The sequence below is a fragment of the Garra rufa genome, chromosome 5 (genome assembly GCF_049309525.1).
Source record: "Garra rufa chromosome 5, GarRuf1.0, whole genome shotgun sequence".
In the NCBI taxonomy this organism is placed as follows: domain Eukaryota; kingdom Metazoa; phylum Chordata; class Actinopteri; order Cypriniformes; family Cyprinidae; genus Garra; species Garra rufa.
This window is the reverse complement of record NC_133365.1, coordinates 26,702,318-26,842,065: the sequence shown is the minus strand read 5'-3', so window position 1 is coordinate 26,842,065 and position 139,748 is coordinate 26,702,318. Positions and strand designations below refer to the sequence as shown.

Sequence of the window (139,748 nt, the reverse complement as noted above, 5' to 3'; positions counted from 1 at the left end):
GATTATACAGGTTCAGATAATGATGGCAGAATTGCATATTGTTGTACTTCAATAGGAAGAAAGAAGTTGGCATTTGTTAATATTTATGCCCCAAATTCATATGATGCCTCCTTTTTTCCAAATGTTTCGAAAACTCTCTTCTCTCTTAGTGGCTATTCAATCATCATTGGAGCAGACATGAATGCGGTGCTTGACATAAGTTTAGATCGTTCCAATCCGTCATTCTCAGTAGCACAATCTCAGTCTTCTACAGCATTGAGACTGCTTACTATGGATTTAGATGTGTGTGATGCTTGGCGGCTACATAATTCTACTGCCAAAGAATATACCTATTTTTCAAGTTACAAATCATTCTCAAGAATTGACTATATTCTACTTTCTTCATCATTACTTTCAGATCTAATCAATATTGAATTTCTACCACAAAGTATCTCAGATCATAATGCCGTATTTGCACACCTCCAGATTAGCACTCTCTGTAAACCTTCCAGATGGAGGTTTAATACTTTTTTACTGCAAAATGAAGACTTTCTTTCTCAACTGAGAGCAGAATTGATTGAATTTATTAGCTTAAACCAAAATTCAGTCTCTAATCAAGACATGTTCTGGGCTTCTATCAAAGGGTTTTTAAGAAATAATGCCATCTCCTTCTCTGCTAGACTTAAAAAGAACCATCTTGAACAATTATTTGCATTAGAGAGTAAGTGTGGGGAATTAGAGAAGGAATTGGGTTATAAATTTTCTAAAGAAACCGAACAAAAAATGAATGGTGAAAGGGCTGCTCTTAATGACTTGCTTAGACAGAGAACAGAATATTTAATGCATATTACAAAACATAAATATTACATAGATGGAAGCAAACCGAGTCGACTCCTTGCGCTCACTTTGAAAAAACACGAGCAACGCTTCAACATTCAGGCTATCAAAAGCTCTAAAAGTGGTCTCACCTCGCATCCCACGGACATTAATAAAACATTCAAGGAATTTTTTGAAAAATTGTATACTTCAGAAACACAACCTAATGTAGATCAGTTAAATAGTTTTTTTGACCAATTGAATTTAACCAAATTGTGAAAAGAAGAAGCTGATAGTCTAGACTCTGAAATTACATTGGAAGAACTGCATAATGCAGTATTGGGTTCACATAAGGGAAAGTCGCCGGGAATTGTCGGCATCCCAGTTGATTTATTTTTGGTGCTGTGGGATCTATTAGGTCACATTTGGCTACGCACTATTAATGATGCCCTATCCAGGGGCCACTTTCATAAAGAACTTAATACGGCTTTAATTACAGTTTTACCTAAACCTGATAAAGATCATTCAGATTGCTCTAATTATAGGCCTATTTCCTTGATTAATGAAGATGTTAAAAGATATGCTAGAGTTATTGCCAGACGTTTACAATCGGTGATTCATAAATTAATTGACCCAGATCAATCAGGATTTATTACGGGCCGGTTGGCTGCAGATAATGTACGTAGAGTGTTACATGTTATTGCTGAATTAGGGAAACTGAAAAAACCTAGTGGCCTCCTATTTATTGATGCTGAAAAAGCCTTTGATCGGCTGGAATGGGGTTATTTATGGTATACATTGAAAAAGTTTAATTTTGGTGATCAGTTCATTAGAATGATACAAACCCTATACACCAACCCCATGGCCAGAGTATCTACCAATGGGCTTATCTCAGATATCTTCAATATTTGTAGAGGTACAAGGCAGGGATGCCCACTTTCCCCTCTTATGTTTAATCTATCAATAGAACCCTTGGCACAGTTCATTAGACAGTGTAAACATATCACTCCAATCCAGTTAGGCTCATCAGTCCATTGTGTTTCTCTATATGCAGATGATACTTTATTGTTTCTATCTGACTTGCAGCATTCACTCCCTAATGCCCTTAAAGTTCTAGATGAATTTGGCAAGCTTTCTGGATTTCAAATTAACCACTCTAAAACAATTTTGATGCCTCTCAATTCAGGAGGTTCCAATATTCCTAATAATAATAGTATTCAGATATCAACACAAGTTAAATATTTAGGGATCGAATTGAGACCCACCTTATCCCTCATTTCAAATGTCAATTTTATGTCGATCTATAAAATTGTTGAAGCTGATATTCAAAGATGGATGTGTCTACCTTCATCACCACCTGCCCGACTGTCTTCAATAAAAATGAATATTTTGCCTCACATTAATTTTATTAGCTCCATGCTTCCTCTTTCCCCACCAGCAAATTATTGGAAAAAATTAGATTCTTTACTCTCAAAATATGTATGGAATGGAAAGCGTCCACGCATTAAGTGGTCTACACTTCAAAAAAATTAAATGGAAGGTGGATGGGGCTGCCCTAACTCTAAATGGTATCATTGGTCCTTCGTTCTGCTCTCGGTTGTGAGATGGTTTGATCCTTGTTCACAGTCTTCATGGAAACAAATAGAAAAAGATTTAATTTCACCAATTCGTCTGCAAGACTTTCTATTTTCTGGCATCTCTTACAGGAAGTGTTCATTGTACTATGGTTCTATTTTGTCTTATACTCTCCAAATATTTAAAAAAATAGAAAGTCTATTTTTGTCTAAAACTGTATGGCATACTCATACTCCTATTTGGCACAATTTGAATTTACTTTCTGGCGGAAAACCTTTTGTACAGACATCTTGGGCAGAAAGAGGTATTCTAACATTAAATGACATAAAAGGAGAAAAATCAATCCTAGATTTTCAAGAATTAATTAAAAGATTTAATATTTCTCAGAATACATTATTTTTATATTTTAAATTACGTGCAGCATTAAAGGCACATAAGGTGCCTTGGGGTACTGATCTTCAAACTCATCCAGTAGTAAAATGGATTAACAATGCGCCAAGTAAAGGAACGGTTTCATATTTTTACTTCTGCTTTTCAACTCATAAAACGTCTCGGGTTACTAATGTAACCTTAGTTCCCTGAGGGAACGAGACGCCGCGTCAGGAACGCTATGGGGAACGCCATTGGCGGGCCGCACTCTGAACTATGTCTAACAACCAATGAAATGACGGGAGTGACGTCACAGGCGCGGTGACGTCATCGACCGGGAAGTATAAAGCGCGTGCGTTTGAAGCCGGCGGCAGCTCTTTAAGGAATGAAGCGAGTGCCGCAGGGTGCGGGAATTATGGTCCGAGACGCGGCGTCTCGTTCCCTCAGGGAACTAAGGTTACATTAGTAACCCGAGACGTTCCCTTCCGGGAACTCGAGCCGCGTCAGGAACGCTATGGGGAACGAGACTACCAACGCCCCCATAATTTCCGAGCCCTGCGCAGTGTCTGCTCAACCAGGGTGGAAAGTAAAGAGCCCTTGTCTAGCATTCCGCGGACAAGAAGGCCCTGTAGTCCTCGGCCCTGGGGTACACGAGGAATGGTAGTCTCCCTCTGTCTGGTCGCCAGCCAGAACGAGAGGTACTCTGCGGCCCTCAGGCACACACAGAGTCTTAGTCCTTTGTCTGGGAGTTAGCCAGAACAAGAGGGACCGAATGACCACTGTCTAGCACTCGGCGGACAGATGGTGTGGGAAGTCCTCGGTCCGTAGACCCACGAGGACGGTGAGCTCGACCTCAAGGCTCCTCGGCCCTCGGGCACACGAGGAGAGGGTGATCCTTTGTCTGGGGGTTCAGCCAGAACAAGAGAGATCCAAGGCTCGGCCTGGAGCTCTGCCAGGACGCGAGGGAATAAGCCATTGTCTAGCATTACGCGGACAAGAGGGCACTGCAATCCCCGGCCCTCGGGCTCACGGGGAAGACAGTAGGGGCCTCAGCCTGGTAGCCAGCCAGTGCATGAGGCACTCCTCGGCCTTATTTGAAGGCAGACGAGGAGTCTTAGTCCTTGGTCTGGGAAAGGCCAGAAACCAGAGGGACCGAAATACACTCGGTCTGGTAGCATCCTGCGCCAGAACACGAGGAGAATTAAGCCATTGTCTAGCATTCCGCGGACAAGAGGGCTGTATGGTTCTCGGCCCTTAGGCACACGAGAACAAGTAGACCTCTGCCTGGTTCGCCAGCCAGTGCGAGAGGTACTCCTCTGTCTTGTTCTAAGGCAGACGAGGAGTCTTAGTCCTTGGTCTGGGAAAGGCCAGAAACCAGAGGGACCGAAATACACTCGGTCTGGTAGCATCCTGCGCCAGAACACGAGGAGAATTAAGCCATTGTCTAGCATTCCGCGGACAAGGGGGCTGTAAGATCCTCGGCCCTTAGGCGCACGAGGATAGTAGTGGGCCTCTGCCTGGTTGCCCAGCCAGTGCAGGAGGCACTCCTTGGCCCTCAGGCACACGAGGAGTCTTAGTCCTTGGTCTGGGAAAGGCCAGAAACCAGAGGGACCGAAATACACTCGGTCTGGTAGCTTCTTGCGCCAGAACACGAGGGGGAATAAGCCATTGTCTAGCATTCCGCGGACAAGAGGGCTGTATGGTTCTCGGCCCTTGGGCACACGAGAACAAAGTAGGGCAGTCTGATCCTCGGCCCTCGGGCTCACGAGGATGCAGGGACACTCCTAGGAGCGTCGTGGCGAATAACGACTTCTCTTCTTTCCGCAGAAAGAATGCGCCTTGAGAAGTCTCCTCCTGGCTAGGGAGGTGGCTAACTCTCTAGACCTAGTCCCGCTAAGCCGAGAGAACAGCGGAGCCTGGAGCGGCTCTGAGGTCGAGTTCATAGTACCTGACAATGTCAGGGGCGAGGACCAACCCGCAGCATTGCAGATGTCCTGGATGGGGACACCTGCTGTCAGAGCTCTTAGAGGCAGACAGCCTCGGGAAGAATAAGTCTTGGCTCCCCATGGAGCTGGGAGACCAGAGGACTTGGAGGTAGTAGGAATGGCATCCGTGATCCATCTACTGATAGCTCTGATCATGCCACATGCTTCCTTTGTGGCCGTATGTGCCCAGTGCGCATACTGGACAGATATACTTCCCATTGGTCGCACTCCAAGAATGGAGGTAATAGAGGCTTGAGACCCCTCAGGGTCTCAACCTGAGTGCACCACCGAGGAAACCATACCGACGAGCCACCACGAGGGGCGTGGTAGGCCAATAAGCCGCCACGAACACCCTCAGGATGGAGTGGGCTGGTTTAGTGGGTTTGCGGGGACTCTAGTACTGTACCAGCGGGCAGTAACTTGGTCTAGATGGTGTTCGTGACACCATGAAGCAAACAAGTTCCACTTAAGGTTTCCTCATAGAGGGAGCTCTGGATAGGAGCAGGGTCTCAACAACCTCGGTTGAGAGACCCGAGTCTATGAGTTGCGCCCCCCCCAGGGGCCATACTCATAACTTTCCACCTCTCCATGTGGGGGTAGCAGGCCGCGCCCCCAGCTTGAGAGGGAAGGTCCAAGACCATGGTTGGACTAGCCGTGACGATGCCGGCATGCTCTTTCCAGAACTCCAGGGTGCACAGTGATCGGGAGAATGCGTACAGACGCAGCCTCGGCCACGTCTGTACTATGGCGTCCAGTCCGGGCGGACCTGGAGGCACTAAGGAGAACCAGAGAGAACCTTGCGATATCTATCGAGTCGCCAGAGGTCCCATAGTCTCCATGCTTCATTACTTCCTGATGAAGCCTCGGTCTCCCGACCGTGGAGGAAACGTGTGACCAGGGGGCTCTTGCCCACTGAGAGGCCACCTAGAAGGGCGTGGTAGGCGCTTATAGCCGCCACGTAACCTTCAGGGTGGAGTGAGCTAGCCCTGCGGAAAGGCGAGACTGTAGGAACTCCAGAACTGTACCAACCGGGCAGTTGACTGGGTCTAGGTGGCACTCGCGGCACCATCTCGCGAATAAGTTCCACTTAAGGCCATACAGTTTCCTCGTAGAGGGAGCTCTGGATTGGAGAAGGGTCTCAACCACCTCAGTTGGGAGACCCGCTCCTATGAGTTGTGCCCCCTCAGGGGCCACACCCATAACCTCCATTTCTCTGGGTGGGGGTGGCATATTGCGCCCCCAGCCTGAGACAGAAGGTCCCTCCTGACGGGAATCTCCCATGGAGAGCCGTCGAAGAGAGATACCAGGTCCGAGAACCATACTCGTGCCGGCCAGTGCGGGGCTACTAGTAGCAGCCGCACTTGAAACCGACGGACCCGTTCCAGAACTCCCGGGAGCAGAGCGATCGGGGGAAAGGCGTACAGACGCAGCCTCGGCCGCGTCTGTGCCATGGCGTCCAGCCCCAGTGGAGCTGGAGGAACTAGAGAGTACCAGAGGGGACAGTGCGATATCTCCTGAGTCGCAAACAGGTCCACCTGTGCCTGGCCAAACACTCTCCAGATCTGCTTCACCACCTCTGGGTGAAGCATCCATTCCCCGGGCCTCAGCCCCTGCCTTGACAGGACGTCTGCTCCCACGTCCAGAGATACTGGACTGCTCTCAGGGAGAGAAGTCTTTCCTTAAGACCATAGGAGGATCCGGTACGCCATCTTATATAAGGGGCGTGAGCGGATACCTCCTTGATGATTTATATAATAAATCCCGCAGTGCTGAGTGCAGCACGTGACGGTTTCTGGGTCTGGAAGGAAACACTTCAGGGCGTGGAACACGGCTAGCATCTCTAGGCGATTTATGTGCCAGGAGAGATGGAGATTGCTCCACAGGCCTTGGGTTGAGCGGCCATATGACCGCCTCCCATCCGGTGAGGGATGCGTCCGTCGCTAGCATGACGCGGCGACGAGGAGCTCCCAGAACCGGACCCTGAGAGAGAAACCAGGGTTTCTTCCACATGGCCAAGGCACGTAGGCGGCGCCGCGTGACCTTGATCTTGTGAAATGGGTTTCCCCTCAGGGAGAACCCCCTGGTTTGAGCCACCACTGAAGTAGTCTCATAAGCAGCAGTCCAAAAGGTATCACGTTGGAAGCGGCTGCCATAAGACCTAACAGTACTTGGGACTGTAGACAGTGGGTGACGGGCCTAGCTTGACCGCATTTACTGCAGTAAGGATCGACTCGAACCGAGCAGGTGACATTCGTGCCTGTATCGTGGTCGAATCCCAGACTACACCTAGATAAGTGGTTTTTAGAAATCACACCTTCTTGGTGTTGAGTCTCAACCCCAATTCTTTCATGAGAGCGAGAACAACACCTCGATGTTGAGCCGCTAATTATTCTGAGCTGGCCAGAATCGACCAGTCGAGTATGCGGATGTCCTGGAGTCACGGAGGAGCCAGAGCAACATCCACACACTTCGTGAAAGTTCGGGTGAGAGCTAGGCCGAAAGGAAGTACTCTGTATTGGTGAGCTTTGCCCCTGAAAGCGAGCCTGAGAAACTTCCTGTACTGACTTCCTGTTCCAGACCCTGCTCGGGGTTTACCCCGCTGAAAGGTGTCGGCTTGGCGCCGAACTGAATAGTGTAACCTTTCTCTACAGTACGCAGGACCCACTTTGAAACATTTGGCAGTAGTTTCCACGCTGCCAGAGAGTTTACTTAGGGTACCTGCCTCTCGAGACTGGTGTCTGGATTTACTCGAGGAACTAACTCGGAGACCTGTAACAGCAAGCTGGCAGGAAGCTCCTGAACTAGCTCTTCGAGAGACCCCCGCGGGGGCTGCGAACTCTCCAGGGCCGCTACGTTTCCGGGCGGAACAGCTAGAGGATGTTCGCGGGAGATAGCCGCGCCCTGTAACACTGGCAGGGTTAGCTGACTCATCTCCTGAGGGCCACAAAGGGGTCTGAAACCCGCACCCGGAGGTACGGTGCAAACCCCCTCGCGAGGGGCTGCCCTCAACGGCCCTGAGCCACAACCGTCAGGGCCGTTTAGGCGAGGACTTCCTGGATAGGAGGACGACCCTCAGGTCGAACCTCTTCTTTTTCTTGGAAGCCCCCGACTTAGAGCGTTGCTTTCCGGGTCCTCTAGGCATAGCCGGAGGAACGCGGGCGGCATCGCTCTGTTTCTGCGCCTCTGATGTGGAGAGCTGGTACACGGCTGGGGTTTAAATCTTTCCCGTCAGGAACCCCGACACGTGTTCATTTGCTCATCAAGCCTGAAGTTTTATTAGGCGGCCTGAAGAGCAAAGACGGAGCCTTCAGAAATGATGCCTAGACCGGGGAACAGAGGCTGATAGCGTCTGTTCAACCCGCGGCGTCATCTTTACTTTCTAGTTTTTCCCAGATCTAAAACTCAATGTAGATCGGGAAGGACAGAAAGCTCCGTTTGGAAGTGCTGACTTAGTCCGCAGGAAGCAAATCGTTTGCTTTTCTGCAGCTCATATCTTATATAGCTAATGCACAGTCAGCACAATCACCAGCTCATCATACTGAGGCGATCAGGGGGGGCGGTTAAATACTTTTGACAACGCACTTTACATCAACCTCCTTGGAGGAAGATATGGAAAGCGTTGAAAACCTTTCCTGGAGGGAAGTAACCGCATTGCGGGCTTCCTCAACCAGATAAAAAGGTTTACCGATCCATCAGATAGGAGAGGAGATAGGGTATTTTTAAAACACCCGTCTCCAGTCCCTCTAATAGATCGAGCCGCGATCTCAGCGAGTGCAGCAACCGCTCCGCCTCGGCGGAAGCGGGGCCAGACCCGCGAGAAACGCTGGCGAAGGCTCCCTCCTCGAAGAGAGCCTTCCGTGGAGCACCCGCAGTGGAGATTTTTACGCTCACACTGTGGACAGTCAGCCTTTTCGAGGGCTGACCGTGCGTGCTCTACACTCAAGCAGACCGCACATAGACTGTGTGTATCCCCACCAACAATGAAGCATTGGCAGGGAGAAACACTCTATCTATGTGGCTGCTTGTACCGCCTAGTTTCGTAACACTTCTTTCCCCCATGGTTGCATTTTAAAGGTCATACTACTCAAATAAAAGCCGTGCAAACTGGCACGAAAAAACAGCAGTATGACCGAGACAGACACAGACACAGAGCGCTCTCGCTGAATGACAAAAGCTGCCGCCGGCTTCAAACGCACGCGCTTTATACTTCCCGGTCGATGACGTCACCGCGCCTGTGACGTCACTCCCGTCATTTCATTGGTTGTTAGACATAGTTCAGAGTGCGGCCCGCCAATGGCGTTCCCCATAGCGTTCCTGACGCGGCTCGAGTTCCCGGAAGGGAACAGAGAGTTTTCCAAAATCAAGAGCATGGTTATCTGAACTGATTCCCAATAATAGTAAAATTGAATGGGAAATAGTATGGGACAATACATTTCATGCATCTACAAACCCCAATCATCAGTTTATCCATTTCAAAATTATTCACAGGGCATATTTAACCATGCGCACAAGACATGTTATGGGTTTATCACCACACCCTTACTGTAATTTTTGTGGGCCAGATTGTTTGGGCACGCTGATGCATATGCTCTGGGAATGTCCAGATGTGCAAGATTTCTGGGATATGGTGCTTGATGTTCTGTATAAGGTCACTGGGATCTGTTTTCCCAAGATCCCTGTTATGTTACTGTTAAACGACAATTCTCAATTTGCTTTAAATGAAAAGGACAGGAAATTTTGGTTAGCTGCCTCAACTGCTGCAAAGAAACTCTTAGTTCAACGATGGAAACCTCCTCATGACCTTTCTATTAAGCACTGGCTACATTCCTTACTTGAGATATTATATTTGGAACTGTCTTCAGCACGGACCAACCAGGCTAAACCGGTCATTTTGTCTATGTGGAAGAACTGCATCTGTTCAGTTAGAGAGATTTTGGACATTTAAACCATTTCTTTAAATCTTGTAATTATTTTGTTTATTCATCTGTACATTATTTGTTTTTAAATTCCTAAAGTGCGGTGGGTTGGGAGAGGGTTGGGGGGGTAATAATTGTTTGATACTTTTTCTTGCTTGATGTAACTTACATGCTCTTTGAAAATAAATAAAAACACTGAATACAAAAAAAAAAAAAAAAAAACTGAAGTGTTTGCAATTGAGCCACTGGACCCACACTTACAGTTGCACTAGAGCAGGGGTGCCCAACCCTGTTTCTGGAGATCTACCGGCCTGCAGATGTTACGGATGTGGAAAAACACGCTCACACATGGACTTTCTTCAGTTTTACTTTATCCACAGCAAATATACATTTTTGATAGAAAAAGAGTACAAATCAGCTTGGCTGGATGAAACACTGCAGATACACAGACCACAGCATCGACACTCAAATCTGCCTGGCTTAAAACATAACAATAGAAAACAATATGAAAACTGTAACAATACACTTGTAAATAGTATCAGTATAACAGTACTGGACAATAAACTATAGATAATACTGAGAAAACTTCATGAATTTCTAAACAGCATGTGTTAACATTTATAACATCATAAACATGAAAGCAACATACCTTTTTGATAGAAAAAGAGTACAAATCAGCTTGGCTGGATGAAACACTGCAGATACACAGACTAAAAAAATAGAAATTACACTTTTACTTTTGACTCATATTACAATTAATTATCGGAGGTTTTAAGACAGACGCAATGACCACATAAAATGCACTCGTTAACACTCGTGAATGCACGAGGAAATTCAATGTATTCATAATGACTTTAAGAACTGTGTTAAAGCGTTAAATACATTACATACAGGTTTAATTATATAAATTCAATCAATTGCGTCGATAATAGTTATGTAAAACATATTATTTCCACAATTAATACATTAAAGAGTTACAGTGTGAAGAATCGTGCATACCCACAGCAGCGACACTCAAATCTGCTGCGGTACGGAAACAGAAGAGGGACAAAATACTATATCTGCAGTACCATTAACAGCCACAGGAGGGGAGCCTTCATACACTAACAAAAACAATAAACTCTTTTATTTTATGGAATTCACATTAAATTTCTTCACTCTATAAATTAAGTGTTCTTTTTAAACCTGTTACATCCACCCCCACTGAATTACAGAAAATAAATGAATTATGAGTGGAGTATCTTCAACAGATTTTCTCTTTAGTTCTCAGCTAAGAATCACACAATACGAAAGGACTTCCTATTCAAGGTGTCAAAAATACAATTATCCCATAAGGATGAAGTGATGGGAGAGTAGCGCTAAGTCCTCCACCAGCTACTGACAGCAGAACATCTACATACATTCCACAATATCCTTCCATTCTCAACTTCGCTGAAGGAATCAAAAAGAAAGCAAAAAGAAAAGTAAAGAAAAGGTGTAGCATCCCCTTAAAGTTTGTGAAAAGGCACCCATTTCATCAAGTATGTGCTTTCTGATACCCTTTTTCCCAGGATTTTACAATTGATAATAAAAGAACAAATTTCAATACAACAATTTCAAACGAATATGCTAAGGTACATGAAATCAAATATGACTTCTAAGCAGAAAAGGCTCTAAGTACTGACTTACAAACAGCCTGAACATTGTGTTTTGTTTCCTGAACCACAGCTTGTGTTGACATAACGTGTATTAATCTGTCAACAGGTCTAATGATGCGACCAAAACGTGACCTGACCTGCGTGACTGAGCTAGAACTTGGTTGTACATTCCTAGTGTCAGCTGTATGTGTATTGGCAGAAGCCTGTGAATGGGGCTGGGCAGACAGGACAGTCTCGGCTTCTGAATCATGCGAATCTGAATGGTCACTTCCAATGTAACCAGAAACAGACATTATTGCATCTCTTGGCGCTTCAGATTGGTGACTTTCTGGTGCAGCAGGAGGGACCTTAGTTGACAGATCAGCCAGAATTCCACTTAAGGTTTGATCAGACTCACTGTGAACGCATCTGTCGGGCAGTTCTGAAACCCAACCAATAGTTCTGTCCCTTATATCAGATTCCTGAACTGACATTGAATCAGCCTCCTGGCTAATACCAGCATCATCACATGTGGATAATGTCTTGCCTCCTGTCATCACTGATCCATCCATTGTAACACTACTGTAGCTATCCTCCTCATGCTCAGACACTCCTGCATCTCTTTCCACAGATTCATCCTCCAGTGCACTCAAAGATAGAACTGAAGGCAGCCTCTGACAAGATTTGGATGCATCAGAAAGCTGATCAGACAGGGAGTTCTCCACATTCACTGGTAGGAAATTTACTAACATCAACAGGTTTCGATGAACCACTTTCTCCTGACTGGTAGATGGATTACGGATCTTGTAAGTGTGAGTGTCTGGTTTACGATCCACGACAGTGTAAACTGTCGACTCCCACCTGTCGGCGACTTTCCTTTTACCCCTTTCGGTTTTATTAGCCAAGAGCACTTGATCACCTATTTCGATGTCCAGTCCTTTCACTCTTTTGTTGTACAACTCTGTATGTCTTTTCTGCTCTTTCATCACATGTTTTTGTGCAATGAGATGTGCTTCCTTCAGATCTTTGACTAAAGTAGTCACAAACTTATCACAGCTGGTTACAGCTGGATCATTCAAAACTGAACGAAAAAGAACGTCAATGGGCAGACGAGGCACGCGCCCGAACATCAGATAGAAAGGGGCATAACCCGTTGTTTCATGTATAGTGCAGTTATACAGAAATGTCAGTGTCTGTAGACGTCTAGGCCAATCTCTTTTCACATCTGGTGACAAAACTCGGAACATATTTCCAAGGGTCCTGTTAAAGCGTTCAACGCTCCCATTACCCATTGGGTGATAAGGTGTTGTGCGTGACTTTTTCACCCCAGAGACCCTTAGAAGCTCCAGAATCAACTTGCTTTCAAAACTTGTCCCTTGGTCACTATGAATCCTTTCTGGAAGGCCATAAACACAAAAGTACCTGTCCCATAGAACCCTGGCAACTTGTTTGGCGGACTGATCTCTACACACAAATGCTTGTGCCAGTCTTGTGAAATGATCAGTCACAACCAAGACGTCAACAGACTTGTTAGTGGAATCTTCTGCTGACCAGAAGTCTATGCAGACAAGCTCTAATGGTCTACTCGTCGAAATGTTTTCCAAGGGGGCTCTCCCAGAAGGATCTGCAGTTTTGCTTACAGTGCATCGGTAACATCTATGCACATAGTCCCTTATAGTCCGTTCCATGTTCATCCAAAAGAACCGCTGCCTTACAAGGCTAATAGTCCGAGACTGACCTTGATGGCCACAGTCGTCATGAATTCCTTTTAGAATCACATTTACTAGAGACTCTGGGACAACATACTGATGACGTTTGATCCTCGATAGTTGATCACATGATGCTCGGTACAAAACACCATTCCTGACAACAAGTTTCCCCCAGTGTTTCAGATATCGAATGACAATCATAGATTCCTTTGACCTTTCTCTTCTAGAAGGTCTACGCTGGCGCTCAACATAGTACAAAACTCTTGACAAATGCTTATCGTGGAGTTGTTTTTCACGCAGCTCCTGTTCTGAATATGCCGGAAGTGTGTCCTGTCCTCCAGACATGACTTGAGGTAGGTGATTGATGACAGTCATAGCTCGAGCCCTGGAACCCATGTTCCACTCGACATGTGAATCCAACATGGCAGAGACCTCCGCACTAGGGATAAACATTAGTTCATCAATTTGTTGGATGTTGTGTTCGTACGACTTGTTAAGGATACTTTGTCTGTAATCCAAATCGCTTGCACGTCTGAAGGCATGCTGCACTGAATCTGTTGACATTCTTTTAGAGTCAGCTAGAAGTGCTCCATATGGCTCTTTGAGCAGTCTCTGCGTGACATCAGTTTTTACAAACGGAACCCGACTTAGGGCATCCGCAACGGTGTTTTGGGGACCAGGCACATATTTGATGCTGAAGTTGTAGCTTGCCAATTTAGCCACCCAGCGTTGTTCGCAGCAATCAAGTTTGGGTTTTGTAAGTATATGGGCCAAGGGGTTATTGTCAGTCAAGACGGTGAATTCATGGTCCTTGAGCCAATGACTGAACTTATTGCATATTGACCATTTTAAGGCCAAAAACTCCAAACGATGTGCTGGATAGTTTTGCTGCGACCGAGAAAGGGACTTACTGGCGAAGGCTACAGGCCTGGCTCTCATCTCCCCCTCTGGAACCTGAGAGAGCACAGCTCCAATACCATCTAAGGATGCGTCCGTTGCCAGTACGAAAGGCCGCTGAAAATCTGGATGAGCAAGGCCCAGCCAACATTTGTATGTGGGGCCCATGTGGGTTTGAAATGGGCTGAAAAATGGGCCCCATGTAGGATTGTCCGCGGGTTCCATAATGGCCCTATGTTAATTGCCCACATGGATTTCATATAGGATTGCACTTGCCACAAGGTGGGACCCAACTGGGCAACATGCACAAGACCCACGTCGGTCCCAGCTTTAACCCAGCTAAGTTTTGTATGTGGGGCCAATGTGGGTTTTAAATGGGCTGAAAAATGGGCTCTGCATGGGATTGTCCGTGGGTTCCATAATGGCCCCATGTTAACTGCCCACATGGATTTCATATAGGACTGCACTTGCCACTAGGTGGGACCCAACTGGGCAACATGCACAAGACCCATATGGGTCCCAGCTTTAACCCAGCTAAGTTTTGTATGTGGGGCCAATGTGGGTTTTAAATGGGCTGAAAAATGGGCTCTGTATGGGATTGTCCGCGGGTTCCATAATGGCCCCATGTTAACTGCCCACATGGATTTCATATAGGATTGCACTTGCCACAAGGTGGGACCCAACTGGGCAACATGCACAAGACCCATATGGGTCCCAGCTTTAACCCAGCTAAGTTTTGTATGTGGGGCCAATGTGGGTTTTAAATGGGCTGAAAAATGGGCTCAGTATGGGATTGTCCGCAGGTTCCATAATGGCCCCATGTTAACTGCCCACATGGATTTCATATAGGACTGCACTTGCCACTAGGTGGGACCCAACTGGGCAACATGCACAAGACCCACATGGGTCCCAGCTTTAACCCAGCTAAGTTTTGTATGTGGGGCCAATGTGGGTTTTAAATGGGCTGAAAAATGGGCTCTGTATGGGATTGTCCACGGGTTCCATAATGGCCCCATGTTAACTGCCCACATGGATTTCATATAGTACTGCACTTGCCACTAGGTGGGACCCAACTGGGCAACATGCACAAGACCCACATGGGTCCCAGCTTTAACCCAGCTAAGTTTTGTATGTGGGGCCAATGTGGGTTTTAAATGGGCTGAAAAATGGGCTCTTTATGGGATTGTCCGCGGGTTCCATAACGGCCCCATGTTAACGGCCCACATGGATTTTACATTAGATTGCACTTGCCACTAGGAGGGACCCAACTGGGCAACATGCGCAAGACCCATCTTGTTCCCAGCTTTGGGTACTACAAGGTTACTACATGGGCTGAAATACGGGCTGTAACTGGGATTGTCCATGGGTTCCATGCTGGCCCCAGCAACTTATGCATGGGGCCAAGCTAGCGATCATCTGGGTTCCATCTAAAAGAATATCAACACCACACAAATACATTTTAAAGGATTAAAGCACACAGTGAGATTAAAATATTTTCAAATTTAAATTTTATTGGAGACACACAAGGACAGTATTTAAACAGATTAAAGCAGATTAATGTCACATTAAAGGGATAGTTCACCCAAAAAATTTAAATTTGATGCTCATTTGCTTACTCTAAGAGCATCCAAGATGTAGGTGACTTTGTTTCTTAGTAAAACACAAAAAAAGATTTTTTAACTCAAACCATTGCAGTCTGTCATTCATATAATGGCAGTCAATAGTTACCAAATCATTAAGAGTAAAAAAAACATGCACAGACAAAACCAAATTAAACACTGTGGCTTGTGACGATACATTGAGGTCTTGAGACACATAACGATGGGTCTGTACAAGTAACTGAACAGTATTTATATCATTATTAACCTCTGATCCACCGGAACATTCAGCTGTATGGAGCACGTTCACAATAGCTGACGTGTGATGCATCAACATGCTCTGGCAATTTAGTCAAAAGTTTGTCATGTAGGTGAAAAGTCAATACTCGCAGATGAGTTCACACAAGGAAATGTAATCTTTTAGTTTTTAATCAGTTGCCAGAATCAGGATAAGCACAAGTAATTACCATTTTGAGAGGCCAATATGCTCATGTAAACAATGAGTGATGTATACGCGTGAAAGATCACACACGGACTAGGTGAACATTCTCAGGACAGTAGAACGTTCCGGTGGATCAGAGGTAAATAATAATATAAATACTGTTCAGTTTTTTGCACAGACCGATCGTTTTAAAGGGATAGTTCACCCAAAAATGAAAATGTGATGTTTATCAGCTTACCCCCAGGGCATCCAAGATGTAGGTGACTTTGTTTGTAGCCTGTCAGTCATATAATAGCAGTGGATGGGCTCAAACCTTTAAAAGTAAAATCCAAATTACACCCTGTAGCTTGTGACGATACATTGATGTCCTAAGACACGAAACAGTTGTTTTTTTTTATGAGAAACTGAACAGTATTTATATCATTTTTTAACTTTGATACACAGCCACGTCCAACTGTCCTGAGCACGAGCTCATCATCGGGCTCGTTACATGTGTACGCGCTCTGGCGTATTATAAGTAAATGCCGGAAGCGATCTATCCCGTGTGTACGACACTGATTGTTTACACAGTGCACAGAGATTGTGGGTATAGCGGCTATTCAAAATAGTTTACTTGCACTTATCCTGATTGTTCAAACCGATTTAAAGCTAAAAATTACGTTTGCTTGCGCAAACTCATCCGGGACTGCTGACTGTTCACCGGTTTCCCCTTATGACGTTTGCGTATACTACGCCAGAGCGCGTACACATGAAATGAGCTGGAGGCTGAGCTCACACTCAGGACAGCTGGACTTGGCTGTGTATCAAAGGTAAAAATGATATAAATACTGTTCAGTTTCTCACAAAAAAAAAAAAAAAACTATCGTTTTGTGTCACGAGACGTGGGGTGTAATTTGGATTTGTCTGTGCATGTTTTTGTTTTGTTTTTACTTTTAAAGGTAAAACCAAGCACCAAGCCCATCCACTGTTATTATATGGCTGACAGACTGCAACAGTTTGAGTCAAATATCTGAAGAAACAAAGTCACCTACATCTTGGATGCCCTGGGGCAGAGCCATAAAGAGAGAGAGTTGCGACAACTCCGTTGACGCCAATGGACCATTTTTTTTACAGCAATGGCGGATCGTGGAGACGCTCAATAGTTCCCGGAAGTTCGCGCTAATAATATCAGCGCCGTAGAGATGCAGCAGAAGAGATCGCTGTGATCAACTTTTAAATGGTAAGACATTTATAGAACAAAAATATACTATCAGCACAGCTAATCAATTTAACTTGTGCATTAAAACAGATTATTATTACGTTATTTCTCACTTAAAAATTAGTAGATTTACGGGATGTTATGCATTATGTTCGTGCAGTTTCATCCATCATTGTGTAATTAAGGCTTTTAAACAGGATTTTTGCTGGTGGGAGCTACTTAATAGATCTGAATTTATTGCAATGAATGCTGATTGACCTAAGTGAGAATGAAAACATATTTGTTAACAAGTTATTACTGTTTTTACACTTAAATGTCTTAGCTATTATAGAACTACTGTGAGTGTGAAGGAATCAGTGATGCCACAGGACTGAATGATGAAGCATCACTAAACCATTTCTCCTGTTATTCTCCTTCTCTATCCTGCTTTCAGAACAAGAACCACCTGAAGTAAAACAGTGCCGGCTCCTTAGTATGATTACATCACATTTTCTTAATGTAATCTATAGATTGCTCCTGCTGACTATATCCAGTTTTTTATGAAGACTTCATATGACCAGCACCTGTGAAGAGATGACGCCAACCCTTGAGAGGACTTCAGATGAAGCAGAATCTAAATAAACATACAAAACTGATAAATTGTCCTTGCATTGTAATCAACATGATCACATCATGCTTTAATTTGTTCATTGTTTCTGATTACATGACGTTACTTAACTGATTTCTATAGCTTAATTTCAGAAAATTTCTGCAATATGAACATTACAGTGAAACAGACACGCCTGTTAACAGAGCTCTTATTTGTAAAGCTGCTAGAAACAATGTGTATACTAAAAAGTGCCATACAAATAAATGTAAATTGAACAAAACTTGATGCATATTTTTTTTCTCCTCTCCAGATCAGTAGAGTAACCATACATTCACTCTGCTTTATGTAACTGGTGCACTCCCATGCAGCACAGCAAACTGTAATGGAGACTGTTCAAGGACAACTTGGTTTATAATTTATTATAAATGTCTAAATCGATTTCTGTAAATATGTGCATAACAAAACTCAACATACATAAAATATATGATTTAATGTGTAAAATTGTTTTAAGTTTTTTCAATTTGAATATACTACAAATATATTTTTAGATATTAATAATTGAGGGGTGCAAAAGAATCAAAAACCTTAACCAAGATTCATTTTCACTTAATCTTAAAATAGATTTACTCATTTGAGATTAGTAAAACGACAATAAACATTAAGATGTGATTGCACTTGATTAACATACAAGCTGTAAGAACACACGCACATATAGAAATAATTATATTTATATATAGAGGCTGAATTACTTGGTAAAAGACCACGATGTCGTTTATATAGCAAACATGGACTTTTACCATGGTAACTTCTGCCTAAAATATGTTAACAATGCAGGTACGGATCGCTAACCACATTAATCCTCAAATATTAGCGGTTTTTATCTTTTAAAACCAACACTATTACAACTACATATATATACTACGTATACATGCATACATTATTTTATAAATAATGTCAATAAATAATTTTTTGTCAACTAAATACCAAAAATCGCTGTTCTGTCCCTCTAACTCAATGTATTCCAATTGCCCGCTATGAACTTCCTGGAACTATTTGAGGGCTGCGTGAATCACGTGACGATCGAGCGTTTTGGACTTCCGTTGTCGCAACTCTCTCTCTGTATGGCTCTGCCCTGGGGGTAAGCAGATAAACATCAAATTTTCAGTGAACAAATTTTTTGGTGAACTATCCCTTTAAGACCTCAATATATCGTCATGAGCTGTAGGGTTTAATTTGGTTTTGTCTGTGTATTTTTTTTTTTACTTGTAAAGAGTTGGTAACCACTGACTGACCTTTAAAGAGCATCTCTTCAAAGTTATAAACCTACTTGTTCAAAATAATGTAAAAGTTAATACATTTTCAACCTGTATTTGACCTAATATTTACTGAAAGCTTTGAACATTTGAACAGGAAATAAATGGGAAACAATTAGAAGCAGCAGCAACTATACATTTGTGCTTACAGTGCAGACAGCAGGGTTTCTGCAGATATGAACAAGTGAAATTTAAGACTTTTTAAGACCTTTTTAATACCACCTTATATGAAATTTAAGACCGAACCTGTAATGGAAATAGATATTATATTACATGCATACATGTAATATTTAATGTGTTTAATGTAAAAAGTAAACACAATTTTCATGGCTGTCATAAATTACATTTATTACTACGATATACAGTGAACTTTTCATATCAGCAGATACTATTCCACACAAAATATCCCCATAAAAGTACCACTAGAAATATCTGATGTAAAAAAAAAAATTCTGAAGCAATATTTTCATCAGTGCTCTATTAGCTTTTACATCTTAAATCTGCATAATTGATTTACCTTTATAAAGGCCTTTTTTTTACTTTTGAAATGTAGGCATTACCTTAAAAATTTATTTTATGAATTTATCAATAAATTCTAAATGGCTGTTAGCAGTGAGATTACATAATTTACACTGCAAAATTAAAAGTGAGATTAATGTTTTAAATACATTTATTGATTTATAAATATGTACATTAGAAATGTTGGGTGTGGAGGCATACTTTTAAACACACTGAACTACCAGCAGGTGGCGGTAAGTCACTTCATGAGCGAGTTACTTCAACTGATTCGAGCAAAACGCTGAATCATAGCAAAACCTTGCTAGGAGAATGCTTCTGCTAATGTTGCATATTGTCTAATATGTAAGTAACTACCTTGACTAACAAATTTTTTATTGAGCTAAAATTAATGTAACATTTCTAATTGTGAGAATTTTCAGCAAAAAGCTCACTTGGTATATTACTGAACTATATCATGTTATAAATAAACTATACATTTGAAATTTTTACCTCAGTGTGTTTCTTTAGAGTGCTGTACATTCATTTGTTTTAAAGTATGTCACAAATAGACCAGAAATACACTATCCATTATCAATTTCTGTTTACGTTGAATGTATTAAAATAGGAATCTTTCTTGCCTTTCGATGCTTCGCTAGTTGTTTTTGTCACTTCAGTTTTAATCAGGCGGTTTATTCGGTCGGGCAAGTAAAAAAAAAAAAAAACATTTTAAAAGTATTTCGAAGGCTGGCGGTCAGCTAGCTCGACCTATATTTCTTATTATTATTGATAACATTATATACAGAAAAAGGTCGTTTGACCTGTATTCTGCTACTGCGATTCTGTCTGAAGACGCAGTAACTTCCACAGAGGGAGAAAAAAAATCTAGTTGTTAGCAACTGGCCTTAGCCAAGCCCTATATTCAGTTTTTCCAAGCTAAGTATCACTAAACTTGCACTTCCCCAAAGCTAAAAAGTTAAATCCATTTTACTTCTGCGGTACAATCCGAGAGAGACTCGCGACAATAACAGAAAGCTGATTGGCTATTGCATGCTGGTCTCATTTGTAGTTTAAATACAGCAAATTATATTTGGAATTGTGAAATAAAGAACTACAAGACCACGGAATCAACAAAAAGAGAATTTAAATGAGCATTAGAGGTAGCGTTACATGGACATCGGAAAAATAAGACCTGTGTAAAATTATTTAAGACCTAGAACAGCGAATTTAAGACTTTTTAAGGCCTAAAATTTTGATTTTTAAATTTTAGACTTTTTAAGACTTTTTAAGACCCCGCGGAAACCCTGTTTTTTAATCAATACTTTGTCATTTTACTATTAGGCAGATTCTCGCATTTATACTCCATGTCCATGGATGGAATCAACCAACAAAATAATGCTTAAAGTATTTTTTATTATTATTAATATTATTAATGCTGATGATTTATGAGTGCATTTAAAATAGTAATTTTAAAATATTCTTCTTTGTGCCTTTAAAAAACAAGTTGATCACAAATGTGGACCATTCTTAAATTCCCAGGATGGATCGACTTAAGGGTTAGTTTTAATAACATAAGTTAGAGCTGTAAAAAAAGGGTAATTACCCTGAGAAGTTAGAGCTGTTAGATAAACTAAAATACTAAAACTATTTTTGTTTACTACCTAAAGATTTAACAAAAAATATATAATAATATAATAAAAATAATAAATAAAATAACACGTAATTGTAGGTTCTGGCAAATTCATTTTTATAGTCAATTTAGAATTTAAGAATTACACTTAAGTCAGAATCCTTACTGCACACTGTATTAAGTAAATTATGTAAAAACAAATTTAAATAGTACATAAAAGTAAATTAAAAAGTAAATTTTATTAAAGTACATCAAATCAAAACTCCTCACATGTTGCAAATAGTTAATAAATTCATACCAGAAGTTATAGTGGAGTGTAGCAGATAAAGAAGAGCCCTCCACTATATTGCCAGTAATCAGCTGAATCCTCAGTCGGTCTGGGGTGGGCTGATAAGTCCTTAAAAATAAATATTTCATTTTTTAAATTCTTTTAAACTCTTATACAAAATGTTTTTCAATTGTACCAACATTTGCAACTATAAATCATTCAGAAAACATGAACAGTCAGCTTTGAGACTGTTATTATATAATAAAAAATGTAAGAATATGCCTAACTCATGGCAATTCAAGAAGAAAAAAATGTGAATCCCCAAAAAGACACTGGATTCACAACAATAGACTCTTTTTATAAATGTATCATAACAAGGTAAACACAACTGTAGCTTAAAAATTAATGCACCCAAATCAAACCAAAACTTCTAATAATTTTACCTGCAGATGCATTTATCCAGTTATGTCCCATCTGAGGCTCATGAAGGACTCATAATATTTTTTGTAGTGAAATAAATAAAGGACTGGTGATGGTAGCATGTTCTCAGTCTTTGTTACCTCAGATGAAGAAAGACAAAAGAATAAAAAAGTTAGTCATATTGATAATCAGTGGGGCAAATGTCTTACAAATGTATTTTTGATTATGAGAAGAACCATACTTTTAACTGTATATTTTAATCCCATGTACGATTTAGAATCAAAGATTACAAATTAAAAATAATGTTATTGGTAGCAGTTTGTGTTTTTATAATGAGATTCCTGTGTTTCCGAGCTTTAATAGCACTTTCATTACTTACTGTACTCATTTCATGCTCCTTCTCATGCGTTGAGTTTAAACTAGCTGACAACATTCGTAGCCTATCTATAACACATAGCAATATCAGGGCTACAAATACGTGCTAATATGCTAATCGCGATTAGCATCTGGTGTAACATCTTTGATGAAGCAGTACGTTACAACTGTTACTAGGGATGTCCCGATCCGATATTGATATCGGAAATAGGTCCGATATCAGCCCAAAAAAACTCTATCGGATTATATCGGACTGTGTTAAAAATCTCCGATATAAGATGTCAGTTCCGCTCTAAACTCCGTTACAGCTATTCTATCCAGCAGCGTCCAGAGCCAGCGTGCAAAGCCCACGTGATCACAACACTGCTTGCTAGCGAAGTAGCAAAGAAAAAGAGCGATGTCGGCCGTGTGGCAGTATTTTTCATTAAAGTCCGAAAAAGACAGTGTGGCTCAGTGCAACACTTGTCATGCACAAGTTTCCCGTGGTGGAACAGAACCGGGAAAGTTTGATACGTCCAACCTCATTGCGCATTTGAAGCAGCATCACAAAACTCTGCACTGAGTCTCCGCGCGCAGCCGTCTTGCCAGTCATGAGGTGTCGCTCTCCGAATGCGAGATTCTTATATATTAATGTTTCTTATATGAGGCTCTTTTTACAACTAGAAGGTTAATATTGTTTTTAACTTGCGACAAAACAACGAATTAGCCGTGCATTTATATGGAAATATGCTTTAGGAGCTGAGCTATCCATCTTCACTCCCCTCAGTATTACGTCGCATTCGGAGATCGATACCTCTTGACTGGAGAGACGGCCGCGCGCGGAGACTCAAACAGTGAAAGTGAGTTGTTCAAAAACGTTCTTTTTAGTAAACTCTGTGAACACAAACAATGTTCTCAATGCTGGAGTTCATGTGTAGAGACCCAGACAATACTTCGAGCAAAGTTTCATGGTCGAGTCTTCTCAGTGTTGTAAAAATATGGATTTTGATGCGCTCAAAAACTTGCCCCTAGTTCTCCCATTCACCGGCCACTGACCACAAAAAGAAATCACTGTCAATCTCAAAAACGGCTTGTTTGTCGTAAGTATGCTTTTAGATATAAGTTTGTCTCGTTTACAGTAAAAACAAAAACAGCCCAGGTTGCATTTTGACAATAGTTATCCTTTAAAGAAACAATCCTCTGGCAACTTCAAGCAACCAACGCTGCCTGAAACCCTCGCAAAGCGTGACAATAATAACAATAATGATCAATTATTTTTGAGGAGCATAGGAGCAGACTCACTGCTCAGCATGCAGAAATGCTTATCTTCTTAAAAAAAAAATCTTAAAATCTCCACATCATGCTCGGACTGCAGAAAGTTGAGTTGAAGAAGTAGGAGGTGTAGTCATCCTTTTAGTTAAATATTTGTTTTCTGCCCTGTATTAGAGCTATATTTATTTTTTTTTCACTATTTTTTGTGGATAGCAAATGCAACGATCTCATTCTTTCAGGCAGTGTGTGTAAAATTGAAACTTTGGACACTCAACCTTTAGCAGTTGGTCAATTAACAATATTTTTTTTTTCTTATGTTCCTGCTCTCAGCTGTTCTTACCATTTGCTGACGGTAAAAAATAAATAACTGAAGTGACCTTTAATTAGTATTTTGCACTTTAAAAAATATATTTTTGTTTATTCAATTAAGATATTTTTCAGGGTCTTAATATTTATTCTTTAATTCTTTTTTTATATATTCTTATGTAAAAGGTTCACATTTGTGCAACCAATAGTTAATAAATTGGTCGTTTTTTTCCATACTTACTGTTGCTGACTTTTGTTCTCAGTTTGATCTAGCCGTTCATACATTCCACACAAAAAAATAGGTAAAAGTATTCATGATTTGTGCTGATTACTGTATCGGATTTGTATCGGTATCGGTTAGTACTGAAGGCTGCAATATCGGTATCGTATCGGAAGTTAAAACGTTGTATCGGGACATCCCTAACTGTTACACATACAGATGCAAGTCATAGTGCGTCTGTTGCCTCATTTGTAACTTACACAGAAAGAACATAACACTAGAAAGACTGAAAAATGTTCTCTTACCTGATATCAGCAGTTTGCAGGACCTCACAGATCCAGTCCGACCTTCCTCTGTGTTCACATTCCAGTTTTTGTTCTCAGCATGTCACACAACGCAAGTTAATTTAAAATAAAAATGTAACAGTCACTTATTTAAATAACCAGGGACAGACCGCGTCATCTTGCTGAGCAGAAGCACACACATCACCAACTCAAACTAACGTATTTTCAAACTTGACCGGTAAAGGCGCGCACAGTTGTCATTGGCCAGTTACTAAGATGACAGTCAGCTTAACCAATCATGATCCCTCCAGCAAAGGTTATACAACCAGGGTGGTAATGGCAAGATAATTTTTTTTAAGTAATATGTGTGTTTTTAGTGTTATTTGTTGGCTGTATTATTTTAATAGTTGTTCAAAAAGTGTATTTAGTGTATGAAATAAAAATGCAGTTGCAGCCATTCACAAAATTGTAGGTCCACAAAATCAAAACAAAGATATTCAAAATACATACACTATATAGCCAAAAGTATTCGCTCACCCCTTCTAATGAACAGGTTTGACTACTTTAGTAATTTCCATGAGTACAAATCTTAATGTTTAAGCATAAAATGATATTCTAGGGAATTAATTTTAATAGCAACAGTTTGGACAAGAGCCTCTTCAGTTCTAACATGACAATGCCTTTGTGTATAAGGCAAGGTTCAAATTGAAATGATTGATTCAGTCAGTGTGGAAGAACTTGACTGGTCTGCATAAAACCAAATCCTAAACTCAGTTGAACACCTCTGGAGTGAATAAATGCAGACATTGAGCCAAAAAGTTATCACCAAACACCAATGACTTGTACATTTCGGTACAGTCATTTTAGACAAATCCAAAACTTTTTCAAAAGAGATGGAAATATTTTTTTTAAATACATTAATTATGTTCCCATTTTTGTTGCCACAGTTTTAGAAGTGCCTATTTCTGTTTTAAAGAAGGGGTGTCCTAATACTTTTCTGTTTTAAAGAAGGGGTGTCCTAATACTTTTGTCCATGTGGTGTTTGTACAAGTCATTGGTGTTTGGCGATGAGTTTTTGGCTCAAGGTCTTTATTTAAAGTCACTCCAGAGGTGTTCAACTGGGTTTTTAGGACATGGCTTTATGCAGACCAGTCAAGTTCTTCCACACTGACTGAATCAGTCATTTCGATTTGAACCTTGCCTTATACACAAAAGAATTGTCATCTTACAATTGTAGAGGCTCCTGTCCAAACTGTTTCTATAAAATTAGAAGCACACAATTCCCTAGAATAGTGGTCAAACCTGTTCATTAGAAGGGATCAAATACTTTTGGCAATAGTGTATCATGTAAAAAAAATCAACTTTGATTTATAAGTATTTTTGTTAACCCGTTTTAATCATTTAGCAAACCATTTTATAACTTTGATGGTTAGTCATGTGCTGGGACATAAAATAAAAAAAGCTAATGTAACATTGGATTTTCTCTTCAGAAACATAAAATTTTATTCTATCTTTCTTTACTTGGGCTATTTTATTATATGAACTGATGACCTTACAAAATTTAAAACAATATCTCTAGAAATGCATTGTCACTCCGACTGACCATAAAACTGGGGGAGTTCCACTAAATCAGGGCACATGACAAGCTGCTAGAGGGTTTGATTTCTTCTACCCATCTCAAAGCCATTACAATCCCAACATTTTATCCCATTATTTAGATATAATTATAGTCATCTCTAACCTTTTCATTAAAGTGCACAATTTTCTGTATTTTTTATCTATTGTGATAAGCATTGTGCTGTAACTCACAAAATCAGACCACTAAAATCTGACACTTTGAATATTTAATGTCCAATTAGTGTACAGGTCATTTGCTATGACATGTGCTATGCAGGACATTTTTGACCACACCCAGGTTTGACCTGGTTTGCCTATACCAGGGTTCGTCAACTCCAAAATTCTGCTATCATTTCCTCACCTTAAGTTGTACCAAACCTGTATTAATTTCTTCTGTGTGATAAAAACAATATACAAAAATATTTTGGGAAATTATCTTAACAAAAAGTTTCTGGTCCCCAATGACTTCCATAGCCTTTTTATTTATTTATTTTTATTTCCCAATATGGGTCCAGCAACTGGCTTCCAACATTCTTTAAAATATCTATTTCACAAATAATTAAGATAATGTTCAACAGAAGAAAGACTTCTTCTGTCTTGAACAGAGAATGAGCAAATGACGACAGAATTGTGAGTAATTGTCTTGCTGAGTTTAGTTCTAACTCTAACCAAACGCAGCTGAAAAAAAAAAATATAATTTTTGTAATAATTTTTTGGTAACTATCAATTAACTATGTGGGTACCAATTTGTCCCCATGTGGGCACCCTATTTGGGACTGATTGTGTTTGCCCATGTCTTACACAACTGGAATGAATAAGCAGGCCCGATATATATTTTCCCATTCTGAACCCATATAAACAGTTACTATGTGGGCACTACCTTGGCCCCATGTAGGCAGCCTGTATGGGACTGATTGAGTTTTCCCATGCCAAACCCATATGGTTTATCAAAGCGGGCCCCATATGGGTTTCCCCATTCTGAACTCATATAGACGGTAAGTATCTGGGTACTACCTTGGCCCCATGTAGGCAGCCTGTATGGGACTGATTGAGTTTGCCCATGCCAAACCCATATGGTTTATCTAAGTGGGCCCAATATGTGTTTCCCCATTCGGAAACCACATAGACGGTAACTATATGGGTACTACCTTGGCACCTTGTAGGCAGCCTGTATGGGATTGATTGAGTTTGCCCATGCCAAACCCAAATGGTTTATCAAAGCGGGCCCCATATGTGTTTCCCCATTCTGAACCCATATAGATGGTAACTATCTGGGTACTACATTGGCCCCATGTTGGCAGCCTATATGGGATTGATTGAGTTTGCCCATGACAAACCCATATAGTTCATCAAAGCGGGCCCCATATGGGTTTCCCCATTCTGAACCCATATAGATGGTAACTATCTGGGTACTACCTTGGCCCCTTGTAGGCAGCCTGTATGGGATTGATTGAGTTTGCCCATGCCAAACCCAAATGGTTTATCAAAGCGGGCCCCATATGTGTTTCCCCATTCTGAACCCATATAGATGGTAACTATCTGGGTACTACATTGGCCCCATATTGGCAGCCTATATGGGATTGATTGAGTTTGCCCATGCCAAACCCATATAGTTCATCAAAGCGGGCCCCATATGGGTTTCCCAATTCTGAACCCATATAGACGGTAACTATATGGGTACTACCTTGGCCCCATGTAGGCAGCCTGTATGGGACTGATTGAGTTTGCCCATGCCAAACCCATATAGTTTATCAAAGTGGGCCCCATATGTGTTTCCCCATTCTGAACCCATATAAACAGTAACTATGTGGGTACTACCTTGGCCCCATGTAGGCAGACTGTATGGGACTAATTGCGTTTGCCCATGCCAAACCCATATAGTTCATCAAAGTGGGCCCCATATGGGTTTCCCAATTCTGAACCCATATAGACGGTAACTATATGGGTACTACCTTGGCCCCATGTAGGCAGCCTGTATGGAACTGATTGAGTTTGCCCATGCCAAACACATATAGTTCATCAAAGTGGGCCCCATTTGTGTTTCCCCATTCTGAACCCATATAAACAGTAACTATGTGGGTACTACCTTGGCCCCATGTAGGCAGACTGTATGGGACTGATTGAGTTTGCCCATGCCAAACCCATATAGTTCATCAAAGTGGGCCCCATATGTGTTTCCCCATTCTGAACCCATATAAACAGTAACTATGTGGGTACTACCTTGGCCCCATGTAGGCAGACTGTATGGGACTGATTGAGTTTGCCCATGCCAATCCCATATGGTTTATCAAAGTGGGCCCCATATAGGTTTCCCCATTCTGAACCCATTTAAACAGTAACTATGTGGGTACTACCTTGGCCCCATGTAGGCAGACTGTATGGGACTGATTGAGTTTGCCCATGCCAAACACATATGGTTTATCAAAGCGGGCCCCATATAGGTTTCCCCATTCTGAACCCATATAAACAGTAACTATGTGGGTACTACATTGGCCCCATGTATGCAGACTGTATGGGACTGATTGAGTTTGCCCATGCCAAACCCATATGGTTTATCAAAGCGGGCCCCATATAGGTTTCCCCATTCTGAACCCATATAAACAGTAACTATGTGGGTACTACCTTGGCCCCATGTAGGCAGACTGTATGGGACTGATTGAGTTTGCCCATGCCAAACGAATATGTTTTATCAAAGCGGGCCCCATATGTGTTTCCCCATTCTGAACCCATATAGACGGTAACTTTCTGGGTACTACCTTGGCCCCATGTAGGCAGACTGTATGGGACTGATTGAGTTTGCCCATGCCAAACCCATATGGTTTATCTAAGTGGGCCCCATATGTGTTTCCCCATTCGGAACCCATATAGACGGTAACTATATGGGTACTACCTTGGCCCCATGTAGGCAGACTGTATGGGACTGATTGAGTTTTCCCATGCCAAACCCATATGGTTTATCAATGCGGGCCCCATATGTGTTTCCCCAGTCTGAACCCATATACACGGTAACTATATGGTTACTACCTTGGCCCCATGTAGGCAGCCTGTATGGAACTGATTGAGTTTGCCCATGCCAAACACATATAGTTCATCAAAGTGGGCCCCATTTGTGTTTCCCCATTCTGAACCCATATAAACAGTAACTATGTGGGTACTACCTTGGCCCCATGTAGGCAGACTGTATGGGACTGATTGAGTTTGCCCATGCCAAACCCATATAGTTCATCAAAGTGGGCCCCATATGTGTTTCCCCATTCTGAACCCATATAAACAGTAACTATGTGGGTACTACCTTGGCCCCATGTAGGCAGACTGTATGGGACTGATTGAGTTTGCCCATGCCAATCCCATATGGTTTATCAAAGTGGGCCCCATATAGGTTTCCCCATTCTGAACCCATTTAAACAGTAACTATGTGGGTACTACCTTGGCCCCATGTAGGCAGACTGTATGGGACTGATTGAGTTTGCCCATGCCAAACACATATGGTTTATCAAAGCGGGCCCCATATAGGTTTCCCCATTCTGAACCCATATAAACAGTAACTATGTGGGTACTACATTGGCCCCATGTATGCAGACTGTATGGGACTGATTGAGTTTGCCCATGCCAAACCCATATGGTTTATCAAAGCGGGCCCCATATAGGTTTCTCCATTCTGAACCCATATAAACAGTAACTATGTGGGTACTACCTTGGCCCCATGTAGGCAGACTGTATGGGACTGATTGAGTTTGCCCATGCCAAACCCATATGTTTTATCAAAGCGGGCCCCATATGTGTTTCCCCATTCTGAACCCATATAGACGGTAACTTTCTGGGTACTACCTTGGCCCCATGTAGGCAGACTGTATGGGACTGATTGAGTTTGCCCATGCCAAACCCATATGGTTTATCTAAGTGGGCCCCATATGTGTTTCCCCATTCGGAACCCATATAGACGGTAACTATATGGGTACTACCTTGGCCCCATGTAGGCAGACTGTATGGGACTGATTGAGTTTTCCCATGCCAAACCCATATGGTTTATCAATGCGGGCCCCATATGTGTTTCAACTTCTCGACAGCCTGATCCTGAGCTTTTGTCCAGTCACTGGGCTTCAGCTTTTTATTCTGTTGAACATGACCCTGCTTCCTCAGATTTTTCTCTTTTGCCTTCTGGCCCCTCAGGAGACTAAAAAGAGGCTTTGCTACTGCTGAATAGTTTGGAATGAAGTGCTGGTAGTAATTCACCATGCCCAGGAATGATCTTATTTTCTTCTGGGATGGAGTAGCTCCATCTAGCTCCATCAAATCCGACCTACTCATCTTAGAGATGCTTTCAACTTTGCTTGGGTCCGTGGAAACCCCTGTCTGATCAATAATATGCCCAAGGAACTTCACAGATTTTCTCATCAGGTGACATTTTTTTGGAGCCAGCTTGAGATTGTATGCACGGAGTCTGCCAAACACCATTTCTAAGCGATCAAGAGCAGTTGTCTCATCTGGACCGAAGACAATCAAGTCGTCTAAATAGCACAGGAGACTGAGGAAGTTTTCGTCTCCGAATATGCTGGTCATCATACGTATGAAGCTGCCAGGACTGTTGCAGAGGCCCTGGGGAAGACGATTGTACTCGAAAAGACCCATGGGCGTCGTAAAAGCTGTAAACTTGCGGTCGTCTTCATGCAGCGGCATGTTATAGAATCCGGACGTCAAATCCATTGTGCTAAATAAAGCATTTCCGCCCAGTGCAGCTAAACAATCCGCTTGATGCGGTAGAGGGTGTGCGTCCTTGAACGTTCTCCTGTTCAGCCAGCGGAAGTCTGTACATACACGCAAATCCCCATTCTTCTTCCAGACCAAAACGAGAGGAGAAGCATACTCACTGGTAGATCTCCTAATTATCTCCTTCTCCTCCATTTCGGTCAGCACCTGCCGCAGTGTTTGATACTGGCTGGGTGCTACTCGTCTGAATGGAAGCCTGAATGGTCTGGTGTCAGAGAGGTGTATCCTGTGTACAAAGCCCTTAGCTTCCCCACAGTCAAGATGGCTATGCGAAAATACATCTTCGTAACTCAGAATCAGGTCTACCAACCGCTGTTTACATGAGTCGATGTCCAGACTATCCAGACCAACTGACTTAAGTCGCTTGCTCATAGGTAATGCATCAGCTGCTCCATCCGACAGACTGGCCGAACAGCTTACCAGCAGAGGACTGACAGAATTAGTGTGATCAAAATCTTCAAGCGCAATGCATGGATAGAGATCTGCAATTTTCGCATTCCTTCTTAATAGCACTGGCCTGCCTGATGTGTTGATAAGCTTCAAGGGGACCCATCCATCGCCCCACAGAGACGTGATCAATCTAGCCACCATAATACCTCTGGGAGCAGAGTGAGATGATGTAGGCTCAGTCATGACTGCACTTCCAGGAGAGACAACGGCAGATTTGGGCAACTTCCCCCATACTAAGTATTCACGGTCTGGCTCGAGATAGACAGCTGAGTTACATTTCACTGTCCCTATCTTCTCAGGGATCTCCTCTCCTCTCCAACGGTTCAATCCAGCTAGCATTGACAAGAAGCTTTCACACTCAGGGTCCGAAGAAGTTGGTTTAGACACTGCTTGCCAAAATCCATCACTCAGTTTGAAGTATCTGAGAATGTGTTTAATAACATTAGTCCCAAGTATCAGCTCGTCATGTTGTCCAGGAACTACTAATGTAGGTACTATCATCTTTATACCATACACTTCCATGGTAAGATTGAATGATGATCTAGGTTTTACACGCAGCCCTCCACAGCCTACCAGGGTGACATCAGCAACAAACTCATCACATTCACCCACTGCACCAGCTGATCTCAGTGTCGTCTCAGCAGATTCATTTATAGTGCAGGCCATCGAGCCGCTCTCCAAAATTGCATTCAGCGTGACCATCTCTCCAATCTTCACAGTGGTGTAAAAGAGGCTGTCACGTCCACCTACAACATGAGTGTTCTGATAAATAATTTCTGATTGATCACAGTTTACATTGGCTGATTGATAAGCATTCTGAGTCTCACAATCATCAACAGCTTGGGAGTTAGAATGATGATGACCCGCACTGCCTCCCTCCAAATACGGGTCTGTTAGTTTCCCTCATGTTGTGACTGGGCAGAGGGCTGTTTAGGACATTCCTTTTTTGTGTGCCCTGGGGAGAAGCAAGCAAAACACAGCCTGTCTGTCATGCAATGTGTCACCGTCGTATGTTTGTTGTCGTCACAGATCCGACAGGCACTTCTGACAAAGTTGCGTCGCTGTCTCGTGTCACGTCTGGGGCTGGGAACATCACGAAATTGCACCCTGTCCATGAGCTGCTCCATCATCTCCATCATACGAGTGAGCAACTGACTCTCAGCCTGCTGTGCGTTTTGAGACATCATTGGGACTGGAGATGAGCAGGAGAAAGGCTGGTGCTGTGCCTGACTGGGCACTGATGCAGGTTCTGGCTGGAGGCCTACTTGAGCAGCAGGTAAAGAGCAGAATGATTGGATAGGAACAGCTGGTAACTCCGTCTTGGGGCAATCATACAGAACATGTTCGCTGCTAAACACTGTAGTTGGGTGGCTTCGTAAGTTCACACCGGTATTTCCTCGACTCCTGAACTCCCTCTGGTAATCATCAATTCTGCTCTGTATTTCTTTTGCATTCCATTCTTGAATAGGCTTGCATCTGAATATGCTCGCTAAACTGGGGTCAGGACAGAATTTAATAAACATCCTTGTTACTTCCTCTCCTATGTTGTCCAACCGTTTGCCTTGTCTTCGTAGTCCCTCATCTGCCAGATCAGCTGCTTTGTTCAAACGGATCCAGTAGTCCACAGGATTCTCTTTAGCTCTGGGGAGAGTGGCATAAAAGTCTGCAAGTGGCAAGCAAGAGGGTGCTTCGCTAAAGTACTGCATGAGGATGCCATAAATTAACTCAGGGTTTTGTCTGACGTTGAGCATAGCATCACTGCGCAGGCTGACTTTAACAACGTCCTTTGCCTTCCCAGCAAGTCTACTCATAATTTCCTCAGCTTGTTCTTGAATAGGGCACATTTGTTTTCTCAAGCAAGCCTTTGTCCTGTCTATCCACTCTTCAACGGCATACTTATCAGTAGAGGTCGACCGATATTGGTTTTTACCGATACCGATAGCTAGGTTGGACCACGCTGGCCGATACCGATTAATTAACCGATAGTTTTTGAAAATGGATATTGAAGGCCAACTAAAATAGTGCTCTACTATTTAAAAAAATGAATACTAAACCATACTTTGTAAATGAATAAAAATATTAATAGTAATTATAAATTGATCATTAAAGTTATTTCATAGTTCATTAATGTTAACAAAATGAACTTCGAAATTTAACAATATATCAGTAAATGTTGAAATTAACACTCTAACAAGGAACAACACTTCTATTCTACAGCTTTCATCAATCTTAGTTGATGTTACAAATGGGCTCATTGTAAAGGGGTGGGAATCTTTAAATTTTAACATTTTTTTATTATATAAGCAGGCTGCTTTTTAAAATAATTACTTATTTAAAATTAGTGTTCTTTAAGTGTCGGCAAGTTTACAGAAATAGTTTTTTTCTTTTTCGTTTGATTATTACTGATGAGATCAGACAGAGGCGGCTTTAACAGGCTGCATTCAAACGAATGCACAGATCTATTTCGATGTATCAGATGTTTTGTCCTGCTCTGAAAACATAACTGACTGTGTGTACATCAGTTTCGTATAAAAGTATTTGAAAATCCAAGTGCATTTAACTGCATCTGCAATCAAGCTTTTTAGGACGGACAAACACAAAGAGCAATTGAAAGTCTGTCAGTGCATCTAAGTACTGCATTATAAACGGCAGAAATGAAGGCACATGTAAAGTCAAAAACTGCGATTGATAGCTCACACTGTCAAACAATACACACTTAGCTCACTGTGGAAATTCTGTGCAATGAAGCCAGCCGCGTTTCTGGCGCGCACGCGTGCCATATGCGGGAAAAACACACGCTCATTGAAGAGAGGATTGCGTCGGAGAATCTATTTTTCACCCACCCTTTAATGAAACCGAACAAAAGTGCAGCGCTGTGTTGCGCGGACAACTTGCAGGTATCACACACACAGGACGCGTTGTTTAGTTCAAGCATAAATCTAAAACAGTTTATTTAATCACCAAACGGGCAAATGTTTACTTCAAGAATGATCAAAAAAGCGGCAAAGGTTAGTTTAAGCATGAAACGGAAAGAGAAAGTGCGATCTATATTCAGAAACAATTTCTTTTCTGTTTTACATTTGTTAAAATATTATTTGTTTTTGTTTTGTTTTGTTTCAGTTTAATATGTTAATTACGAAAGAAGTTTGTGTAATTTGTAAATGTCATAAAGGACGTGGTATGAATTGGACGGCAATACGCCAGGAGAATTGGAGAGGGTCAGACACAATTTTTGACAACTTCGTACGTTTTTATTTGTGGAAAATCCCTTCTTTAACGAATTTCGTTTTGTATTATTTTTATCTTCATTTTTAATAGATATTTTTGTTGATCAGTTATTAAAATCAAATAGGAACAGGAAAATGGCATTGTGAAATAAAGCGCGTAACAAGATGCAAACTCACCATGCTTTAACGGCCTGAAGAAAAGGCTAAAACATAAATTATAGCTCTGTATTAAGCATACAGACTTAATTAGAGCTACAGAAATACAAATAGTTTGCTTAAATGCACAATACTCAATTTTCCAGCACAGGGTCAAGTCTTTATGAACGATGTAGGAAAGATGTGTAATGTAAAACTATGGCGCGCTGTGACTGATTTTGTCGGCTGAATGAACACAGTTTGCTTTCTCATGTCTTTACACCTGCAACTTGCTGGCTAAGAATATGAACAGCTGGATATAAATCAATACAAATATATGGTAACAATCCTGGCATTAAACATTGGTCTAGGGCTTAATCTCTCATACTCCATGACAGCAGAGCGTGAGCCGCTTCAGCAAAGAACGCAACCCGGAAAAACTATCGGCAAGGATTTTTGCCGATAACCGATAGTTCGGCCAATCAACTATCGGTGCCGATTAATCGGCAAAACCGATACATCGGTCGACCTCTACTTATCAGAGCCCTCGCCCCTAAATGTGTCATGCTCAGACTTCATATGCACTCCCAGATAGCACACATACGTTGGGCCGACGTCGTCCCGACTTACAAAATTCCATCGGCGCGATGTCGCTCCGAGGTCGTTTGCTAATCGGCAAGACCTCGCCGCGATGTCGGCATTTAATCGCAAATACACTCCGGCCGACATTCGGCCGATGCAGCTTTAAATCCCGGCTGCTCGGCGTGGGCGCGGTTCACCGGCATTTCGCTCATTCCTATTCTAATGTACCACCCGCGGCAGGAGTCGCTGGTTTATAATAAAACAATACACACGACACCACTCTCAATAACGGTTGCTTGTTTATTAATATTTTCAAGGCAGACATTAAACATACAAATACATTTACATTTATCAGATATATTTGTATCAAAAGTGACATACAAATGAGAATCATTCACTCTTTCAAGGATTAACCACAGCATTTGCAGTAAAACCATAGTAAAAACTAAATCAATATTTTTACTACAATAACCGTTTAACAATGACTGTTGCATTAAAACCACAGTAAGTACAAAACTAACCATTACTATAGTATTTGCAGTAAAACCATAGCAACCACATTTATTATGATTTAAAAAAACTATGGTTACTACAGTCATGCTTACTACAGTTTTACTTTAGTATTACTACAATTCAACTATAGTAGAACCATGGCATCAAAACCTTATGAACCAAAAAAAAAAAAAAAAACTTGTTTACTACACTTATAGTTGCTACAGTTTTGCTATTGAAAAACCATGGTTAACTGCTCTATAATTATATACACATTTCATAATACTTATCATTTCAAAGTAGGTTTACAGAAAATGCATTGTTCCAAGGTTACAATGTAAAAAAAAAAAAAAAAAAAAAAAAATTTATCAGCCAGAGGTGACTGAGACTTACTGGGAAAGAAAAACAAAAAACAAAGAACAAAAAAATGTCCATATGACAGAATCTCAAAGATAAAGGTAATTATCTATTTTCATTGCCACATCAGAATCTAATCTATCTTCATGGCAAAAACAAATGTACAATATTACAAGAGCTACATGAACACAAAATAAAAACTGAGCAAACACTACAGCAGTTAAAATGTTTTAAGTTATATGATACAAATTTTAAAATCTTTTATGATAAAACATTACTAAAGTCTCCAGTGAAGTGTTCAGTTAAACACAATCATTTAACATTATTAAAGGGTAAGGTCAACAATTTTCAATCCACTTTGTATGTTACAAAGTTGTTAATGTAAAAGATTTCTCAGAGATCCCCAGTTTATTTATGAGCAAAACTCTGCTGCATGACGGAAAACACAGTATTTTGTCATTTTGTTGATGCAAAAAGTGTTTTTGTCAAAACTCATCATTTCATTAAGAGTCATCCTGCAGAGTGTTGCTTATAAGTAAAAAGGGATTTATAGGTAAACAGATTTACAGATATTAGAAACACTGCAATAATACAAAGCGGCTTGAAAATGTATACCCTTAAAGGCAATATAAGGATAATATTTCACAGTTTTGTGTGTCCATGTACAGTTGGCATCATCTGAAAACTTGAGTGTTGCCGTCTTCTGAAGTCTTCACAAGTAAGGCTGGATTCGATCTTGAACTGGCGTAACCTCTGGTAACCTTGGGATGGGCATCCAGAGAAAGAAACAGGAAAGCAAAAGGAGAAAGATTAGCATAGCAGCTGTTCATATTATTTCAGACAAAGGATGAGTTATTTAAATTACATATAACTGTAGTGCAATGTTATGAGATGTGTTATGTGAATGCTTGGCTAAAAATGTGTATTTTTAATTAATTTAAACAAAAACATTGTACCTGACCCCTGGACATTATCAGGAAGACTATTTTAAAGTTAAGGAATAAAATACAAAAAATGTGCTTATATACTTTAGTGGACTTTGATACATTCTCACTATTATCAATAGTCCAGAGTTTTGTAACCTCATTAGAGGCCAAGTACTATAGCTGCTGTTGCCCGTATTTGTGTTTATTGTGATCTGGTTTAATCACAATAAGAATTTTTATAGAACCCTTGGTAAATATATTATTTGCCCTCTGTATTCAGGGAACAGACACGGAATGGACTACATACAGTATGCCACAGTATAATTTTAAGGGTTAGTTCACCAAAATATGAAAATTCTGTCATTAATTCCTCACTCTCATGTCATTCCTTAAACTGTAAGACCTTTGTTCATCTTAAAAACACCAATTAAGATGTTTTGGATGAAATCTGAGAGCTTTCTGACCCTGCATAGACAGCAAGGGCCCTGACACGGTCAAGACACAGAAGGGTAGTAAAAGCATTATTAAAATAGTCCATGTGACATCAGCGATTCAACCTTCATTTTATGATGCTACGACAGTACCAATTTAGTTTCTTTTGTGCACAAAATTACTCTTAGAGTTTCATAAAACTACAGTTGAACCACAGATGTCACATGGACAATTTCAACAATGTCTTTACTGCCCTTCTCTGTCTTGACCGTGGTGGTACCCTTGCTGTCTATGCAGGGTCAGAAAGCTCTTGGATTTTATCAAAAATATCTTAAATTGTGTTCAGAAGATGAACGGAGGTCTTACGGGTTTGGAACAACATGAGCATGAGTAATTGATGACAGAATTTTCATTTTTAGGTGAACTAGCCCTGTAAGTGGGAGGTACGTCATAACTGTAATGTGCACTACCTTTCAAAAGTTTGTATTAGAAATAAGACGCTTCTGCTCACCAAGGCTGCATTTATTTGATCAAAAATGAAGTAAAAACAATAATATTGTAAAATATTATTACAAATTAACTGATTTTTGTGAATATATTGTGAACTTAATTTCTTTTTATCAAAGCTGCATTTTCAGCATCTTTACTCCAGTCTTCAGTGTGACATGATCCTTCAGAAATCATTCTAATATGGCAATTTGCTACTGAAAAAAACATTTTTAATTTCTAATTATCAATGTCTTATTATCAATTATCAAAAGTTAAAGGAAACTAAATAAATGCTGTAAATGGAAAAAAAAAAAAAAAAATTTTTATTCATCAAAATATCCTCTTGCTTAAACTCAAACACATGATTAATGATTTCTGAAGGATCATGTGACCCTGAAGAACGGAGTAAAGATACTGAAAATGTAGCTTTGCATCACAGAAATAAATTAGTTCTCTAACTATATTAAAATAGAGAACAATCATTTTAAATTATATTAATTTTACAATATTACTGCTTAACTGTATTATTTATCAAAATACACAAAGCTGTGGTGGGCAGAAGAAACTTTACCATACCAAAACTTACGAAACAGTAGTGTATGTTTGATATTTTACTTACTAGATCATTGGTTTACAACACTTTGGAGAAGAAGGTTCACTCTGAGTCTGCTGATGTGCCACAGGCCATCATCATGGAAGAATCTAGGAACAAAACATTTGTCACAGAGACCACAATATTTAGTATGCAGTTGCTGGTTTATTAGAAGGTTAAACAAGTTAAAGTACATGTACAATGCAGAAAAAAGAATACATAATATACTACAATTATATAACAATATGTTTTTAGTGTTAAGTAGTTACATTTGGCTGTGAAAAGCTTCTTAAAATTACTATAATAAATATTTAATTTAGCAAAATAATTTAACAGACACATGGTTATATAGGTTAAATATATTGTGTGAAAAAATGCATATTAAGTTATTTTTATGAGCTTCTTCGGTTCACCTGTATTTCCTGCTTCTGTCAGCAGCTCTATTCAGACATTTTGAAACCTTGGAGCTTCCCTTCTGTTGTGGAGGCTTTATTTCTGTCCTCCTGAAAGAACATTTTGTCAGTATGTGTTTACCTTACAAGATCAAGAAGCATTTTCACTTGTTTTCAGCCATTTAGGTTCAATAAATGAGCCTACTTCCAATAACCCACAGACAATCTGTCAGCAAAAAAAATAAATAAATAAAATAAAAATAAAAAAAGTTTCATAAACAAGAGCTCAATCTCTAGAGTTAGCATACCTCATCTGTGAGATGCTAACGAACTTTTTCGAAGACATTAAACCATTTCTACGAAGTAAATATTCAACAGAAACGAGTCAATTACAAGTAAGGAACAGTTATATGTAATACTTGTGTGATTTTAAGCACTAAACTTACCTAAAAGCAGCGACGACAACAGCACCGAGAGACGGAGTTTAGTGTCAGGTGACTTGCTGCAGCCCCGTTTCCATGGCAACCTCTCCAGCGTAAACTTAGATATTCAACATATTAAAATACGTCAAAGTCACGCAGTATTTACAAAAGTAAACATCTAGAATTAAATCATTACATTATTAATCTAGTTTCATTTAATCATTATCCAATTATGAATTTAAAACAGACTATTAGTTTAAAAAGGAACCACAACAATAGCTGGCTCACCGTAGAGACGGAGACTTTCTGGCAGCCTGTAACAGAGTGAAAAACACGACGAAAAACGTTAGTTAGGACAAAGTAGTGTAACACTACTGAAATAAAAACTAAAAACAAACTCTGAACTAAGCTTTTTGCTGCTCAGTGTCTAACGTTAGCTCGTCCCCTCAGAGAAACAGCTGGAAACACAGTAAAATAAAATCCGTTAGCGTTAGCTAAACAAGTTAACCTTATTTGGAAACGAGCCAAAGTCTCAAGTAGGGCTCACGCAAAGTCTTTTACCTGTACTACAGTGCACCAAGCGCCTTACTAGTTATAAAGTGTCACAAAATTAACAAAATAATATATTTTTTCCAATTTAACTCAAGTGAAAACTTACCTGAAAGCCACGGATGTCGCCGGGGGAGTCGCCATCTCTCTGGTGGGTTGCTAAGAGACGAGTAACCGTACAAGTTCAAACAGAAAAATGCGGCATCGGCCTTCTGTCGTGAGCCGACTCAGAGCCGACCTTTGATGAGCTGGCAAAGTAGAGCAGTGACTGAATTACACCCGCCTACGCCTGGCCGATCCTTTTTAGATCTTAGAGTTTATGAGGCCGACGTTCTGCTTACGGGCCGACATCGGCCCGACGTATGTGTGCTGTCTGGGCTGTTACTTGTGGTGTCATTAATGTATGTGTACACTGCTCTGTGCGTGCCGGTGTCTGAGTGTAACTGGGTGCATTGTTTTGGCTCTCAGCGTTTACATTAACTAAGCCGGCCGACACTAGTTTTGCAACTATTGACTCACCAATATGTGAACCTAACTGTCCTACCATGTCCGTGAGGTGATCAAATGCAACTCTATCAACTCCAGGTGTCGAAGTGTAAGGACCCTCACCAGGAACCCGCCCAACAGGAGTACCACCCAGGGTTTGACTTATCCCGATACCCCTACCATTGTCAGCATTAACCTGTGGTCGTTCAACCCCCCGGCCGACACTGTCATTAAAAACACCACTCTCTGGACCATCAATTAACCATGTACCCCTTCCTCTGGGGAAACCTATGTTGCCAAAACATGTAACATCCAAGTCACCTTCACAGTTGTATTCTTCAGCCATTATGCGATCACAAAAATATACATGAAAAATAGTAAAAGAATAAGAAACGTAAATTCAGTTTCTCACTATCTGAGTTATCTCACTATCTGAAATGAAATCTTGAATGCAAAGATAGTCAAACTATGTTCTATATGTCCATGCGTTGTGTATGTGAAAAATTATTGCACAGTCTCAACCACGTTGTGTGAGCATGTATATACTGTCCTCATCCGTAGTATCGAAAACTTGATCCACAGACGAACTTGACCTGCTCGCGTATTGAAGACTTGGCCCAGCGATAAACTTGAAACGCACACAGCAACCACAGTCGATCTGCGTCGAGCTGATCAAAGAATCCGAGGGAGTCACGGCACCAGTGTTACGGATGTGGAAAAACACGCTCACACATGGACTTTCTTCAGTTTTACTTTATCCACAGCAAATATACCTTTTTGATAGAAAAAGAGTACAAATCAGCTTGGCTGGATGAAACACTGCAGATACACAGACCACAGCAGCGACACTCAAATCTGCCTGGCTTAAAACATAACAATAGAAAACAATATGAAAACTGTAACAATACACTTGTAAATAGTATCAGTATAACAGTACTGGACAATAAACTATAGATAATACTGAGAAAACTTCATGAATTTCTAAACAGCATGTGTTAACATTTATAACATCATAAACATGAAAGCAACATACCTTTTTGATAGAAAAAGAGTACAAATCAGCTTGGCTGGATGAAACACTGCAGATACACAGACTAAAAAAATAGAAATTACACTTTTACTTTCGACTCATATTACAATTAATTATCGGAAGTTTTAAGACAGACGCAATGACCACATAAAATGCACTCGTTAACACTCGTGAATGCACGAGGAAATTCACTGTATTCATAATGACTTTAAGAACTGTGTTAAAGCGTTAAATACATTACATACAGGTTTAATTATATAAATTCAATCAATTGCGTCGATAATAGTTATGTAAAACATATTATTTCCACAATTAATACATTAAAGAGTTACAGTGTGAAGAATCGTGCATACCCACAGCAGCGACACTCAAATCTGCTGCGGTACGGAAACAGAAGAGGGACAAAATACTACATCTGCAGTACCATTAACAGCCACAGGAGGGGAGCCTTCATACACTAACAAAAACAATAAACTCTTTTATTTTATGGAATTCACATTAAATTTCTTCACTCTATAAATTAAGTGTTCTTTTTAAACCTGTTACACAGACTTTAGTTACAGCCCTGCTCCAACACACCTGTCTGTAATTAACAAGTGCTACCTAAGAGAATATTTGCCGGTCCAGGGGCTTCATTTATAAAGACTTGCGTAGAAACCATCCTTGATTTTATCTAAGAACTTTTCTGATTTGATCGTAAGGGCGATTCAGAGAAAACGAACGTACCACGAAATCCATGCGTACGCCAGTCATTCGGTTATAAATCACAAATGATCGTGGAATTGTGGGCAGCTGAATGTTCCGCCGTCGAAACGCCCCTGCTTAATTAATTAACATATAAAATTAGCTCATTCCTAAAGCAAAAACTCTGTGACAATGGCAAGTAAAAAGGAGCGCAAGAAATCAAATTATAGTGAGGCTGAACTATCTGCAATACCAGGCATTACCACAAGGAAACGGTCGTACGCCAAGCTGGAATCTGACGTGGAGATAAGTACTTTGCCACGTCAAAGACGCTTTCTGTACTTTGACGTGGATTTGATCATACGAACACTCTAAGATCAAATCAGTGCGTAAGAAAGTTTTATAAATGAGGCCCCAGGTGTGTTTAATCAGGGTTGGAGATGAACTTTGCAGGATAGTTGGTCTCCAGGAACAGGGTTGGGCACCCCTGCACTAGAGTAATACTGTCATTCCAGTGAGTAACAACAATTTAGTAACTAATGCCCAAGAAGAAGAACCATTTGAACAACCCAGAGGTGATTCTAACATAGTCAGTGCCAAACTCTGATGCCTTCTGAGCCCACAATTGCAGTTTCAATAGTCTAGTTCATACAGCTTCAAGTGACCCAGATAGGACTTGAACCAACAATCCTCAACTCCAAAGGCTGGTGCCTTATCCATTAGGCCACTGGGCCAGGAAAGTGCTCTTAACAAATTGGTTTTAATGCACTCAAACACTTCTTTTCAAATGTGAATCAAACACACAAAACTCGGCTGCAAAGTCTAATGCCTTATCCAGTACGCAACTAGACCCACATTAGATCACCAAGCAGCAGCTTTTAAGCAACCCAGAAGTTATTCAAACCCATAGTACTCATCTCAAAATACTGATGCGTTTTCTATTAGGCCACTAGAGCCACATTTGCGCTTTCTCTGCAATAGTGCTGCTGTATTAGCTTAGTACAGTGATTCCATTGAATTCAAATTACAGAACAATCAACTGTCAAAAAGAAGCTTCTGAACATCCCATATGTGACTCAAACCACCAATACTGCACTTCAAAATCTGAGGTGTTTGCCATTGAGCCACTGGATCCACACTTACAGTTGCACTAGAGCAGTGGTTCCCAACCACGTTTCTGGAGACCCCCCAACACTGCACATTTTGCATCTCTCCTTTGTCTGACACACCCATTTCAGGTCTTGGAGTCTCTACTAATGAGCTGATGATCTGAAACAGGTGTGTTTGATTAAGGAGACATGGAAAACATGCAGTGTTGAAGGGCCTCCTGGGCATTCCTGCAATAGAGTAATACTGTCATTCCAGTGAGTAACAATAATTTGGTAGGCAATCCTCAAGAAGAAGAACCTTTTTAAACAACCCAGATCTGATTCTAACCTACTCAGCTCCAAACTCTGACGTCTTCTGCAACTGGCCACTAGGCCCACAATTGCAGTTTCAAGAGTGCAGTTCATACAGCTTCAACTGACCCAGATGAGACCTCAAACCACAATCCTCAGCTCGGAAGGCTGCTGAACCAAATTGGTTGTAATGCACTAGAACAGTTTTTTTTTATGTAAATCAAACACACATTACTCAGCTGCGAAGTCTAATGCTTTTTCTGGTACGCAACTGGACCCACATTAAATCACCAATCAGCAGCTTTTAAACAAGCCAAAAGTTATTCAAACCATAGTACTCATCTTAAAAGTCTGATGCATTTTCTGTTAGGCCACTAGAGCCACATTTGCGCTTTCTCTGCAATAGTGCTGCTGTATTAGCTTAGTACAGTGATTCCATTGAATTCAAATTACAGAACAATCAACTGTCAAAAAGAAGCTTCTGAACATCCCATATGTGACTCAAACCACCAATACTGCACTTCAAAATCTGAGGTGTTTGCCATTGAGCCACTGGATCCACACTTACAGTTGCACTAGAGCAGTGGTTCCCAACCACGTTTCTGGAGACCCCCCAACACTGCACATTTTGCATCTCTCCTTTGTCTGACACACCCATTTCAGGTCTTGGAGTCTCTACTAATGAGCTGATGATCTGAAACAGGTGTGTTTGATTAAGGAGACATGGAAAACATGCAGTGTTGAAGGGCCTCCTGGGCATTCCTGCAATAGAGTAATACTGTCATTCCAGTGAGTAACAATAATTTGGTAGGCAATCCTCAAGAAGAAGAACCTTTTTAAACAACCCAGATCTGATTCTAACCTACTCAGCTCCAAACTCTGACGTCTTCTGCAACTGGCCACTAGGCCCACAATTGCAGTTTCAAGAGTGCAGTTCATACAGCTTCAACTGACCCAGATGAGACCTCAAACCACAATCCTCAGCTCGGAAGGCTGCTGAACCAAATTGGTTGTAATGCACTAGAACAGTTTTTTTTTATGTAAATCAAACACACATTACTCAGCTGCGAAGTCTAATGCTTTTTCTGGTACGCAACTGGACCCACATTAAATCACCAATCAGCAGCTTTTAAACAAGCCAAAAGTTATTCAAACCATAGTACTCATCTTAAAAGTCTGATGCATTTTCTGTTAGGCCACCAGGCCCACACTTGCAGTTTCACTAGTGTAGTGCTGCTGGATTACATTAATAAAGTAATATGATTATTCAATTAAATTAGAGTTAAATAAAAGTCACATTGTAAGAAGAGGAGTTTCTACAAAAAATAAATAAATAGTAAAAAAAAAAAAAACAGTCACCTTTATGTAATACACATAAAAATCAGATTTTTTGTAAGAGGCAATGCTTAAATCTGAAGGTCTGAATCCTATGAAACAGCTTACACATAGGGTTTTATATGACCCAGATGGGACTCGAACCCACAATCCTCAGCTCCGAAGGATGATGCCTTATCCATTAGGCCACTGGGCCCTCAAAAGAGCCTTAACAAATTGGTATTAATGCACTCCAATACTTATTTTCAAATGTGAATCAAACACACAGTACTCAGCTGCAAAGTCTAATGCAATTTCCATTACACAGCTAGACCCACATTAGATCACCAAGCAGCAGCTTTTAAACAACCCAGAACAACCCAAGAAGAACCATTTGAACAACCCAGAGGTGATTCTAACGTAGTCAGTTCCAAACTCTGATGCCTTCTGAGCCCACAATTGCAGTTTCAGTAGTGTAGTTCATGGGTTCAACAGTCTAGACCCAGATGGAACTTGAATCCACAATCCTCAACTCCGAAGGCTGATGCCTTATCCATTAGGCCACTGGGCCAGCAAAGTGCTCTTAACAAATTGGTTTTAATGCACTCAAACACTTCTTTTCAAATGTGAATCAAACACACAATACTCGGCTGCAAAGTCTAATGCCTTTTCCAGTACGCAACTAGACCCACATTAGATCACCAAGCAGCAGCTTTTAAACAACCCAGAAGTTATTCAAACCCATAGTACTCATCTCAAAATACTGATGCGTTTTCTATTAGGCCACTAGAGCCACATTAGCGCTTTCTCTGCAATAGTGCTGCTGTATTAGCTTAGTACAGTGTTTCCATTCAATTCAAATTACAGAACAATCACCTGTCAAAAAGAAGCTTCTGAACATCCCAGATGTGACTCAAACCACCAATACTGGACTTCAAAAACTGAAGTGTTTGCCATTGAGCCACTGGACCCACACTTACAGTTGCACTAGAGCAGTGGTTCCCAACCACGTTTCTGGAGACCCCCCAACACTGCACATTTTGCATTTCTCCTTTGTCTGACACACCCATTTCAGGTCTTGGAGTCTCTACTAATGAGCTGATGATCTGAAACAGGTGTGTTTGATTAAGGAAACATGGAAAACATGCAGTGTTGAAGGGCCTCCTGGGCATCCCTGCAATAGAGTAATACTGTCATTCCATTGAGTAACAATAATTTGGTAGGCAATCCTCAAGAAGAAGAACCTTTTTAAACAACCCAGATCTGATTCTAACCTACTCAGCTCCAAACTCTGACGTCTTCTGCAACTGGCCACTAGGCCCACAATTGCAGTTTCAAGAGTGCAGTTCATACAGCTTCAACTGACCCAGATGGGACTCAAACCACAATCCTCAGCTCGGAAGGCTGCTGAACCAAATTGGTTGTAATGCACTAGAACAGTTTTTTTTTTTTTTTTTTTTTAATGTATATCAAACACACATTACTCAGCTGTGAAGTCTAATGCTTTTTCCGGTACGCAACTAGACCCACATTAAATCACCAATCAGCAGCTTTTAAACAAGCCAAAAGTTATTCAAACCATAGTACTCATCTTAAAAGTCTGATGCATTTTCTGTTAGGCCACCAGGCCCACACTTGCAGTTTCACTAGTGTAGTGCTGCTGGATTACATTAATAAAGTAATATGATTATTCAATTAAATTAGAGTTAAATAAAAGTCACATTGTAAGAAGAGGAGTTTCTACAAAAATAAATCAATAGTAAAAAAAAAACCAGTCACCTTTATGTAATACACATAAAAATCAGATTTTTTTTTTGTATGAGACAATGCTTAAATCTGAAGGTCTGAATCCTATGAAACAGCTTACACATAGAGTTTTATATGACCCAGATGGGACTCGAACCCACAATCCTCAGCTCCGAAGGCTGATGCCTTATCCATTAGGCCACTGGGCCCTCAAAACAGCCTTAACAAATTGGTTTTAATGCACTCGAATACTTATTTTCAAATGTGAATCAAACACACAGTACTCAGCTGCAAAGTCTAATGCCATTTCCATTACACAGCTAGACCCACATTAGATCACCAAGCAGCAGCTTTTAAACAACCCAGAAGTTATTCAAACCCATAGTACTCATCTCAAAAGCCTGATGCGTTTACTGTTAGGCCACTAGAGCCACATTTGCGCTTTCTCTGCAGTAGTGCTGCTGTATTAGATTAGTACAATGATTCCATTGAATTCAAATTACAGAACAATCACCTGTCAAAAAGAAGCTTCTAAACATCCCAGATGTGACTCAAACCACCAATACTGGACTTCAAAAACTGAAGTGTTTGCCATTGAGCCACTGGACCCACACTTACTGTTGCACTAGAGCAGGGGTGCCCAACCCTGTTCCTGGAGATCTACCGGCCTGCAGACTTTAGTTCCAGCCCTGCTCCAACACACCTGTCTGTAATTAACAAGTGCTACCTAGGAGAATATTTGCCGGTGAAGGTGTGTTTAATCAGGGTTGGAGATGAACTTTGCAGGATAGTTGGTCTCCAGGTACAGGGTTGGGCACCCCTACACTAGAGTAATACTGTCATTCCAGTGAGTAACAACAATTTAGTAACTAATGCCCAAGAAGAAGAACCATTTGAACAACCCAGAGGTGATTCTAACGTAGTCAGTTCCAAACTCTGATGCCTTCTGAGCCCACAATTGCAGTTTCAAGCCTGATGCGTTTACTGTTAGGCCACTAGAGCCACATTTGCGCTTTCTCTGCAGTAGTTCTGCTGTATTAGATTAGTACAGTGATTCCATTGAATTCAAATTACAGAACAATCAACTGTCAAAAAGAAGCTTCTGAACATCCCAGATGTGACTCAAACCACCAATACTGCACTTCAAAATCTGAAGTGTTTGCCATTGAGCCACTGGACCCACACTTGCAGTTGCACTAGAGCAGTGGTTCCCAACCGTGTTCCTGGAGACCCCCCAACACTGCACATTTTGCATCTCTCCTTTGTCTGACACACCCATTTCAGGTCTTGGAGTCTCTACTAATGAGCTGATGATCTGAAACAGGTGTGTTTGATTAAGGAAACATGGAAAACATGCACTGTTGAAGGGCCTCCTGGGCATCCCTGCAATAGAGTAATACTGTCATTCCAGTGAGTAACAATAATTTGTTAGGCAATCCTCAAGAAGAACCTTTTTAAACAACCCAGATCTGATTCTAACCTACTCAGCTCCAAACTCTGACGTCTTCTGCAACTGGCCACTAGGCCCACAATTGCAGTTTCAAGAGTGCAGTTTATACAGCTTCAACTGACCCAGATGGGACTCAAACCACAATCCTCAGCTCGGAAGGCTGCTGAACCAAATTGGTTGTAATGCACTAGAACAGTTTTTTTTTTTTTATATAATGTATATCAAACACACATTACTCAGCTGCGAAGTCTAATGCTTTTTCCGGTACGCAACTGGACCCACATTAAATCACAAATCAGCAGCTTTTAAACAAGCCAAAAGTTATTCAAACCATAGTACTCATCTTAAAAGTCTGATGCATTTTCTGTTAGGCCACCAGGCCCACACTTGCAGTTTCACTAGTGTAGTGCTGCTGGATTACATTAATAAAGTAATATGATTATTCAATTAAATTAGAGTTAAATAAAAGTCACATTGTAAGAAGAGGAGTTTCTACAAAAAATAAATCGATAGTAAAAAAAAAAAAAAAACAGTCACCTTTATGTAATACATAAAAATCAGATTTTTTTGTAAGAGGCAACACTTACATCTGAAGGTCTGAAACCTATGAAACAGCTCACACATGCAGTTTTATATGACCCAGATGGGACTCGAACCCACAATCCTCAGCTCCGAAGGCTGATGCCTTATCCATTAGGCCACTGGGCCCTCAAAACAGCCTTAACAAATTGGTTTTAATGCACTCGAATACTTATTTTCAAATGTGAATCAAACACAGAGTACTCAGCTGCAAAGTCTAATGCCTTTTCCAGTACGCAGCTAGACCCAGGTGAAAAAAAAATATACTTAAATGCAATTAAAATACACTTAAATACCCGCAAATACATTTTTAGTACATTGTTTTTTTTTGTGTTAAATAAAAATTTGATGGTTATACACTATAAATTTACTAATTAAAAGTATGTTTATACTTCAGTAGGACTTTAGTACACTTGACAAAAGTATACTAAATACCAGTAATACTTAAATATTTTTTTAGTGTACTACAATAAAGTACACTACAGAAAAAACATCCAAAAGAGTTTTATTAGTGTGTTTTTCAAAAGTGTGCTTTAAATGCTTTAAACATTAGTTGATTTTTAGTACACTCTTTACATACTAATCTTGAGTTTAAAATAAGTTAATATATAAAAAATCTATTAGTAATGTATTGTAGTAGAAGTACATTTTCCCAAAAGTTGTACTTAAGTACACTTAATATGAATGCATTATTATCACTAACACTTAAATTGATTTTGAGTGTGGTAATTTTAAGTTTACATTAAATTGATTTTATTAAAAATCTATTAGTAATGTATTGTAGTAGAAGTACATTTTCTCAAAAGTTGTACTTAAGTACACTTAATGTGAATGCATTATTATCACTAACACTTAAATTGATTTTGAGTGTGGTAATTTTAAGTTTACATTAAATTGATTTTATTAAAAATCTATTAGTAATGTACTGTAGTAGAAGTACATTTTCCCAAAAGTTGTACTTAAGTACACTTAATGTGAATGCATTATTATCACTAACACTTAAATTGATTTTGAGTGTGGTAATTTTAAGTTTACATTAAATTGATTTTATTAAAAATCTATTAGTAATGTACTGTAGTAGAAGTACATTTTCTCAAAAGTTGTACTTAAGTACACTTAATATGAATGCATTATTATCACTAACACTTAAATTGATTTTGAGTGTGGTAATTTTAAGTTTACATTAAATTGATTTTATTAAAAATCTATTAGTAATGTACTGTAGTAGAAGTACATTTTCCCAAAAGTTGTACCTAAGTACACTTAATGTGAATGCATTATTATCACTAACACTTAAATTGATTTTGAGTGTGGTAATTTTAAGTTTACATTAAATTGATTTTATTAAAAATCTATTAGTAATGTACTGTAGTAGAAGTACATTTTCTCAAAAGTTGTACTTAAGTACACTTAATATGAATGCATTATTATCACTAACACTTAAACTGATTTTGAGTGTGGTAATTCTCCCAGGTTAAAAAAAGTGCACTAAAATACACTTTATTTAAGTATACTTAGTACACTTTTCAGTAATGTACTAAAAGTACTCTATTTTCGCACACTAATTTTGTACTTATTGTACTAAAAAATAGTATTAAGTATATGTTAAGATAAACTTAATACCATCTAAGTGTACTCAACTGTGCTATTTTGAGACACCATGAAATTGAACTAAAATGTGCTTTTAACATACTATATCTGTATTTAAAAAAATATATTTAGTTACAACTAGAAATACACTTGAACCCTACTTTTGAACATTTATAAATATATTTATGACTCATTTAAAGTATAGCAATAATATATTAAAAGAATATACAAAGTGTGAAAAAAGTGTGCTAAAATACAATTTAAGTACACTTAGTGCACTTCCCTAATGTACTTAAAGTGCTCTATTTTCGGCCACTAATTTTGTACTCTATATACTAAAAGTTATTCTTAAGTATATGTTAAGATAAACTTAAGATCATCTAAGTGTACTCAACTGTGCTATTTTGAGACACCATGAAGATGAACTAAAATGTGCTTTTTACATACTATCTCAGCATTTCCAAAAAATGTATTTTGTTACCACTTCTAATAGGATTGAAACATATTTCATAAACCTATAAATATACTAATTATACATAAAAAATAAACTTACTGATTATTTAAAATACATGAATAATATATAACAAATGTATACAAAGCGTATTTATAATGTATTGCCCAGATATTTTTATCAATAAAAAATACATTTGTTGATTATTTAAAATACATAAATATATAACAAATGTATGCAAGGCGTATTTATAATGTATTTCCCACATATTTTTATTACAAAAAAAATACACTTGTTGATTATTTAAAATACATGAATAATATATAATAAATGTATACAAAGCATATTAATAATGTATTGCCCACATATGTTTAATAATAAAAAATACACTTCTTAATTATTTAAAATACATGAATAATATATGATAAATGTATACAAAGTGTATGTCACGCCCTTGGACTGTTTGTCTTGGTTTTTCCCAGTGTTTCCCCCATTGGACTGTCTGTTTGGTTTCTCCCATGCCCTTTTTTGGTCTTCCTGCTCATTAGTGTGATCCCCTCCACCTGTTGTTGTAATTATCTCCCCTTTATAAGTTTGTTTGATTTCCTTGTTTCTTTGTCCGGCTACAAGCGTTACACCTATGCTCCTTCGTTGTGTGCACGTCTTCTCCCGCCATTCCTGTCTATTGTTACTCTGCCTGAGGATTTATTGAAGACTTTTTATTGAAGACGTTATTTTTTGCTTTCCTACACGTTTCGTGACAACGTATTTATAATGTATTGCCCATACATTTTTATTCATTATAATACACTTATTAATTAATTCAAATATATCAATTATATATAATAAATTTATTCAAAGCGTAATTATAATGTCTTGCCCACATATTTTTATTAATAAAAAATACATTATAAATACGCTATGTATACATTTATTATATATTATTCATGTATTTTAAATAATCATCAAGTGTATTTTTTATTAATAAAAATATTTGGGCAATACATTATAAATACGCTTTGTATACATTTGTCATATATTATTCATGTATTTTAAATAATCATCAAGTGTATTTTTTATTAATAAAAATATTTGGGCAATACATTATAAATACGCTTTGTATACATTTGTCATATATTATTCATGTATTTTAAATAATCATCAAGTGTATTTTTTATTAATAAAAATATTTGGGCAATACATTATAAATACGCTTTGTATACATTTGTCATATATTATTCATGTATTTTAAATAATCATCAAGTGTATTTTTTATTAATAAAAATATTTGGGCAATACATTATAAATACGCTTTGTATACATTTATTATATATTATTCATGTATTTTAAATAATCATCAAGTGTATTTTTTATTAATAAAAATATTTGGGCAATACATTATAAATACGCTTTGTATACATTTGTCATATATTATTCATGTATTTTAAATAATCATCAAGTGTATTTTTTATTAATAAAAATATTTGGGCAATACATTATAAATACGCTTTGTATACATTTGTCATATATTATTCATGTATTTTAAATAATCATCAAGTGTATTTTTTATTAATAAAAATATTTGGGCAATACATTATAAATACGCTTTGTATACATTTGTCATATATTGTTATTGTATTTTAAATAATCAGTAAGTTTATTTTTTATGTATAATAAGTATATTTAAAGGTTTATGAAATATGTTTCAAATGTATTATAAGTGGTAACAAAATACATTTTTGGAAATGCTGAGATAGTATGTTAAAAGCACGTTTTAGTTCATCTTCATGGTGTCTCAAAATAGCACAGTTGAGTACACTTAGATGATCTTAAGTTTATCTTAAGGAGTACTTAAGAATAACTTTTAGTATATTAAGTACAAAATCAGTGCCCGAAAATAGAGCACTTTAAGTACATTAGGGAAGTGCACTAAGTGTACTTAAATTGTATTTTAGCACACTTTTTTCACATTTTGAATATTCTTTTAATATATTACTATTATACTTTAAATTAGTCTTAAATATATTTATAAATGTTTAAAAATAGGGTTCAAGTGTATTTCTAGTTTTAACTAAATATATTTTTTAAAATACAGATATAGTATGTTAAAAGCACATTTTAGTTCAATTTCAGGGTGTCTCAAAATAGCACAGTTGAGTACACTTAGATGGTATTAAGTTTATCTTAACATATACTTAATACTATCTTTTAGTACATTAAGTACAAAATTAGTGTGCGAAAATAGAGCACTTTTAGTACATTACTGAAAAGTGTACTAAGTATACTTAAATAAAGTGCATTTTAGTGCACTTTTTTTTTACCTGGGGACCCACATTAGATCACCAAGCAGCAGCTTTTAAACAACCCAGAAGTTATTCAAACCCATAGTACTCATCTCAAAAGCCTGATGCGTTTACTGTAAGGCCACGAGAGCCACATTTGCGCTTTCTCTGCAGTAGTGCTGCTGTATTAGGTTAGTACAATGATTCCATTGAATTCAAATTACAGAACAATCACCTGTCAAAAAGAAGCTTCTAAACATCCCAGATGTGACTCAAACCACCAATACTGGACTTCAAAAACTGAAGTGTTTGCCATTGAGCCACTGGACCCACACTTACTGTTGCACTAGAGCAGGGGTGCCCAACCCTGTTCCTCGAGATCTACCGGCCTGCAGACTTTAGTTCCAGCCCTGCTCCAACACACCTGTCTGTAATTAACAAGTGCTACCTAGGAGAATATTTGCCGGTGAAGGTGTGTTTAATCAGGGTTGGAGATGAACTTTGCAGGATAGTTGGTCTCCAGGTACAGGGTTGGGCACCCCTACACTAGAGTAATACTGTCATTCCAGTGAGTAACAACAATTTAGTAACTAATGCCCAAGAAGAAGAACCATTTGAACAACCCAGAGGTGATTCTAACGTAGTCAGTTCCAAACTCTGATGCCTTCTGAGCCCACAATTGCAGTTTCAAGCCTGATGCGTTTACTGTTAGGCCACTAGAGCCACATTTGCGCTTTCTCTGCAGTAGTTCTGCTGTATTAGATTAGTACAGTGATTCCATTGAATTCAAATTACAGAACAATCAACTGTCAAAAAGAAGCTTCTGAACATCCCAGATGTGACTCAAACCACCAATACTGCACTTCAAAATCTGAAGTGTTTGCCATTGAGCCACTGGACCCACACTTAAAGTTGCACTAGAGCAGTGGTTCCCAACCACGTTTCTGGTGACCCCCCAACACTGCACATTTTGCATCTCTCCTTTGTCTGACACACCCATTTCAGGTCTTGGAGTCTCTACTAATGAGCTGATGATCTGAAACAGGTGTGTTTGATTAAGGAGACATGGAAAACATGCAGTGTTGAAGGGCCTCCTGGGCATCCCTGCAATAGAGTAATACTGTCATTCCAGTGAGTAACAATAATTTGGTAGGCAATCCTCAAGAAGAAGAACATTTTTAAACAACCCAGATCTGATTCTAACCTACTCAGCTCCAAACTCTGACGTCTTCTGCAACTGGCCACTAGGCCCACAATTGCAGTTTCAAGAGTGCAGTTCATACAGCTTCAATTGACCCAGATGGGACTCAAACCGCAATCCTCAGCTCGGAAGGCTGCTGAACAAAATTGGTTGTAATGCACTAGAACAGTTTTTTTTTTTTTTTTTTTTTTTTAAATGTATATCAAACACACATTACTCAGCTGCGAAGTCTAATGCTTTTTCCGGTACGCAACTGGACCCACATTAAATCACCAATCAGCAGCTTTTAAACAAGCCAAAAGTTATTCAAACCATAGTACTCATCTTAAAAGTCTTATGCATTTTCTGTTAGGCCACCAGGCCCACACTTGCAGTTTCACTAGTGTAGTGCTGCTGGATTACATTAATAAAGTAATATGATTATTCAATTAAATTAGAGTTAAATAAAAGTCACATTGTAAGAAGAGGAGTTTCTACAAAAATAAATCAATAGTAAAAAAAAAACCAGTCACCTTTATGTAATACACATAAAAATCAGATTTTTTTTTTTGTATGAGACAATGCTTAAATCTGAAGGTCTGAATCCTATGAAACAGCTTACACATAGAGTTTTATATGACCCAGATGGGACTCAAACCCACAATCCTCAGCTCCGAAGGCTGATGCCTTATCCATTAGGCCACTGGGCCCTCAAAACAGCCTTAACAAATTGGTTTTAATGCACTCGAATACTTATTTTCAAATGTGAATCAAACACACAGTACTCAGCTGCAAAGTCTAATGCCATTTCCATTAGACAGCTAGACCCACATTAGATCACCAAGCAGCAGCTTTTAAACAACCCAGAAGTTATTCAAACCCATAGTACTCATCTCAAAAGCCTGATGCGTTTACTGTTAGGCCACTAGAGCCACATTTGCGCTTTCTCTGCAGTAGTGCTGCTGTATTAGATTAGTACAATGATTCCATTGAATTCAAATTACAGAACAATCACCTGTCAAAAAGAAGCTTCTAAACATCCCAGATGTGACTCAAACCACCAATACTGGACTTCAAAAACTGAAGTGTTTGCCATTGAGCCACTGGACCCACACTTACTGTTGCACTAGAGCAGGGGTGCCCAACCCTGTTCCTGGAGATCTACCGGCCTGCAGACTTTAGTTCCAGCCCTGCTCCAACACACCTGTCTGTAATTAACAAGTGCTACCTAGGAGAATATTTGCCGGTGAAGGTGTGTTTAATCAGGGTTGGAGATGAACTTTGCAGGATAGTTGGTCTCCAGGTACAGGGTTGGGCACCCCTACACTAGAGTAATACTGTCATTCCAGTGAGTAACAACAATTTAGTAACTAATGCCCAAGAAGAAGAACCATTTGAACAACCCAGAGGTGATTCTAACGTAGTCAGTTCCAAACTCTGATGCCTTCTGAGCCCACAATTGCAGTTTCAAGCCTGATGCGTTTACTGTTAGGCCACTAGAGCCACATTTGCGTTTTCTCTGCAATAGTGCTGCTTAGTACAGTGATTCCATTGAATTCAAATTACAGAACAATCAACTGTCAAAAAGAAGCTTCTGAACATCCCAGATGTGACTCAAACCACCAATACTGCACTTCAAAATCTGAAGTGTTTGCCATTGAGCCACTGGACCCACACTTGCAGTTGCACTAGAGCAGTGGTTCCCAACCGTGTTCCTGGAGACCCCCCAACACTGCACATTTTGCATCTCTCCTTTGTCTGACACACCCATTTCAGGTCTTGGAGTCTCTACTAATGAGCTGATGATCTGAAACAGGTGTGTTTGATTAAGGAAACATGGAAAACATGCACTGTTGAAGGGCCTCCTGGGCATCCCTGCAATAGAGTAATACTGTCATTCCAGTGAGTAACAATAATTTGTTAGGCAATCCTCAAGAAGAACCTTTTTAAACAACCCAGATCTGATTCTAACCTACTCAGCTCCAAACTCTGACGTCTTCTGCAACTGGCCACTAGGCCCACAATTGCAGTTTCAAGAGTGCAGTTTATACAGCTTCAACTGACCCAGATGGGACTCAAACCACAATCCTCAGCTCGGAAGGCTGCTGAACCAAATTGGTTGTAATGCACTAGAACAGTTTTTTTTTTTTTTTATAATGTATATCAAACACACATTACTCAGCTGCGAAGTCTAATGCTTTTTCCGGTACGCAACTGGACCCACATTAAATCACAAATCAGCAGCTTTTAAACAAGCCAAAAGTTATTCAAACCATAGTACTCATCTTAAAAGTCTGATGCATTTTCTGTTAGGCCACCAGGCCCACACTTGCAGTTTCACTAGTGTAGTGCTGCTGGATTACATTAATAAAGTAATATGATTATTCAATTAAATTAGAGTTAAATAAAAGTCACATTGTAAGAAGAGGAGTTTCTACAAAAAATAAATCGATAGTAAAAAAAAAAAAAAAACAGTCACCTTTATGTAATACATAAAAATCAGATTTTTTTGTAAGAGGCAACACTTACATCTGAAGGTCTGAAACCTATGAAACAGCTCACACATGCAGTTTTATATGACCCAGATGGGACTCGAACCCACAATCCTCAGCTCCGAAGGCTGATGCCTTATCCATTAGGCCACTGGGCCCTCAAAACAGCCTTAACAAATTGGTTTTAATGCACTCGAATACTTATTTTCAAATGTGAATCAAACACAGAGTACTCAGCTGCAAAGTCTAATGCCATTTCCATTACACAGCTAGACCCACATTAGATCACCAAGCAGCAGCTTTTAAACAACCCAGAAGTTATTCAAACCCATAGTACTCATCTCAAAAGCCTGATGCGTTTACTGTTAGGCCACTAGAGCCACATTTGCGCTTTCTCTGCAGTAGTGCTGCTGTATTAGATTAGTACAATGATTCCATTGAATTCAAATTACAGAACAATCACCTGTCAAAAAGAAGCTTCTAAACATCCCAGATGTGACTCAAACCACCAATACTGGACTTCAAAAACTGAAGTGTTTGCCATTGAGCCACTGGACCCACACTTACTGTTGCACTAGAGCAGGGGTGCCCAACCCTGTTCCTGGAGATCTACCGGCCTGCAGACTTTAGTTCCAGCCCTGCTCCAACACACCTGTCTGTAATTAACAAGTGCTACCTAGGAGAATATTTGCCGGTGAAGGTGTGTTTAATCAGGGTTGGAGATGAACTTTGCAGGATAGTTGGTCTCCAGGTACAGGGTTGGGCACCCCTACACTAGAGTAATACTGTCATTCCAGTGAGTAACAACAATTTAGTAACTAATGCCCAAGAAGAAGAACCATTTGAACAACCCAGAGGTGATTCTAACGTAGTCAGTTCCAAACTCTGATGCCTTCTGAGCCCACAATTGCAGTTTCAAGCCTGATGCGTTTACTGTTAGGCCACTAGAGCCACATTTGCGCTTTCTCTGCAGTAGTTCTGCTGTATTAGATTAGTACAGTGATTCCATTGAATTCAAATTACAGAACAATCAACTGTCAAAAAGAAGCTTCTGAACATCCCAGATGTGACTCAAACCACCAATACTGCACTTCAAAATCTGAAGTGTTTGCCATTGAGCCACTGGACCCACACTTGCAGTTGCACTAGAGCAGTGGTTCCCAACCGTGTTCCTGGAGACCCCCCAACACTGCACATTTTGCATCTCTCCTTTGTCTGACACACCCATTTCAGGTCTTGGAGTCTCTACTAATGAGCTGATGATCTGAAACAGGTGTGTTTGATTAAGGAAACATGGAAAACATGCACTGTTGAAGGGCCTCCTGGGCATCCCTGCAATAGAGTAATACTGTCATTCCAGTGAGTAACAATAATTTGTTAGGCAATCCTCAAGAAGAACCTTTTTAAACAACCCAGATCTGATTCTAACCTACTCAGCTCCAAACTCTGACGTCTTCTGCAACTGGCCACTAGGCCCACAATTGCAGTTTCAAGAGTGCAGTTTATACAGCTTCAACTGACCCAGATGGGACTCAAACCACAATCCTCAGCTCGGAAGGCTGCTGAACCAAATTGGTTGTAATGCACTAGAACAGTTTTTTTTTTTTTTTATAATGTATATCAAACACACATTACTCAGCTGCGAAGTCTAATGCTTTTTCCGGTACGCAACTGGACCCACATTAAATCACAAATCAGCAGCTTTTAAACAAGCCAAAAGTTATTCAAACCATAGTACTCATCTTAAAAGTCTGATGCATTTTCTGTTAGGCCACCAGGCCCACACTTGCAGTTTCACTAGTGTAGTGCTGCTGGATTACATTAATAAAGTAATATGATTATTCAATTAAATTAGAGTTAAATAAAAGTCACATTGTAAGAAGAGGAGTTTCTACAAAAAATAAATCGATAGTAAAAAAAAAAAAAAAACAGTCACCTTTATGTAATACATAAAAATCAGATTTTTTTGTAAGAGGCAACACTTACATCTGAAGGTCTGAAACCTATGAAACAGCTCACACATGCAGTTTTATATGACCCAGATGGGACTCGAACCCACAATCCTCAGCTCCGAAGGCTGATGCCTTATCCATTAGGCCACTGGGCCCTCAAAACAGCCTTAACAAATTGGTTTTAATGCACTCGAATACTTATTTTCAAATGTGAATCAAACACAGAGTACTCAGCTGCAAAGTCTAATGCCTTTTCCAGTACGCAGCTAGACCCAGGTGAAAAAAAAATATACTTAAATGCAATTAAAATACACTTAAATACCCGCAAATACATTTTTAGTACATTGTTTTTTTTTTTGTGTTAAATAAAAATTTGATGGTTATACACTATAAATTTACTAATTAAAAGTATGTTTATACTTCAGTAGGACTTTAGTACACTTGACAAAAGTATACTAAATACCAGTAATACTTAAATATTTTTTTAGTGTACTACAATAAAGTACACTACAGAAAAAACATCCAAAAGAGTTTTATTAGTGTGTTTTTCAAAAGTGTGCTTTAAATGCTTTAAACATTAGTTGATTTTTAGTACACTCTTTACATACTAATCTTGAGTTTAAAATAAGTTAATATATAAAAAATCTATTAGTAATGTATTGTAGTAGAAGTACATTTTCCCAAAAGTTGTACTTAAGTACACTTAATATGAATGCATTATTATCACTAACACTTAAATTGATTTTGAGTGTGGTAATTTTAAGTTTACATTAAATTGATTTTATTAAAAATCTATTAGTAATGTATTGTAGTAGAAGTACATTTTCTCAAAAGTTGTACTTAAGTACACTTAATGTGAATGCATTATTATCACTAACACTTAAATTGATTTTGAGTGTGGTAATTTTAAGTTTACATTAAATTGATTTTATTAAAAATCTATTAGTAATGTACTGTAGTAGAAGTACATTTTCCCAAAAGTTGTACTTAAGTACACTTAATGTGAATGCATTATTATCACTAACACTTAAATTGATTTTGAGTGTGGTAATTTTAAGTTTACATTAAATTGATTTTATTAAAAATCTATTAGTAATGTACTGTAGTAGAAGTACATTTTCTCAAAAGTTGTACTTAAGTACACTTAATATGAATGCATTATTATCACTAACACTTAAATTGATTTTGAGTGTGGTAATTTTAAGTTTACATTAAATTGATTTTATTAAAAATCTATTAGTAATGTACTGTAGTAGAAGTACATTTTCCCAAAAGTTGTACCTAAGTACACTTAATGTGAATGCATTATTATCACTAACACTTAAATTGATTTTGAGTGTGGTAATTTTAAGTTTACATTAAATTGATTTTATTAAAAATCTATTAGTAATGTACTGTAGTAGAAGTACATTTTCTCAAAAGTTGTACTTAAGTACACTTAATATGAATGCATTATTATCACTAACACTTAAACTGATTTTGAGTGTGGTAATTCTCCCAGGTTAAAAAAAGTGCACTAAAATACACTTTATTTAAGTATACTTAGTACACTTTTCAGTAATGTACTAAAAGTACTCTATTTTCGCACACTAATTTTGTACTTATTGTACTAAAAAATAGTATTAAGTATATGTTAAGATAAACTTAATACCATCTAAGTGTACTCAACTGTGCTATTTTGAGACACCATGAAATTGAACTAAAATGTGCTTTTAACATACTATATCTGTATTTAAAAAAATATATTTAGTTACAACTAGAAATACACTTGAACCCTACTTTTGAACATTTATAAATATATTTATGACTCATTTAAAGTATAGCAATAATATATTAAAAGAATATACAAAGTGTGAAAAAAGTGTGCTAAAATACAATTTAAGTACACTTAGTGCACTTCCCTAATGTACTTAAAGTGCTCTATTTTCGGCCACTAATTTTGTACTCTATATACTAAAAGTTATTCTTAAGTATATGTTAAGATAAACTTAAGATCATCTAAGTGTACTCAACTGTGCTATTTTGAGACACCATGAAGATGAACTAAAATGTGCTTTTTACATACTATCTCAGCATTTCCAAAAAATGTATTTTGTTACCACTTCTAATAGGATTGAAACATATTTCATAAACCTATAAATATACTAATTATACATAAAAAATAAACTTACTGATTATTTAAAATACATGAATAATATATAACAAATGTATACAAAGCGTATTTATAATGTATTGCCCAGATATTTTTATCAATAAAAAATACATTTGTTGATTATTTAAAATACATAAATATATAACAAATGTATGCAAGGCGTATTTATAATGTATTTCCCACATATTTTTATTACAAAAAAAATACACTTGTTGATTATTTAAAATACATGAATAATATATAATAAATGTATACAAAGCATATTAATAATGTATTGCCCACATATGTTTAATAATAAAAAATACACTTCTTAATTATTTAAAATACATGAATAATATATGATAAATGTATACAAAGTGTATGTCACGCCCTTGGACTGTTTGTCTTGGTTTTTCCCAGTGTTTCCCCCATTGGACTGTCTGTTTGGTTTCTCCCATGCCCTTTTTTGGTCTTCCTGCTCATTAGTGTGATCCCCTCCACCTGTTGTTGTAATTATCTCCCCTTTATAAGTTTGTTTGATTTCCTTGTTTCTTTGTCCGGCTACAAGCGTTACACCTATGCTCCTTCGTTGTGTGCACGTCTTCTCCCGCCATTCCTGTCTATTGTTACTCTGCCTGAGGATTTATTGAAGACTTTTTATTGAAGACGTTATTTTTTGCTTTCCTACACGTTTCGTGACAACGTATTTATAATGTATTGCCCATACATTTTTATTCATTATAATACACTTATTAATTAATTCAAATATATCAATTATATATAATAAATTTATTCAAAGCGTAATTATAATGTCTTGCCCACATATTTTTATTAATAAAAAATACATTATAAATACGCTATGTATACATTTATTATATATTATTCATGTATTTTAAATAATCATCAAGTGTATTTTTTATTAATAAAAATATTTGGGCAATACATTATAAATACGCTTTGTATACATTTGTCATATATTATTCATGTATTTTAAATAATCATCAAGTGTATTTTTTATTAATAAAAATATTTGGGCAATACATTATAAATACGCTTTGTATACATTTGTCATATATTATTCATGTATTTTAAATAATCATCAAGTGTATTTTTTATTAATAAAAATATTTGGGCAATACATTATAAATACGCTTTGTATACATTTGTCATATATTATTCATGTATTTTAAATAATCATCAAGTGTATTTTTTATTAATAAAAATATTTGGGCAATACATTATAAATACGCTTTGTATACATTTATTATATATTATTCATGTATTTTAAATAATCATCAAGTGTATTTTTTATTAATAAAAATATTTGGGCAATACATTATAAATACGCTTTGTATACATTTGTCATATATTATTCATGTATTTTAAATAATCATCAAGTGTATTTTTTATTAATAAAAATATTTGGGCAATACATTATAAATACGCTTTGTATACATTTGTCATATATTATTCATGTATTTTAAATAATCATCAAGTGTATTTTTTATTAATAAAAATATTTGGGCAATACATTATAAATACGCTTTGTATACATTTGTCATATATTGTTATTGTATTTTAAATAATCAGTAAGTTTATTTTTTATGTATAATAAGTATATTTAAAGGTTTATGAAATATGTTTCAAATGTATTATAAGTGGTAACAAAATACATTTTTGGAAATGCTGAGATAGTATGTTAAAAGCACGTTTTAGTTCATCTTCATGGTGTCTCAAAATAGCACAGTTGAGTACACTTAGATGATCTTAAGTTTATCTTAAGGAGTACTTAAGAATAACTTTTAGTATATTAAGTACAAAATCAGTGCCCGAAAATAGAGCACTTTAAGTACATTAGGGAAGTGCACTAAGTGTACTTAAATTGTATTTTAGCACACTTTTTTCACATTTTGAATATTCTTTTAATATATTACTATTATACTTTAAATTAGTCTTAAATATATTTATAAATGTTTAAAAATAGGGTTCAAGTGTATTTCTAGTTTTAACTAAATATATTTTTTAAAATACAGATATAGTATGTTAAAAGCACATTTTAGTTCAATTTCAGGGTGTCTCAAAATAGCACAGTTGAGTACACTTAGATGGTATTAAGTTTATCTTAACATATACTTAATACTATCTTTTAGTACATTAAGTACAAAATTAGTGTGCGAAAATAGAGCACTTTTAGTACATTACTGAAAAGTGTACTAAGTATACTTAAATAAAGTGCATTTTAGTGCACTTTTTTTTTACCTGGGGACCCACATTAGATCACCAAGCAGCAGCTTTTAAACAACCCAGAAGTTATTCAAACCCATAGTACTCATCTCAAAAGCCTGATGCGTTTACTGTAAGGCCACGAGAGCCACATTTGCGCTTTCTCTGCAGTAGTGCTGCTGTATTAGGTTAGTACAATGATTCCATTGAATTCAAATTACAGAACAATCACCTGTCAAAAAGAAGCTTCTAAACATCCCAGATGTGACTCAAACCACCAATACTGGACTTCAAAAACTGAAGTGTTTGCCATTGAGCCACTGGACCCACACTTACTGTTGCACTAGAGCAGGGGTGCCCAACCCTGTTCCTCGAGATCTACCGGCCTGCAGACTTTAGTTCCAGCCCTGCTCCAACACACCTGTCTGTAATTAACAAGTGCTACCTAGGAGAATATTTGCCGGTGAAGGTGTGTTTAATCAGGGTTGGAGATGAACTTTGCAGGATAGTTGGTCTCCAGGTACAGGGTTGGGCACCCCTACACTAGAGTAATACTGTCATTCCAGTGAGTAACAACAATTTAGTAACTAATGCCCAAGAAGAAGAACCATTTGAACAACCCAGAGGTGATTCTAACGTAGTCAGTTCCAAACTCTGATGCCTTCTGAGCCCACAATTGCAGTTTCAAGCCTGATGCGTTTACTGTTAGGCCACTAGAGCCACATTTGCGCTTTCTCTGCAGTAGTTCTGCTGTATTAGATTAGTACAGTGATTCCATTGAATTCAAATTACAGAACAATCAACTGTCAAAAAGAAGCTTCTGAACATCCCAGATGTGACTCAAACCACCAATACTGCACTTCAAAATCTGAAGTGTTTGCCATTGAGCCACTGGACCCACACTTAAAGTTGCACTAGAGCAGTGGTTCCCAACCACGTTTCTGGTGACCCCCCAACACTGCACATTTTGCATCTCTCCTTTGTCTGACACACCCATTTCAGGTCTTGGAGTCTCTACTAATGAGCTGATGATCTGAAACAGGTGTGTTTGATTAAGGAGACATGGAAAACATGCAGTGTTGAAGGGCCTCCTGGGCATCCCTGCAATAGAGTAATACTGTCATTCCAGTGAGTAACAATAATTTGGTAGGCAATCCTCAAGAAGAAGAACATTTTTAAACAACCCAGATCTGATTCTAACCTACTCAGCTCCAAACTCTGACGTCTTCTGCAACTGGCCACTAGGCCCACAATTGCAGTTTCAAGAGTGCAGTTCATACAGCTTCAATTGACCCAGATGGGACTCAAACCGCAATCCTCAGCTCGGAAGGCTGCTGAACAAAATTGGTTGTAATGCACTAGAACAGTTTTTTTTTTTTTTTTTTTTTTTTAAATGTATATCAAACACACATTACTCAGCTGCGAAGTCTAATGCTTTTTCCGGTACGCAACTGGACCCACATTAAATCACCAATCAGCAGCTTTTAAACAAGCCAAAAGTTATTCAAACCATAGTACTCATCTTAAAAGTCTTATGCATTTTCTGTTAGGCCACCAGGCCCACACTTGCAGTTTCACTAGTGTAGTGCTGCTGGATTACATTAATAAAGTAATATGATTATTCAATTAAATTAGAGTTAAATAAAAGTCACATTGTAAGAAGAGGAGTTTCTACAAAAATAAATCAATAGTAAAAAAAAAACCAGTCACCTTTATGTAATACACATAAAAATCAGATTTTTTTTTTTGTATGAGACAATGCTTAAATCTGAAGGTCTGAATCCTATGAAACAGCTTACACATAGAGTTTTATATGACCCAGATGGGACTCAAACCCACAATCCTCAGCTCCGAAGGCTGATGCCTTATCCATTAGGCCACTGGGCCCTCAAAACAGCCTTAACAAATTGGTTTTAATGCACTCGAATACTTATTTTCAAATGTGAATCAAACACACAGTACTCAGCTGCAAAGTCTAATGCCATTTCCATTACACAGCTAGACCCACATTAGATCACCAAGCAGCAGCTTTTAAACAACCCAGAAGTTATTCAAACCCATAGTACTCATCTCAAAAGCCTGATGCGTTTACTGTTAGGCCACTAGAGCCACATTTGCGCTTTCTCTGCAGTAGTGCTGCTGTATTAGATTAGTACAATGATTCCATTGAATTCAAATTACAGAACAATCACCTGTCAAAAAGAAGCTTCTAAACATCCCAGATGTGACTCAAACCACCAATACTGGACTTCAAAAACTGAAGTGTTTGCCATTGAGCCACTGGACCCACACTTACTGTTGCACTAGAGCAGGGGTGCCCAACCCTGTTCCTGGAGATCTACCGGCCTGCAGACTTTAGTTCCAGCCCTGCTCCAACACACCTGTCTGTAATTAACAAGTGCTACCTAGGAGAATATTTGCCGGTGAAGGTGTGTTTAATCAGGGTTGGAGATGAACTTTGCAGGATAGTTGGTCTCCAGGTACAGGGTTGGGCACCCCTACACTAGAGTAATACTGTCATTCCAGTGAGTAACAACAATTTAGTAACTAATGCCCAAGAAGAAGAACCATTTGAACAACCCAGAGGTGATTCTAACGTAGTCAGTTCCAAACTCTGATGCCTTCTGAGCCCACAATTGCAGTTTCAAGCCTGATGCGTTTACTGTTAGGCCACTAGAGCCACATTTGCGTTTTCTCTGCAATAGTGCTGCTTAGTACAGTGATTCCATTGAATTCAAATTACAGAACAATCAACTGTCAAAAAGAAGCTTCTGAACATCCCAGATGTGACTCAAACCACCAATACTGCACTTCAAAATCTGAAGTGTTTGCCATTGAGCCACTGGACCCACACTTGCAGTTGCACTAGAGCAGTGGTTCCCAACCGTGTTCCTGGAGACCCCCCAACACTGCACATTTTGCATCTCTCCTTTGTCTGACACACCCATTTCAGGTCTTGGAGTCTCTACTAATGAGCTGATGATCTGAAACAGGTGTGTTTGATTAAGGAAACATGGAAAACATGCACTGTTGAAGGGCCTCCTGGGCATCCCTGCAATAGAGTAATACTGTCATTCCAGTGAGTAACAATAATTTGTTAGGCAATCCTCAAGAAGAACCTTTTTAAACAACCCAGATCTGATTCTAACCTACTCAGCTCCAAACTCTGACGTCTTCTGCAACTGGCCACTAGGCCCACAATTGCAGTTTCAAGAGTGCAGTTTATACAGCTTCAACTGACCCAGATGGGACTCAAACCACAATCCTCAGCTCGGAAGGCTGCTGAACCAAATTGGTTGTAATGCACTAGAACAGTTTTTTTTTTTTTTTATAATGTATATCAAACACACATTACTCAGCTGCGAAGTCTAATGCTTTTTCCGGTACGCAACTGGACCCACATTAAATCACAAATCAGCAGCTTTTAAACAAGCCAAAAGTTATTCAAACCATAGTACTCATCTTAAAAGTCTGATGCATTTTCTGTTAGGCCACCAGGCCCACACTTGCAGTTTCACTAGTGTAGTGCTGCTGGATTACATTAATAAAGTAATATGATTATTCAATTAAATTAGAGTTAAATAAAAGTCACATTGTAAGAAGAGGAGTTTCTACAAAAAATAAATCGATAGTAAAAAAAAAAAAAAACAGTCACCTTTATGTAATACATAAAAATCAGATTTTTTTGTAAGAGGCAACACTTACATCTGAAGGTCTGAAACCTATGAAACAGCTCACACATGCAGTTTTATATGACCCAGATGGGACTCGAACCCACAATCCTCAGCTCCGAAGGCTGATGCCTTATCCATTAGGCCACTGGGCCCTCAAAACAGCCTTAACAAATTGGTTTTAATGCACTCGAATACTTATTTTCAAATGTGAATCAAACACAGAGTACTCAGCTGCAAAGTCTAATGCCTTTTCCAGTACGCAGCTAGACCCACATTAGATCACCAAGCAGCAGCTTTTAAACAACCCAGAAGTTATTCAAACCCATAGTACTCATCTCAAAAGCCTGATGCGTTTACTGTAAGGCCACTAGAGCCACATTTGCGCTTTCTCTGCAGTAGTGCTGCTGTATTAGGTTAGTACAATGATTCCATTGAATTCAAATTACAGAACAATCACCTGTCAAAAAGAAGCTTCTAAACATCCCAGATGTGACTCAAACCACCAATACTGGACTTCAAAAACTGAAGTGTTTGCCATTGAGCCACTGGACCCACACTTACTGTTGCACTAGAGCAGGGGTGCCCAACCCTGTTCCTGGAGATCTACCGGCCTGCAGACTTTAGTTCCAGCCCTGCTCCAACACACCTGTCTGTAATTAACAAGTGCTACCTAGGAGAATATTTGCCGGTGAAGGTGTGTTTAATCAGGGTTGGAGATGAACTTTGCAGGATAGTTGGTCTCCAGGTACAGGGTTGGGCACCCCTACACTAGAGTAATACTGTCATTCCAGTGAGTAACAACAATTTAGTAACTAATGCCCAAGAAGAAGAACCATTTGAACAACCCAGAGGTGATTCTAACGTAGTCAGTTCCAAACTCTGATGCCTTCTGAGCCCACAATTGCAGTTTCAAGCCTGATGCGTTTACTGTTAGGCCACTAGAGCCACATTTGCGTTTTCTCTGCAATAGTGCTGCTTAGTACAGTGATTCCATTGAATTCAAATTACAGAACAATCAACTGTCAAAAAGAAGCTTCTGAACATCCCAGATGTGACTCAAACCACCAATACTGCACTTCAAAATCTGAAGTGTTTGCCATTGAGCCACTGGACCCACACTTGCAGTTGCACTAGAGCAGTGGTTCCCAACCGTGTTCCTGGAGACCCCCCAACACTGCACATTTTGCATCTCTCCTTTGTCTGACACACCCATTTCAGGTCTTGGAGTCTCTACTAATGAGCTGATGATCTGAAACAGGTGTGTTTGATTAAGGAAACATGGAAAACATGCACTGTTGAAGGGCCTCCTGGGCATCCCTGCAATAGAGTAATACTGTCATTCCAGTGAGTAACAATAATTTGTTAGGCAATCCTCAAGAAGAACCTTTTTAAACAACCCAGATCTGATTCTAACCTACTCAGCTCCAAACTCTGACGTCTTCTGCAACTGGCCACTAGGCCCACAATTGCAGTTTCAAGAGTGCAGTTTATACAGCTTCAACTGACCCAGATGGGACTCAAACCACAATCCTCAGCTCGGAAGGCTGCTGAACCAAATTGGTTGTAATGCACTAGAACAGTTTTTTTTTTTTTTTTTTTTTTATAATGTATATCAAACACACATTACTCAGCTGCGAAGTCTAATGCTTTTTCCGGTACGCAACTGGACCCACATTAAATCACAAATCAGCAGCTTTTAAACAAGCCAAAAGTTATTCAAACCATAGTACTCATCTTAAAAGTCTGATGCATTTTCTGTTAGGCCACCAGGCCCACACTTGCAGTTTCACTAGTGTAGTGCTGCTGGATTACATTAATAAAGTAATATGATTATTCAATTAAATTAGAGTTAAATAAAAGTCACATTGTAAGAAGAGGAGTTTCTACAAAAAATAAATCGATAGTAAAAAAAAAAAAAAAACAGTCACCTTTATGTAATACATAAAAATCAGATTTTTTTGTAAGAGGCAACACTTACATCTGAAGGTCTGAAACCTATGAAACAGCTCACACATGCAGTTTTATATGACCCAGATGGGACTCGAACCCACAATCCTCAGCTCCGAAGGCTGATGCCTTATCCATTAGGCCACTGGGCCCTCAAAACAGCCTTAACAAATTGGTTTTAATGCACTCGAATACTTATTTTCAAATGTGAATCAAACACAGAGTACTCAGCTGCAAAGTCTAATGCCTTTTCCAGTACGCAGCTAGACCCACATTAGATCACCAAGCAGCAGCTTTTAAACAACCCAGAAGTTATTCAAACCCATAGTACTCATCTCAAAAGCCTGATGCGTTTACTGTAAGGCCACTAGAGCCACATTTGCGCTTTCTCTGCAGTAGTGCTGCTGTATTAGGTTAGTACAATGATTCCATTGAATTCAAATTACAGAACAATCACCTGTCAAAAAGAAGCTTCTAAACATCCCAGATGTGACTCAAACCACCAATACTGGACTTCAAAAACTGAAGTGTTTGCCATTGAGCCACTGGACCCACACTTACTGTTGCACTAGAGCAGGGGTGCCCAACCCTGTTCCTCGAGATCTACCGGCCTGCAGACTTTAGTTCCAGCCCTGCTCCAACACACCTGTCTGTAATTAACAAGTGCTACCTAGGAGAATATTTGCCGGTGAAGGTGTGTTTAATCAGGGTTGGAGATGAACTTTGCAGGATAGTTGGTCTCCAGGTACAGGGTTGGGCACCCCTACACTAGAGTAATACTGTCATTCCAGTGAGTAACAACAATTTAGTAACTAATGCCCAAGAAGAAGAACCATTTGAACAACCCAGAGGTGATTCTAACGTAGTCAGTTCCAAACTCTGATGCCTTCTGAGCCCACAATTGCAGTTTCAAGCCTGATGCGTTTACTGTTAGGCCACTAGAGCCACATTTGCGCTTTCTCTGCAGTAGTTCTGCTGTATTAGATTAGTACAGTGATTCCATTGAATTCAAATTACAGAACAATCAACTGTCAAAAAGAAGCTTCTGAACATCCCAGATGTGACTCAAACCACCAATACTGCACTTCAAAATCTGAAGTGTTTGCCATTGAGCCACTGGACCCACACTTAAAGTTGCACTAGAGCAGTGGTTCCCAACCACGTTTCTGGTGACCCCCCAACACTGCACATTTTGCATCTCTCCTTTGTCTGACACACCCATTTCAGGTCTTGGAGTCTCTACTAATGAGCTGATGATCTGAAACAGGTGTGTTTGATTAAGGAGACATGGAAAACATGCAGTGTTGAAGGGCCTCCTGGGCATCCCTGCAATAGAGTAATACTGTCATTCCAGTGAGTAACAATAATTTGGTAGGCAATCCTCAAGAAGAAGAACATTTTTAAACAACCCAGATCTGATTCTAACCTACTCAGCTCCAAACTCTGACGTCTTCTGCAACTGGCCACTAGGCCCACAATTGCAGTTTCAAGAGTGCAGTTCATACAGCTTCAACTGACCCAGATGGGACTCAAACCGCAATCCTCAGCTCGGAAGGCTGCTGAACCAAATTGGTTGTAATGCACTAGAACAGTTTTTTTTTTTTTTTTTTTTTTTTAAATGTATATCAAACACACATTACTCAGCTGCGAAGTCTAATGCTTTTTCCGGTACGCAACTGGACCCACATTAAATCACCAATCAGCAGCTTTTAAACAAGCCAAAAGTTATTCAAACCATAGTACTCATCTTAAAAGTCTTATGCATTTTCTGTTAGGCCACCAGGCCCACACTTGCAGTTTCACTAGTGTAGTGCTGCTGGATTACATTAATAAAGTAATATGATTATTCAATTAAATTAGAGTTAAATAAAAGTCACATTGTAAGAAGAGGAGTTTCTACAAAAATAAATCAATAGTAAAAAAAAAACCAGTCACCTTTATGTAATACACATAAAAATCAGATTTTTTTTTTTGTATGAGACAATGCTTAAATCTGAAGGTCTGAATCCTATGAAACAGCTTACACATAGAGTTTTATATGACCCAGATGGGACTCGAACCCACAATCCTCAGCTCCGAAGGCTGATGCCTTATCCATTAGGCCACTGGGCCCTCAAAACAGCCTTAACAAATTGGTTTTAATGCACTCGAATACTTATTTTCAAATGTGAATCAAACACACAGTACTCAGCTGCAAAGTCTAATGCCATTTCCATTACACAGCTAGACCCACATTAGATCACCAAGCAGCAGCTTTTAAACAACCCAGAAGTTATTCAAACCCATAGTACTCATCTCAAAAGCCTGATGCGTTTACTGTTAGGCCACTAGAGCCACATTTGCGCTTTCTCTGCAGTAGTGCTGCTGTATTAGATTAGTACAATGATTCCATTGAATTCAAATTACAGAACAATCACCTGTCAAAAAGAAGCTTCTAAACATCCCAGATGTGACTCAAACCACCAATACTGGACTTCAAAAACTGAAGTGTTTGCCATTGAGCCACTGGACCCACACTTACTGTTGCACTAGAGCAGGGGTGCCCAACCCTGTTCCTGGAGATCTACCGGCCTGCAGACTTTAGTTCCAGCCCTGCTCCAACACACCTGTCTGTAATTAACAAGTGCTACCTAGGAGAATATTTGCCGGTGAAGGTGTGTTTAATCAGGGTTGGAGATGAACTTTGCAGGATAGTTGGTCTCCAGGTACAGGGTTGGGCACCCCTACACTAGAGTAATACTGTCATTCCAGTGAGTAACAACAATTTAGTAACTAATGCCCAAGAAGAAGAACCATTTGAACAACCCAGAGGTGATTCTAACGTAGTCAGTTCCAAACTCTGATGCCTTCTGAGCCCACAATTGCAGTTTCAAGCCTGATGCGTTTACTGTTAGGCCACTAGAGCCACATTTGCGTTTTCTCTGCAATAGTGCTGCTTAGTACAGTGATTCCATTGAATTCAAATTACAGAACAATCAACTGTCAAAAAGAAGCTTCTGAACATCCCAGATGTGACTCAAACCACCAATACTGCACTTCAAAATCTGAAGTGTTTGCCATTGAGCCACTGGACCCACACTTGCAGTTGCACTAGAGCAGTGGTTCCCAACCGTGTTCCTGGAGACCCCCCAACACTGCACATTTTGCATCTCTCCTTTGTCTGACACACCCATTTCAGGTCTTGGAGTCTCTACTAATGAGCTGATGATCTGAAACAGGTGTGTTTGATTAAGGAAACATGGAAAACATGCACTGTTGAAGGGCCTCCTGGGCATCCCTGCAATAGAGTAATACTGTCATTCCAGTGAGTAACAATAATTTGTTAGGCAATCCTCAAGAAGAACCTTTTTAAACAACCCAGATCTGATTCTAACCTACTCAGCTCCAAACTCTGACGTCTTCTGCAACTGGCCACTAGGCCCACAATTGCAGTTTCAAGAGTGCAGTTTATACAGCTTCAACTGACCCAGATGGGACTCAAACCACAATCCTCAGCTCGGAAGGCTGCTGAACCAAATTGGTTGTAATGCACTAGAACAGTTTTTTTTTTTTTTTTTTTTTATAATGTATATCAAACACACATTACTCAGCTGCGAAGTCTAATGCTTTTTCCGGTACGCAACTGGACCCACATTAAATCACAAATCAGCAGCTTTTAAACAAGCCAAAAGTTATTCAAACCATAGTACTCATCTTAAAAGTCTGATGCATTTTCTGTTAGGCCACCAGGCCCACACTTGCAGTTTCACTAGTGTAGTGCTGCTGGATTACATTAATAAAGTAATATGATTATTCAATTAAATTAGAGTTAAATAAAAGTCACATTGTAAGAAGAGGAGTTTCTACAAAAAATAAATCGATAGTAAAAAAAAAAAAAAAACAGTCACCTTTATGTAATACATAAAAATCAGATTTTTTTGTAAGAGGCAACACTTACATCTGAAGGTCTGAAACCTATGAAACAGCTCACACATGCAGTTTTATATGACCCAGATGGGACTCGAACCCACAATCCTCAGCTCCGAAGGCTGATGCCTTATCCATTAGGCCACTGGGCCCTCAAAACAGCCTTAACAAATTGGTTTTAATGCACTCGAATACTTATTTTCAAATGTGAATCAAACACAGAGTACTCAGCTGCAAAGTCTAATGCCTTTTCCAGTACGCAGCTAGACCCACATTAGATCACCAAGCAGCAGCTTTTAAACAACCCAGAAGTTATTCAAACCCATAGTACTCATCTCAAAAGCCTGATGCGTTTACTGTAAGGCCACTAGAGCCACATTTGCGCTTTCTCTGCAGTAGTGCTGCTGTATTAGGTTAGTACAATGATTCCATTGAATTCAAATTACAGAACAATCACCTGTCAAAAAGAAGCTTCTAAACATCCCAGATGTGACTCAAACCACCAATACTGGACTTCAAAAACTGAAGTGTTTGCCATTGAGCCACTGGACCCACACTTACTGTTGCACTAGAGCAGGGGTGCCCAACCCTGTTCCTCGAGATCTACCGGCCTGCAGACTTTAGTTCCAGCCCTGCTCCAACACACCTGTCTGTAATTAACAAGTGCTACCTAGGAGAATATTTGCCGGTGAAGGTGTGTTTAATCAGGGTTGGAGATGAACTTTGCAGGATAGTTGGTCTCCAGGTACAGGGTTGGGCACCCCTACACTAGAGTAATACTGTCATTCCAGTGAGTAACAACAATTTAGTAACTAATGCCCAAGAAGAAGAACCATTTGAACAACCCAGAGGTGATTCTAACGTAGTCAGTTCCAAACTCTGATGCCTTCTGAGCCCACAATTGCAGTTTCAAGCCTGATGCGTTTACTGTTAGGCCACTAGAGCCACATTTGCGCTTTCTCTGCAGTAGTTCTGCTGTATTAGATTAGTACAGTGATTCCATTGAATTCAAATTACAGAACAATCAACTGTCAAAAAGAAGCTTCTGAACATCCCAGATGTGACTCAAACCACCAATACTGCACTTCAAAATCTGAAGTGTTTGCCATTGAGCCACTGGACCCACACTTAAAGTTGCACTAGAGCAGTGGTTCCCAACCACGTTTCTGGTGACCCCCCAACACTGCACATTTTGCATCTCTCCTTTGTCTGACACACCCATTTCAGGTCTTGGAGTCTCTACTAATGAGCTGATGATCTGAAACAGGTGTGTTTGATTAAGGAGACATGGAAAACATGCAGTGTTGAAGGGCCTCCTGGGCATCCCTGCAATAGAGTAATACTGTCATTCCAGTGAGTAACAATAATTTGGTAGGCAATCCTCAAGAAGAAGAACATTTTTAAACAACCCAGATCTGATTCTAACCTACTCAGCTCCAAACTCTGACGTCTTCTGCAACTGGCCACTAGGCCCACAATTGCAGTTTCAAGAGTGCAGTTCATACAGCTTCAACTGACCCAGATGGGACTCAAACCGCAATCCTCAGCTCGGAAGGCTGCTGAACCAAATTGGTTGTAATGCACTAGAACAGTTTTTTTTTTTTTTTTTTTTTTAAATGTATATCAAACACACATTACTCAGCTGCGAAGTCTAATGCTTTTTCCGGTACGCAACTGGACCCACATTAAATCACCAATCAGCAGCTTTTAAACAAGCCAAAAGTTATTCAAACCATAGTACTCATCTTAAAAGTCTTATGCATTTTCTGTTAGGCCACCAGGCCCACACTTGCAGTTTCACTAGTGTAGTGCTGCTGGATTACATTAATAAAGTAATATGATTATTCAATTAAATTAGAGTTAAATAAAAGTCACATTGTAAGAAGAGGAGTTTCTACAAAAATAAATCAATAGTAAAAAAAAAACCAGTCACCTTTATGTAATACACATAAAAATCAGATTTTTTTTTTTGTATGAGACAATGCTTAAATCTGAAGGTCTGAATCCTATGAAACAGCTTACACATAGAGTTTTATATGACCCAGATGGGACTCGAACCCACAATCCTCAGCTCCGAAGGCTGATGCCTTATCCATTAGGCCACTGGGCCCTCAAAACAGCCTTAACAAATTGGTTTTAATGCACTCGAATACTTATTTTCAAATGTGAATCAAACACACAGTACTCAGCTGCAAAGTCTAATGCCATTTCCATTACACAGCTAGACCCACATTAGATCACCAAGCAGCAGCTTTTAAACAACCCAGAAGTTATTCAAACCCATAGTACTCATCTCAAAAGCCTGATGCGTTTACTGTTAGGCCACTAGAGCCACATTTGCGCTTTCTCTGCAGTAGTGCTGCTGTATTAGATTAGTACAATGATTCCATTGAATTCAAATTACAGAACAATCACCTGTCAAAAAGAAGCTTCTAAACATCCCAGATGTGACTCAAACCACCAATACTGGACTTCAAAAACTGAAGTGTTTGCCATTGAGCCACTGGACCCACACTTACTGTTGCACTAGAGCAGGGGTGCCCAACCCTGTTCCTGGAGATCTACCGGCCTGCAGACTTTAGTTCCAGCCCTGCTCCAACACACCTGTCTGTAATTAACAAGTGCTACCTAGGAGAATATTTGCCGGTGAAGGTGTGTTTAATCAGGGTTGGAGATGAACTTTGCAGGATAGTTGGTCTCCAGGTACAGGGTTGGGCACCCCTACACTAGAGTAATACTGTCATTCCAGTGAGTAACAACAATTTAGTAACTAATGCCCAAGAAGAAGAACCATTTGAACAACCCAGAGGTGATTCTAACGTAGTCAGTTCCAAACTCTGATGCCTTCTGAGCCCACAATTGCAGTTTCAAGCCTGATGCGTTTACTGTTAGGCCACTAGAGCCACATTTGCGTTTTCTCTGCAATAGTGCTGCTTAGTACAGTGATTCCATTGAATTCAAATTACAGAACAATCAACTGTCAAAAAGAAGCTTCTGAACATCCCAGATGTGACTCAAACCACCAATACTGCACTTCAAAATCTGAAGTGTTTGCCATTGAGCCACTGGACCCACACTTGCAGTTGCACTAGAGCAGTGGTTCCCAACCGTGTTCCTGGAGACCCCCCAACACTGCACATTTTGCATCTCTCCTTTGTCTGACACACCCATTTCAGGTCTTGGAGTCTCTACTAATGAGCTGATGATCTGAAACAGGTGTGTTTGATTAAGGAAACATGGAAAACATGCACTGTTGAAGGGCCTCCTGGGCATCCCTGCAATAGAGTAATACTGTCATTCCAGTGAGTAACAATAATTTGTTAGGCAATCCTCAAGAAGAACCTTTTTAAACAACCCAGATCTGATTCTAACCTACTCAGCTCCAAACTCTGACGTCTTCTGCAACTGGCCACTAGGCCCACAATTGCAGTTTCAAGAGTGCAGTTTATACAGCTTCAACTGACCCAGATGGGACTCAAACCACAATCCTCAGCTCGGAAGGCTGCTGAACCAAATTGGTTGTAATGCACTAGAACAGTTTTTTTTTTTTTTTTTTTTTTTTTTTTTATAATGTATATCAAACACACATTACTCAGCTGCGAAGTCTAATGCTTTTTCCGGTACGCAACTGGACCCACATTAAATCACAAATCAGCAGCTTTTAAACAAGCCAAAAGTTATTCAAACCATAGTACTCATCTTAAAAGTCTGATGCATTTTCTGTTAGGCCACCAGGCCCACACTTGCAGTTTCACTAGTGTAGTGCTGCTGGATTACATTAATAAAGTAATATGATTATTCAATTAAATTAGAGTTAAATAAAAGTCACATTGTAAGAAGAGGAGTTTCTACAAAAAATAAATCGATAGTAAAAAAAAAAAAAAACAGTCACCTTTATGTAATACATAAAAATCAGATTTTTTTGTAAGAGGCAACACTTACATCTGAAGGTCTGAAACCTATGAAACAGCTCACACATGCAGTTTTATATGACCCAGATGGGACTCGAACCCACAATCCTCAGCTCCGAAGGCTGATGCCTTATCCATTAGGCCACTGGGCCCTCAAAACAGCCTTAACAAATTGGTTTTAATGCACTCGAATACTTATTTTCAAATGTGAATCAAACACAGAGTACTCAGCTGCAAAGTCTAATGCCTTTTCCAGTACGCAGCTAGACCCACATTAGATCACCAAGCAGCAGCTTTTAAACAACCCAGAAGTTATTCAAACCCATAGTACTCATCTCAAAAGCCTGATGCGTTTACTGTAAGGCCACTAGAGCCACATTTGCGCTTTCTCTGCAGTAGTGCTGCTGTATTAGGTTAGTACAATGATTCCATTGAATTCAAATTACAGAACAATCACCTGTCAAAAAGAAGCTTCTAAACATCCCAGATGTGACTCAAACCACCAATACTGGACTTCAAAAACTGAAGTGTTTGCCATTGAGCCACTGGACCCACACTTACTGTTGCACTAGAGCAGGGGTGCCCAACCCTGTTCCTCGAGATCTACCGGCCTGCAGACTTTAGTTCCAGCCCTGCTCCAACACACCTGTCTGTAATTAACAAGTGCTACCTAGGAGAATATTTGCCGGTGAAGGTGTGTTTAATCAGGGTTGGAGATGAACTTTGCAGGATAGTTGGTCTCCAGGTACAGGGTTGGGCACCCCTACACTAGAGTAATACTGTCATTCCAGTGAGTAACAACAATTTAGTAACTAATGCCCAAGAAGAAGAACCATTTGAACAACCCAGAGGTGATTCTAACGTAGTCAGTTCCAAACTCTGATGCCTTCTGAGCCCACAATTGCAGTTTCAAGCCTGATGCGTTTACTGTTAGGCCACTAGAGCCACATTTGCGCTTTCTCTGCAGTAGTTCTGCTGTATTAGATTAGTACAGTGATTCCATTGAATTCAAATTACAGAACAATCAACTGTCAAAAAGAAGCTTCTGAACATCCCAGATGTGACTCAAACCACCAATACTGCACTTCAAAATCTGAAGTGTTTGCCATTGAGCCACTGGACCCACACTTAAAGTTGCACTAGAGCAGTGGTTCCCAACCACGTTTCTGGTGACCCCCCAACACTGCACATTTTGCATCTCTCCTTTGTCTGACACACCCATTTCAGGTCTTGGAGTCTCTACTAATGAGCTGATGATCTGAAACAGGTGTGTTTGATTAAGGAGACATGGAAAACATGCAGTGTTGAAGGGCCTCCTGGGCATCCCTGCAATAGAGTAATACTGTCATTCCAGTGAGTAACAATAATTTGGTAGGCAATCCTCAAGAAGAAGAACATTTTTAAACAACCCAGATCTGATTCTAACCTACTCAGCTCCAAACTCTGACGTCTTCTGCAACTGGCCACTAGGCCCACAATTGCAGTTTCAAGAGTGCAGTTCATACAGCTTCAACTGACCCAGATGGGACTCAAACCGCAATCCTCAGCTCGGAAGGCTGCTGAACCAAATTGGTTGTAATGCACTAGAACAGTTTTTTTTTTTTTTTTTTTTTTTTTAAATGTATATCAAACACACATTACTCAGCTGCGAAGTCTAATGCTTTTTCCGGTACGCAACTGGACCCACATTAAATCACCAATCAGCAGCTTTTAAACAAGCCAAAAGTTATTCAAACCATAGTACTCATCTTAAAAGTCTTATGCATTTTCTGTTAGGCCACCAGGCCCACACTTGCAGTTTCACTAGTGTAGTGCTGCTGGATTACATTAATAAAGTAATATGATTATTCAATTAAATTAGAGTTAAATAAAAGTCACATTGTAAGAAGAGGAGTTTCTACAAAAATAAATCAATAGTAAAAAAAAAACCAGTCACCTTTATGTAATACACATAAAAATCAGATTTTTTTTTTTGTATGAGACAATGCTTAAATCTGAAGGTCTGAATCCTATGAAACAGCTTACACATAGAGATTTACATGACCCAGATGGGACTCGAACCCACAATCCTCAGCTCCGAAGGCTGATGCCTTATCCATTAGGCCACTGGGCCCTCAAAACAGCCTTAACAAATTGGTTTTAATGCACTCGAATACTTATTTTCAAATGTGAATCAAACACACAGTACTCAGCTGCAAAGTCTAATGCCATTTCCATTACACAGCTAGACCCACATTAGATCACCAAGCAGCAGCTTTTAAACAACCCAGAAGTTATTCAAACCCATAGTACTCATCTCAAAAGCCTGATGCGTTTACTGTTAGGCCACTAGAGCCACATTTGCGCTTTCTCTGCAGTAGTGCTGCTGTATTAGATTAGTACAATGATTCCATTGAATTCAAATTACAGAACAATCACCTGTCAAAAAGAAGCTTCTAAACATCCCAGATGTGACTCAAACCACCAATACTGGACTTCAAAAACTGAAGTGTTTGCCATTGAGCCACTGGACCCACACTTACTGTTGCACTAGAGCAGGGGTGCCCAACCCTGTTCCTGGAGATCTACCGGCCTGCAGACTTTAGTTCCAGCCCTGCTCCAACACACCTGTCTGTAATTAACAAGTGCTACCTAGGAGAATATTTGCCGGTGAAGGTGTGTTTAATCAGGGTTGGAGATGAACTTTGCAGGATAGTTGGTCTCCAGGTACAGGGTTGGGCACCCCTACACTAGAGTAATACTGTCATTCCAGTGAGTAACAACAATTTAGTAACTAATGCCCAAGAAGAAGAACCATTTGAACAACCCAGAGGTGATTCTAACGTAGTCAGTTCCAAACTCTGATGCCTTCTGAGCCCACAATTGCAGTTTCAAGCCTGATGCGTTTACTGTTAGGCCACTAGAGCCACATTTGCGTTTTCTCTGCAATAGTGCTGCTTAGTACAGTGATTCCATTGAATTCAAATTACAGAACAATCAACTGTCAAAAAGAAGCTTCTGAACATCCCAGATGTGACTCAAACCACCAATACTGCACTTCAAAATCTGAAGTGTTTGCCATTGAGCAACTGGACCCACACTTGCAGTTGCACTAGAGCAGTGGTTCCCAACCGTGTTCCTGGAGACCCCCCAACACTGCACATTTTGCATCTCTCCTTTGTCTGACACACCCATTTCAGGTCTTGGAGTCTCTACTAATGAGCTGATGATCTGAAACAGGTGTGTTTGATTAAGGAAACATGGAAAACATGCAGTGTTGAAGGGCCTCCTGGGCATCCCTGCAATAGAGTAATACTGTCATTCCAGTGAGTAACAATACTTTGTTAGGCAATCCTCAAGAAGAAGAACCTTTTTAAACAACCCAGATCTGATTCTAACCTACTCAGCTCCAAACTCTGACGTCTTCTGCAACTGGCCACTAGGCCCACAATTGCAGTTTCAAGAGTGCAGTTTATACAGCTTCAACTGACCCAGATGGGACTCAAACCACAATCCTCAGCTCGGAAGGCTGCTGAACCAAATTGGTTGTAATGCACTAGAACAGTTTTTTTTTTTTTTTAAATGTATATCAAACACACATTACTCAGCTGCGAAGTCTAATGCTTTTTCCGGTACGCAACTGGACCCACATTAAATCACCAATCAGCAGCTTTTAAACAAGCCAAAAGTTATTCAAACCATAGTACTCATCTTAAAAGTCTGATGCATTTTCTGTTAGGCCACCAGGCCCACACTTGCAGTTTCACTGGTGTAGTGCTGCTGGATTACATTAATAAAGTAATATGATTATTCAATTAAATTAGAGTTAAATAAAAGTCACATTGTAAGAAGAAGAGTTTCTACAAAAAATAAATCGATAGTAAAAAAAAAAAAAAACAGTCACCTTTATGTAATACATAAAAATCAGATTTTTTTGTAAGAGGCAACACTTACATCTGAAGGTCTGAAACCTATGAAACAGCTCACAAATGCAGTTTTATATGACCCAGATGGGACTCGAACCCAAAATCCTCAGCTCCGAAGGCTGATGCCTTATCCATTAGGCCACTGGGCCCTCAAAACAGCCTTAACAAATTGGTTTTAATGCACTCGAATACTTATTTTCAAATGTGAATCAAACACAGAGTACTCAGCTGCAAAGTCTAATGCCTTTTCCAGTACGCAGCTAGACCCACATTAGATCACCAAGCAGCAGCTTTTAAACAACCCAGAAGTTATTCAAACCCATAGTACTCATCTCAAAAGCCTGATGCGTTTACTGTAAGGCCACTAGAGCCACATTTGCGCTTTCTCTGCAGTAGTGCTGCTGTATTAGGTTAGTACAATGATTCCATTGAATTCAAATTACAGAACAATCACCTGTCAAAAAGAAGCTTCTAAACATCCCAGATGTGACTCAAACCACCAATACTGGACTTCAAAAACTGAAGTGTTTGCCATTGAGCCACTGGACCCACACTTACTGTTGCACTAGAGCAGGGGTGCCCAACCCTGTTCCTGGAGATCTACCGGCCTGCAGACTTTAATTCCAGCCCTGCTCCAACACACCTGTCTGTAATTAACAAGTGCTACCTAGGAGAATATTTGCCGGTGAAGGTGTGTTTAATCAGGGTTGGAGATGAACTTTGCAGGATAGTTGGTCTCCAGGTACAGGGTTGGGCACCCCTACACTAGAGTAATACTGTCATTCCAGTGAGTAACAACAATTTAGTAACTAATGCCCAAGAAGAAGAACCATTTGAACAACCCAGAGGTGATTCTAACGTAGTCAGTTCCAAACTCTGATGCCTTCTGAGCCCACAATTGCAGTTTCAAGCCTGATGCGTTTACTGTTAGGCCACTAGAGCCACATTTGCGCTTTCTCTGCAGTAGTTCTGCTGTATTAGATTAGTACAGTGATTCCATTGAATTCAAATTACAGAACAATCAACTGTCAAAAAGAAGCTTCTGAACATCCCAGATGTGACTCAAACCACCAATACTGCACTTCAAAATCTGAAGTGTTTGCCATTGAGCCACTGGACCCACACTTAAAGTTGCACTAGAGCAGTGGTTCCCAACCACGTTTCTGGTGACCCCCCAACACTGCACATTTTGCATCTCTCCTTTGTCTGACACACCCATTTCAGGTCTTGGAGTCTCTACTAATGAGCTGATGATCTGAAACAGGTGTGTTTGATTAAGGAGACATGGAAAACATGCAGTGTTGAAGGGCCTCCTGGGCATCCCTGCAATAGAGTAATACTGTCATTCCAGTGAGTAACAATAATTTGGTAGGCAATCCTCAAGAAGAAGAACATTTTTAAACAACCCAGATCTGATTCTAACCTACTCAGCTCCAAACTCTGACGTCTTCTGCAACTGGCCACTAGGCCCACAATTGCAGTTTCAAGAGTGCAGTTCATACAGCTTCAACTGACCCAGATGGGACTCAAACCGCAATCCTCAGCTCGGAAGGCTGCTGAACCAAATTGGTTGTAATGCACTAGAACAGTTTTTTTTTTTTTTTTTTTTTTTTAAATGTATATCAAACACACATTACTCAGCTGCGAAGTCTAATACTTTTTCCGGTACGCAACTGGACCCACATTAAATCACCAATCAGCAGCTTTTAAACAAGCCAAAAGTTATTCAAACCATAGTACTCATCTTAAAAGTCTTATGCATTTTCTGTTAGGCCACCAGGCCCACACTTGCAGTTTCACTAGTGTAGTGCTGCTGGATTACATTAATAAAGTAATATGATTATTCAATTAAATTAGAGTTAAATAAAAGTCACATTGTAAGAAGAGGAGTTTCTACAAAAATAAATCAATAGTAAAAAAAAAACCAGTCACCTTTATGTAATACACATAAAAATCAGATTTTTTTTTTTGTATGAGACAATGCTTAAATCTGAAGGTCTGAATCCTATGAAACAGCTTACACATAGAGTTTTATATGACCCAGATGGGACTCGAACCCACAATCCTCAGCTCCGAAGGCTGATGCCTTATCCATTAGGCCACTGGGCCCTCAAAACAGCCTTAACAAATTGGTTTTAATGCACTCGAATACTTATTTTCAAATGTGAATCAAACACACAGTACTCAGCTGCAAAGTCTAATGCCATTTCCATTACACAGCTAGACCCACATTAGATCACCAAGCAGCAGCTTTTAAACAACCCAGAAGTTATTCAAACCCATAGTACTCATCTCAAAAGCCTGATGCGTTTACTGTTAGGCCACTAGAGCCACATTTGCGCTTTCTCTGCAGTAGTGCTGCTGTATTAGATTAGTACAATGATTCCATTGAATTCAAATTACAGAACAATCACCTGTCAAAAAGAAGCTTCTAAACATCCCAGATGTGACTCAAACCACCAATACTGGACTTCAAAAACTGAAGTGTTTGCCATTGAGCCACTGGACCCACACTTACTGTTGCACTAGAGCAGGGGTGCCCAACCCTGTTCCTGGAGATCTACCGGCCTGCAGACTTTAGTTCCAGCCCTGCTCCAACACACCTGTCTGTAATTAACAAGTGCTACCTAGGAGAATATTTGCCGGTGAAGGTGTGTTTAATCAGGGTTGGAGATGAACTTTGCAGGATAGTTGGTCTCCAGGTACAGGGTTGGGCACCCCTACACTAGAGTAATACTGTCATTCCAGTGAGTAACAACAATTTAGTAACTAATGCCCAAGAAGAAGAACCATTTGAACAACCCAGAGGTGATTCTAACGTAGTCAGTTCCAAACTCTGATGCCTTCTGAGCCCACAATTGCAGTTTCAAGCCTGATGCGTTTACTGTTAGGCCACTAGAGCCACATTTGCGCTTTCTCTGCAGTAGTTCTGCTGTATTAGATTAGTACAGTGATTCCATTGAATTCAAATTACAGAACAATCAACTGTCAAAAAGAAGCTTCTGAACATCCCAGATGTGACTCAAACCACCAATACTGCACTTCAAAATCTGAAGTGTTTGCCATTGAGCCACTGGACCCACACTTAAAGTTGCACTAGAGCAGTGGTTCCCAACCACGTTTCTGGTGACCCCCCAACACTGCACATTTTGCATCTCTCCTTTGTCTGACACACCCATTTCAGGTCTTGGAGTCTCTACTAATGAGCTGATGATCTGAAACAGGTGTGTTTGATTAAGGAGACATGGAAAACATGCAGTGTTGAAGGGCCTCCTGGGCATCCCTGCAATAGAGTAATACTGTCATTCCAGTGAGTAACAATAATTTGGTAGGCAATCCTCAAGAAGAAGAACATTTTTAAACAACCCAGATCTGATTCTAACCTACTCAGCTCCAAACTCTGACGTCTTCTGCAACTGGCCACTAGGCCCACAATTGCAGTTTCAAGAGTGCAGTTCATACAGCTTCAACTGACCCAGATGGGACTCAAACCGCAATCCTCAGCTCGGAAGGCTGCTGAACCAAATTGGTTGTAATGCACTAGAACAGTTTTTTTTTTTTTTTTTTTTTTTAAATGTATATCAAACACACATTACTCAGCTGCGAAGTCTAATGCTTTTTCCGGTACGCAACTGGACCCACATTAAATCACCAATCAGCAGCTTTTAAACAAGCCAAAAGTTATTCAAACCATAGTACTCATCTTAAAAGTCTTATGCATTTTCTGTTAGGCCACCAGGCCCACACTTGCAGTTTCACTAGTGTAGTGCTGCTGGATTACATTAATAAAGTAATATGATTATTCAATTAAATTAGAGTTAAATAAAAGTCACATTGTAAGAAGAGGAGTTTCTACAAAAATAAATCAATAGTAAAAAAAAAAACCAGTCACCTTTATGTAATACACATAAAAATCAGATTTTTTTTTTTGTATGAGACAATGCTTAAATCTGAAGGTCTGAATCCTATGAAACAGCTTACACATAGAGATTTACATGACCCAGATGGGACTCGAACCCACAATCCTCAGCTCCGAAGGCTGATGCCTTATCCATTAGGCCACTGGGCCCTCAAAACAGCCTTAACAAATTGGTTTTAATGCACTCGAATACTTATTTTCAAATGTGAATCAAACACACAGTACTCAGCTGCAAAGTCTAATGCCATTTCCATTACACAGCTAGACCCACATTAGATCACCAAGCAGCAGCTTTTAAACAACCCAGAAGTTATTCAAACCCATAGTACTCATCTCAAAAGCCTGATGCGTTTACTGTTAGGCCACTAGAGCCACATTTGCGCTTTCTCTGCAGTAGTGCTGCTGTATTAGATTAGTACAATGATTCCATTGAATTCAAATTACAGAACAATCACCTGTCAAAAAGAAGCTTCTAAACATCCCAGATGTGACTCAAACCACCAATACTGGACTTCAAAAACTGAAGTGTTTGCCATTGAGCCACTGGACCCACACTTACTGTTGCACTAGAGCAGGGGTGCCCAACCCTGTTCCTGGAGATCTACCGGCCTGCAGACTTTAGTTCCAGCCCTGCTCCAACACACCTGTCTGTAATTAACAAGTGCTACCTAGGAGAATATTTGCCGGTGAAGGTGTGTTTAATCAGGGTTGGAGATGAACTTTGCAGGATAGTTGGTCTCCAGGTACAGGGTTGGGCACCCCTACACTAGAGTAATACTGTCATTCCAGTGAGTAACAACAATTTAGTAACTAATGCCCAAGAAGAAGAACCATTTGAACAACCCAGAGGTGATTCTAACGTAGTCAGTTCCAAACTCTGATGCCTTCTGAGCCCACAATTGCAGTTTCAAGCCTGATGCGTTTACTGTTAGGCCACTAGAGCCACATTTGCGCTTTCTCTGCAGTAGTTCTGCTGTATTAGATTAGTACAGTGATTCCATTGAATTCAAATTACAGAACAATCAACTGTCAAAAAGAAGCTTCTGAACATCCCAGATGTGACTCAAACCACCAATACTGCACTTCAAAATCTGAAGTGTTTGCCATTGAGCAACTGGACCCACACTTGCAGTTGCACTAGAGCAGTGGTTCCCAACCGTGTTCCTGGAGACCCCCCAACACTGCACATTTTGCATCTCTCCTTTGTCTGACACACCCATTTCAGGTCTTGGAGTCTCTACTAATGAGCTGATGATCTGAAACAGGTGTGTTTGATTAAGGAAACATGGAAAACATGCAGTGTTGAAGGGCCTCCTGGGCATCCCTGCAATAGAGTAATACTGTCATTCCAGTGAGTAACAATAATTTGTTAGGCAATCCTCAAGAAGAAGAACATTTTTAAACAACCCAGATCTGATTCTAACCTACTCAGCTCCAAACTCTGACGTCTTCTGCAACTGGCCACTAGGCCCACAATTGCAGTTTCAAGAGTGCAGTTTATACAGCTTCAACTGACCCAGATGGGACTCAAACCACAATCCTCAGCTCGGAAGGCTGCTGAACCAAATTGGTTGTAATGCACTAGAACAGTTTTTTTTTTTTTTAAATGTATATCAAACACACATTACTCAGCTGCGAAGTCTAATGCTTTTTCCGGTACGCAACTGGACCCACATTAAATCACCAATCAGCAGCTTTTAAACAAGCCAAAAGTTATTCAAACCATAGTACTCATCTTAAAAGTCTGATGCATTTTCTGTTAGGCCACCAGGCCCACACTTGCAGTTTCACTAGTGTAGTGCTGCTGGATTACATTAATAAAGTAATATGATTATTCAATTAAATTAGAGTTAAATAAAAGTCACATTGTAAGAAGAGGAGTTTCTACAAAAATAAATCAATAGTAAAAAAAAAACCAGTCACCTTTATGTAATACACATAAAAATCAGATTTTTTTTTTTGTATGAGACAATGCTTAAATCTGAAGGTCTGAATCCTATGAAACAGCTTACACATAGAGATTTACATGACCCAGATGGGACTCGAACCCACAATCCTCAGCTCCGAAGGCTGATGCCTTATCCATTAGGCCACTGGGCCCTCAAAACAGCCTTAACAAATTGGTTTTAATGCACTCGAATACTTATTTTCAAATGTGAATCAAACACACAGTACTCAGCTGCAAAGTCTAATGCCATTTCCATTACACAGCTAGACCCACATTAGATCACCAAGCAGCAGCTTTTAAACAACCCAGAAGTTATTCAAACCCATAGTACTCATCTCAAAAGCCTGATGCGTTTACTGTTAGGCCACTAGAGCCACATTTGCGCTTTCTCTGCAGTAGTGCTGCTGTATTAGATTAGTACAATGATTCCATTGAATTCAAATTACAGAACAATCACCTGTCAAAAAGAAGCTTCTAAACATCCCAGATGTGACTCAAACCACCAATACTGGACTTCAAAAACTGAAGTGTTTGCCATTGAGCCACTGGACCCACACTTACTGTTGCACTAGAGCAGGGGTGCCCAACCCTGTTCCTGGAGATCTACCGGCCTGCAGACTTTAGTTCCAGCCCTGCTCCAACACACCTGTCTGTAATTAACAAGTGCTACCTAGGAGAATATTTGCCGGTGAAGGTGTGTTTAATCAGGGTTGGAGATGAACTTTGCAGGATAGTTGGTCTCCAGGTACAGGGTTGGGCACCCCTACACTAGAGTAATACTGTCATTCCAGTGAGTAACAACAATTTAGTAACTAATGCCCAAGAAGAAGAACCATTTGAACAACCCAGAGGTGATTCTAACGTAGTCAGTTCCAAACTCTGATGCCTTCTGAGCCCACAATTGCAGTTTCAAGCCTGATGCGTTTACTGTTAGGCCACTAGAGCCACATTTGCGCTTTCTCTGCAGTAGTTCTGCTGTATTAGATTAGTACAGTGATTCCATTGAATTCAAATTACAGAACAATCAACTGTCAAAAAGAAGCTTCTGAACATCCCAGATGTGACTCAAACCACCAATACTGCACTTCAAAATCTGAAGTGTTTGCCATTGAGCAACTGGACCCACACTTGCAGTTGCACTAGAGCAGTGGTTCCCAACCGTGTTCCTGGAGACCCCCCAACACTGCACATTTTGCATCTCTCCTTTGTCTGACACACCCATTTCAGGTCTTGGAGTCTCTACTAATGAGCTGATGATCTGAAACAGGTGTGTTTGATTAAGGAAACATGGAAAACATGCAGTGTTGAAGGGCCTCCTGGGCATCCCTGCAATAGAGTAATACTGTCATTCCAGTGAGTAACAATAATTTGTTAGGCAATCCTCAAGAAGAAGAACATTTTTAAACAACCCAGATCTGATTCTAACCTACTCAGCTCCAAACTCTGACGTCTTCTGCAACTGGCCACTAGGCCCACAATTGCAGTTTCAAGAGTGCAGTTTATACAGCTTCAACTGACCCAGATGGGACTCAAACCACAATCCTCAGCTCGGAAGGCTGCTGAACCAAATTGGTTGTAATGCACTAGAACAGTTTTTTTTTTTTTTAAATGTATATCAAACACACATTACTCAGCTGCGAAGTCTAATGCTTTTTCCGGTACGCAACTGGACCCACATTAAATCACCAATCAGCAGCTTTTAAACAAGCCAAAAGTTATTCAAACCATAGTACTCATCTTAAAAGTCTGATGCATTTTCTGTTAGGCCACCAGGCCCACACTTGCAGTTTCACTGGTGTAGTGCTGCTGGATTACATTAATAAAGTAATATGATTATTCAATTAAATTAGAGTTAAATAAAAGTCACATTGTAAGAAGAGGAGTTTCTACAAAAATAAATCAATAGTAAAAAAAAAACCAGTCACCTTTATGTAATACACATAAAAATCAGATTTTTTTTTTTTGTATGAGACAATGCTTAAATCTGAAGGTCTGAATCCTATGAAACAGCTTACACATAGAGATTTACATGACCCAGATGGGACTCGAACCCACAATCCTCAGCTCCGAAGGCTGATGCCTTATCCATTAGGCCACTGGGCCCTCAAAACAGCCTTAACAAATTGGTTTTAATGCACTCGAATACTTATTTTCAAATGTGAATCAAACACACAGTACTCAGCTGCAAAGTCTAATGCCATTTCCATTACACAGCTAGACCCACATTAGATCACCAAGCAGCAGCTTTTAAACAACCCAGAAGTTATTCAAACCCATAGTACTCATCTCAAAAGCCTGATGCGTTTACTGTTAGGCCACTAGAGCCACATTTGCGCTTTCTCTGCAGTAGTGCTGCTGTATTAGATTAGTACAATGATTCCATTGAATTCAAATTACAGAACAATCACCTGTCAAAAAGAAGCTTCTAAACATCCCAGATGTGACTCAAACCACCAATACTGGACTTCAAAAACTGAAGTGTTTGCCATTGAGCCACTGGACCCACACTTACTGTTGCACTAGAGCAGGGGTGCCCAACCCTGTTCCTGGAGATCTACCGGCCTGCAGACTTTAGTTCCAGCCCTGCTCCAACACACCTGTCTGTAATTAACAAGTGCTACCTAGGAGAATATTTGCCGGTGAAGGTGTGTTTAATCAGGGTTGGAGATGAACTTTGCAGGATAGTTGGTCTCCAGGTACAGGGTTGGGCACCCCTACACTAGAGTAATACTGTCATTCCAGTGAGTAACAACAATTTAGTAACTAATGCCCAAGAAGAAGAACCATTTGAACAACCCAGAGGTGATTCTAACGTAGTCAGTTCCAAACTCTGATGCCTTCTGAGCCCACAATTGCAGTTTCAAGCCTGATGCGTTTACTGTTAGGCCACTAGAGCCACATTTGCGTTTTCTCTGCAATAGTGCTGCTTAGTACAGTGATTCCATTGAATTCAAATTACAGAACAATCAACTGTCAAAAAGAAGCTTCTGAACATCCCAGATGTGACTCAAACCACCAATACTGCACTTCAAAATCTGAAGTGTTTGCCATTGAGCCACTGGACCCACACTTGCAGTTGCACTAGAGCAGTGGTTCCCAACCGTGTTCCTGGAGACCCCCCAACACTGCACATTTTGCATCTCTCCTTTGTCTGACACACCCATTTCAGGTCTTGGAGTCTCTACTAATGAGCTGATGATCTGAAACAGGTGTGTTTGATTAAGGAAACATGGAAAACATGCACTGTTGAAGGGCCTCCTGGGCATCCCTGCAATAGAGTAATACTGTCATTCCAGTGAGTAACAATAATTTGTTAGGCAATCCTCAAGAAGAACCTTTTTAAACAACCCAGATCTGATTCTAACCTACTCAGCTCCAAACTCTGACGTCTTCTGCAACTGGCCACTAGGCCCACAATTGCAGTTTCAAGAGTGCAGTTTATACAGCTTCAACTGACCCAGATGGGACTCAAACCACAATCCTCAGCTCGGAAGGCTGCTGAACCAAATTGGTTGTAATGCACTAGAACAGTTTTTTTTTTTTTTTTTTTTTTATAATGTATATCAAACACACATTACTCAGCTGCGAAGTCTAATGCTTTTTCCGGTACGCAACTGGACCCACATTAAATCACAAATCAGCAGCTTTTAAACAAGCCAAAAGTTATTCAAACCATAGTACTCATCTTAAAAGTCTGATGCATTTTCTGTTAGGCCACCAGGCCCACACTTGCAGTTTCACTAGTGTAGTGCTGCTGGATTACATTAATAAAGTAATATGATTATTCAATTAAATTAGAGTTAAATAAAAGTCACATTGTAAGAAGAGGAGTTTCTACAAAAAATAAATCGATAGTAAAAAAAAAAACAGTCACCTTTATGTAATACATAAAAATCAGATTTTTTTGTAAGAGGCAACACTTACATCTGAAGGTCTGAAACCTATGAAACAGCTCACACATACAGTTTTATATGACCCAGATGGGACTCGAACCCACAATCCTCAGCTCCGAAGGCTGATGCCTTATCCATTAGGCCACTGGGACCTCAAAACAGCCTTAACAAATTGGTTTTAATGCACTCGAATACTTATTTTCAAATGTGAATCAAACACACAGAGTACTCAGCTGCAAAGTCTAATGCCTTTTCCAGTACGCAGCTAGACCCACATTAGATCACCAAGCAGCAGCTTTTAAACAACCCAGAAGTTATTCAAACCCATAGTACTCATCTCAAAAGCCTGATGCGTTTTCTGTTAGGCCACTAGAGCCACATTTGCACTTTCTCTGCAGTAGTGCTGCTGTATTAAATTAGTACAATGATTCCATTGAATTCAAATTACAGAACAATCACCTGTCAAAAAGAAGCTTCTGAACATCCCAGATGTGACTCAAACCACCAATACTGCACTTCAAAATCTGAAGTGTTTGCCATTGAGCCACTGGACCCACACTTACAGTTGCACTAGAGCAGTGGTTCCCAACCATGTTCCTGGAGACCCCCCAACACTGCACATTTTGCATCTCTCCTTTGTCTGACACACCCATTTCAGGTCTTGGAGTCTCTACTAATGAGCTGATGATCTGAAACAGGTGTGTTTGATTAAGGAAACATGGAAAACATGCAGTGTTGAAGGGCCTCCTGGGCATCCCTGCAATAGAGTAATACTGTCATTCCAGTGAGTAACAATACTTTGTTAGGCAATCCTCAAGAAGAAGAACCTTTTTAAACAACCCAGATCTGATTCTAACCTACTCAGCTCCAAACTCTGACGTCTTCTGCAACTGGCCACTAGGCCCACAATTGCAGTTTCAAGAGTGCAGTTTATACAGCTTCAACTGACCCAGATGGGACTCAAACCACAATCCTCAGCTCGGAAGGCTGCTGAACCAAATTGGTTGTAATGCACTAGAACAGTTTTTTTTTTTTTTTAAATGTATATCAAACACACATTACTCAGCTGCGAAGTCTAATGCTTTTTCCGGTACGCAACTGGACCCACATTAAATCACCAATCAGCAGCTTTTAAACAAGCCAAAAGTTATTCAAACCATAGTACTCATCTTAAAAGTCTGATGCATTTTCTGTTAGGCCACCAGGCCCACACTTGCAGTTTCACTGGTGTAGTGCTGCTGGATTACATTAATAAAGTAATATGATTATTCAATTAAATTAGAGTTACATAAAAGTCACATTGTAAGAAGAAGAGTTTCTACAAAAAATAAATCGATAGTAAAAAAAAAAAAAAACAGTCACCTTTATGTAATACATAAAAATCATATTTTTTTGTAAGAGGCAACACTTACATCTGAAGGTCTGAAACCTATGAAACAGCTCACAAATGCAGTTTTATATGACCCAGATGGGACTCGAACCCACAATCCTCAGCTCCGAAGGCTGATGCCTTATCCATTAGGCCACTGGGCCCTCAAAACAGCCTTAACAAATTGGTTTTAATGCACTCGAATACTTATTTTCAATTGTGAATCAAACACAGAGTACTCAGCTGCAAAGTCTAATGCCTTTTCCAGTACGCAGCTAGACCCACATTAGATCACCAAGCAGCAGCTTTTAAACAACCCAGAAGTTATTCAAACCCATAGTACTCATCTCAAAAGCCTGATGCGTTTACTGTAAGGCCACTAGAGCCACATTTGCGCTTTCTCTGCAGTAGTGCTGCTGTATTAGGTTAGTACAATGATTCCATTGAATTCAAATTACAGAACAATCACCTGTCAAAAAGAAGCTTCTAAACATCCCAGATGTGACTCAAACCACCAATACTGGACTTCAAAAACTGAAGTGTTTGCCATTGAGCCACTGGACCCACACTTACTGTTGCACTAGAGCAGGGGTGCCCAACCCTGTTCCTGGAGATCTACCGGCCTGCAGACTTTAGTTCCAGCCCTGCTCCAACACACCTGTCTGTAATTAACAAGTGCTACCTAGGAGAATATTTGCCGGTGAAGGTGTGTTTAATCAGGGTTGGAGATGAACTTTGCAGGATAGTTGGTCTCCAGGTACAGGGTTGGGCACCCCTACACTAGAGTAATACTGTCATTCCAGTGAGTAACAACAATTTAGTAACTAATGCCCAAGAAGAAGAACCATTTGAACAACCCAGAGGTGATTCTAACGTAGTCAGTTCCAAACTCTGATGCCTTCTGAGCCCACAATTGCAGTTTCAAGCCTGATGCGTTTACTGTTAGGCCACTAGAGCCACATTTGCGCTTTCTCTGCAGTAGTTCTGCTGTATTAGATTAGTACAGTGATTCCATTGAATTCAAATTACAGAACAATCACCTGTCAAAAAGAAGCTTCTAAACATCCCAGATGTGACTCAAACCACCAATCCTCAGCTCCGAAGGCTGATGCCTTATCCATTAGGCCACTGGGCCATCAAAACAGCCTTAACAAATTGGTTTTAATGCACTCGAATACTTATTTTCAATTGTGAATCAAACACAGAGTACTCAGCTGCAAAGTCTAATGCCTTTTCCAGTACGCAGCTAGACCCACATTAGATCACCAAGCAGCAGCTTTTAAACAACCCAGAAGTTATTCAAACCCATAGTACTCATCTCAAAAGCCTGATGCGTTTACTGTAAGGCCACTAGAGCCACATTTGCGCTTTCTCTGCAGTAGTGCTGCTGTATTAGGTTAGTACAATGATTCCATTGAATTCAAATTACAGAACAATCACCTGTCAAAAAGAAGCTTCTAAACATCCCAGATGTGACTCAAACCACCAATACTGGACTTCAAAAACTGAAGTGTTTGCCATTGAGCCACTGGACCCACACTTACTGTTGCACTAGAGCAGGGGTGCCCAACCCTGTTCCTGGAGATCTACCGGCCTGCAGACTTTAGTTCCAGCCCTGCTCCAACACACCTGTCTGTAATTAACAAGTGCTACCTAGGAGAATATTTGCCGGTGAAGGTGTGTTTAATCAGGGTTGGAGATGAACTTTGCAGGATAGTTGGTCTCCAGGTACAGGGTTGGGCACCCCTACACTAGAGTAATACTGTCATTCCAGTGAGTAACAACAATTTAGTAACTAATGCCCAAGAAGAAGAACCATTTGAACAACCCAGAGGTGATTCTAACGTAGTCAGTTCCAAACTCTGATGCCTTCTGAGCCCACAATTGCAGTTTCAAGCCTGATGCGTTTACTGTTAGGCCACTAGAGCCACATTTGCGCTTTCTCTGCAGTAGTTCTGCTGTATTAGATTAGTACAGTGATTCCATTGAATTCAAATTACAGAACAATCACCTGTCAAAAAGAAGCTTCTAAACATCCCAGATGTGACTCAAACCACCAATCCTCAGCTCCGAAGGCTGATGCCTTATCCATTAGGCCACTGGGCCCTCAAAACAGCCTTAACAAATTGGTTTTAATGCACTCGAATACTTATTTTCAAATGTGAATCAAACACACAGTACTCAGCTGCAAAGTCTAATGCCATTTCCATTACACAGCTAGACCCACATTAGATCACCAAGCAGCAGCTTTTAAACAACCCAGAAGTTATTCAAACCCATAGTACTCATCTCAAAAGCCTGATGCGTTTACTGTTAGGCCACTAGAGCCACATTTGCGCTTTCTCTGCAGTAGTGCTGCTGTATTAGATTAGTACAATGATTCCATTGAATTCAAATTACAGAACAATCACCTGTCAAAAAGAAGCTTCTAAACATCCCAGATGTGACTCAAACCACCAATACTGGACTTCAAAAACTGAAGTGTTTGCCATTGAGCCACTGGACCCACACTTACTGTTGCACTAGAGCAGGGGTGCCCAACCCTGTTCCTGGAGATCTACCGGCCTGCAGACTTTAGTTCCAGCCCTGCTCCAACACACCTGTCTGTAATTAACAAGTGCTACCTAGGAGAATATTTGCCGGTGAAGGTGTTTAATCAGGGTTGGAGATGAACTTTGCAGGATAGTTGGTCTCCAGGTACAGGGTTGGGCACCCCTACACTAGAGTAATACTGTCATTCCAGTGAGTAACAACAATTTAGTAACTAATGCCCAAGAAGAAGAACCATTTGAACAACCCAGAGGTGATTCTAACGTAGTCAGTTCCAAACTCTGATGCCTTCTGAGCCCACAATTGCAGTTTCAAGCCTGATGCGTTTACTGTTAGGCCACTAGAGCCACATTTGCGTTTTCTCTGCAATAGTGCTGCTTAGTACAGTGATTCCATTGAATTCAAATTACAGAACAATCAACTGTCAAAAAGAAGCTTCTGAACATCCCAGATGTGACTCAAACCACCAATACTGCACTTCAAAATCTGAAGTGTTTGCCATTGAGCCACTGGACCCACACTTGCAGTTGCACTAGAGCAGTGGTTCCCAACCGTGTTCCTGGAGACCCCCCAACACTGCACATTTTGCATCTCTCCTTTGTCTGACACACCCATTTCAGGTCTTGGAGTCTCTACTAATGAGCTGATGATCTGAAACAGGTGTGTTTGATTAAGGAAACATGGAAAACATGCACTGTTGAAGGGCCTCCTGGGCATCCCTGCAATAGAGTAATACTGTCATTCCAGTGAGTAACAATAATTTGTTAGGCAATCCTCAAGAAGAACCTTTTTAAACAACCCAGATCTGATTCTAACCTACTCAGCTCCAAACTCTGACATCTTCTGCAACTGGCCACTAGGCCCACAATTGCAGTTTCAAGAGTGCAGTTTATACAGCTTCAACTGACCCAGATGGGACTCAAACCACAATTGCACTTTCTCTGCAGTAGTGCTGCTGTATTAAATTAGTACAATGATTCCATTGAATTCAAATTACAGAACAATCACCTGTCAAAAAGAAGCTTCTGAACATCCCAGATGTGACTCAAACCACCAATACTGCACTTCAAAATCTGAAGTGTTTGCCATTGAGCCACTGGACCCACACTTACAGTTGCACTAGAGCAGTGGTTCCCAACCATGTTCCTGGAGACCCCCCAACACTGCACATTTTGCATCTCTCCTTTGTCTGACACACCCATTTCAGGTCTTGGAGTCTCTACTAATGAGCTGATGATCTGAAACAGGTGTGTTTGATTAAGGAAACATGGAAAACATGCAGTGTTGAAGGGCCTCCTGGGCATCCCTGCAATAGAGTAATACTGTCATTCCAGTGAGTAACAATACTTTGTTAGGCAATCCTCAAGAAGAAGAACCTTTTTAAACAACCCAGATCTGATTCTAACCTACTCAGCTCCAAACTATGATGTCTTCTGCAACTGGCCACTAGGCCCACAATTGCAGTTTCAAGAGTGCAGTTTATACAGCTTCAACTGACCCAGATCAAACCACAATCCTCAGCTCGGAAGGCTGCTGAACCAAATTGGTTGTAATGCACTAGAACAGTTTTTTTTTTTTTTAAATGTATATCAAACACACATTACTCAGCTGCGAAGTCTAATGCTTTTTCCGGTACGCAACTGGACCCACATTAAATCACCAATCAGCAGCTTTTAAACAAGCCAAAAGTTATTCAAACCATAGTACTCATCTTAAAAGTCTGATGCATTTTCTGTTAGGCCACCAGGCCCACACTTGCAGTTTCACTGGTGTAGTGCTGCTGGATTACATTAATAAAGTAATATGATTATTCAATTAAATTAGAGTTAAATAAAAGTCACATTGTAAGAAGAAGAGTTTCTACAAAAAATAAATCGATAGTAAAAAAAAAAAAAAACAGTCACCTTTATGTAATACATAAAAATCAGATTTTTTTGTAAGAGGCAACACTTACATCTGAAGGTCTGAAACAGCTCACAAATGCAGTTTTATATGACCCAGATGGGACTCGAACCCACAATCCTCAGCTCCGAAGGCTGATGCCTTATCCATTAGGCCACTGGGCCCTCAAAACAGCCTTAACAAATTGGTTTTAATGCACTCGAATACTTATTTTCAAATGTGAATCAAACACAGAGTACTCAGCTGCAAAGTCTAATGCCTTTTCCAGTACGCAGCTAGACCCACATTAGATCACCAAGCAGCAGCTTTTAAACAACCCAGAAGTTATTCAAACCCATAGTACTCATCTCAAAAGCCTGATGCGTTTACTGTTAGGTCACTAGAGCCACATTTGCGCTTTCTCTGCAGTAGTGCTGCTGTATTAGATTAGTACAATGATTCCATTGAATTCAAATTACAGAACAATCACCTGTCAAAAAGAAGCTTCTAAACATCCCAGATGTGACTCAAACCACCAATACTGGACTTCAAAAACTGAAGTGTTTGCCATTGAGCCACTGGACCCACACTTACTGTTGCACTAGAGCAGGGGTGCCCAACCCTGTTCCTGGAGATCTACCGGCCTGCAGACTTTAGTTCCAGCCCTGCTCCAACACACCTGTCTGTAATTAACAAGTGCTACCTAGGAGAATATTTGCCGGTGAAGGTGTGTTTAATCAGGGTTGGAGATGAACTTTGCAGGATGGTTGGTCTCCAGGTACAGGGTTGGGCACCCCTACACTAGAGTAATACTGTCATTCCAGTGAGTAACAGCAATTTAGTAACTAATGCCCAAGAAAAAGAACCATTTGAACAACCCAGAGGTGATTCTAACGTAGTCAGTTCCAAACTCTGATGCCTTCTGAGCCCACAATTGCAGTTTCAATAGTCTAGTTCAGGGGTGCCCAACCCTGTTCCTGGAGATCTACCGGCCTGCAGACTTTAGTTCCAGCCCTGCTCCAACACACCTGTCTGTAATTAACAAGTGCTACCTAGGAGAATATTTGCCGGTGAAGGTGTGTTTAATCAGGGTTGGAGATGAACTTTGCAGGATAGTTGGTCTCCAGGTACAGGGTTGGGCACCCCTACACTAGAGTAATACTGTCATTCCAGTGAGTAACAACAATTTAGTAACTAATGCCCAAGAAGAAGAACCATTTGAACAACCCAGAGGTGATTCTAACATAGTCAGTTCCAAACTCTGATGCCTTCTGAGCCCACAATTGCAGTTTCAATAGTCTAGTTCATACAGCTTCAAGTGACCCAGATGGGACTTGAACCCACAATCCTCAACTCCGAAGGCTGATGCCTTATCCATTAGGCCACTGGGCCAGCAAAGTGCTCTTAACAGATTGGTTTTAATGCACTCAAACACTTCTTTTCAAATGTGAATCAAACACACAATACTCGGCTGCAAAGTCTAATGCCTTTTCCAGTACGCAACTAGACCCACATTAGATCACCAAGCAGCAGCTTTTAAGCAACCCAGAAGTTATTCAAACCCACAATACTCATCTCAAAATACTGATGCGTTTTCTATTAGGCCACTAGAGCCACATTTGCGCTTTCTCTCCAATAGTGCTGCTTAGTACAGTGATTCCATTGAATTCAAATTACAGAACAATCAACTGTCAAAAAGAAGCTTCTGAACATCCCAGATGTGACTCAAACCACCAATACTGAACTTCAAAATCTGAAGTGTTTGCCATTGAGCCACTGGACCCACACTTACAGTTGCACTAGAGCAGTGGTTCCCAACCATGTTCCTGGAGACCCCCCAACACTGCACATTTTGCATCTCTCCTTTGTCTGACACACCCATTTCAGGTCTTGGAGTCTCTACTAATGAGCTGATGATCTGAAACAGGTGTGTTTGATTAAGGAGACATGGAAAACATGCAGTGTTGAAGGGCCTCCTGGGCATCCCTGCAATAGAGTAATACTGTCATTCCAGTGAGTAACAATAATTTGGTAGGCAATCCTCAAGAAGAAGAACATTTCTAAACAACCCAGGGGCCTCATGTACAAAGACTTGCGTTGAATTATTACTAAAACATAGCGTACGGACAAAGCTGTAAATGTGCGTACGCAGTAAAAAAATCAGATGTATGAAACACTGCGTACGCGGAATTCCACGCATATCTCTTTGTACATCTGAATAAACGTGAAATTGAGCGCACATGCACGAGCGCAAAACCCCTCCCTGCCTCCTCCCCCGTATTAAAATGGTAATGACTCCACTTTGGCAAAACCAAACGAAAAAGCAAGCAAGAAAAACTTAACAGAATGTGATTTGAAGGTGCTCCTCACCGGTAGACCGGAGAAAAACTGTTATTTGCAAGTTTGTAAAAAAAAAAAAAAAATGGGAGAGTTTAGCTGACGCGGTTAACGCAGTGGGGTTTGAACATCGCACTGTGAACGAAATAAAAAAGAAATGGTCCGATGTAAAGGTGCAGGTGGAGAACAGCGGCGACTTAGCCTACGTTTCAGCGCATCAGTCAGAGTCATAGAGCGCAAGCAGATGAACATCGTTGTCTTGTAACGGTAAAATATCTTGTTTGAATAAGTGCAACGTTGTCTTTATGAAAATTTTTTCAGTTTCAGCACATGCCCCTCAAAAGGTCTGTGCACGGCTCTGGTGCCACTGGCATTTCAGCTGCCCAATCGCCCGCTCTACAAGTGCGAGAATGGGCATCATTGTATCTGCGCTCTTGGTCAGTTTGTGGGTTGTTGAGGGGGGTTAACAGCCACGTCTTTAATGGATAACCGCGGTCTCCTGATATGCAGTTAAATAGTTACGCTCAATAAAATAAAATAAAGTAAAACTTAGCTGTTTCCGATTCACGTATCCAAATTGTTCTTCAGATGGCGCCTTTATAGCAATGTCCGTGCAGTCGATCGCTTGCGCTTACATTAGGATAACCGGTGATCGCTGCAAATTGCGCTTTGTTTGGCTGGTCAACTGCATGATATGGAAATCTTATATACCTGCTAGACATGCGGATGATCCCGTCAGCACCTGTAAGGGAACGGGTAATGCGTGGCTCCTCGCTGTCTCCAAATTTGGACCCAACTCAGCACAGAGCTCCAATAGGATAGCTCTTGGAAATCTGAAACAGCTTATAAGCCAGTCATCATCGTGGGCCAGAAAATCACTGTGATCCCTAAAAACGCGTTCCCTTCGGATTTGGCCATTGACAATGTCCTCCAATAAGGCCAACACTGCCATAGCCATAGACTAAGGGATGTATACATTTGCAAATGCTTTTATATGTTCTAAATCACATAACTGGTAGAAAAATATTGTCTCAATTAACCCATTTTATCAATTATAAATTAATAGCAATGTTTTCCACATGTGTTGGTGCGATACTTTGTAGTGTGCAATTTAAAATAATTGCCTCTAGGAGTCGCCAAGGGACATAAAACAAACACACGCACAAAAAATACACGTATGCCAGACATGGAGTTGGCGTGGATCAACGCACATTCTCACGTTAATTTCATCGTTAGTAAATCCAAACGTGAGCGTGAAATCTGGCGTACGCAAAGTTTTTGTGCGTACGCAGCGTTGATACATGAGGCCCCAGATCTGATTCTAACCTACTCAGCTCCAAACTCTGACGTCTTCTGCAACTGGCCACTAGGCCCACAATTGCAGTTTCAAGAGTGCAGTTCATACAGCTTCAACTGACCCAGATGGGACTCAAACCACAATCCTCAGCTCTGTAGGAATCTGGGGCGAACAACGTACAAAACAGAAATGGCCATATTCCAAAGAAACAAAAGGACCCTCTTTCTCAGCCACAAAATTGACACATGACCATCACATGACGATCACCAGACGCTAATTGTATGGACCGCTTGTTGTCGAGATCTGCGTCTTACGCATCCTGAGAGGAAAAACGCTCTTTGTCTCAGAGCATCCAAGGCACATGATCTGTCCAGCGTGATTCACATGATTTTTCGGATTTCCTGTCCCCCTCTCCTCTGACATTCCAACACACCCCGTCTCTCAATAGAGATACGTACACTGCAGAGACATTTCTTTAAGAAACAATCAGCTTATCAGTGTTACTATTAGAGTAAACAGTATCATATGTTTTCATGTTTTCATTTATATGCTCGATGTGATCGTTGGAGTTTAATCTATGCATTATATGCCTTTAGGAAAGGAAGTTGTCAAATGTATTAGCATGCAAGCGATATACTATTGATATGGGATGAGTGTTCTTGGCGATTGTAGTTTGTCTGAATGAACGAGAAAATGATATTGTTTTGACTTTATGCATTGAAATAGTTTATTGAAGTTAATAACAAAAGTTGCAGAGAAATCCATATCCTAATAAGTTACGTACCAGAAGGAATTACAGGACGGAAAGGGGGTGGCGTGACCCGCCCCTTCAGCAATGCCATTGGATCCCAGCATCGTGGGACATGCCCTAGCGGCCCGTTTAAAACTTTATGTTCCTAACAGAACTAGGCGAACTCAGCAAGAACTCAGCGAACTCAGCAAGAACTCAGCGAACTCAGCTCTCGCCTCACGCCTTTCGCCTCTTGTGGTTTGAGTGCCCTTTCCATCTGCGCTCGACCACTCGACCAAGCAAGCGACGGTGCCATCAAAACTCTACAGAACTGAAGCTTCGTGACGGCCGAACTTTTCCAAGTCTCGCAACGCCGACTCAAAAGAACTTCCAGCGCATCAACCTGTGCAACCCGGCAACCGAAGCTCCTCCCGGCAACCAGCCCACTCCTCCACGTCGAAGGATCTCCCAAATTACGTCATCAAGAAGCAACCTATCAGCAAAGCCGGGGTTCCCTTCTGCTAAAGACAAGCCCGTGGAACTCTGCTTGAACCGAACGCAAGTAACAAGATCTCTCTTTACTAAGTTTTTTTTAAGTCTCTGCTTTTGTGATTTTCTAAGGTTGCGATCTAAGAACTAGTTAAGATGATAGAACATTTGGGGTTCTCTTCAATTCAGTAATTTCTCATCCCCGGAACTGTATGAGTGTGAGTGTGAATGTGTGTGTGTGTGTGTGTGTTCATTTGTGTTTAGTAGAGATTAGTTTTGTGTCTTAGAGTAGTCAATAAATATTTGTTTCATTAAAAGAAGTGTCTTGAATTTTATGTTCACAAAGTTCTATCTGTGTTTAGATCAAGCTACCTCAGCTTTAAAATTTCCTAACGTAATATTTTGGTTTATTTGTGATCTTGGCCAGGAACATAATATAAACCTTTTGAGTTAATACAGTATGCTGAATTGACCGCTTTGCTGGACGAATGGTTAAGAAGTGTAATATATTAATTCTGAATCAATTTAATCAAGTTTCGAATCTTTCGATTCGATTCCTTATTTGAATCATTATAAATTTGAGCTAATTAATCCTTACATATGGTGGAGAATTATAAGGCAAACACATCTAACTATTTGAACATAAAACAAGTCATTCTGTATGTGTATTTTGTTCTATTTTATCCGGAAGAAATAGACAAAAGACAGAGAGACAGTTTATTGTGTACTGTATGCTTTATTGTGGCTGCCAGTCTGGAATGAATGAAAGCATAACTTTGAGTTGTTATGTAAAGAATTTAAACTGCAGTAAAGTTTTAGAAATTGTCCGCTGAGAAAAGGTGGAAAATAAGCGTGTTCCTTGTTTTTCCTCTCTGTCAAAAGGCCTTGCAGCTAGTGTTTTACTCTGCGTGTTCCAGAGTGAAAATAAACTAAGCTGGCTGTCTCCCGGTTTAAGATCTTTAGGCTCGCGACCTAATGTTCTTTTACCAAGTATTCACTTAAAACTAACGCTAGTGAATTTAAGACGCGGCACTCAGCGCGAGCACCAAAGCGTCGTTTGACGGGAGAATTTTTAAGATCTTGATCAAATATTGTGTGGCTGAGTCCACATGTGCTGTAGTGTTGTTCAAACAGACTAGCACAGAATTGAGGTCCGCCGAGACCGTGTAGAATATGTTGTATTAATCGCAGTAAATCTGTGGATAAATGTGCCTCACTCTAATGAGTTGAGACGGTGCTATAAGAAGAATCTAAATAGTGCTTATTTGCTGTGCAATTCCGAAATGTGCTGTCATTTCATGCATTGTATTTAAAACTGCTTAACTCTCTCACTTGCTGGTTGTTGCCATAGAAACGCTGCGACCCGGATATCCTAACACACCTTTTCCGGGGCAGAGTTTCGTTGTGCAGGCGCAGTCCGCCTGCTCATATTGTAAACAACAAGTGGTATAGCTAACCTAGCTAAAGCTAACGCGTGTGCATTGAAGCCTATGTAAAACCATTAGCCTTGAAAAATAGCAGTTAGCACGCAATCGGTTAGGGTGATCCATTGTGTTTGAACTCAGTGTGTGTAACGTTGTTTGGGTGACTCAGTCACAAGCTTTGAACTTTAACGCTCATTCTGCAAACTTCTTTACTTCATATCTCTGTACACTATTCCTTGTATTTCTTCCCTCCTCCCATGTGACAGGAATATTGACAATTTTAAAGTTAAATCTCTTTTTGATGCGATTGTAACAAACCATTAAAGCCTATCATAAATCTCAAATTAAAACATTTTATTTTTTTGATTTAAGGCTCTCTCCTTTTTGACTGTTTGCATTGCCAGTTTAAACTGTTACAAGCTTTATAATCAAGTACTATTTTCAAGCTGATTAATTTGATTACTTTGATCAATCTTAATAAATAATCACATCTCCTTGCCACACCGCAATTTCCGTGATTGATTTGATATTGATTATTTGTAATCAATTTTAATGAGGCATCATTAAACTTTTGGTCACCAACTTTCATTGCCAAGTTGAAATTTTACGAAAAATTGTCAATTTTAAATTTTAATCTCTAATTTCAATTTTGATTTAAATTTTTAATTTAAATTTTAAGTTGAATCATTATCACATTTCCCCTTTTCAGACGGCAATGATACACGTTGAATAGAGAAATTATAATTTCCTTGACCAATTTTTAATGAAAACTTCTAAATTATAACCAGGTACAATCATTATTGATTTGAAAACGACTCCTTTTTAAAATCAATAGTTGTTCCTTTTCCCATACCTCAATGGTTTGTGCTGATTCATTTGATTACAACTGCTGACTAAAACTTTAACAAAGCGTTACAGTTTGAGTTTTGCCACAATCATTACTGAATTGAAACATCAATTTTAATTTGCAAACCAAGGCTTTAATTGTCCTATCAAGTCTTGTCATATTCCCTGACTTGGGAGCAAAACCTAATTTCCAATTGGCTGTCTCTCTCCTCACTCTCTTTCTTTCACCTAGCTGTCCTCCTCTTGATTCGACTACTGCTGCTATTTCCTCGATTGTGCCTGTGAGAATCGTAAAAGCAGAGAATTTTGGTTGTTTAAAAGACATTTAATCAATGTCCATACAACTTGAAAACGCCAAACTTGTGTCTAACTCTCACTTTCCCCTCTCATCGTGGAACCCTACAGCCAAGGTCCCAACGAATCCAGCGAGGACTGATAGGCGCCAGTCGTGAACCCGTTTCCAGAAACGCTCTGATTGGTGTACAGTGTCAATCCTACCAGCCGCAAAGCCAATACTGTCATTGTTATTGTATATTCCCTCATCCCGGAGGAGATTATAATAACAATCATAGTCCTGGCGTGTTGAAATTCCCGTTTCTGAGCACCGTATCTAGAAGCATACATCAAGTTGAAAAAAAAAATAAAAACTTGACTGTACTCATTCTGGGGCCAGAAAGGTGGATTTCACTTTCCCTCTCTCTCCCAATCTCTCTCTTTCTACCTTATTCCCAAAGTGTTCCTTTTGTAGTTGTCACTTTTCTCTCTTCTCTTTAGAAAAAGGGGGAAGCAGCCGACGACTACGCCGTTCTTTGCTGTGGGTGTTTGTTCCTCTTTCCTCTCTCTATTCTAGCTACAACACCCGTGGGTACCCCCTCGCCTCCTCCATAGCGACGCTAGCTGGAGGCGTGCACACCAGTGAACCATCTGCGGGGAGAACCACACTCACCTCAACACAACACACCCAAAACCCACTTACACCCGACACCACCACACTCACACCACTGTTTTGGTTTTGTTTGTTTGTTTTGTTTGTTTGTTCTTCTTTCTACAGGTCTGTGTCAGTCAGTGGTCTGGTCTTTCCTCACGGCATCAAAACATGCCTCGCCCAACAGACCCAGTTGGTCACTGGGAGGACTTGGAAATCTGGCTAAGCGCCGTGACGGACAGCCTCTTACCCAAAGCCGCCGAAGCTGTCAAACACCAGACACAAGACCAACTGGACAACAACATAACAGGCATCATGAAACATGATCCAGGTCAGAGCTACGGACACAAAGAGCTAGCAAAGATCACTGGCTCCCTGAGTCACACCCTCGTCGCCTCCCTCAAACGGAGCGACAGACAAGCTGCCTATCTCCAGCAGGAGCTGAAACGCGCACAGCGACGCATCGAGCAGCTAGAGCTGGAGGCTCAAGATCGACGGGAAGGGTCCAATGAGACGGATCCCAGAGCAACTGAGGAGATCGCTAGACTACAAGAAACTCTAGCAAACCACACACAAGAAATGGAGCAAGCAAAGTCCGCCTGCGTCGACCTCAGCGACAAGCTACAGTACGCAGAGCAGCTACTGGAAAAGGCAAGGCTGGACTTCAGAGACAAGAACAGCAGAATTAAAGCCCTCGAAACGCATCTGACCGAGGCAAGAACTGAGATAAGTTACCTCATGCGTCAACTAGACGACATAAAAGAGGAATCTGACTGTGTCAAAAATGAACTCAGACATGCTTATGAACTGCGCCCTGAGCCAACCAGGACGCGACGGGCCCCGCCCTCACCCCTGCCAAGCAGGCCCGGGTCCCATGTTCCTGAAACGTCACGTGAGCAAAAGGGGGAGGGAGCGACTCAGAAACCCTCGCCAGCTCCCTCTGAAGAAACCTACCTCACACCCAAGCTACGAGAACTCCCCAAGGCCAGCCATAACCCATCACATGGCATGGACCTCAAAGACCTTGACAAGCTGGCCCGAAACATCAGCAAATTCACCCCGAGTGTGCCAGATGGTCAAGACGTCCACTCTTACTTGAATGATGTCGATTTTCACTTAGAAATGAGACCTAACGTTACTGACAAAGACAGACTTTACCTTCTGCGAATGAGATCCAGCCCTGAGGTACGGAGCTTCCTGGACCGACAGCCGTCTCACACAAAGGCTGACTACCAATCACTCCGCCAAGCCCTCGTCAAAGAATTCGCAGACCCAGAATCAGAGCAAGGACTGGTGGCCGCCCTGGAGACAAAACAGGGTCGTCATGAATCCTCCCAGGCATACTATAGCCGGCTTAGAGAAGCATACTTCAGAGCTCGCAACGAACTTGACATGGAGCAGGACATGAACTTTAAGACTCTCTTTCTGAGAAATCTCCATCCTGCGGTAAGCCACCACCTTGGAGTCCTTGCATGCCCACAAACAATGACGTCTCAACAGCTGCGAGACCTGGCGCACAAAGCCTATGGCAAGCAAAAGATGGCGTCAGAAAAAGGCACCAAGTCTACTGCAGTTCTTGATTTCAACACACAGTGTCAAGAAATGACCCTAGAGGGCGCCCAACACCAAGAAAGCTTCAAGCCACCTCCTAGAGAATGAAGACCATCCTCGTTCAACAGAGAGCGTGACTTTCACTTCGGCGCCCGACCTACACAAAGAAACGACCGCTGGGATGGACCACGCGGACGACAACACTCACCTGGACGCTACTGGGAAAAATCCTGGTACCATCCAAGACCTCGTGAGAATCAATGGGAGAGATCATGGAGCCAGACAACCTCAACAGGAAGCTCAGGAAATGGCTCGTGGGAATCTAAGGCAAACAGTCCAACAAATCGACGAAAGAACTTACAAAGATCCCACACTGATCAAGCTCAAGCTGAATCTACACATGAAGAAGAGACATTGCCGTGTTTTGATTCACAAGAACTGATGAAAATGATGATGCAAGAGTTCTTCAAACGCAAAAAGGAGGATAGGAAGTGGGAAAAGAAAGAGAAACCCACTGCGGCCTGACTAGCGGCCAGACAAGAAGGCAACGACCACCTGGTCCAACAAACCACACAGAACAGCACCTCTTTTCCCTACCCCAAGAACACTGTAACTGTCATAACTTCAGATGGACAAGAAAGCTTCTTTAAACATCCAGAGCAACAGACAGAAACTGACTCAACACATGACACGTCAGATCACAGAAGCTTCCAACAAACACCTGCTGATATAACAACTCAATCACCTGAAAGTGCTGTCCTGGTCGTCTGCCACTCCTCCGAAGAACACCGAATCAGTCCTGAACTCGTACCTATCTCATCTCAAACTCCAGTCCCTCAACTCCTAGGCGATCTCACCGAGAAAGGTACAACGAGAAAGTTTTACCTCCCCATCACCATCGAAGGTTATGTCAAAGTGGAAGCCCTTCTAGACACAGGAGCCGACATCACTCTAATGTCAACTGAACTCCTTGAAAAAATTCAAGAAACAAGAACGAGAACTGATGGAACGTTCAAACTCCAAAGGTGCGAACTGAACCTGCAAGCATACTCAAACACGGGCCTACAGCTGAAACAGGTGGCCCCAATTCACCTAACAGTGGGACCGATGAATCTCATCCACCCAGTCTACATCTCACCTCTAAACAACTATCCACTCCTCATAGGAAAAGATCTGCTAAATCGCTTCAAATCCTTGATAGACTTTAAGCACCTGAAGTTGTGGACGCAAGTCCGTGAGCCATTGCCCTTCCAGTCAGTAGTCCCCAATGAGTCACAGTGTCAAGCCACAGACGTTGCCTTCAATTTGCTTAGTGACGATGCAGTGTCAAAGTCAAGGCCAAGCTCAAGTTCAACGCCAAGCAGCAAAGAACAAGGCCCTTCCCTCTGTTCACTGCAAGCATGGGACTCAGGTCCCCCTCAACTCAGAACTGCCATAAATGTCCAAGACACGTTAGTATCTGTCGCAGTGCTAGCCCCTGGGCAGGAAAACTCAGCCGGCAGCCTGAATCTCTTCAAAGCAACGAAGCACAGACACCAAAGCCTACCAAAGGACACCAGACTCAAGAAAGCAGATTACCAAAGACTTAAAGAAATTCTACATGAGTACAGGGACTCTTTTGCAAAGGACGTCCCGGACTGTGGCCCAATGAAACTGATGCCCACAGCGTAAGTCCATGACTGCCCAGACAATCACCAGGGCAATCTGAAAACGGGCATGGTCCGGCTCAACAGCGACCCTTGCCCATCACAACCATTCAATACATTTCATGCCCTCCCACCCATCCCGATGGCTACAGCTCTTACCCGCCACCAACATAACATTGGCATGAAAGCCCCTCCTCCTCCCACATCAGCAGACCTGTCCATTTCTGCTCACATCTTCGAACTTTACTCTCCTACGAGTTCTACACTTGACTAATCCACGTCTTCAGACCTCCGCACCCTCCAATCCATCAAGAACATGCTGCATCTGGTAACTGATGCCCTCACATATGTCTCTGAGCCCCTAACTGCGCCAAAGCTTGTAGTCCCTCAGAGCCAAAGGGGGATAAGGCTTAGGCATGCATACGATGCACCATGCGCAGTGCACTGTGGTGCCAAAACCACCTACAACCCATTCAAACAGGTGGCACAGAAGCCTGGCATACAACAAGATGTGGCAGATTACATAGAAGGATGCCTGATGTATTGCCAGTTTCAACCAAGAAACCCAAGCCACCGAGCATAACTCAAAATTAAAAAAAAAAAATGATGCAGGAAATATAGAGACATTTGGATGTAAAGCCCCATGCCATCTCCTTCGCACAAGGAACTCAGTGTCGGAAACAAAGTGTGGTATTACGGTTTTGCCATCCTTGGCAGAACACTCCCTATCGCCTGTCAGAGAAAGTCCTTACCCCACTGAAAGGAATCCCACAAGCTCTCGCCTGTTACCGACCGAACCAGAATCGGACAAGGGCGCAGCGAGCCAGTTCTTCGATGGGTTCACCAAAAGCAGATAAAGAGACATTGGGGTTCCAACTAACAGCAAAAGGGGGAAGACCAAACCCACTGACACAGACCGACAACTCCTGACCACGCCTCACACTAACATGATTTCTATCCTTCTAGGTAAACACACAGCTAACCTCCCAAACACAACACAAATCACCTAAACATTCTCCTCTGCCGCACTGCTAGGTCCAACCTCCGCCCAGCAGAGAGGAGCTGTTCCACACATGTGACACTTGTCCTTACTGTCTAACCTCATTCAGTGTCATTGTGTCTCTTTGTGTTTTCCTTTCTCTCTCTCTTTTCCTATGTGTCCCTTCCTTCTTGCCCTTATCAGAAACTTACCTAACTTTTCTTTGAAGTCTAGGCCGCTTAAGATGGGATTGACTCAGTACACCAAATTAGTTGCAAATCACTGCCAGAAATTTTGTTAACAATTTGAGCAACCCCGCCAAACCATGATCTTCGTGGCTAACTGTCCTGTTGTTATTTTCTATCTCCAGGTAGATGTTATGATTCGCCGCCCTGTTTCTCTGCGTAATCAGGATTACCAAATAGCTAACCGCAAAGTCTACCTCTAAAGGTGTATGGCCGATTCGACCCTATGATGTTTTCCAGAACAAACTACACCCTATCAGCCCCCAAAAGTCTTGGGCCGACACCCGTCAGACACGGGAAGCCCTTGCCCACATGCAGGCAGATGTGAACCACATGCTGCGCTAATTACAGAAAATGATCGTAACCCAGGCTGAATTAAGCGGGTACAACCGTCGTCCCAAACGATTATTGGGCGCCCTGCTGGGGCTGGTGCGGCTGTAGGCACTCTGTTTAACATTCTAAACCTAGCCACCTTAAAACGACATGCGAACAAACTCCAAGCTGAATTACGATTTAGCAACGTCATAAATCTTAACGAACGGTTCACAGTCATACCAAAACGGTTACGCTCAAACGCAACGCCTGGTTACTCCCATGGCCCATGCGCTACGAGAAAGAGACTCCTTAATGGATAGCCCGCCTTGAATACGATCCCATGCACTGTCTGACGCAGCACCTGATCGAGCACACGTCTACACCGCCTCGTGAACTCCCGATACTCCGGTCAATCAAGACCGCCAAATTAACAATAATTCTAACCGATGCGGCCCTACGTTATTGCAAGTGCCTCTAACTGTACCAGGCCAAATAACTAAATCCCTGCACCAGAATTCAGCTAGTGATGGAGATGTTGTTTGTGTCTTGTGTGCGCCTTGTTCTCTCTCTGCCTCTTGTTCCAGTGCCTGCCGATGTTCACACCAGAAACATCGCCAGCCAAAAGGGGGATGTGTAGGAATCTGGGGCGAACAACGTACAAAACAGAAATGGCCATATTCCAAAGAAACAAAAGGACCCTCTTTCTCAGCCACAAAATTGACACATGACCATCACATGACGATCACCAGACGCTAATTGTATGGACCGCTTGTTGTCGAGATCTGCGTCTTACGCATCCTGAGAGGAAAAACGCTCTTTGTCTCAGAGCATCCAAGGCACATGATCTGTCCAGCGTGATTCACATGATTTTTCGGATTTCCTGTCCCCCTCTCCTCTGACATTCCAACACACCCCGTCTCTCAATAGAGATACGTACACTGCAGAGACATTTCTTTAAGAAACAATCAGCTTATCAGTGTTACTATTAGAGTAAACAGTATCATATGTTTTCATGTTTTCATTTATATGCTCGATGTGTTTTATGTGATCGTTGGAGTTTAATCTATGCATTATATGCCTTTAGGAAAGGAAGTTGTCAAATGTATTAGCATGCAAGCGATATACTATTGATATGGGATGAGTGTTCTTGGCGATTGTAGTTTGTCTGAATGAACGAGAAAATGATATTGTTTTGACTTTATGCATTGAAATAGTTTATTGAAGTTAATAACAAAAGTTGCAGAGAAATCCATATCCTAATAAGTTACGTACCAGAAGGAATTACAGGACGGAAAGGGGGTGGCGTGACCCGCCCCTTCAGCAATGCCATTGGATCCCAGAATCGTGGGACGTGCCCTAGCGGCCCGTTTAAAACTTCATGTTCCTAACAGAACTAGGCGAACTCAGCAAGAACTCAGCGAACTCAGCAAGAACTCAGCGAACTCAGCTCTCGCCTCACGCCTTTCGCCTCTTGTGGTTTGAGTGCCCTTTCCATCTGCGCTCGACCACTCGACCAAGCAAGCGACGGTGCCATCAAAACTCTACAGAACTGAAGCTTCGTGACGGCCGAACTTTTCCAAGTCTCGCAACGCCGACTCAAAAGAATTTCCAGCGCATCAACCTGTGCAACCCGGCAACCGAAGCTCCTCCCGGCAACCAGCCCACTCCTCCACGTCGAAGGATCTCCCAAATTACGTCATCAAGAAGCAACCTATCAGCAAAGCCGGGGTTCCCTTCTGCTAAAGACAAGCCCGTGGAACTCTGCTTGAACCGAACGCAAGTAACAAGATCTCTCTTTACTTAGCTGAAACTGGTGCAAAATATTCCTTAAGTAGTTAAAAGCTAAGTCTCTGCTTTTGTGATTTTCTAAGGTTGCGATCTAAGAACTAGTTAAGATGATAGAACATTTGGGGTTCTCTTCAATTCAGTAATTTCTCATCCCCGGAACTGTATGAGTGTGAGTGTGAATGTGTGTGTGTGTGTGTGTGTGTGTGTGTTCATTTGTGTTTAGTAGAGATTAGTTTTGTGTCTTAGAGTAGTCAATAAATCTTTGTTTCATTAAAAGAAGTGTCTTGAATTTTATGTTCACAAAGTTCTATCTGTGTTTAGATCAAGCTACCTCAGCTTTAAAATTTCCTAACGTAATATTTTGGTTTATTTGTGATCTTGGCCAGGAACATAATATAAACCTTTTGAGTTAATACAGTATGCTGAATTGACCACTTTGCTGGACGAATGGTTAAGAAGTGTAATATATTAATTCTGAATCAATTTAATCAAGTTTCGAATCTTTCGATTCGATTCCTTATTTGAATCATTATAAATTTGAGCTAATTAATCCTTACAGCTCGGAAGGCTGCTGAACCAAATTGGTTGTAATGCACTAGAACAGTTTTTTTTTTTTTTTTTTTTTTTTTTTTTTAAATGTATATCAAACACACACATTACTCAGCTGCGAAGTCTAATGCTTTTTTTCGGGTACGCAACTGGACCCACATTAAATCACCAGTCAGCAGCTTTTAAACAAGCCAAAAGTTAATCAAACCATAGTACTCATCTTAAAAGTCTGATGCATTTTCTGTTAGGCCACCAGGCCCACACTTGCAGTTTCAATAACAAATTGGTTTTAATGCACTCGAATACTTATTTTCAAATGTGAATCAAACACACAGTACTCAGCTGCAAAGTCTAATGCCATTTCCATTACACAGCTAGACCCACATTAGATCACCAAGCAGCAGCTTTTAAACAACCCAGAACAAGAACCATTTGAACAACCCAGAGGTGATTCTAACGTAGTCAGTTCCAAACTCTGATGCCTTCTGAGCCCACAATTGCAGTTTCAATAGTCTAGTTCAGGGGTGCCCAACCCTGTTCCTGGAGATCTACCGGCCTGCAGACTTTAGTTCCAGCCCTGCTCCAACACACCTGTCTGTAATTAACAAGTGCTACCTAAGAGATTATTTGCCGGTCCAGGTGTGTTTAATCAGGGTTGGAGATGAACTTTGCAGGATAGTTGGTCTCCAGGAACAGGGTTGGGCACCCCTGCACTAGAGTAATACTGTCATTCCAGTGAGTAACAACAATTTAGTAACTAATGCCCAAGAAGAAGAACCATTTGAACAACCCAGAGGTGATTCTAACATAGTCAGTTCCAAACTCTGATGCCTTCTGAGCCCACAATTGCAGTTTCAATAGTCTAGTTCATACAGCTTTAAGTGACCCAGATGGGACTTGAACCCACAATCCTCAACTCCGAAGGCTGATGCCTTATCCATTAGGCCACTGGGCCAGCAAAGTGCTCTTAACAGATTGGTTTTAATGCACTCAAACACTTCTTTTCAAATGTGAATCAAACACACAATACTCGGCTGCAAAGTCTAATGCCTTTTCCAGTACGCAACTAGACCCACATTAGATCACCAAGCAGCAGCTTTTAAGCAACCCAGAAGTTATTCAAACCCACAATACTCATCTCAAAATACTGATGCGTTTTCTATTAGGCCACTAGAGCCACATTTGCGCTTTCTCTCCAATAGTGCTGCTTAGTACAGTGATTCCATTGAATTCAAATTACAGAACAATCAACTGTCAAAAAGAAGCTTCTGAACATCCCAGATGTGACTCAAACCACCAATACTGAACTTCAAAATCTGAAGTGTTTGCCATTGAGCCACTGGACCCACACTTACAGTTGCACTAGAGCAGTGGTTCCCAACCATGTTCCTGGAGACCCCCCAACACTGCACATTTTGCATCTCTCCTTTGTCTGACACACCCATTTCAGGTCTTGGAGTCTCTACTAATGAGCTGATGATCTGAAACAGGTGTGTTTGATTAAGGAGACATGGAAAACATGCAGTGTTGAAGGGCCTCCTGGGCATCCCTGCAATAGATTAATACTGTCATTCCAGTGAGTAACAATAATTTGGTAGGCAATCCTCAAGAAGAAGAACATTTTTAAACAACCCAGATCTGATTTTAACCTACTCAGCTCCAAACTCTGACGTCTTCTGCAACTGGCCACTAGGCCCACAATTGCAGTTTCAAGAGTGCAGCTCATACAGCTTCAACTGACCCAGATGGGACTCAAACCACAATCCTCAGCTCGGAAGGCTGCTGAACCAAATTGGTTGTAATGCACTAGAACAGTTTTTTTTTTTTTTTTTTTTAATGTATATCAAACACACATTACTCAGCTGCGAAGTCTAATGCTTTTTCCGGTACGCAACTGGACCCACATTAAATCACCAATCAGCAGCTTTTAAACAAGCCAAAAGTTATTCAAACCATAGTACTCATCTTAAAAGTCTGATGCATTTTCTGTTAGGCCACCAGGCCCACACTTGCAGTTTCACTGGTGTAGTGCTGCTGGATTACATTAATAAAGTAAAATGATTATTCAATTAAATTAGAGTTAAATAAAAGTCACATTGTAAGAAGAGGAGTTTCTACAAAAAATAAATCGATAGTAAAAAAAAAAAAACAGTCACCTTTTTTTTGTAAGAGGCAACACTTACATCTGAAGGTCTGAAACCTATGAAACAGCTCACACATGCAGTTTTATATGACCCAGATGGGACTTGAACCCACAATCCTCAGCTCCGAAGGCTGATGCCTTATCCATTAGGCCACTGGGCCCTCAAAACAGCCTTAACAAATTGGTTTTAATGCACTCGAATACTTATTTTCAAATGTGAATCAAACACAGAGTACTCAGCTGCAAAGTCTAATGCCTTTTCCAGTACGCAGCTAGACCCACATTAGATCACCAAGCAGCAGCTTTTAAACAACCCAGAAGTTATTCAAACCCATAGTACTCATCTCAAAAGCCTGATGCGTTTACTGTTAGGCCACTAGAGCCACATTTGCGCTTTCTCTGCAGTAGTGCTGCTGTATTAGATTAGTACAATGATTCCATTGAATTCAAATTACAGAACAATCACCTGTCAAAAAGAAGCTTCTAAACATCCCAGATGTGACTCAAACCACCAATACTGGACTTCAAAAACTGAAGTGTTTGCCATTGAGCCACTGGACCCACACTTACTGTTGCACTAGAGCAGGGGTGCCCAACCCTGTTCCTGGAGATCTACCGGCCTGCAGACTTTAGTTCCAGCCCTGCTCCAACACACCTGTCTGTAATTAACAAGTGCTACCTAGGAGAATATTTGCCGGTGAAGGTGTGTTTAATCAGGGTTGGAGATGAACTTTGCAGGATAGTTGGTCTCCAGGTACAGGGTTGGGCACCCCTACACTAGAGTAATACTGTCATTCCAGTGAGTAACAACAATTTAGTAACTAATGCCCAAGAAGAAAAACCATTTGAACAACCCAAGGTCTGAAGGTCTGAATCCTATGAAACAGCTTACACAGAGTTTTATATGACCCAGATGGGACTCGAACCCACAATCCTCAGCTCCGAAGGCTGATGCCTTATCCATTAGGCCACTGGGCCCTCAAAACAGCCTTAACAAATTGGTTTTAATGCACTCGAATACTTATTTTCAAATGTGAATCAAACACACAGTACTCAGCTGCAAAGTCTAATGCCATTTCCATTACACAGCTAGACCCACATTAGATCACCAAGCAGCAGCTTTTAAACAACCCAGAACAAGAACCATTTGAACAACCCAGAGGTGATTCTAACGTAGTCAGTTCCAAACTCTGATGCCTTCTGAGCCCACAATTGCAGTTTCAATAGTCTAGTTCAGGGGTGCCCAACCCTGTTCCTGGAGATCTACCGGCCTGCAGACTTTAGTTCCAGCCCTGCTCCAACACACCTGTCTGTAATTAACAAGTGCTACCTAAGAGATTATTTGCCGGTCCAGGTGTGTTTAATCAGGGTTGGAGATGAACTTTGCAGGATAGTTGGTCTCCAGGAACAGGGTTGGGCACCCCTGCACTAGAGTAATACTGTCATTCCAGTGAGTAACAACAATTTAGTAACTAATGCCCAAGAAGAAGATCCATTTGAACAACCCAGAGGTGATTCTAACATAGTCAGTTCCAAACTCTGATGCCTTCTGAGCCCACAATTGCAGTTTCAATAGTCTAGTTCATACAGCTTCAAGTGACCCAGATGGGACTTGAACCCACAATCCTCAACTCCGAAGGCTGATGCCTTATCCATTAGGCCACTGGGCCAGCAAAGTGCTCTTAACAGATTGGTTTTAATGCACTCAAACACTTCTTTTCAAATGTGAATCAAACACACAATACTCGGCTGCAAAGTCTAATGCCTTTTCCAGTACGCAACTAGACCCACATTAGATCACCAAGCAGCAGTTTTTAAGCAACCCAGAAGTTATTCAAACCCACAATACTCATCTCAAAATACTGATGCGTTTTCTATTAGGCCACTAGAGCCACATTTGCGCTTTCTCTCCAATAGTGCTGCTTAGTACAGTGATTCCATTGAATTCAAATTACAGAACAATCAACTGTCAAAAAGAAGCTTCTGGACATCCCAGATGTGACTCAAACCACCAATACTGAACTTCAAAATCTGAAGTGTTTGCCATTGAGCCACTGGACCCACACTTACAGTTGCACTAGAGCAGTGGTTCCCAACCATGTTCCTGGAGACCCCCCAACACTGCACATTTTGCATCTCTCCTTTGTCTGACACACCCATTTCAGGTCTTGGAGTCTCTACTAATGAGCTGATGATCTGAAACAGGTGTGTTTGATTAAGGAGACATGGAAAACATGCAGTGTTGAAGGGCCTCCTGGGCATCCCTGCAATAGAGTAATACTGTCATTCCAGTGAGTAACAATAATTTGGTAGGCAATCCTCAAGAAGAAGAACATTTTTAAACAACCCAGATCTGATTCTAACCTACTCAGCTCCAAACTCTGACGTCTTCTGCAACTGGCCACTAGGCCCACAATTGCAGTTTCAAGAGTGCAGTTCATACGGCTTCAACTGACCCAGGTGGGACTCAAACCACAATCCTCAGCTCGGAAGGCTGCTGAACCAAATTGGTTGTAATGCACTAGAACAGTTTTTTTTTTTTAAATGTATATCAAACACACATTACTCAGCTGCGAAGTCTAATGCTTTTTTTCGGGTACGCAACTGGACCCACATTAAATCACCAGTCAGCAGCTTTTAAACAAGCCAAAAGTTAATCAAACCATAGTACTCATCTTAAAAGTCTGATGCATTTTCTGTTAGGCCACCAGGCCCACACTTGCAGTTTCACTAGTGTAGTGCTGCTGGATTACATTAATAAAGTAATATGATTATTCAATTAAATTAGAGTTAAATTAAAGTCACATTGTAAGAAGAGGAGTTTCTACAAAATTAAATCAATAGTAAAAAAAACAGTCACCTTTATGTAATACACATAAAAATCAGATTTTTTTTGTATGAGACAATGCTTAAATCTGAAGGTCTGAATCCTATGAAACAGCTTACACATAGAGTTTTATATGACCCAGATGGGACTCGAACCCACAATCCTCAGCTCTGAAGGCTGATGCCTTATCCATTAGGCCACTGGGCCCTCAAAACAGCCTTAACAAATTGGTTTTAATGCACTCGAATACTTATTTTCAAATGTGAATCAAACACACAGTACTCAGCTGCAAAGTCTAATGCCATTTCCATTACACAGCTAGACCCACATTAGATCACCAAGCAGCAGCTTTTAAACAACCCAGAACAAGAACCATTTGAACAACCCAGAGGTGATTCTAACGTAGTCAGTTCCAAACTCTGATGCCTTCTGAGCCCACAATTGCAGTTTCAATAGTCTAGTTCAGGGGTGCCCAACTCTGTTCCTGGAGATCTACCGGCCTGCAGACTTTAGTTCCAGCCCTGCTCCAACACACCTGTCTGTAATTAACAAGTGCTACCTAAGAGAATATTTGCCGGTCCAGGTGTGTTTAATCAGGGTTGGAGATGAACTTTGCAGGATAGTTGGTCTCCAGGAACAGGGTTGGGCACCCCTGCACTAGAGTAATACTGTCATTCCAGTGAGTAACAACAATTTAGTAACTAATGCCCAAGAAGAAGAACCATTTGAACAACCCAGAGGTGATTCTAACATAGTCAGTTCCAAACTCTGATGCCTTCTGAGCCCACAATTGCAGTTTCAATAGTCTAGTTCATACAGCTTCAAGTGACCCAGATGGGACTTGAACCCACAATCCTCAACTCCAAAGGCTGATGCCTTATCCATTAGGCCACTGGGCCAGCAAAGTGCTCTTAACAAATTGGTTTTAATGCACTCAAACACTTCTTTTCAAATGTGAATCAAACACACAGTACTCGGCTGCAAAGTCTAATGCCTTTTCCAGTATGCAACTAGACCCACATTAGATCACCAAGCAGCAGCTTTTAAGCAACCCAGAAGTTATTCAAACCCATAGTATTCATCTCAAAATACTGATGCGTTTTCTATTAGGCCACTAGAGCCACATTTGCGCTTTCTCTGCAATAGTGCTGCTTAGTACAGTGATTCCATTGAATTCAAATTACAGAACAATCAACTGTCAAAAAGAAGCTTCTGAACATCCCAGATGTGACTCAAACCACCAATACTGCACTTCAAAATCTGAAGTGTTTGCCATTGAGCCACTGGACCCACACTTACAGTTGCACTAGAGCAGTGGTTCCCAACCACGTTTCTGGAGACTCCCCAACACTGCACATTTTGCATCTCTCCTTTGTCTGACACACCCATTTCAGGTATTGGAGTCTCTACTAATGAGCTGATGATCTGAAACAGGTGTGTTTGATTAAGGAGACATGGAAAACATGCAGTGTTGAAGGGCCTCCTGGGCATCCCTGCAATAGATTAATACTGTCATTCCAGTGAGTAACAATAATTTGGTAGGCATTCCTCAAGAAGAAGAACATTTTTAAACAACCCAGATCTGATTATAACCTACTCAGCTCCAAACTCTGACGTCTTCTGCAACTGGCCACTAGGCCCACAATTGCAGTTTCAAGAGTGCAGCTCATACAGCTTCAACTGACCCAGATGGGACTCAAACCACAATCCTCAGCTCGGAAGGCTGCTGAACCAAATTGGTTGTAATGCACTAGAACAGTTTTTTTTTTTTTTTTTTTAAATGTATATCAAACACACATTACTCAGCTGCGAAGTCTAATGCTTTTTCCGGTACGCAACTGGACCCACATTAAATCACCAATCAGCAGCTTTTAAACAAGCCAAAAGTTATTCAAACCATAGTACTCATCTTAAAAGTCTTATGCATTTTCTGTTAGGCCACCAGGCCCACACTTGCAGTTTCACTAGTGTAGTGCTACTGGATTACATTAATAAAGTAATATGATTATTCAATTAAATTAGAGTTAAATAAAAGTCACATTGTAAGAAGAGGAGTTTCTACAAAAATAAATCAATAGTAAAAAAAACAGTCACCCCATACCGAAATGTAATATATGTGCTTATATGAAATACCCATGTATTAAATACATGTCTTGTATATGCCATATCCATATATGATTCCTATTAGAAAATGGAACAATTTCATATACTGACATATAAGTCTACCCCATACAAAAATATATGTTTATGTATGTATAATACATGTATTGCCATATATGGAATATATATAATTATTAATATATGTGAGATATATGCATTTTTTTTATTATGTTATATACAAATTAGACATATATGAAACCATATATTTCATGCATATTTAATATTTTAATATGTGATCTTTGATCTTTAAATACAGGACACATGTGAGACACTACACTCTACAAAGTTGCAGTGCATTGCACATTTCACACCTTGATCCTTAAATGTTAAATGGTACACAAAGAAACATCTTTATTTAAACAGAATTTATTTAAATAGGGAAAAAAAATGTTACTGACATGCACAATCAAACAGAAAAAAAGAAACAATTACATATATAACTGATCAAAACACTGAACAGGCATAAGAAACAAAACATCAATTGTAGTGGTCCAGCTAAAGGTCTACAGGTTTGTATTCCCACAGCTTGGTTAGTTTTTGGTTTATTGCCATCCCCAGAAGGCCCCAGGTGAAGAAATGTCTGGATTCCAGCATCTGTATAAAAAAAAAAAGATAAAAACTAGATTTTGATAAGATAATTACAATAAATTTTCTGAACCATATACTTAAGACTTGCAATCCAACATTGTACCAAAGTGATAAACTACTATAAGATGACAAATATACTGAATATTAAACAGTTGGTAAAGTTAAAGATTATTTTAAAACTGCAGAATACTAATTATGTATATATGTTTGTAAGTTGTAGTTGTAAAATATTCCCAGATACCACAAGGACATGGCAGAACAACAAAGCACAGCCTGCATGCCCATTCAAATAATCTCTATATACATGAAGAACTAAAATATAGTAGCCCAAATGCTCAATGACAGAGTTCACAGCTAAGGTTACAATTTAATTAGCTATTTAGCATCAATTAAATAAAGTGTTGACATTCATAATACCTAATATGTGCATTGTTTTGGCCTGGAGAAAACAGGGTGGAACTATTACATGGATTTTTGAATGACAATTTTGATTAAATCCCCTAAAATAAGGTCCGCCGTTCACACAAACTCATAATCCTTTCACATTTTATTCTATGACATAAAAAAACACCAGTTTGATTCGTATTTTAATTTTTAAACTCTTATGTTTCTTAAAAAAGATGGTTGCTAACATGCTGCTAAATGGGACTACAGGGCCTGTCGGAGGCATTAAACGTCATCACGCCAAACAGTTTATCAATTTACTGTGTTTTGCATTGTAGTGTAATTTATAGTGCAATTAATTGTAGAATAATCAATTAATAGTTTCCCGCACCACATTTACTGCCTTTGTCACAGTGAAAGTGAAACTTTAATAATCTATAGTGCTTAAAGCCACGTTTAAGATAAATGTTTACGGCCATATGAAGCTGTTAGAAAGCAGAGAGATTGAGGATTTTCTAGAAGCAAGGATAAAATAATATTTTGTGTACCCACCCTAACAACATGATAGCTGAAATGTGGTACTTCATTCACTAAAATAAGTTTAATCTTACCATATCCAAAACCTCTACAGTTATTTATAGATTAAATACACTAGAATTTTATTAAATAGTACACGGAGACACATATTTTGTTGATTTGATTTGTCTACATATTTAACCTTTTCTGTGTACGCTCCATGATTCACATCACTGCCATCCACATCTGCAGGTTCGGCCTCCATTTCTGTTTTATGAGAATTTCGGGACTCATTACCTATTCATGGGACACAAACGAGAATAGCACAATTATCAGCAAAGATATGAACAAAATTTACTACGATAGATTAACCATATTTTTAAAACCCCATAATCACATCCTTTAGTGTACTGTTACCTTTATGCAATGTACACAACATGCATGTGCTTATGCACCCACTCTAGGCATGTCACAGACATGTCAATGCACTTGGTGCAATATAACCAAGTACTGTAATTTACTATATGAATTCAAGGTGCTTTTATTTAAATAATTCCATTTTTTGCAGTTTTATAGTTCTAGTCTAGACTACATCTCAGAGATAAACATTATAATTTCCCTCCGTTATTTTTGTCAGACAGCTTTAAATAATTTCCAAATGTGGCATTGCTTATCCAGTGAAAACAATGAGCTCACAGTATCTCCATACAGATTGTTCATTAACCTACCCAGTAACGTTAGCTAAAATTAACTTTAATGCAAGCAAATTGCAAAACACATCAATGCAGCTGTAAACATAACATCATATATAAAACAATGCAAGGGAATATTTTAAAAAACTTATCTGCTCTATATAGAGACAGAGGCTCTTGCAGACCAAAACAATCATATAACACTTAGTTTCTATTAAATATTAGCGTAGGAATAAAGCGTTGAGTAAATTAGCATAAATTACCTGCACCGCTGCCACATTTCATCGTTTCCTCTCAGTGATGTCGGTCTGTCTTCGTGCCCGTCTATAAAATCATTGTCGTTATGTGAAGGTATTGGCCCATTTGTTATCCTTCCACTTGCTAAGAAAAACATCTTACCGCAGATGACTTGTTTAGCCCCAGCCATTGCTCAGACTCTGCCGTTGGCGCGGGTGAGTTTGAATTTTGGCGCATGCGCAGTAGCGGTATTGTGACATACGCACTCAATCGCTCATGTATTTTAATGAAATGCGTTTTAGTTCATTGATGATGACAGCACATATGGACAAACAGTTACATGAAGTGTTTTCCCCCTCAATAACTCCATAATACATTCGTTTTACTACAAGTAACTAGTACATTGGCATTTTTTGAACAGGTTATATATTCATCTGTAATTTTTCCCCAGAAAACTGAATTGAAACAATAAAGTTAAGCAAAAAAATATTTTGTTATGTGATTTACAATAAGCAGTATCTTTTAGGCATAAATGGTTAATAAACTTGCATAAATTCAATATATACATTGGTAATTTTGATATATTATTAACATATATGGCCTTATCATATAATACAATATACAATTTTAATATATATTGTAAACATATATGGTCATAACATGCAATACCATATAAAAGTTGACCATATATATGTTTTCAATATATGTTTATATACAAATTGTACTATGGGAAATTCATATATGTTATAAACATACATCTACATATATCCAGAAGATGTATATATGTGATAATAATATATTGCCCTATATTTAACATATATGAGAGTAGCACTTCTGATATAGGGACATATATGTCATATATTACATTTCGGTATGGGACCTTTATGTAATACACATAAAAATCAGATTTTTTTTTGTATGAGACAATGCTTAAATCTGAAGGTCTGAATCCTATGAAACAGCTTACACATAGAGTTTTATATGACCCAGATGGGACTCGAACCCACAATCCTCAGCTCCAAAGGCTGATGCCTTATCCATTAGGCCACTGGGCCCTCAAAACTGCCTTAACAAATTTGTTTTAATGTACTCGAATACTTATTTTCAAATGTGAATCAAACACACAGTACTCAGCTGCAAAGTCTAATGCCATTTCCATTACACAGCTAGACCCACATTAGATCACCAAGCAGCAGCTTTTAAACAACACAGAACAACCCAAGAAGAAGAACCATTTGAACAACCCAGAGGTGATTCTAACATAGTCAGTTCCAAACTCTGATGCTTTCTGAGCCCACAATTGCAGTTTCAGTAGTCTAGTTCATGGGTTCAACAGTCTAGACCCAGACGGAACTTGAACCCACAATCCTCAACTCCGAAGGCTGATGCCTTATCCATTCGGCCACTGGGCCAGCAAAGTGCTCTTAACAAATTGGTTTTAGTGCACTCAAACACTTCTTTTCAAATGTGAATCAAACACACAATACTCGGCTGCAAAGTCTAATGCCTTTTCCAGTACGCAACTAGACCCACATTAGATCACCAAGCAGCAGCTTTTAAACAACCCAGAAGTTATTCAAACCCATAGTACTCATCTCAAAATACTGATGCGTTTTCTATTAGGCCACTAGAGCCACATTTGCGCTTTCTCTGCAATAGTGCTGCTGTATTAGCTTAGTACAGTGATTCCATTGAATTCAAATTACAGAACAATCAACTGTCAAAAAGAAGCTTCTGAACATCCCAGATGTGACTCAAACCACCAATACTGCACTTCAAAATCTGAAGTGTTTGCCATTGAGCCACTGGACCCACACTTACAGTTGCACTAGAGCAGTGGTTCCCAACCATGTTCCTGGAGACCCCCCAACACTGCACATTTTGCATCTCTCCTTTGTCTGACACACCCATTTCAGGTCTTGGAGTCTCTACTAATGAGCTGATGATCTGAAACAGGTGTGTTTGATTAAGGAAACATGGAAAACATGCAGTGTTGAAGGGCCTCCTGGGCATCCCTGCAATAGAGTAATACTGTCATTCCAGTGAGTAACAATACTTTGTTAGGCAATCCTCAAGAAGAAGAACCTTTTTAAACAACCCAGATCTGATTCTAACCTACTCAGCTCCAAACTCTGACGTCTTCTGCAACTGGCCACTAGGCCCACAATTGCAGTTTCAAGAGTGCAGTTTATACAGCTTCAACTGACCCAGATGGGACTCAAACCACAATCCTCAGCTCGGAAGGCTGCTGAACCAAATTGGTTGTAATGCACTAGAACAATTTTTTTTTTTTTTTAAATGTATATCAAACACACATTACTCAGCTGCAAAGTCTAATGCTTTTTCCGGTACGCAACTGGACCCACATTAAATCACCAATCAGCAACCGAGGGTGCGATGGCACCTATTGTATCCGTTAGAATTCTTCTTATTATTATTAGGGGCCAAGCACCGAAGGTGCGTAGGCACCTATTGTATCCGTTCTGGTTCTTATTATTATTCCGCCGCAAGTCTATGGCAGCCCATAGAACCGCTTGCGGGAAAGTTGTATAATTTGGCACACTGATAGAGGGCAGTCTCAACTCAAACTCTCTAGCGCCACCACTTGTCCAAACTTTCACTTTCATTTTGCTAATAACTTTTGAACCGTAAGCCATTAAATCAAAATTTTCTCTGAATCCTTGGGTCATGCCGAGTCGAATGAACACCAAATTTCAAAAATCGTAAGGATTCGTTTTTTTTCTATAATTAACTGTTTGTAAAACCTACTTTTTCGAACTCGTCCTAGACGGTTTGTCTGATTTTCACCAAAATTGGCTCAGATCATCTTCAGACCATGCAGGCAAAAAGTTATGGAATTCAAGTTGATTGGACAAACCGTTCTCGAATAACGCGCTAATTAATTCTACAAAAAGCGTTCAAAAATGGAAGTGAGGCCATATCTCCGCAACGCTTTGGAATATTGAGACCAAACTTGGTGATTGTTATAACAAGCATGGCCTGAGGCTACCTGCAGTGTTTCGTCACAGTGCCACCTAGTGGTCAGGAGATATGGAAGTTGGCTATTTTTGCTTATAACTTCTTAGTAATTTGGCCAAAAATGTCGAAACTCATTCCGTTAGATTTGGAGGAGCATGCCGAGTCGGACCATATCCAATTTTTCCATGTCAGCCATTTAGGGTGTCGGCCATTTTGAATTTAGCTTTAAAATGCTGTATCTTGAGAACGGATTAACGTATCATTTCGACAATAATTACAAAAGTGTTCGGTGCCATGCCCTGAATGTACATACAAATTTTGGGGCCAGCGCCACCTTGTGGTCAAAAGTTATAACGAAATTTTGAAAAATGCTAATAACTTCTGTAAAAAATGGCTTATTGCAATAAAAGTGATCTCAAAATATTCCTTGGGTCAGGCCGAGAACATTGATACCAATTATGAAAAAATTGGCCTAACTTCCTGTTCGCCATTTTGATTAATGTAGAAAACCTACTTTTTCGAACTCCTCCTAGACCATTAGTCGGATTTTCACCAAATTTGACTCGGATCATCTTCAGACCATGCTGACAAAAAGTTATGGATTTCGTGTCGATATTTGAAACCGTTTACATTTAACGCATCAACGAATTTGCTGGAAAGATGCCAAAGCGCATCGGAAGCTGTATCTCTGCAAAGCTTTGAGATATTTGCACCAAATTTGGTATGAGGCATTACCACCTCACACTGATTACACCACATTAATTTGGTAACAGCGCCACCTATTGGTCAAGAGTAATGAACCATTCATTAATCATTAGTTTTAAAATTATCAAAAATGCTAATAACTGTAGAAAGCATTAGCCTATTGTAATGAAAGTGGTCTCAAAATATTCCTTGGGTCATGCCGGCAACATAGATACCTATTATGCCACAGTTGGCCAAACTTCCTGTCCGCCATTTTGATTTATGTTGAAAACCTACTTTTTTGAACTAGTCCTATACCGTTCATCCGATTTTAACCAAAATCGACTCAGATCATCTTCTGAGTGTGTTGACAAAAAGTTATGGATTTCTTGTTGATAGATGAAACCGTTTTCGTACAGCGCCTCTACAAATATTAGGCTTGATGCCAAAATGACTATGAGGCTTTATCTCTACAAAGCTTTAACATAAAGACACCAAACTTTGTGTGTGCCTTTGTCACCTCACACTAAACACACCACATTAATCTGATAACAGCGCCACCTGTTGGTCAAACGTAATAAGCCATTAAATCATATCAGTAGGCATTCTACAAAATTTTTTCTGTCTTTTTGACTAAAATCATCTTAAAATTGCTTCCTTTTTTTATTGTTGCCGTTGGTCTGCTGTTCCTGCCATCCTTAGCTCCTCATTTTCCCCTTTGAGTGCTTGGCCCCGTAGTTGCTGCTTGCAGCTATATTTAGGGCCCGAGCCCAAAAGGGCGAAGGCCCTATTGTTCTTCTAAGGATTCTTATTTTTATTTTTATTTTATTTTTTTTTCAACCGTTTGGGCACGTTGGAATCTGCCGTCGTCCGGACGCCACAGAGGCTGGGACCCGGGCGTGGTTCAGGGCCTCTGCAGCGCCCCCTGGAACACAGTTTGAAAACTTGATGTACTGTGCACACATACTTGCACGTATTGATATGAAACTCGGTACACATATAGAACTCATCAAGCTGAACAACTTTTGTACTCTATGTCATGGGCTCCACGCAACAGGAAGTGAGATATTTAGGGCTGTTTAAGAAGCGCATGCTCTGGAATTTAACGTACTCCTCCCAGGATTTCCATAGGATTGTCACCAAACTCAGTCAGCATGATCTCAAGACATTGGGGATGCTAAATTGCGAGGGGATTTTTGATATCTAGAACGGTTTGGCCGTGGCAAGGCGACAAAGTTATGGCGAGAAATGAGAAACAGGAAGTGTCTAATAACTGTTGCACACATTGCCGGATTCTGATGAAACTTCACCAGTTTGTTCGTTGTATGATGCCGATTCCATAAATGTGACTATTATGAGTCAAAGTTATAGCGCCACCAACTGGCAGCAGGAAGCGTGTCATTTTCAAAATGCTTTGAAATCAGCCTCTTAATTTTACTTGATTTTCTTTAAACTTCATCAAAATCATGTCAAAACACGGCCGATAAGAATATGTAAAGGGGTCGATGATAAATCAAATGCTGTTGCCATGGCAACGTGTCAAACTTTAAAATTAGATTCCTGTCTTTTCGAGGCAGATAACATGCTTAGAATTTCATGAAACTCAACACACACATCAATATTAATGATAGTTAGACACTGGCAAAAGGTCATAAATGGGCATGGAGCAGGCACTCTATAGCGCCATCTTTTGACAAAAGTTGGGGGGTTAGTTTTTCCTACAGTCACCAAACTCTGTACATATATTGTTCTCATCAATCCAGACAACTTTCTAAATTAAACTCATTAGCTAAGACCAACAGGAAGCCGGCTATTTTCATTTGAATGTGGATTTTTTGAAAAATCAGGCTGTAAACAAATTCACACTCCTTCTAAGAACAACAAGCTGTTCACACCAAACTTTTTTAACATGAAGAGAACATTCTGAAGATGTTAAATTGCGAGCGGATTTGGGATATCTTGAACGGTGTTGACGTGGTGATTTTTTAAAGATGTAGTAAAAAACATAACCCTAATTTTTTATATCTTTAAAGTGCAGCATCCAAACTCTTTCAAACTTTTTTTTCACACAGAGATCTAATCATTATGAGCAAGTGCTGGTAATATCATAATTATACAAGCTTCTATGAATTAAAGAAAATTAAAAAAAGAAATCAGTAACCTGCTGTCACTGGGCTGACTGTCTGTGTTGAGTCACTAGAAGAGTGACTGAAGGGGGGAGGGGTGAAAGGGAGAGAGACCAGTGGAACATGCTGTTTTGCTTAAGACCATCTTTGAGGAAGATGCACATTGCACATTGCACATTGCTGTAGTGTAATCTACATAAATATGTCTGAACTTTGAGAGTCTGATCTTTGAGAAAATATTAAGGGTCACAAACTCTTTCATTCTTTGTATATTGCAGTTGTTGTTTTTTTATTTATTTTTTTACTGAACTGTACCATGAACTTGTCCTATTCAGTCACATAGCAAAAGATTAAGAAAAATACAACTTTTTAGCATGAGCGATTTATCTTCATTGACATTTATTTTTATAATTTAAATTTTAGATTCAATAAAAAAAACACTAACAATTTCAAGACAAACTTTGACAACAAAACAAACTTTGCTGTTATCTGTTCAAAACATCTGAAAATTGTACCATTTTAAGATGAGTTATATTTATATATCGCCCCATTACAATACCCAACTTGATTTTTAAAGATATTTTGAAAGAATGTGTCATGACTCTGGGCTGCGGACTTTTCCCTTCCCCACCAGAGGTCACTGTTTCCCTTCCTTCTCACTCCACTCCCTTTATTGCACACACCTGTCTGTGTTAATCACTCTCATTTCACTCACAGCTGTCTCTCATCACTAATTGACTATTTAGTCTCCCATCTCCCACTACTCATCCTGGTCTCATTGTATTCAGATGTCTGTCCTCGTGTCTCTGGAAGTCTGTCTCCTAGCTCGTGTTTCCGTTCTGTTTATTTTGTAATTCAAGTCGTGTTTGTGCCATGTTGGCTGTTTTGTTTGCTTTATTAAAAGATCTTCACCTGCATTTGGACCCTGACCTCATCCTTCCCTCTCACGTGACAGAATGAAACCAGCAAAAATGGGTCCAGCGGGGAGATTACTGAACATTCGCCAGGGAGATCGGAGTGTAGAGGATTACGCCAGGGACTTCATGGACGTGGCGAGGCAGTCGACCACCGAGGGGACCTGCCTCTTGTTTTTTTTTTGGGGGGGTCTAGCTGAGCCCTTCAAGTCCATAGTATCATACTGGCTTCCCGAGGAGTCACTGGAGCAGTATGTGAATCGGGCTCTGTACTTGAAGGGCTCGGCCTTCAGGGTGGAGTTGGCTGCGGAACCCGCTCACGTGCCTGATGCGGCGGCGACCGCTCTCGCTGTTCCTGATGCGGCGGCGACCGCTCTCGCTGTTCCTGATGCGGCGGCGACCGCTCTCGCTGTTCCTGATGCGCCGGCGACCGCTCTCGCTGTTCCTGATGCGCCGTTGACCGCTCTCGCTGTTCCTGATGCGGCGTTGACCGCTCTCGCTGTTCCTGATGCGGCGGCGACCGCTCTCGCTGTTCCTGATGCGGCGGCGACCGCTGGCGATGTTCTGGACGCGGCTACGACCGCTCACTCTGTGCCCGAAGCGACGGCGTCCGCTCACTCTGTGCCTGACGCGGCGGTAACCGCTCACTCTGTGCCCGATGTGACGGCGTCCGCTCACTCTGTGCCTGACGCGGCGGCGACCGCTCACTCTGTTCCTGACGCGGTGGCGACCGCTCACTCTGTGCCTGACGCGGCGGCGACCGCTCACCCTGTTCCTGACGCGGCGGCGACCGCTCACTCTGTTCCTGACGCGGCGGCGACCGCTCACTCTGTTCCTGACGCGGCGGTGACCGCTGGCGATGTTCTGGACGCGGCGACGACCACTCACTCTGTGCCCGAAGCAGCGGTGACCGCTCACTCTGTGCCCGATGCGACGGCGTCCGCTCACTCTGTGCCTGAGGCGGCGGTGCCCACTCACGTTCCTCTGGCGGCGAGGCCCGCTGATGTTCCGCTGGCGGCGGTGCCCGCTCACGTTCCTCTGGCGGCGAGGCCCGCTGACGTTCCTCTGGCGGCGATGCCCGCTGACGTTCCTCTCGCGGCGGTGCCCGCTCACGTTTTTCCTAAGTCCGTTCACGCCCTGCCCGAGCTCCCAAGCCCTACGCTGGTCTCGCCCAGCCTCCCAGAACCTTCGTCTCCGGGCCTACTTCCGCTGCACGGGCCTGGCCCACCATCCCTCCCCCTGTTTCACCAGTCCCCCGTTCCACCTCCCTCCAGACTTGTTCGGCCTCAGGGAACGTCTGGAAGCCGTTCCTTAGGGGAGGGGTACTGTCATGACTCTGGGCTGCGGACTTTTCCCTTCCCCACCAGAGGTCACTGTTTCCCTTCCTTCTCACTCCACTCCCTTTATTGTACACACCTGTCTGTGTTAATCACTCTCATTTCACTCACAGCTGTCTCTCATCACTAATGGTCTATTTAGTCTCCCATCTCCCACTACTCATCCTGGTTTAATTGTATTCAGATGTCTGTCCTCGTGTCTCTGGAAGTCTGTCTCCTAGCTCGTGTTTCCGTTCTGTTTATTTTGTAATTCAAGTCGTGTTTGTGCCGTGTTGGCTGTTTTGTTTGCTTTATTAAAAGATCTTCACCTGCATTTGGACCCTGACCTCATCCTTCCCTCTCACGTGACAGAATGAAGCGTTTATTGAGCACTTTATTGTGTATTGCTGTACACCCACATGAACTGTGTTCATGTTCATGTTAATTCACAGTACATAAACTAATGTTAAAAGATACTAATTTACCTTTAAACAATATATGAGTACTTTTTTAGGTTAATATTAATTAACATTAATAAATGCTATTTAATTATTGTTCATGTTAACAATGTTAACAAATGAAACTGGATGGTAAAATTGTATATTTAGTGTGTATGTGTCTGTGTGTTGATTTTAAAGTTTAACCCTTTCAATTCTGTAAACTTTAAATCCAAACTGGCTGAGGGTTACTGTGAATACATGTGCCAACTGGGCACCGTTTTCCTAATTGATTCTTAGTTATGTAGCGCTTAAGAGTGATGTCTTATAACAGGAGTCACCAGCAAAGCAATATCCACACACAAATTGTACAGATAGGTAACGATGACATTTAAGCAGGATGTGGATGTAATGCAAGCAATAATAACATTTTGTTATTGTCATAAATCATGTTCTTATCATCATCATCATCATCATCATCAGAATATAGGGAAAATGTAGCATATTGGTTCACAGTTGGCATTATCTGAAGTCCTTGCAGGGGTTTAGGTTTATAGCAAATTCCTCCTAGAGTTTTAATGATATCAACATTATATTTTCTCAGTCTGATCTAAAGGCCTTAGAGATGTTAAAAGTTTGATGTTTCGCCATGGACATAGAAGTTGTTACAACTCAGCCATAAAAGGTCCGATCTGCCTCAAACTTCACAGGTTTGGTAAGAGTCCAGTCCTGAAGACACTTAAAGGCCAATATTCAGATATTATAATAGCGCCACCTATTGGCAGCAGGATATATCATATCTTGCACTAACTCAAACATACCAAGGTCAATCTGCACCAAACTTCATATGTTTGATGAAAGTGCTGGCCTGAACACATCTACATGCCAATAATAAATTATAGGCATAGCGCCACCAGCTGGCAGCAGGAAGTTTGGCACATTTAAGTGACTTTGATCTATTGTTCCTATATTTACTGTATTAAAAGCATACTGCCCACCGTTTTCTGTTTTCCTAAAGCCACCGGTCGGCGGTGAGCCCGGGTGCGAGGGCCCGTTCATCGCTGCTTGCAGCTTTAATTTTTTTAATTTTTTGTTAACCTTCCGGGCACTTAAGGGGGTCTTAACATGCTCAAAAACTCTTGAAAATTTGCACACACGTCGGAATCTGCGGCCATCAGGACGCCACTGAGCCTGGTACCGGGGCGTGGCAAGGGGACTCTATGGCGCCCCCTGGAATTTTGAGGGCCATATAGCACACATACTTGAACGTACACATATGAAACTCGGTACACATATAGAACTCATCGAGCTGAACAACTTTTGTACTCTATGTCATGGGCTCCACGCAACAGGAAGTGAGATATTTAGGGCTGTGTAAAAAGCGCATGCTCTGGAATTTAACGTACTCCTCCCAGGGTTTCCATAGGATTGTCACCAAACTCGGTCAGCATGATCTCAAGACATTGGGGATGCTAAATTGCGAGGGGATTTTTGATATCTTGAACAGTTTGGCCGTGGCAAGGCGACAAAGTTATGGCGAGAAATGAGAAACAGGAAGTGTCTAATAACTGTTGCACACATTGCCTGATTCTGATGAAACTTCACCAGTTTGTTCGTTGTATGATGCCGATTCCATAAATGTGACTATTATGAGTCAAAGTTATAGCGCCACCAACTGGCAGCAGGAAGCGTGTCATTTTCAAAATGCTTTGAAATCAGCCTCTTAATTTTACTTGATTTTCTTTAAACTTCATCAAAATCATGTCAAAACACGGCCGATAAGAATATGTAAAGGGGTCGATGATAAATCAAATGGTGTTGCCATGGCAACGTCTCAAACTTTAAAATTAGATTCCTGTCTTTTCGAGGCAGATAACATGCTAAGAATTTCATGAAACTCAACACACACATCAATATTAAGTGATGTTTTATAAACGAGTTTCGGGAGGAGCTCGCGCAGATAATTAACACGGCCAATACATCATTAGTAATCATTCTCCCTATCTAATCAACACAGGGAAAATCCCTATAAATAACACAACAATCCTACCTTCCTCATCTCTTGTCTCGTCAACACTTTGGCACATCCAACCACCGAGAACATGTCCGAGATCACCTTTTATCCAGAGGATAACGCTTTTGAAGCGGCACGAGATCCCGTAGCATCCCTAGCCGCAACTCAAGCCACCACCGCCCCGCAGGATCCTACAACCGAGCCCGCGGCTGCACCACGGGGCCGCAGGCCTTCTTGCCACGCCATCACCGGCACCTTCCCCGGCGTCTTCCGACGCCTCAGCCTTCTCATCCGCTCCAGCAACAGCGAAATGGACCGCGGCAGGTCTGCGGCAAGCGCTCACCAGCCCCAGCGCCAACATCCCGCGCCGATCTACCAAAGCGAACGCCAGCCCGCCGCTCACGGCTTCGATCACAACCCACCAGCTTCTTCAAGCCGCCGCGGTAGCGTGAGTTTACCGCCGCAGTCGGCAAAAGTCCCATTCACAGCCCATGCCTCAGCACACTCCCCTTTCCTTCCCATGGCCGGCAGCGCCGCCATCCAAAACCAACGCGAACATCCCTCCACTAATTGCGCAAGCACCAGCGCCCACCATTCCTCCCCTCCCCCTCTTTCGCCCATTACAGGGATTACGTCTAGCGTGAGTTCGAATCATTTTTACCGACTCGGATCTTTGTGGCTCGTTCAGCAAATGAACGAATCCTTTTTTCGAGTCATTTCATTCATTTCGTTGATTTTACAAAAAAGCTACGTGTTATTTCTAAAACACATGTTCTAATTATACAATCTGATTCCTTTTGAAGCCTTATCTGCCTCAATCTCCAGTCTGCCTTTGCCTAAACCTGAATCAGTGAATTTCCTAATATCCTAATATAATTTCCTAATAAAAAATAAAAAATTAAAAAAAAAAGTCACTGTGCTTGGCTGGCCAAAGTCGACATCGCCTCTACCCCAAAGTCATGCCCATCCACCCAGATTTTTGGCACCTATTCAGCGTCTGCTGGCAGAATAAATATTACTTCACTGCCTCACTTCGGCTGCAGAAGCAGCCCTTAATTTTTCAACATGTTGTCAGAGGCAATTTGCTGGATCCTCTCCAACAATCATGACATACAGTTTCTGGTTCATATCCTAAACGACTTTCTGATCATCTTGCCCCCCGACTCCTCCCCAGCCGCACATCTTTGACTACCCAAAAGCCTTTCGCAGAGCTCCGGATTCCCCTCGCCCAAGACAAACCCTAGGCCCCAGCACTTCTATTGAATTTTTGGCATCAACTTGGATTCCCCAAAAAAAAAAAAAAAATTCCAGGCCTCTCTACCCAAAGAGAAAATCGATAGAACGATTCTGGGGACTTCCTCACTCTTAACTAATCCTAACCGTTCCAAGCGCAAGCTTTTATCCATTTTAGGCCATTTAAATTTCGCAATTCGCAGCATCCCGCAAGGCCGCCCCTTCATCTTCCATCTACTCTTTCTCACATCCTCCGCCCATGCCCTAGAGAACCAAATATCCCTAACTGACCCATGCCGCAACTAACTCAGTCTACGGATATCCTTCCTTAAACAATGGAACGGATTATCCTTATATAAAAACCTGATTTCTTCCCCAACTGATATCCAACTGTTTACAGATGTCACCCCCTCCATCGGTTTTGGAGGTGTTTTCCAAGGCCGCTGGTTCGCATCCACATAAGCCCCCCCCCCCCCCCCCCAGCTGGCAGATTTTCCGCATCAGCTATCATCCTCAGCGCTATTTTGAGCTATATCCTTTAGTCATTGCAGCTTTTCCATAGGGTAAAGAATGGTCCGCCACTAGCATCCTTGTCTATTGCGACAACGAAGCTACCGTGCACCGCATCAACAAAGGCTGCTCCCATTCCCCCACTCTAATGCCTTTTGTTAAGACGCCCGATTTGGATTTCGGCTTGCAACCAATTCATTATCACTGCAAAACACATTCCTGGGTCTAGAAATCAATAGTTAACTCTATTCTCCTTTTTCCTTTCAGAAATTCAGATCCTTGGCGCCAGAGGCGGACCCGCTCCCGACCCCAGTACCTCCCTATTCAGAGCTAATATTCCCAAAAAACCACCCCCTGAGACCCCTCCTCAAAGCTTCCCTCAATTCCATCCTCTAAGCCGTTTCCCCCAGAACCCTCCAGTCTTACTTAATAGCACGGAAATGTTTCAAGCATTTCACGCAGCTTACAAGTTATCTTTTCCCGACTTCTCCCTGCTAGCTATTACCTCCTTCATCTCCTACCTCAACGCCATCAAAAACCTCCAAGTCAGCTCCATCAAAGTTAAAAAAAAAAAAAAGCCCAACCCCCCAGACAACCTATCATCTCCACCCTCCGTGAAGGTTACCATTCCATCTGCACTGCCCACACATTAGACGCCATGTTTATCCTGGCTTTCTTTGGTTTCCTCAGATGCTCTGAGCTCGCCATTACATCTGGCTTCAACCCAGCCATCCACCCAACTATCTCCGATCTAGCAGTGCTAGACGGTGAAACCATCTCTTACTTCATAAAACAAAGTAAGACAGTCCAAACAAAGAAAGGCCACTTCATTTATATTTTTAACCTTCAATCATCCCTCCAACCATTCCAAACCCTCCTAGCCTTCCGCCAGCTCAGGAAATCCCAATCCAAACCCCCTTCCGACCCCCTCTTTACAGACGACTTCAACCGCCCCGCCACACGATTCTGGTTCCAAAAGCACCTTAAATCCGTCTTGCTTCTCTCTGGTACCCCAGCCGACAACTTTTCCAGCCATTCATTCCGTATAGGCGCAGCAACCACAGCTGCTCAAAAAGGCCTCTCCCAACAGCAGATCCAAGCGCTTGGCCGCTGATCATCAGAAGCTTTCAAGAGCTACATCTGACCAGATCGCTCCTCCATCAAGGAAACCCATCAAACTCTAGTCGGCTAACCCGTTTTATTCCAAACCCCCCGTCCACTCAGTCTCTAGCCCGCTTCAAACTTCCCCTCTGCGTCCCACTCCCGTGGGACCTCTCGCCTCTTTTCCCCTTATGCGCAGCAATGCTCGCTCCAGCTGGAGCTCCTGTTTATTCCCCGTATGCGCAGCAATGCTCGCTCCCGCCGGAGCCTCTATTCATAACCTTTCTCTGCCGCAGCAGAGCCCGCTTCCGCAGAAGCCTCTAACCCCCCTTCCCCGCACCGCAGTGCCAGCTCCCGCAGGAGCCCCTAGCCCTCTTCCCACACTGCAGCAGCAGCATTCGCTCTCGCTGGAGCCTCTATTTTTAAACCTCCCCCTGCCGCAGCAGAGCCCGCTTCCGCAGAAGCATCTAGCCCTCCTCCCCGCACCGCAGTGCCAGCTCCCGCAGGAGCCCCTAGCCTTCTTCCAACACTGCAGCAGCAGCGTTCGCTCCCGCTGGAGCCTCTATTTGTAACCTTTTTCTGCTGCAGCAGAGCATTTGGCAGTTTTCCCCGCACCGCAGTGCCAGCTCTCGCAGGATCCCCTAGCCCCCTTCCAACTTTTCAGCAGCAGCGTTTCGCTCCTATCGGAGCCTCTATTTTAAACCTCCCTCTGCCACAAAAGAGCCCGTTTCCGCAGAAGCCTCTAGCCCTCATCCCTGAACCACAGCGCCAGCTCCCGCAGGAGCCCCTAGCCTCCTCCCCAAACTGCAGCAGCAGCATTCGCTCTCGCTGGAGCCTCTATTTTTAAACCTCCCTCTGCCGCAGCAGAGCCCGCTTATTTCCCTATGCGCAGCAATGCTCGCTCCTGCTGGAGCCCCCCCCCCCCCCCGCTTATTCCCCTTATGCGCAGCAATGCCCGCTCCCGCCGGAGCCCCCCGCTTATTTCCCCATGCGCAGCAATGCTCGCTCCTGCCGGAGCCCCCGCTTATTCCCCTATGCGCAGCAATGCTCGCTCCTGCCGGAGCCTCCACTTATTCCCCTATGCACAGCAATGCTCGCTCCTGCCGGATCCCCCGCTTATTCCGCTATGCGCAGCAATGCTCGCTCCTGCCGGAGCCCCCGCTTATTCTGCTATGCGCAGCAATGCTCGCTCCTGCCCGAGCCCCCGCTTATTCCCCTACGCGCAGCAATGCTCACTCCTGCCGAGGCCCCCGTTTATTCCCCTATGCGCAGCAATGCTCGCTTCCGCCGGAGCCCCCGCTTATACCCTACGCGCAGCAATGCTCGCTCCCGCTGGAGCCCCCGCTCATTCCCCTTATGCCGCAGTAGTGCCCACTCCCACGAGAGCGCCATTCATAATTCCCCACTGCCACAAGTTCCACTCTCGCAGAAGGCTTTCTCCTTAACCTCCCTCTGCCACAGCAGAGCCTGCTTCTGCAGAAGCTTTTAGCCCCTTTTCCCCTCACCGCAGTGTCAGCTCCCGCAGGAGCCCCTAGCCTTCTTCCATCATTACAGCAGCAGCGTTCGCTCCTGTCGGAGCCTCTATTTATAAACCTCCCTCTGCCGCAGCAGAGGCCACTTCCGCAGAAGCATGTAGCTTTCTTCCCACACTGCAGAAGCAGAGGTCGCTCCCGCTGGAGCCTTTATTCTTAACCTCCATCTGCCGCAGCAGAGCCCGCTTCCGCAGAAGCATTTAGCAGTTTTCCCCGCACCGCAGTGTCAGCTCCTTCAGAAGCCCTTAGCCTTCTTCCCACTCTGTACTAGCAGCGTTCGCTCCCGCTGGAGCCTATATATTTTAACCTCCCTCTGCCGCAGCAGAGGCCGCTTCCGCAGAAGCATGTAGCTTTCTTCCCACACCGCAGAAGCAGAGATCGCCCCCGCTGGAGCCTTTATTCTTAACCTCCCTCTGCCGCAGCAGAGCCCGCTTCCGCAGAAGCATTTAATCGTTTTAACCGCACCGCAGTGTCAGCTCCGTCAGAAGCCCTTAGCCTTCTTCCCACTCTGTACTAGCAGCATTCGCTCCCACTGGAGCCTCTATATTTTAACCTCCCTCCGCCACAGCAGAGTCCGCTTCCGCAGAAGCCTCTATCCCTCCTCCCTGCACCGCAGTGCCAGCTCCCGTAAGAGCCCCTAGTCTCCTTCCAACATTTCATGACCTTTCTCACACGCAGCAGCTTCTCACTCCCGCTGGAGCCTCAATTTACAACTTTCCTCTGCCACAGCAGAGCCCGCTTCCGCAGAAGCCTCTAGCCATCATCCCTACACCACAGTGCCAGCTCCCGCAGGAGCCCTCAGCCGCCTTCCACACAGCAGCAGCAGCGTCCGCTCCCGCTGGAGCCTCTACTAATAAACTCCCTCTCCCGCAGGAGCCCCATCCATTTTTTAAAAGTGCCCCACTGCCGCAGCAGTCGCCTTTCCTTAGGAGTTGTCCTATTTTACCCCAGCAGTACCCACCGGAGCTCCTCCCTCATCTCCATCACGCACCAACGCCCGCAACTACAGCGAACATCCAGCATCCCTTAAGTCCAAGCCTTCTTTGGGGTGCCGTTTTGGCTGCTGTCCTGCAAGTAATTACTAGCCTTTTGGGGAGCGCTTATAGGGTTCGGGCCAGTGCTGAGCTCGGACCCCTCCCCCTGGGCGGGGGAGAGCCCCGGGCTCGGGAATTACCACCGAGCTCGAGGCCCTCTCCCGGACAGCACGCCAAACATGCACAACCTTTCGCTCAGTTTATTATCAGTAAGAGGGAACTCGTGAAGTGATGTTTTATAAACGAGTTTCGGGAGGAGCTCGCGCAGATAATTAACACGGCCAATACATCATTAGTAATCAGTCTCCCTATCTAATCAACACAGGGAAAATCCCTATAAATAACACAACAATCCTACCTTCCTCATCTCTTGTCTCGTCAAACCCATCCTCACCTTCAGCCCTTAGTGGGAGCGCTTATAGGGTTCGGGCCAGTGCTGAGCTCGGACCCCTCCCCCTGGGCGGGGGAGAGCCCCGGGCTCGGGAATTACCACCGAGCTCGAGGCCCTCTCCCGGACAGCACGCCAAACATGCACAACCTTTCGCTCAGTTTATTATCAGTAAGAGGGAACTCGTGAATGATAGTTAGACACTGGCGAAAGGTCATAAATGGGTGTGGAGCAGGCACTCTATAGCGCCATCTTTTGACAAAAGTTGGGGGGGTTAGTTTTTCCTACAGTCACCAAACTCTGTACATATACTGTTCTCATCAATCTGGACAACTTTCTAAATTAAACTCATTAGCTAAGACCAACAGGAAGCCGGCTATTTTCATTTGAATGTGGATTTTTGGAAAAATCAGGCTGTAAACAAATTCACACTCCTTCTAAGAACAACAAGCTGTTCACACCAAACTTTTTTAACATGAAGAGAAGATTCTGAAGATGTTAAATTGCGAGCGGATTTTGGATATCTTGAACTTTGTTGACGTGGTGATTTTTTTAAAGATGTAGTAAAAAACATAACCGTAATTTCATTTTTTTATATCTTTAAAGTGCAGCATCCAAACTCTTTACAACTTTTTTCACACAGAAATCTAATCATTATGAGCAAGTGCTGGTAATATCATAATTATACAAGCTTCTATGAATTAAAGAAAATTAAAAAAAGAAATCAGTAACCTGCTGTCACTGGGCTGACTGTCTGTGTTGAGTCACTAGAAGAGTGACTGAAGGGGGGAGGGGTGAAAGGGAGAGAGGGAGAGTGAGTGAAACATGCTGTTTTGCTTAAGACCATCTTTGAGGAAGATGCACATTGCACATTGCACATTGCTGTAGTGTAATCGACATAAATATGTCTGATCTTTGAGAGTCTGATCTTTGAGAAAATATAAAGGGTCACAAACTCTTTCATTGTTTGTATATTGCAGTTGTTGTTTTTTTATTTATTTTTTACTGAACTTTACCATGAAATTGTCCTATTCAGTCACATAGCAAAAGATTAAGAAAAATACAACTTTTTAGCATGAGCGATTTATCTTCATTGATAGACATTTATTTTCATAATTTAAATTTTATATTCAATAAAAAAACACTAACAATTTCAAGACAAACTTTGACAACAAAACAAACTTTGCTGTTCCCTTTTCAAAATATTCTGAAAATTTTACCATTTTAAGATCAGTTATATATATATCGCCCCATTACAATACTCAACTTGATTTTTAAAGATATTTTGAAAGAATGAAGCATTTATAGAGCACTTTATTGTGTATTGCTGTACACCCACATGAACTGTGTTCATGTTCATGTTAATTCACAGTTCATAAACTAATGTTAAAAGATACTAATTTACCTTTAAACAATATATGAATACTTTTTTAGGTTAATATTAATTAACATTAAGAAATGCTATTTAATTATTGTTCATGTTAACTAATATAGTTAATGTTAACAAATTAAACTGGATGGCAACATTTTATATATTGTGTGTATGTGTCTCTGTGTTGATTTTAAAGTGTAACCCTTTCAATTCTGTAAACTTAAAATCCAAACTAGCAGAGGGTTACTGTGAATGCATGTGCCAACTGGGCACCGTTTTCCTTATTGATTCTTAGTTATGTAGCGCTTAAGAGTGATGTCTTATAACAGGAGTCACCAGCAAAGCAATATCCACATACAAATTGTACAGATAGGTAACGATGACATTTAAGCAGAAGTGGTGGACGTAATGCAAGCAATAATAACATTTTGTTATCATCATGAATTACATGTTCTTATCATCATCATCAGAATACAGGGAAAATGTAGCATATTGGTTCACAGTTGGCATTTATCTGAAGTCCTTGCAGGGGATTAGGTTTATAGCAAACTCCTTCTAGAGATTTAATGAAATCAACATTATATTTGATCAGTCTGTTCTAGAGACCTTAGAGATGTTAAATTGCGAAGATCTTGAGTTTTCGTTAAAGGGCGTGTCCATGGCGGCGTGACAAAGTTTGATGTTTCGCCATGGACATAAAAGTTGTTATAACTCAGCCATAAAATGTCCGATCTGCCTCAAACTTCACATGTTTGGTAAGAGTCCTGGCCTGAAGACATCTAAAGGCCAATATACAGATATTATTATAGCGCCACCTATTGGCAGCAGGATATATCATATCTTGCACTAACTCAAACATACCAAGGTCAATCTGCACCAAACTTCATATGTTTGATGAAAGTGGTAGCCTGAACACATCTACATGCCAATAATCAGTTATATGCATAGCGCCACCAGCTGACAGCAGGAAATTTGGCACATTTAAGTGACTTTGACATATTTCTCCTATTTTTACTGTATTAAAAGCATACTACCCACCGTTTGCTGTTTTCCTAAAGCCACCGGTCGGCGGTGAGCCCGGGTGCGAGGGCCCGTTCATCGCTGCTTGCAGCTTTAATTATTATTATTATTCTTATCCGGAATGAATCGCATTTTTGAGGGCCTAGACATACCCGAAAACTAACGAAACTTCGCACACACATCAGACCTGGCGAAAATGGACATCTGATATGGGTTGCAGAAGTGGGTGTGGCAAAATGGCTCAATAGCGCCACCTTTACACGTTCCGCGGTGTGCGCATTCAGCTGTGATTATCGTACATGCACAAAAATCGGTACACACATGTAGCATACCAATACCTACAAAAAAGCCTCTTGAGTTAAAATCCGCAACCCAACAGGAAGTCGGTTATTATTAATTTTCTCAGCAAAATTTGTGTCATTTTTGCCATTTTCAGGTGTCGTACTTGAACGAACTCCTCCTAGAGATTTATTCCGATCAACACCAAATTTGGTGAGTCTAATCCAAAGCCCTTTGTGACGTTAAATTGTGAAGATCTAGAGTTTTCATTGGAGGGCGTGTCCGTGGCGGCCTCGCAAATTTCGATGTTTCGCCATGAAAAAGGAAGTTGCTATAACTTAGGCATAAAATGTCCGATCTGTCCCAAACTTCACATGTGTGATAACACTCCTGACCTGAAGACATCTACATGCCCATATTCAGTTATAGTCATAGCGCCACCTGCAGGCAACAGGAAGTGTCATGCTGTACTCTACAACCAACTCCTCCTAGAGATTTATACAGATCAACTCCAAAATCGGTCAGTCTAATATAAAGGCCTTAGCGATGTTAAATTGTGAAGATCTTG

The 139,748-nt window shown here is 40.9% G+C and overlaps 1 long non-coding RNA gene and 29 other non-coding genes across 31 annotated transcripts; all 30 read right to left on the bottom strand.

Moving 5' to 3' along the window:
• Nucleotides 1-35,966: 35,966 nt before the first annotated feature.
• Nucleotides 35,967-41,001, bottom strand: LOC141335761 (uncharacterized). Of its 2 annotated transcripts, XR_012355623.1 has the most exons (6): nt 39,420-41,001; nt 39,156-39,249; nt 39,018-39,065; nt 38,731-38,820; nt 38,345-38,427; nt 35,967-36,639 (listed from the first exon to the last, which is right to left on the bottom strand). It is a non-coding gene; the product is annotated as an uncharacterized lncRNA (long non-coding RNA). The 2 variants fall into 2 exon arrangements; XR_012355622.1 differs by lacking the exon at nt 39,018-39,065.
• Nucleotides 41,002-44,738: 3,737 nt separating this feature from the next.
• trnar-ucg (transfer RNA arginine (anticodon UCG)) lies at nt 44,739-44,811 on the bottom strand. Its single transcript has one exon. It is a non-coding gene; the product is annotated as a tRNA-Arg (tRNA).
• Nucleotides 44,812-46,476: 1,665 nt separating this feature from the next.
• On the bottom strand, nt 46,477-46,549 carry trnar-ucg (transfer RNA arginine (anticodon UCG)). The gene has a single exon. It is a non-coding gene; the product is annotated as a tRNA-Arg (tRNA).
• A 1,876-nt stretch (nt 46,550-48,425) lies between these two features.
• trnar-ucg (transfer RNA arginine (anticodon UCG)) lies at nt 48,426-48,498 on the bottom strand. The gene has a single exon. It is a non-coding gene; the product is annotated as a tRNA-Arg (tRNA).
• A 6,011-nt stretch (nt 48,499-54,509) lies between these two features.
• trnar-ucg (transfer RNA arginine (anticodon UCG)) lies at nt 54,510-54,582 on the bottom strand. Its single transcript has one exon. It is a non-coding gene; the product is annotated as a tRNA-Arg (tRNA).
• A 1,867-nt stretch (nt 54,583-56,449) lies between these two features.
• On the bottom strand, nt 56,450-56,522 carry trnar-ucg (transfer RNA arginine (anticodon UCG)). The gene has a single exon. It is a non-coding gene; the product is annotated as a tRNA-Arg (tRNA).
• Nucleotides 56,523-58,398: 1,876 nt separating this feature from the next.
• Nucleotides 58,399-58,471, bottom strand: trnar-ucg (transfer RNA arginine (anticodon UCG)). The gene has a single exon. It is a non-coding gene; the product is annotated as a tRNA-Arg (tRNA).
• A 6,013-nt stretch (nt 58,472-64,484) lies between these two features.
• On the bottom strand, nt 64,485-64,557 carry trnar-ucg (transfer RNA arginine (anticodon UCG)). Its single transcript has one exon. It is a non-coding gene; the product is annotated as a tRNA-Arg (tRNA).
• A 1,866-nt stretch (nt 64,558-66,423) lies between these two features.
• On the bottom strand, nt 66,424-66,496 carry trnar-ucg (transfer RNA arginine (anticodon UCG)). Its single transcript has one exon. It is a non-coding gene; the product is annotated as a tRNA-Arg (tRNA).
• Nucleotides 66,497-68,370: 1,874 nt separating this feature from the next.
• trnar-ucg (transfer RNA arginine (anticodon UCG)) lies at nt 68,371-68,443 on the bottom strand. Its single transcript has one exon. It is a non-coding gene; the product is annotated as a tRNA-Arg (tRNA).
• Nucleotides 68,444-70,330: 1,887 nt separating this feature from the next.
• trnar-ucg (transfer RNA arginine (anticodon UCG)) lies at nt 70,331-70,403 on the bottom strand. Its single transcript has one exon. It is a non-coding gene; the product is annotated as a tRNA-Arg (tRNA).
• Nucleotides 70,404-72,276: 1,873 nt separating this feature from the next.
• Nucleotides 72,277-72,349, bottom strand: trnar-ucg (transfer RNA arginine (anticodon UCG)). The gene has a single exon. It is a non-coding gene; the product is annotated as a tRNA-Arg (tRNA).
• A 1,885-nt stretch (nt 72,350-74,234) lies between these two features.
• Nucleotides 74,235-74,307, bottom strand: trnar-ucg (transfer RNA arginine (anticodon UCG)). The gene has a single exon. It is a non-coding gene; the product is annotated as a tRNA-Arg (tRNA).
• A 1,880-nt stretch (nt 74,308-76,187) lies between these two features.
• trnar-ucg (transfer RNA arginine (anticodon UCG)) lies at nt 76,188-76,260 on the bottom strand. The gene has a single exon. It is a non-coding gene; the product is annotated as a tRNA-Arg (tRNA).
• A 1,888-nt stretch (nt 76,261-78,148) lies between these two features.
• trnar-ucg (transfer RNA arginine (anticodon UCG)) lies at nt 78,149-78,221 on the bottom strand. Its single transcript has one exon. It is a non-coding gene; the product is annotated as a tRNA-Arg (tRNA).
• A 1,868-nt stretch (nt 78,222-80,089) lies between these two features.
• trnar-ucg (transfer RNA arginine (anticodon UCG)) lies at nt 80,090-80,162 on the bottom strand. Its single transcript has one exon. It is a non-coding gene; the product is annotated as a tRNA-Arg (tRNA).
• Nucleotides 80,163-82,049: 1,887 nt separating this feature from the next.
• Nucleotides 82,050-82,122, bottom strand: trnar-ucg (transfer RNA arginine (anticodon UCG)). The gene has a single exon. It is a non-coding gene; the product is annotated as a tRNA-Arg (tRNA).
• Nucleotides 82,123-84,009: 1,887 nt separating this feature from the next.
• trnar-ucg (transfer RNA arginine (anticodon UCG)) lies at nt 84,010-84,082 on the bottom strand. The gene has a single exon. It is a non-coding gene; the product is annotated as a tRNA-Arg (tRNA).
• Nucleotides 84,083-85,959: 1,877 nt separating this feature from the next.
• Nucleotides 85,960-86,032, bottom strand: trnar-ucg (transfer RNA arginine (anticodon UCG)). Its single transcript has one exon. It is a non-coding gene; the product is annotated as a tRNA-Arg (tRNA).
• Nucleotides 86,033-87,910: 1,878 nt separating this feature from the next.
• On the bottom strand, nt 87,911-87,983 carry trnar-ucg (transfer RNA arginine (anticodon UCG)). The gene has a single exon. It is a non-coding gene; the product is annotated as a tRNA-Arg (tRNA).
• Nucleotides 87,984-89,852: 1,869 nt separating this feature from the next.
• On the bottom strand, nt 89,853-89,925 carry trnar-ucg (transfer RNA arginine (anticodon UCG)). Its single transcript has one exon. It is a non-coding gene; the product is annotated as a tRNA-Arg (tRNA).
• A 1,308-nt stretch (nt 89,926-91,233) lies between these two features.
• On the bottom strand, nt 91,234-91,306 carry trnar-ucg (transfer RNA arginine (anticodon UCG)). The gene has a single exon. It is a non-coding gene; the product is annotated as a tRNA-Arg (tRNA).
• A 4,379-nt stretch (nt 91,307-95,685) lies between these two features.
• trnar-ucg (transfer RNA arginine (anticodon UCG)) lies at nt 95,686-95,758 on the bottom strand. Its single transcript has one exon. It is a non-coding gene; the product is annotated as a tRNA-Arg (tRNA).
• Nucleotides 95,759-96,892: 1,134 nt separating this feature from the next.
• On the bottom strand, nt 96,893-96,965 carry trnar-ucg (transfer RNA arginine (anticodon UCG)). The gene has a single exon. It is a non-coding gene; the product is annotated as a tRNA-Arg (tRNA).
• A 14,611-nt stretch (nt 96,966-111,576) lies between these two features.
• trnar-ucg (transfer RNA arginine (anticodon UCG)) lies at nt 111,577-111,649 on the bottom strand. The gene has a single exon. It is a non-coding gene; the product is annotated as a tRNA-Arg (tRNA).
• Nucleotides 111,650-112,925: 1,276 nt separating this feature from the next.
• trnar-ucg (transfer RNA arginine (anticodon UCG)) lies at nt 112,926-112,998 on the bottom strand. The gene has a single exon. It is a non-coding gene; the product is annotated as a tRNA-Arg (tRNA).
• A 744-nt stretch (nt 112,999-113,742) lies between these two features.
• trnar-ucg (transfer RNA arginine (anticodon UCG)) lies at nt 113,743-113,815 on the bottom strand. Its single transcript has one exon. It is a non-coding gene; the product is annotated as a tRNA-Arg (tRNA).
• Nucleotides 113,816-114,434: 619 nt separating this feature from the next.
• trnar-ucg (transfer RNA arginine (anticodon UCG)) lies at nt 114,435-114,507 on the bottom strand. Its single transcript has one exon. It is a non-coding gene; the product is annotated as a tRNA-Arg (tRNA).
• A 1,983-nt stretch (nt 114,508-116,490) lies between these two features.
• On the bottom strand, nt 116,491-116,563 carry trnaq-uug (transfer RNA glutamine (anticodon UUG)). The gene has a single exon. It is a non-coding gene; the product is annotated as a tRNA-Gln (tRNA).
• Nucleotides 116,564-121,223: 4,660 nt separating this feature from the next.
• Nucleotides 121,224-121,296, bottom strand: trnaq-uug (transfer RNA glutamine (anticodon UUG)). Its single transcript has one exon. It is a non-coding gene; the product is annotated as a tRNA-Gln (tRNA).
• Between the last annotated feature and the right edge of the window lie 18,452 nt (nt 121,297-139,748).